We start from the raw sequence: 143,778 nt of genomic DNA, 5'->3' as shown, positions 1-143,778 counted from the left end.
TATTTTGTGGGCTTCCCAGGCAGCGCTAGTGGTCAAGAACTCACCTTCCAATGCAGGAGATGTAAGAGACTAAGGTCCAATCCCTGGGTTGAGAAGATTCCCTAGAGGAAGTCATGGCAGTCCACTCCAGTATTCTTTCCTGGAGAATCCCATGGACATATGAACCTGGTGGGCTACAGTCCATGGGGTCGCAAAGAGTCAGACATGACTGAAGTGACTTAGCATAGCACAACACACACAGAATACTTCTAAACTCATTCTATGAGACCAGAATTACCATCATCATACTTTTAAATTCCTTAAGACTTCTCCCATATGCCTCTTCTCAATATTTATTCACACATTTGACAAACATTTATCAAACATCCACTAAGTGCTGGGAACTAATCTAAGCGCTGGGTTTAGAGCAGTGAACAAAAATGGCAAAAAGTATACTCTTGGGGAGCTTACATTTTAGTATGAGAAAAAGAAAAAAAAATGATTTACAATATGCATGTCATGAGATGCTATGTGCCATGGAGATATGCAAGCAGAGAATTATATAGAGCTGGAGTTGCTAATTTAGATAGAATGACCAGAGAATACATCTCTCATTAAAGAGCATTTTATCTGAATACAAACTCAATATCACTCTTTTACTCCTATTTAATTAACACTAAAAGTACAAGATAGTGCAGTAGAAGGATGTTCACTCATCTTCTCCTGCAAGAACTCCAAAATTACAACTCACTGCTGAACAACCATCACCAGGAGAATGGTGGATCCCACCAAAAAAAATACCCCACATCCAAGGGCAAAGGAGAAGCCCCAGCAAGATGGTAGGAGGGGCAAAATTGCATTTAGACTCAAACCCCATACCTGCCAGAGATGCTCAGAAGGCTCAAACAAAACCTTGTGTGCCCCAGGAGAACCCAGAGAGTGAGTCAGTCCTGCCTTTGAATGTTTGAGTGTCTCCTGCGGAGGTACGGGTCAGCAGTGGCTTACCGCAGGGGCAGGGGCTCTGGGTGCAGCAGACCTGGGTATGGCATAAGCTCTCTTGAAGGAGGTTGCCATTTACCCCACCATAGAGCCACCAGAAATGACACAGGGCTGGGGAAACAGACTCTTGTAGGGCACAAACAAAACCGTGTGTGCACCATGACCCAGGAGAAAGAAGCAGTGACCCCACAAGAGACTGGCCCAGACTGGCCTGTGGGTGTCTAAGAGTCTCTGGCGGAGGCGTGGGTCAGTGGTGGCCTGCTGCAGGGTCAGGGGCACTGAGCGTGGCAGTGCATGCACAGGACCTTTTGAAGGAGGTCACCATTATCTTCATTATCTCCACCATAATTTGGTCTCAGGTGAAACAACAGGGAGGGAACCCAGCCCCGCCCATCAACAGAAAACTGGATTAAAAATTTAATCCCAATCTGATGGGCCACATGACCCCACCCATCAGAACAAGATCCAGTTTCCCTTTCAGTCAGACTCTGCCATATGAAAGCTTCCATAAGCCTCCTATCCTTATCCATCAGAGGGCAGACAGAAAGAAAACCACAAGCACAGAAACTAATAAAACTGATCATATGAACCACAGCCTTGTCTAACTCAGTGAAACTATGAGCCATGCCATGTAGGGCCACCCAAGATGGACAGGTCACGGTGGAGAGTTCTAACAAAACGTGGTCCACTGGAAAAGGGAATGGCAAACCACTTCAGTATTCTTGCCTTGGGAATCCCATGAACAGTTTGAAAAGGCAAAAAAATAGGACACTGAAATAGGAACTCCCCAGGTCAGTAGGTGCCCAATATGCTACTGGAGAACAGTGGAAAAATAAATCCATAAAGAATGAAGAGACAGAGCCAAAGCAAAAACAGCACCTAGTTGTGGATGTAACTGGTGTTGGAAGCTAAGTCTGATGCTATAAAGAACAATATTGCATAGGAACTTGGAATGTTAGGTCCATGAATTAAGGCAAATTGGAAGTGGTCAAACAGGAGATGGCAAGAGTGAACAGCAACATTTTAGGAATCAGCGAATTAAAATGGACTGGAATGGGTGAATTTAACTCAGATGATCACTATATCTACTACTGTGGACAAAAATCCCTTAGAAGAAATGGAGTAGCCCTCCAAGAGTCTGAAATGCAGCACTTGGATGCAATCTCAAAAACAACAGAATGATCTCTGTTTGTTTCCAAGGCAAACCATTCAATATCACAGTAATCCAAGTCTATGCCCTGACCAGTAATGCTGAAGAAGCTAAACTTAAATGGTTCTATGAAAACCTATAAGACCTTCTAGAACTAACACCCACCAAAGATGTCTTTTTCATTATAGGGGATTGGAATGCAAAAGTAAGAAGTCAAGAAACACCTGGAGTAACAGGGAAATTTGGCCTTGGAGTCCAAAATGAAGCAGGGAAAAAGCTAATAGAGTTTTGCCAAGAGAACGCACTGGTCATAGCAAACACCCTCTTCCAACAGCACAAGAGAAGACTCTACACATGGACATCACCATATGGTCAATACCAAAATCAGATTGATTACACTCGTTGCAGCTGAAGATGGAAAAACTTCATACAGTCAGCAAAAACAATACTGGGAGCTGACTGTGGCTCAGATCATGAACCTCTTATTGCCAAATTCAGATTTAAATTGAAGAAAGTAGGGAAAACCACTAGACCATTCAGGTATGATGTAAATCAAATCCCTTACATACAGTGGAAGTGACAAATTGATTCAAGGGATTAGATCTGATGGACTGTCTGAAGAACTATGGACAGAGGTTCATGACATTGTAAGGAGGCAGGGATCAAGACCATCCCCAAGAAAAAGAAATGCCAAAAGGCAAAATGGTTGCCTGAGGAGGCCTTACAAATCGCTGAGAAAAGAAGAGAAGCTAAAGGAAAAGGAGAAAAGGAAAGATATACCCATTTGAATGCAGAATTCCAAAGAATAGCAAGGAGAAATAAGAAAGCCTTCCTCAGTGATCAGTGCAAAGAAATAGAGGAAAACAACAGAATGGGAAAGACAAGAGATCTCTTCAAGAAAATTAGAGGTAACAAGGGAATACTTCATGTAAAGATGGGCACATTAAAGGACAGAAGTGGTACGGACCTAACAGAAGCAGAAGATATTAAGAAGAGGTGGCAAGAATACACAGAAAAACCATACAGAAAAGATCTTCATGACCCAGATAATCACTATGGTGTGATCACTCACCTAGAGCCAGACATCCTGGAATGTGAAGTCAAGTGGGCCTTAGGAAGCATCACTATGAACAAAGTTAGTGGAGGTGATGGAATTCCAGCTGAGCTATTTCAAATCCTAAAAGATGATGCTGTGAAAGTGATTTACTCAATAGGCCAGCAAATTTGGAAAACTCAGCAGTGGCCACAGGATTGGAAAAGGTCAGTTTTCATTCCAATCCCAAAGAAAGGCAATGGCAAAGAACGTTCAAACTACCACACAATTGCACTCTTCTCACACGCTGGCAAAGTAATGCTCAAAATTCTTCAAGCCAAGCTTCAACAGTACATAAACTGAGAACTTCCAGATGTTCAAGCTGAATTTAGAAAAGGCAGAGGAAACAGAGATCAAATTGCCAAATCCATTGGATTATTGAAAAAGCAAGAGAATTCCAGAAAACATCTACTTCTGCTTTATTGACTATGCTAAAGCCTTTGACAGTGTGGATCACAACAAACGGTGGAAAATTCTTAGAGATGGGAACACCAGACCACCTTACCTGAATAATCTGTATGCAGAACAAGAGACAACAGTTAGAACAGGACATGGAACAACAGGCTGGTTCCAAATCAGGAAAGGAGTATGTCAAGGCTGTATATTGTCACCCTGCTTATTTAACTTATATGCAGAATACATCATGCAAAATGCCAGGCTGGATAAAGCACAAGCTGGAATAAAGTTTGCCAGAAGAAATATCAATAACCTCAGATACGCAGATGACACAATGCTTATGGCAGAAAGTGAAGAAGAGCTAAAGAGCCTCTTGATGAAAGTGAAAGAGAAGAGTGAAAAAGCTGGCTTAAAACTCAACATTCAGAAAACTAAGATCATGGCATCTCGTCCCATCACTTCATGGCAAATAAATGGGAAAAAATGGAAACAGGGAGAGACTTTATTTTGGGGGGATCTAAAATCACTGCAGATGGTGACTGCAGTCATGAAATTAAAAGATGCTTGCTCCTTGGAAGAGAAGCTATAACAAACCTAGATAGTATATTTAAAAGCAGCGACATTACTTTGCCAAAAAAGGTCCATCTAGTCAAAGGTATGGTTTTTCCAATAGTCATGTATGGATGTGAGAGTTGGACCAAAAAGAAAGCTGAGAGCCGAAGAATTGATGCTTTTGAACTGTGGTGTTGGAGAAGACTCTTGAGAGTCCCTTGGATTGCAAGGAGATCAAACCAATCCATCCTAAAGGAAGTCAGTCCTGAATATTATTGGAAGGACTGATGCTGTAGCTGAAACTCCAATACTTTGGCCACCTGATGCAAAGAACTGACTCATTTGAAAAGACCTTGATGCTAGGAAAGACTGAAGGTGGGAGGAAAAGGGGATGACAGAGGATGAGATGGTTGGATGGAATCACCCACTCAATGAAGAGGAGTTTGAGTAAACTCCAGTAGTTGCTAACAGACAGGGAAGCCTGGCATGGCATGGTGCAGTCCATAGGGTTGCAGAGAGTCCGACATGGCTGAGCGACTGAACTGAACTGAACTGAAATGTACAATGTCTTGAAGGACAATAAAGGCAAGTGGATCCAAAGGGAGGAACTGATCAATTCAGAAAAATAAAGAAGTTTCAGGTAAAATTAAGTTCTAAAAATTATGCCATATTTTTGGCAATTGAGGTCATTAATAGGAGGAATTTCTATGTGATGTTGAAAAATTAAATTGCAGTGAGATGAGATGCATATAGGATGTGAGGATAAGGCAATGACACAAAGGGGTTACTCACGTTTGTGAAGCAGGAAATGGGGGGATCTGTGGAAAGGGCATGGAGTAAAGATACATTTTGAGATGGGGAGACTTCAAAACTTTCTTTAATGAATAACACTATTCATCACACAAGGGTGAATTAATCCCTCATGATCCTGAGCTGAAAAGTTGTCCATCTGGTGGACTGCCCTGGGACTAGAGTTGAAACTACTCCCAGACATTAAGTGGCTAACCCCTAAGAGCCCTTGGGTTCTATTCCTACACGATGTAAAAAAAAAAAAAAAGATTTTGGAGGATGCTTGAAATACAGTAAGGAGAGCCTAGAAAGCAGCACACCACGATTAGACATCTCAGGGATGAAATTTATACAAAAACTCCAACTCTGGGTGTGGCCAGTGAGGAGAGGACTCTGTTCTGAATAACAAAAGGTCGAACACAAGCAACTGAAGCAAGGAGAGCAGGAGCATCTACAGAAGGCATTGCAGCCTGAGAAGCTCTTCAGAGTTCCTTCTGAAATAGCAAACCAATGAATGTATGACCTGCATTTTGGGTAAGGGGATGGATGCATCCTGTGTTCTCATAATTCTGTCCTGATCTATGATTTTGATTATATAACTTATCTTTGCGCTCCATAGTTAGCTCTTGTTTGATATTTCACCTTTAGTTCCTTCCTTCTCTCAGGCTCTCCACATTTCTAGGGACCAAGGTCCATAATTTAGGAAACAGGAGAGAAATGACACTGAGTTCTAAAGTTGTCAGTGAATAAATGATAAACAGAGGGGTCTAAAATAAAAATTCTATATTCAAGATTCTCAGAACAGAAAGTAACTTCAAAGAAAAGACTACTTTATTACATCCAATAAAAAGAAAGACATATAACTTTTAAAGTCACATTCAAGCTGCATTCCTATTAAGTTCAGTTCAGTCACTCAGTCATGTCCAACTCTTTGCGGCCCCATGAATCGCAGCATGCCAGGCCTCCCCGTCCATCACCAACTCCCGGAATTTACTCAAACTCATGTCCATTGAGTCGGTGATGCCATCCAGCCATCTCATCCTCTGTCGACCCTTCTCCTCCTGCCCCCAATCCCTCCCAGCATCAGGGTCTTTTCCAATAAGTCAATTTTGCAGGAGGTGGCCAAAGTATTGGAATTTCAGCTTCAGCATCAGACCTTCCAATGAACACCCAGGATTGATCTCCTTTAGGATGGACTGGTTTGATCTGCTTGCAATTCAAAGGACTCTCAAGAGTCTTCTCCAACACCATAGTTCAAAAGCATCAATTCTTCTGTGCTCAGCCTTCTTTATAGTCCAACTCTCACATCCATACATGCCTACTGGAAAAACCATAGCCTTGACTAGACGGACCTTTGTTGGCAAAGTAATATCTCTGCTTTTTAATATGCTATCTAGGTTGATCATAACTTTCCTTCCAAGGAGTAAGCGTCTTTTAATTTCATGACTGCAATCACCATCTGCAGTGATTTTGGAGCCCAAAAAAATAAAGTCAGCCACTGTTTCCACTGTTTCCCCATCTATTTCCCATGAAGTGATGGGACCAGATGCCATGATCTTAGTTTTCTGAATGTTGAGCTTTAAGCCAACATTTTTACTCTCCTCTTTCACTTTCATCAAAAGGCTCTTTAGTCCCTCTTCACTTTCTGCCATAAGGGTAATGTCATCTGCATATCTGAGGTCAGGAGTGACAGCCGTGAGGTGATACCCCTCGTCCAAGGTAAGAGAAACCCAAGTAAGAGGGTAGGTGTTGCAAGAGGGCATTAGAGGGCAGACAAACTGAAACCATAATCACAGAAAACTAGCCAATCTGATCACACGGACCACAGTCTTGTCTAACTCAATGAAACTAAGACATGCCGTGTGGGGCCACCCAAGATGGACGGGTCATGGTGGAGAGGTCTGACAGAATGTGGTCCACTGGAGAAGGAAATGGCAAACCATTTCAGTATTCTTGCCTTGAGAACCCCATGAACAGTATAAATTCCTATTAAAATCTGACAAAAAAACTGAAATAGTTTGCCATCATACTTATTTTACATTAATAATCACTTTTCAACCATTTCTTTGAGATATGAAGCAAAAATTAAGATAAATTAATATCCATAAAAAGAGAAAATAACAATGTATGCAAGAAATTTTTGCTTTACCTAGAACATCAGAAAGAGAATATCAGTGTTAAGAATTTACAACAGTTCAGAAAAATGGTTAATACACAAGACAAAAATAAAACAAATATAACTTCAACATATAATAAATCCAAAATACACTTTATCTGCAAGCATTATTTGGTGGATGTAATACAGACACTCATAAAATGTTTTAAAAATGGCACAAGTTTAGCACAATGGATGAATGAAAAAGGAAATTAAAGAGAAAAATATAATTACACTGAGAAAAATAAATTCAATGAATTTCCATCGGTCATAAATAAACATTAGAATACATAATACAAAAAAGTCATATTCATTTAAAACATCCCAAAATGCTATTTGTCATAATAAGAACAATGCAGAAGAACCAAAAAAGAAAAAAAAAAACTTTTTGATTGGGTTTGAGATAGGTTCATTTTTATTCAGCTCTTCTTTGTGGACAACTGTGAAAGAGTAGAGGACCAGTGACTCGTTGACAAGGATTCCAGACAAGATATCTAAGGCCATCAGGCCATTGTCCTTCCTTTGACCACCTTAATTAGCTTATCTTTCACATCGTTGTTTCTCAGAGTGTACATCAGTGGGTTCAGCATGGGTGTTACTGTCCCATACACACTGTTATGATACTATCCTCATCTTGGGAAGATTGAGAGTGTGGGCACATATACATTAAGATTTAACAAATGCAGAGAAAAATCATACTTATGAATGAGAAAACTTGATAGCATAAGGACATGAACTTTTTGTCAAAATTAATCTACAAATTTAACATAATTCCAACTAAAACTACTATCTTAGAACTCAACATGGGAATTCTAAGGTTAATCTGGAAAATAAACACCTGAAAAAGATTTTGAATTTAAAGAGAACAATTAATAAGAAAATATAGTTCTATTGTATATCAAATATATTATAAAACTAAAACTTTTCATTCAGTTTTATATTGGCACAAAATTAACTATAAAAAATAAAAATAGTTGATTGCCCAGGTAAAATTTATGCATATAAAAGCTTATTATGTGACACACAAGGCATAATATTCACTTGAAGAGAAATGTAGAAGACATTTCTAATAATTATTAGAAACTGACTTATTTAAATACTTCTCATTAACAGTAAAATTAACTCCATGTACATAAGTTAAGACACAGAACCAGAAGGTCAACCATTAAAAGATGGAGAGTCATAAGAGGTGAATTTGTCAAAATTTTGAGTAAAAATAATTTCTTGTAATTGTTTCCTGTTTGTAAAATGGAATGCTTTGAGAATTTTATGAAAGCTACATGGACCCTTCCCCCAGAATAATGCAAATACAGGCAAAATTTTCTCATATGAATTTGGGAAATTTACAGTTTCTGATAGATACCTTCCATAAATTTTTGGTGAAAGAGTTCTAATTAAGCTGAAAACACATAGGAAAAAAAAAGAAAATAATATAAGTATCAAAGTAAAATACGTACATATACATGTAAAGCCAAACAAAAGCTAGGGGAAATGTCATTAAAAAAATATGAAAATTTTAGTGGCCATTGATAATTTATAAAATTTATAATTTTTTTAAGACTTAAAATTCTTTTAAAGTGTTCTCCAATTAGTTAGGAAATGTATATGTACTATATTAAGAAAAAGCACAGAATAAAGGACTCTACTTATGTGAAATTTCCTCTGTATACAAAGATTGCAAAGAAAAATGATGAAAATTAAATGTTTAATGTTAAACATCATTATCTTTGTTGAGATTACGATTTATAGTTACTTGTATTTCAAGTTATTTTTTAGCTTTTTTGTTTTCTAAAAGTGAAACTATATTATTTTTCTTCATCAGTTTCATGGGAAATATACATTTATTATAATCTATAAATGGCATGGTCACTCATTCTTCACATAGATGGTGAAGGATAGAGCCATGATCTTACAGTTAATGCCATCAAATGAAGCAAAGACAGAGATGTGGAAAGGAAATATTGACACCTAAATATTTGACAAGCTAAGGTAGTATTCACAGATAAAGGTAGCAAAAAGAATCTAAGATATTAATGGATTCCAAAGCTTAATGCCCATGTACAGTTTTTGGTGCAAACACTTGAGTATATTATACAACAATTCAAGAATGAACAAAATCAAGAATGTCAGAACAAGGAAGATCAAGTATTACAGGACCAATAATAAGACATGAAGTTACTTAAACAAAAAAGTCTAAATGTGTGCAGTAAATGACTTCCATACTTCTAACCAATACCACACAAAAATCTGGAAGTAGATGGAAGTTTTTTGGTAATTTTCTCTCTTTATACATTTTATTAATAAAGTTGATGATTTAAAATATTCCTTTAACAGACTCACAGATATAGAAAACAGACTACTGGTTACCAGTGGTGGAGTAGGGGGCCAATGTAGGGATTTTGGGAAGTGAGAGGTACAAACCACTGTGTGTAAGATAGGCTCAAGAGTGTATTGTACAACATGCAGAATACAGTCAATATTTTGTAATAACTGTAAGTGGAAAGTAACCTTTTTAAATTGTATTAAAAATAAAATTTTAAATTAATAAATTTTTTTAAAATAAAAATATTGCTTTAAGTATATCTTTAACATTACTTTCATAACCAAAACAGGAACAAATGGTATTCCTAAAGGGTATTGAACTTTTGGATATGATCTGATGAAAAGGACGCTAAAATTAAATGCAAAAGGTTAAAATTTTGCTGAAGCTTTATCACTTATTAGCGTTTTCAATATATGATTCTTATCTAGACTTATTTAAGTGCTGTTTCCTCTATGCATGTGTGAATAGCAACAGCTGTTTGATGAAGATTAAATGAGATGGGTTTTGTCAGAAACAATTTGTCAGCTTCAGGTGCTGTTTAGAGAAAAGCAAGGTTCTCATTGTAGCTTATTCTCTTTCTTAAGATCTCCAAGAATAGGGAAAACACTTCTGCCCTTAAACTTTACCTCCTGAAAGTCTGGATTCTTTACATATGCATATGTGTTCTGCTTTGTGTTCATAACCCCCACATATTAAAAATAACTACTCAAAATTTCAAGACAACAAAGCCATAAATCTTCACTTTTATTCTGCTAAAAGCTTTATCTTAGAATCTGTTTTGGCTCTTCCATTGTTCTTATCTGAACTTTTCCCAAGGGCCTCAAGCAAGTTGAGGACATGTTATGCTAAAAAGAACTGAGTCGTTGGTGAATCTTATATCCTTCTACACAAATTTTAACCCTCAACTGGGCTAACTGCAGCCTGTTCTTGTTTTCCCTTAATTCACAGATAAATGTTGAGAAGAAGACATTCCATGACATGGATACTACCCTAACTATAACCAATGGCTCAAGGTTTCAAGTGTCTGAATTTGTTCTAATGGGGTTTCCAGGCATTCACAGCTGGCAACACTGGCTCTCCCTGCCCCTGGCTCTACTCTACCTCTTAGCTCTTGGTGCCAATCTCCTCATCCTGATCACCATCCATCATGAGTCTACCTTACACCAGCCCATGTATTACTTCCTTGGTATCTTGGCTGTAGTGGACATTGGCCTGGCTACTACCATCATGCCCAAAATCCTGGCCATTTTCTGGTTTAATGCCAAGACCATCGGTCTCTCTGAGTGCTTTGCTCAGATGTATGCCATCAACTCTTTCATGAGCATGGAGTCAGGCATCTTCCTCTGCATGGCTGTGGATAGGTATGTAGCCATTTGCTATCCCCTTCAGTACCCTTCCATAGTCACTGAGACTTTTGTGATCAAAGTCACACTGTCTATGATGCTCAGAAATGGCCTACTGGTCATCCCAGTGCCTGTACTTGCTGCCCAGAGACACTACTGCTCCAGGAATGAGATTGACCACTGCCTATGCTCTAACTTGGGGGTCACCAGTCTGGCCTGTGATGACATCACTATTAATAGATTTTACCATTTGGCCTTGGCTTGGTTTATGGTTGGGAGTGACATGGGTCTGGTCTTTGCTTCCTACATGTTGATTATTCGCTCAGTGCTGAGGTTGAACTCTGCTGAAGCAACATCTAAGGCCCTGAGTACCTGCAGCTCTCATCTCACCCTCATTCTCTTTTTCTACACCGCTATTATTGTAGTATCTGTCACCCATCTGGCAGGAAGAAGGTTTCCCATCATCCCTGTTCTTCTCAATGTGCTGCATAGTGTCATCCCCCCAGCCCTTAACCCTATGGTGTATGCCCTTAGGACCCAGGAGTTGAGAGTGGGCTTCCAAAGGTTGTTTGGTCTGGGTGAGAATATGTCTAGGAAGTGAGCCAGCTTTAAATAGCAGAAAGTTATCATCGGTATTGAAAGCTCACAGGCTTTGGAGCCCAGTCATTCTGGGACAAAATTTTAATGTCGCAATTACTAGGATCATCAATTCAAATTAATTCACCTATTTTCCATAGTACATACTATGTGCAAGGCACTGTTCTAGACATTTCACAAATATTAACTCATTTAATTCCCAGAACAACCCTGTGAAGCAAGACCCATTGTTATTTACACATTTTGCAGATGAGGCAAGAAAGTTGAGAAACTTTCCTAAGGTCAAATGGAAGGAAATTTTAGAGTGAGGCTGGAACCCAAGCAAAACTTAGGCCATGAATATTCAAGGAATTGAATCATCTTCTTTGACAGAGTGAGTTAAATAGAAAGGCTTTATTGTATCTATGGACAAGGCTTATCTACGAACCATCTGCTTTCACCTGTTTTTTTAACGGTGTTCCCATACACCCAGGGCAGAAGTATTGCAGCTGATAAAAAGCAGTGTACTAATGCATGGGGCAAACTGCCTGTTTCTCTTTCCATATGCTTGGACTAAGTCCCTGAGATCCTTTAACCTCTGGGGGAGGGAAAAATAAATCCCAAAAGTACTGGAATTTCTTCTAATCTTACCATCCAAGAGATTGGATTTCCAATTCTACCAACAGGCTGATAAGGATAATTCAGATAAAGCCTCCCAGGTAGAGTAAGGGTATAAAGAGAATGGAAAACTAACAAATTAGTAAAAACTATGTGGCTAAGATCTGAGTGTCAAAGAAAACTCAGATTTCTTTTCTGTTCCAACATATAAAAAGAACTTAGAAGTTGCCACTCCCATCCTTATATCAAGATGAACCTGAACAAACTAAAAATCAACTGTTTTTCTGGACCCATCAGAGAACTGAAATCACAGAACTAACAACCTGGAATCAGAGAAATACCCCCCACTCCAGGTAAGATATGTCTCTAATAAAGTCTTTTCCCCTGGAGAGGAGGCATCTAACATGGAGCATGCTCTGGGCTTATTTCACAACCCATTCTTGGATCTTTACTATAAGAATCTGCTAGAATTGCTGGATTTAAAGTGTGGAGCCTCCCTAAGACTACAGCTCCAAGTGTTTCTCATTTTCAAACTAGTCCACACACATCCTCCAGGATTTGTTTAAATTACCTTTGAAGTCTTCCTACCGGCTTATGGCTCCAGTAGCTTCTGCTTCTATTAGCCAGATTCTCTGTATTCTCTGTCTTTACCTGTCCCCCCAGATTTGGGGGTAGAAGTTACCCTGCAATGTCAATTCTCTGATGAGTCCAAGAAAAATCACTGAATTTCCTTTTTTTCAGCTTTTTGTTGTTGTTGTTGTAAGGATAGGAGTGATGATAAAAAGCTCTTTACAGGTCAGAAGTTCTAGTATTGGATTATAACTAAAGTACAAAATAAATATCCATGACCCCATTCTGATATAAACAAATGACCCAATAAATAAATATGTAAGGGAGAATAGACAAATTTCTTAAGCAGAAAAATTCTAAATAATATGTGTAGATACACCACCTTCAAGTAGGTGAAGCATAATTCCTTATTTCTTAAGTGCATAGTGATATCTTCCCAGAAGTCTGCCTTAGTTGCAAGTAGAAAAAGGAAAATACAATAAAAACAGGTATTTGAAAGCCTAAATTTTATAGATTTGCATACCCTCTTCTTCAATATGCTGTCAGTTAGCCGAATATTAGCAATTTCTTGAATCAAACTGCCCTTCCCCAACTGCAGATTCCCTGCAGATATAGGACCTTTAAAACCGGGGTTACCACATGGCTGAGAGCCAGAGAGACACATTTTTTTTTTCATTAACTGCTCAGATTAAGACACTCCTACTTAAAAGTGTCTTCCAACTCTGGAGAGAGTGAAGAGTGAACAGCTGTGTTATGGCAAAGGACTGGCCAGCACATGGCACAGAACATCAGGAAGGAGAGAGATGTGCCTCCTTAACTTTAGGTAACAAACTATTAGGATTGTGTCTGCCTGTATATGAGACAATAGATAATAGTGGCCAACCACTGGAGTTTATTTTTCTCATCACACACACATACACACCACAGTCAGGCAGTTCAGAATTATTAAAGCCACACTGTTGTACCATGCTGGGAAAGATTGAAGGCGAAAAGAGCAGGGGGCGGCAGAGGAAGAGAGAGTGAGATAGCATCACCAACTCAATGGACATGAATTTGAGCAAACTCCAAGAGATAGTGAGGGACAGATGAGCCTGGAGTGCTGCAGTCCGTGAAGTTGCAAAGTGTCGGATATGACTTAGCAACTGAACAAGAGCAACAATTGTGACATGAAGGAATCAGGCTCTTTCGACTTTCTGCTCTGTCATTCTAAACTATAGATACCTTACTCCACATTCATCCCCACATTCCAGACAAGAAGGAAATTATTTAAAAGGGAGTCTCGACAGACTTTTACTCATACCTGGTTGGCCGGAAATGAGTCTGTTGTTCAGATCCGATTGCAAGAAAGACTCAAAAGTTAAGTCTTTTACATTCCTAGCCTCTGTGATGGTGGAATGTTATAGAAAGTTGGGTTTGAATATGTTCTGAATGAACTAACTTCTGAAAACAGAAAATACACATCACATTCTTTCCATGCAATATTTTAAGAAATATATAACATAATGTACCATGAAGAAGGTCTCAACGATTCCACAGTAAATAAGTTCCAAAGATCTCTGAATCCACATGACAAATTCAGCATTTACGGCAGCCTCCTCCTTCCACTCTAAAACCTAGCAATACTGACAAGATAGTCAATAATAAGTCAATCTATAACACAATGCAAAACAAATGCAGAGCCATTTTAAAAAGAGAAAATGTAAAGAAACTCCAAAAGAAGAAACACATCTATAACAGAATTATCAGAAAGAATGGAAGCCTAAAAGGTGCATGGAAAAGGACTGCTACAAACATAATACTGATTCAGATTCAGAAATGTCTGATGCTATAACAGCAGGGTGGGCATTAGAAAATCTACTTGCTGATTAAAGGGTAGCAGAGTGGGAGCAGGTAGGCAGGAGAGCCTTTTGCAAATACACTTTTAGACAAGAAGTGAGCCAAAAGTCAGGCAAGAGGGGTGAGCGTTCAGAATAGTGGTGACTGGGTCAGAAAATAGGACAGTGACCCAAATGGATGCAAATATTCATGCCCCATGAGACATGGGAAAGAAGCTTAACCATAAATCTACCCCTGGCACACCCCACACCTCCCCAATAACAGGTTGCATCAAACAAATACAGCAGCATTCTGAGATTGCCAACTAGAAAGAGAAACAATTAGCCAATGACCAAGATGGCTTGGTCTAAACTTTAGACAGATTTCTTCCCTGTTAGCATCTAGCCTCCCTGTTCTTAGGACAGTTGCTTGAGAAAACTTGTAAATTCTTTCTCTGCCCTTTTGCCATATAAATAAATCTTCTCCCAATCATCTCTCAGTTTTACAACCTAGAAATGTCTTTCTCAAGGCCTAGGAACTTTCTCCTAAAATATAAACACCAAAGGAGATAGCACCCTATCTCTCAGCCTCTATGGAGCCTAACTTCTAAGAGCAGCAATTAGCAAGCACAGATGGCCTAATCAAGACAAAAGCCTTTGCAATCTCAGGAATAGCTCCATATGCATGACAAATCCTATTGATCAACCTCTCCCTAAAGTCCTCCACTACTTCCCCACTAGCTCAGCCCAGGGCTGAAACCCATTTCTCCTGACACCTGCTGCTGCTACTGCTACTAAGTCGCTTCAGTCGTGTCCGACTCTGTGAAACCCCATAGACAGCAGCCCACCAGGCTCCTCCATCCCTGGGATTCTCCAGGCAAGAACACTGGAGTGGGTTGCCATTTCCTTCTCCAATGCACAGAAGTGAGAAGTGAAAGTGAAGTTGCTCAGCCGTGTCCAACTCTTAGCAACCCCATGGATTGCAGCCTACCAGGCTCCTCCATCCACGGAATTTTCCAGGCAAAAGAGTACCGGAGTGGGGTGCCATTGCCTTCTCCCTCCTGACACCTACCCCAGCCCAATTCCACTTTTTGTTTCAGTAGAACTGAGCATCTAGACCTGGTCTGTGTTGTCTCCCTGACTGCTGGCAATAGTATCAAATAAAATCAACTTCCATTTGCTCATCCTGTTCAGTGCAATGTTTCTTTACTACCAAATACAAAATTTTTGAGGAAAACCAACATGAAAGAGGGACATAAATGTTAACAAACATAACTCACACAAGAAAAGATAGAATAAATTCAACAAAATCAACCCAAAAAAAGAAACTCCTCTAGAGGTAACCTTCTCTACGCCAACTCTCTTCTTCAGGAATCCAGTCACACAACCCTTCACAGCTAGAGGTGGTGACATGTGCTGTTATTTACCAGCCCTAGATAACTACATTTAGGACCCAGGCTCTCTTACTGACCACATCCTAATAAATAGTCCCTTTGTAAGCAATTTGAGAAATAGTACAAAATTTTTGAGCCTCCCTGATAGTTCAGTTAGTAAAGAATCTACCTGCGATGCAGGAGACCCCGGATAGATTCCTGGGTCGGGAAGATCCACTGCAGAAGGGATAGGTTACCCACTCCAGTATTCTTGGGCTTCCCTGTGGCTCAGCTGGTAAAGAATCCGCCTGCAATGTGGGAGACCTGGGTCTGATTCCTACATTGGGAAGATCCTCTGGAGAAGGGAAAGGCTACCCACGCCAGTATCCTGGCCTGGAGAATTCCATGGACTATATACTCCATGGGATCACAGAGTCAGACACGATTGACTTTCACTTTCACTTGTAAAGTAATTTGAGAAATAGTAAAGTTTTGGCAAGAATGTGGAGAAAAGGGGATACCTGCATCCTGTTGGAGGAAATGAAAATTGGTGCAGACATTATGGAAAACAGCATGGGTTTCCTCAGAAAATTAAAAATAGAACAAATGTATCACCCAACATGTCCACTCTTAGTATTTATCCAAAAAAAAATAAAAGTACTAATTTGAAAAGACACCTGTACCCCCATGTTCACTGCAGCTTAGAAGATAATAGGCAGATCCTGAGGATAGAGGAATGAGACTGGAAAGTACCATGGAAAGACCTAGGGATAAATATGTGGAACAGAGTTTTTTTAAGTTGACAGTCATTTACTGAGGTGCATGATATGGGAGAGAGGAAGTCTGTTGACAGAGGAGAAAGTGATACATACACTCAGTTCTGCTGTGTCACTTGGTTTGAACACACAAATATGTCGCAAAACCAGTGATATGTTTTGAAAAAATTTGAGCATAACTGAATTTCGCATTCAGTGGTACTCTTTATATTTTTTTCTCTCTCTTTTTTTTAACATGTCATTGACAAAGTTTTTGCGTATTGTGCTCCTAACTCCATTCTTCCATAAATCCTATGGATTTCATGTGGGATTTGCATAGCGTGGTGATTTTTAAGATTTCATAATGTAACATGTGTCACATTATAACAAAACTGACTTTACTTACTAAAATGAGTGGGGAGAAGGGAGAACACATCTTTTTTTTTCCAGCCATGCAGGACCTTAGGACCAAACCTGTGCCCCTTGAAGCGGAAGCTCAGTGCCCTAACTTCTGGACAGCCAGGAAATTCCTAAGAACACAGCTTATACCTACAATTCAACCTGGCAGAACTGTTCATCTGCTGGTACTGCCTTCCAAGACTAGGTTTGAAAGGGATGGTTCACAGATGACCAAGATAAACCCCCAAAGTCACCAAGGGTCCCTCCTGCTGGAGTGAGACAATAACCTGCCTCAAGCAGGGAGCCAGGGAGGGTCGGAGCAATATCAGGTCATTTCACAGCTGTGATGTAGCCCCCAAACCCCAGGAGTGGTAGGGAGGGGGATAGATTTGCTCTGAGCCACAAACGGCTAAGCAGAGGCAGCAGCAGCCATGGCACGGAAGCAGCCCTGATGACGCACCAACCTGATGATAGCTTCACGGTGCCTCACGGTGCCTCTGCAGTAATAAGTAAGCCAGCCAATACCAAGACACTGGGAGGGGAGTCAGGGGAGGCAGCCCACCCCACTAGGATTCTGGCCTGCACTATACTCTGGCTCACTATCCCTGGATTTCTCACCCTGCCTGTCTTGATCTTCCATTAGTCTCTTCACTTGTGCAAGGGTTAATAGCTGTATCTGGAACAAGGCTAAGGAGATGAGGCCGAGCTCTAACAGTCCTTGTTGAATGGTGAGGCGATCCAGCCAGAGGACTATGCAAAGAAAAACTTCTCAGCTATCACAGGGTCAGGCACAACTAGAGAGCCTGTGCACAATGAAGAATCCTAAGACCTGATGCAGCCAAATAGATAAATGTTTTTTTAAGTAATATAAATGAAAATAAATACAAGAGGTAGTTCCTGCCTAAGTAGAACTAAACATATTGTTTTCAATGAGAGGAATTTATATTTAATATAAAATATATGAAATATAACTGAAATGCCCATCAGTTGATGAATGGATAAACAAAACAAGGCATAGCCATATACTGATATATTATTCAACAACAAAAAAGAATGAAGTACTGACACTATGTTACATGCTACAACACTGACGAACCTTAAAAACATTATGCTAATTAAAAGAGCCAGACATGAAAGGTCATATATTGTATAGTTCCATATATATGAAATGTGCATAGTAAACAAAGCCATAGAGACAGAAAGTAGACAAGTGTTTGTTGGTGGCTGGGATGCTGAGGGAATGATGATAATTGCTAATGGGTAACAGATTCGTTTTTGTGAAGACAAAAGTGTTCTGGAATTAGATAGCAGGTGATAGTTGCACAACTGTGAATATACTAAAAACTATTGAACTGTATGCTTTAAAAGGGTAAATTTATAGTATGTGAATTAAGCAATTTTTTTTAACGTTGCCAAATGCTTGTCTAACAGTGAAAGCAGCAGATTTTCATTCAGCATAGTAAAAAATGCAAGAATGTAACAAATTCTTCTGTGGCTTGACAAAGGCTGACCTCCCTCACTATATATGGAGCCAATTTGTATTGAAAACACAAAGCTTTCTGGAAGAAATTAATGAGATCACCTGCCCCAAAATCTCTTCATTTTGTAGTTTAATATAATATTACCTTCCCTGATGAGTGGAAGAAGATGATCTCAACAATCTAAACCTATCTGCATCTTTTTGTCATGAATTTTTTTAATTGAAGTACAGTTCATTTACAATATTATATTTGTTTCAAGTGTTTTGCCACACAGATGAAAAACAGATGACAAATGGAGGGGGCTAGTTCCCATACTTCCCATGGTTTCATATCCTTCAATTCAGTTCAGTTCAGTCACTGTCATGTCTGACTCTTTGCGACCCCATGAATCGCAGCACACCAGGCCTCCCTGTCCAACACCAACTTCTGGAGTTTACCCAAATTCATGTCCATTGAGTCAGTGATGCCATCCAACCATCTCATCCTCTGTCATCCCTTTTTCCTCCTGCCCTCAATCTTTCCCAGCATCAGGGTCTTTTCAAATGAGTCAGTTCTTCACATCAGGTGGCCAAAGTATTGGAGTTTCAGCTTCAACATCAGTCCTTCCAATGAACACAAAGGACTGATCTCCTTTAGGATAGACTGGTTGGATCTTCCTGCAGTCCAAGGGACTCTCAAGAGTCTTCTCCAACACCACAGTTCAAAAGCATCAATTCTTCTGCACTCAGCTTTCCTTACAGTCCAACTCCCACATCCATACATGACTACTAGAAAAACCATAGCCTTGACTAGACTTCATATCCTTACCCTTCTTAGTTTCTTGGTCTTTCTTCAATCTGGTAAGATAGTAAGCTCCAGTTTTACTTACAACCTGTGTTCTATTTTGGTTAACTGCAACACAAAACACAGAACAGTGTCTTTGCAGTTTATCTAACCTCCCTCTTTTTTCTCTCATTTGTACACTGGGAACAACCCTATTACCATATGTAACTCGGATGTTGATGAAATTGAAAGAGAATAGAAGAAATTTTACATTGAATGTACATCCTTCCAGGCTTCTCTGTCCATGGGATTTTCCAGGCAAGAGTACTGGAGTGGGTAGCCATTCCTTCTCCAAGGGATCTTCCCCACCCAGGGATCGAACCTGGGTCTCCTGAATTCTAGGCAGATTCTTTACCAACTGAGCTACCAGGGAAGCACGTACAGTCCATAAAGGAGTAATTTTTAAATTTTTGCAATAAAATTCAAAGCTTGGACAAATAATTCCAAGTGCCTTTGGTAGGGGATGGCGGGGGGTGGGGGGGGGTGTCTAAATGAATTTTTACCATTTTTCTCTCTCCACTGAACCTGTGTAAAAGTCAGTGTGTCTAGCACAGGACTCTGAACCCCAGTGCTGCCTAACAAATTCTATGTGAATGACTCATAGGACAATAAATTTAGGGTCCTTCTCTCTATATATATATATATAAAATTCTGGACTATGTACTGAGGACAGACTTCATGAGGCTTCTGGATGAATTCACACATGTGTATCATCAGCTCCTTGGAAGACAGATTCTCCAGCACTGTGGAGCAGTGGTAGGAACCATTAGGTGACCACTCAGAATATGTAGTTTAATGTAGAGCAGGACATGAAAGCAGAGTACTCAGCCCTTAAGCCAGGATGGGTGGACTTGAGAGCTGTGTTTAAAGATAGCTGTGTGAAGAGAAGTTGCATTCTTTTCCAACAAGTCATGCTGACTCTTCCACCAATGATCAGCAATTTCAGACTCCAAAGTGTAGGAGCAGAAGAGAACTAATTCACTGAAGAGGCTTCCAGATTAACCCAATTGCTTTCATGTATCCATCTGGAGGGGGCATAAGAATAATTGTAATACTCTATAGAGTACTTGGCAGCTTAAGAATTGCCCAAAACACAATCTCATTTAATCTTCATTAAATCCTGTTAGTTAAATATGCTTTTCATTATTCAAAAATTATGAAAATTGGTGACTGTATTAGTAAGCATACAACTTGAAATTTTTAGCTATTTGACACAATAAAACATTACTTGCCATTCACACAGAAAAGGAAAAAATGATAATATTGTAGGTTGAATGACCACTGATGGCTTTCCTCCAAGTGTTTTTTCCCAGGCTTATTGAGATATAACTGACATATAACATGTGTAAGTGTATGCACATGTATAAATTTACATGACTTTATGTAAATCAACATGCACAATATGTTGACTTGATACTCTCATATATTTCAAAATGATCACCACTATAGTATCGCTAACACCTCTACCCCAACATATGATTATCATTTTTTGTGTGTGGTGAGAATATTTAAGATCTACTCTGTAAGCAGTTCTCAAGTGTATTATACAGCATTATTAGCTATAGTTATCATATTGTACATTAGATCCCCAGAACTTAATTGTCTTAAGACTGGAAGTTTGTACACGCCAACCAACATTTTTCCATTTTTCCCACTTCCCAGACACTGGTAATCACAATTCCATTGTTTCTGTGAGTTCGGTTTTTTAGATTCCACATGTAAGCTTTATAGTACATGTCTTTGTGTCTAACTTATTTCACTCTAATGCTTCATATTTCATATTTATTCATATTTATTCATTCTGCTGTCAGTGGACATTTAGGTTGTTTCCATGTCTTGGCTATGGTAAGCGGTGCTGCAATGAACATGAGGCTGCATGTATCCTTTCAAATCATGTTTTTCTGTAGATATATGCCTAGGAGTTGGATTGCAGGGTGGTATGGTAGCTGTACTCTTAGTTTTTAAAGGAACCTCCATACTCCAACAGTATAATTTTTAAAACACTCTTTTATATTCATTATCTAATTTTATTTGTAAAATAAACTTGTGATTATGATGGCAGTGGTGTTGGAGGTGATGATGTTCTTGGAAGATAAGCAGGAAGTAGAGCAACCTCTGGAAACATTGGAAATCTCATATACATGAAATCTAAAACATCTTCCTCAGGCAACAAACTTCAAGTTAGAATTCTAGCTAACATTGAGAGTCCACTAAATGCTAAGCAATGTACCATGTTGTTTGCAGATTTAATTTAAACTTTAGAGCCCAGGTACAATGTTTCATTTTATAGGTTAGGACTAAATTTCCAAATAGTGGGAATCTACCCATGGTCAAAAATCAGAAAGTAAGGGAGCCAGGATTTAAATCCAGATGCATTTTATTCCAAAGCCCATGTGCTTTCTTCTGCAACACTATAGCATCTAAATTTGGGAACTTGGTAAGTTCTCTTTTCTCCTGTTGCTTTGAAAACTGTAAAGGAGCCAGGAGCTTTCTCAAGACTTTCCCACAACAGATAGCATGTGAGCCACACTGTCCCTGATTTCCTTGGTCTTTGCTCCATGGATGATGGGATTAAGCATGGGGGAAATTAACACATAGAGATTTGCCAGAAGGATGTGGATATGGTGAGGAATGTTCTTGCCAAAGTGATAGGTCAGGAAAGTGAAAAAGGATGGGATGAAAAATAGAATGAATCCAATGTGGGAACCACAAGTATTGACAGCCTTGTGCCAGGCATCCTGGGAAGGAAGTCTAAACACGGCTTGGAGGATCAAAGTGTAGGAAATATCAGTGAGTGCAACATCTACCAAAACTGATGCCATTGGCACTGAGAAGCCATACCAGATATTGACGGTGATGCCAGCACAGGCCAATTTGGTTACCCCCAATGAGTTCACAGTATGAGTGGGGGAATGAATGACGTTGGCTCAACAGTATGGCAGCCTCTTCAGCAAGAATATGATAGGGAAAACTGCCCCAGGGTCCTGTCCCCATATTGCCTGGCTCATTTTTATGATTGCAGTAAGAGTTAAGCTGAGATGGTTGGATGGCATCACTGACTCGATGGACATGAGTTTGAGCAAGCTCTGGGAGTCGGTGATGGACAGGGAGGCCTGATGCGCTGCAGTCCATGGGGTCACAAAGAGTTGGACATGACTGAGCAACTGAACTGAACTGAGGAGTTAAGACAGCTGTGTGCCTCAAAGGAGTACAAATGGCCACGTAGCAGTCAAATGCCATGGCCAGAAGGATTCCTGACTCAGTTACAAAGGCAACGTGGATGAAAAACATTTTAGTGATGCAGGCATCAAAGGCAATCTCCCCAGCATGGAACCAGAAGATAGCAAGAGCCTTGGGCACAGTGGTGGTGGACAGCAGAATGTCAGTACCAGCCAGCATGGATAGGAAGACATATGTAGGGTTCATGGAGAGTGCATTCATTGAGGACGACAAGCATGAGGGCTCCATTTCCCAAGGCTGCAGTGATGTATGGCAGGCAGAAGGGGATGGAGAGCCAGGTGTGGTAGTTCTCCAGTCCTAGTATATCAAGTAGAACAAACACAATGAGGTGGAAGGTGGTGAGGTTAGCACCAAACATGCCTGCTTTTGGAGTCTGTCTATGAAGACCACAGAAATTAGGAGTCATTGAGCAGAATCAGCCATAAGTTTCACTAAAGTTGAACATTAGATAATGAAATCAATCACTAATGCCTTGACTTAGCATATATAATGTTAGGCTTTCACTTCCTAGCCTAGCACTGCAAACATAAATATAGACATAGGTTCCTGATCACAACTCAGCAATGTCTAGAATACAGACATAACTTACCATTCTCACTCACATGCTTCTACTCAGGCTTTGGCCATCCTTCACCCATTCTGTCGCAATAGCTTCATAACTAATCTAGTCCCTTCCTCTCCTAGCTTCCCAACCTCAACCTTTCCACAGCCATCAGCTATACTGCAGCCTGGGTGGTATGCTCAAAACAAAACAAAAAAATCTTTCTATGTTTCCTCTTACAAACCTTACATAATTATATACATATATATAAGTGAAAGTGAAAGTCACTTAGTTGTGTATGACTCTTTGCAACCCCATGAACTATACAGTCCATGGAATTCTCCAGGCCGGAATACTAGAGTGGGTAGCCATTCCCTTCTCCAGGGGATCTTCCCAATGCAGGGATCGAACCCAGGTCTCCCACATTGCAGGTGGATTCTTTACCAGCTGAGCCACCAAGGAAAGTATATATATATACTGTATATATGTATATATATTACATACATTTATATATACATTATATATATACATACAATATATGTATATATATATTACATACATTTTTTTCTCTTAAAAAAATTATAGATATCAAGGGAACATTTCATGCAAGGATGGGCATGATAAAGGACAGAAACAATAAGTATCTAACAGAGATTAAGACAAGGTGGCAAGAATACACAGAACTGTACAAAAAAAAGTCTTAGTGATCTGAATAACTACGATGGTGTAGTCACTCACCTAGAACCAGACATCCTGGAGTGTGAAGTCAAGTGGACCTTAGGAAGCATTAGCACAAACAGAGCTAGTGGAGGCAATGAAATTCCAGCTGAGATATTTAAAATTCTAAAAGATGATGGTGTTAAAGTGCTGCACTCAATATGTCAGCAAATTTGGAAAACTCAGCAATGGCCACAGGACTCAAAAGGGTCAGTTTTCATTCCCATCCCAATGAAAGGCAATTGCTCTCATTTCACATGCTAGTAAGGTGGTGCTCGAAATACTTACTTCAAGCTAGGCTTCAACAGTATGTGAACTGAGAACTTCCAGATGTACAGGCTGGATTTAGAAAAGGCAGAGGAATCAGAGATCAAATTGCCAACATCCATATATTGTCACCCTGCTTATTTAACTTACATGCAGAGAACATCATGCAAAATGCCAGACTGGGTGAATCACAAGCTGGAATCAAGATTGCCAGGAGAAATAGCAACAACCTCAGATATGCAGATGATACTACTCTAAAGGCAGAAAGTGAAGAGGACCTAAAGAGCCTCTTGATGAGGGTGAAAGAAGAAAGTGAAAAGCTGGCTTAAAACTCAACATTCAAAAAAATGAAGCATGGCATCTAGTCCCATCTCTTCAAGGCAAAAAGAAGGGGGAAAAGTAGAAGCAGTGATAAGTTTTCTTTTCTTGGGCTCCAAAATCACTGCAGATGGTGACTGCAGCCATGAAATTAAAAGATGCTTACTCCTTGGAAGGAAAGCTTTGACAAACCTAGACAACATATTAAAAAGCAGTACATCACCTTGCCAATAAAGGTCCACCCAAACAGCCAAAGCTATAGTTTTTCCAGTAGTCATGTACAGATGTGAGAGCTGGACCACAAACAAGACTGAGTGCCAAAGAACTGATGCTTTTGAATTATGGGGCTAGAGAAGACTCTTGAGAGTCCCTTGGACTGCAAGGAGATCAAACCAGTCAATCTTAAAGGAAATCAACCCTGACTATTCATTGGAAGGACTGATGCTCAAGCTCCAATACTTTGGCCACATGATGTGAAGATCTGATTCATTGGAAAAGACCCTGAAGCTAGGAAATACTGAAGGCAAAAGTAAGAGGGTGCAGCAGAGGATGAGATGGTTTGATAACATCATTGACTCGAAGGACATGGATTTGAGCAAACTCCAGGAGACAGTAAAGGCAGGGAATCTGGCACGCTGCAGTCCATAGGGTCACAAAGAGTCAGACACAATTCAGCGACTGAACAACAACAATATACATAGACATATAGATTTAGATAGATAGATAATTTAATATAATGGTTAAATATATATGTTTGGGATTAGATAGCTGGACTAGGCTTAGATGACCCCAATTTTATTGGCAACATCCAACACACCATAGTCAGGAGTCAGTAGAACATATGCCTTCTTCTCTCCATCAAGCCAGATCAGGGTGTTCACTTTGGCCACTTCAGTGTCATAGAGCTTCTTCACAGCCTGTCTGACCTGGCATGTGTTGGCCTTGATATCCACAATGAACACAAGTGTGTTATGTTCTTCTATCTTCCTTATGATTGACTCAGTAGTGAGAGAGAACTTGATGATGGCATAGTGATCAAGCTTGCTTCCCCTTACAGGTGTTCTTCTGAGGCTGCCTCCAAAGCCTCAGTGTTTTGGGTCATCATAAAATGGGTGATGTCTGGATCTTTGTGTCTGTGTGTGTGTGTGTATGTGTGGCTATGGACTTCTTTCAGCCCTGCGTTCTTGGCCTTCAAAGCCTTTGCTTTGCCTTCAGTTTTGGGAGGAGCAGAGACTTCCTTCTTCACCTTTGGCGCCATCTTTGTGAAATGCTATATAACGATTAGCATGCAAAGCCTTCCACAATCCCACTATTCTTCTCCAGCTTCAGTCCCCTTTAGGAACTCTAACACAGTTGAATTAGACCATAATCTCCACACTAAATCTGAGTTTTCCAAACTTCATAGCTTTGCTCAAGCCAAATTTAAATATTTATCATCTGGGAAGCCTTCCTCAGGTTCAAATTCTGATTTTTTTTTCCAACTTTCTAATTATTAACAAAGAGCAGGTTTTTCACATCTCAAAAATGTAGCCGTATCTGTGAAATGAACTATTCATTCTTATTTTGCAAGGATTAAATTAAATACTTTCTGAAAACTGCCTGGCATAGAAAAACTAAACACTAGTTACTATTATTGAGAGAATGAGTACTGTTTAATAAAGAGACTAGAAATGCCTATATTTGGAATTTCAAATGTGATAAAATTGGGACTTCCTGGCGGTCGAATGGTTAAGACTCCACTCTTCCACTGCAGGGGGATTGTGTTCTACCCCTGGTCAGGGAACTAAGATCCTGCACACAGGAGAAACCAAAGGGAGTGGAGGGAATATGACAAAGTAGCACTGTAACTTAGTGAAGAAAGGAAGACCTATTCAATCAATGGTATTGGGCTGTTGGACTACGTTATTGTTGTTAAGGAAATAAAATCAGTTCCCATCTCAGTAAAAAACAGAAATTCCAAATAAATTAAAGATGTACTTGTTTTAAAAACTACAAAAATGTTAAGAAATAAAATTCAAACCTTAAGAAAAAATTAAAGAAAATGTCTGGGAGGTTGGAAAGCTCTTCCTGAGATAATAAAATCATATTTCATAAGCAGTAACAATTGAACAATTTAATTATGCAAAAATGTAGTCAAGCATAAATAAAAATCCTAGGGAGAAAAGTTACAAAGCATGTAATACACTAAAAGTTGACATGCTTAAATACCAAAGTGTTAGTCATTCAGTTGGGTCCAGCTGTTTGTGACCCCATGAACTGTAGTCTGCCAGGCTCCTCTGTCCATGGGATTTCCCAGGCATGAATGCTGGAGCGGGTTGCCATTTCCTTCTCCAGGAGATCTTCCTGACCCAGGGATCAAACCCAAGTCTCCTATATTGGAGGCAGATTCTTTTCTGTCTGAGCCACCAGGGAAGCCTGTGAATACTAAAAGTTGACATAAATGAATAAGGAAAAATAGGAAATGTGCAAAGAATCAAAATAGGCAATTCACACTACAAGAAAAAAAAATGGCCAATATATGTATGAACAAATGTTCAAAGGTAAAAAAAAATGAAAATCAGTATCTTATTAAAATATAGTAGTTTTGTATTGATTGGAAAACATAAAAGTAAATGATCAGCCCCCAGAGCTGGTGGTTCCACATGAAAACCTATAGATATATCTGTAAGAATATTCATTGCTACACCGTGGCAATAGTAAAAAAATTTTTTTACACCTTCCATGTTCATCAATAGGACAATAAATAAATAATGGTATACTTATTACACTGAAATGTCTTGTTTCCATTTTTTGAAAAGGAGTAGAATTGATGCTTTCAAATTGTGGTGCTGAAGAAGACTCTTGAGAATCTCTTGGCCTGCAAGGAGATCAAACCAGTCAATCCTAAACAAAATCAATCTTGAATATTCATTGGAAGGACTGATGCTGAAGCTGAAGGTCCAGTACTTTGGCAACCTGATGCAAAGAGCTGACTCATTAAAAAAAATTTTAAAAAACAACCCTGATGCTGTAAAAGATAGAGGACAGGAGGAGAAAGGGGCGACAGAGGATGAGATATTTAGATAACATCACAGACTCAATGGACATGAGTTGGCACAAACTTCAGGAGATAGTGAAGGACAGGGAAGCCGGGCGTGCTGCAGTCCATGGGATCACAAAGAGTCATACATGACTTAGTGACTGAACAACAAAAATTAACCATGCATATAGTTAAGTTAAAAAGCAAATTGAAGATTAAAATGCATAAGATTTTTTTACTGTGTTTATTAATAAGACACTTTACATTATAATTAAGAGAAAATCCAACCCCAATTTGGCTTGAGCAAGCACAAAGGGAAATGTCTATTTCTGAAATTGAAAAGTATGTTTCTAGTATCAGATTTATGTAAAGATTCAAGACATCATCCAGTGTTCCATTTCTTTTTGACTCTCTGCTCTGCCCTCCAGATGTTGACTCTCCTAGGGCCAGGATTAAGGTGAGGTTCAGTACAAGTAAGGTGCACTGAGCCACATTGGAACCCAAGACAAAAGGAAAAATGGGGGCCCCTATGTAGAGCTGACCTCTGAACAATGCAGGCATTAGGTGCACCAACCTACCAAATAGTAGAAAATCTGTATGTAACTTTACAGTGGACCCTCCCTATTGGAGAAGGAAATGGCAACCCACGGTAAGTGGAGGCACTTACCTTGGGTGCAAAATTTAAAAAGGTAGTCAAAAATCAGTAAGCTAGATAAATACTTTAATACAATCTTTTTTAATTTTTATTTTCAGTACATTAAATTTATTCATAAAAACATTCTAAAAACATACAATTTTTCCTTTATAACCATGTCTAGTAAAACATAAAAACACCCAAAAGAGAATACTTGACACTTACAACTCAAAATCAAATTAGCAGAACATTAAATACTTACAAAACTATATCATTAAAAATATTTATAAAGTTACATGCAATTTCATAGAATTGACGTAAAGTGAAAGTGAAAGTCACTCATTAGTATGTGACTCTTCTGTGACCCCAAGGACTGCAGCCTGCCAGGCTCCTCTGTCAATGGAATTCTCCAGGCAAGAATACTGGAGTGGGTCTTCCTGATCCACGGATTAAACCCAGGTTTCCCTCATTGCAGGCAGATTCTTTACTGTCTGAGCTTCCAGAGAAGCCCTGGGAAGCCCTCAAGTTACATGAAATTTCATAGAATGGCATAAAAGAATGGCTCAAAAATGGGAGAATTTTCCTTCATTCCTAAAAAGGAACTATGTCCATTAGAAGCTGTGAAGATTCTCAAGCACATGAGGTCTTCAGTTTTAGTACCAAAGCCTGTCTTTGTACATCTAAAAACTTTACCCTGAGAGGGGCTTCTTACAACACCAGGATGGACTGGGCGGTTCGCTCCTCCCTCCAATAATTGTGTAGAAACATTGACCTTTGGCCTCAGCCAGCACAGTATGAAGTTTGCAAGCGTTGATTAAAGACATGCACTTTGATTCAGAATCTCAGGATTTTTCTGTAATTGAGCCTTTTCAGAACCCATGGTTTTATTCTTTTTAAATCAAAATTATATGAACTATCACAATGAACAAAACATCAGAATTTTAAATAAAGATTGGACTGATAATGCTGTACTGAACCACATTAGAACCCAAGACAAAAGGAAAATTGGGAGTCCCTCAGTCCCTAGAGCTGACCTCCGAACAATGCAAGCATTGTGTGCACCAACCTACCCAATAGTAGAAAATCTGTGTGTAACTTTACAGTGGACCCTCCCTATTGGAGAAGGAAATGGCAACCCACTCCAGTATTCTTGCCTGGAGAATCCCATGGACAGAGGAGCTTGAGGGGCTATAGTCCATGGGGTTGCAAAAGAGTCAGACACAACTTAGCGACTAAATAACATCCGTGGATTCAACCAACCATGGATGGTTTTGTATTGTAGTATTTACTATTGAAAAAAAATCTTCATATGAGTGGACCTGTGCAGTTCAAACCTGTGCTTTTCAGGGCCACTGGCACATGTTTTCTGTGGTTTTAATGGTTAAATGTTTCCATAATTTTATTTTGAAAAATATTATTTGAGTTTCTTCTATTGTGGGCTTCCTGGTGGCTCAGATGGTAAAGAATCTGCCTGAAATGCAGGAGACCCAGGTTCAGTCCCTGAGTTGGGAGGATCCCCTGGAGAAGAGAATGGATACCCACTCCAGTATTCTTGTCTGGAGAACTCCAGGGACAGAGGAGTCTGGTAGGCTACAGTTAAAACTGATAAAATTGTAATACATTCTAGTTTTCATATAAATATTTCAACTTACTCTAAGTTGTGAGTTTTACTATAACTACTTTTCAATGTTCCACTATTTTTTATACTACTGTAATATTCAGGGGGGGAAATTAGCTGTAGTCCCAGCACCATGTAGCAAAAATGTCTGCAGCAGTTCAATATGTCAAGATATACGCACTTCTGAATAGTGTATATTTATACTACTTTCTACAGAGGGCCTGAGAAGACAGTGCCTGGATCAACAGTTTATTGGATTTTATTCCAGGAAAACCTAAAAATCCTATGAGACAAATATCATTCCCTTCCCAGAAACTTACCCCAGTTTCATGCATACTTTCCCAACACATGAAAGAAGATGCCAGATGCAGACTGTGGAGTGAAACAGGACAGTATTTATACCTCAGCTGTAGGAATCCTTTAGGCGAGGAAAGAGTTTCTACCCTACCAAGTCTTTAGGGAGCATCTCATTTAATTGGACAAAGCAGATCCCCTTAGGACTAGTCTCCAGAGGTCACTGACCAGAGAGGGTGGGTAATCTACTCCTAGCTACAGCAGTCTGTCCAAACTCCACCTGCTAACAATTCCATTTCTCAGGCTAACACACAGACACAGAGTGGACTAGTGGATACTAATTGCTGCTAGTCAGTACACAGAATGTTAAAGCCCTGCCTATATTGCTGGACCTCAATGAACATGGAAACCTGTGGGGATACAGAAGAAATAGTAGGCCAGGAGGAGCTAAGCGGTGTGTGTGTGTGTGTCCAAATGATTCCCTGTCATAAAACTAGATGCTACTTAACAGTGAAAGGTCCAAAGGTCAACGACCTCACCAACATTTTAAAATAATCAATCCAGTAATATACACATTGACCTCTATGCCAGATTCGAGAACCATAATAATGAATGAGACAAATTCTCTGTCCTCACAGAACTCAAGTTCTCATGGTTTCACAGAGTGATAAATAATGAGCTGAAACCATAAATACCATTTCTGTGAGACCCAGAGAGCAAGATGATCACCTCTGAGTTGGAGGAGATTGGCAAAGACTTCAAAGAGGAGTTGACATTAGGGCTCTACCATTTGCCAGCTGTGTGGTCTTGATTATTTATCCTAGCAGAGCTTTTGGTGCCCCATGTATAAAACAGAGGCAGCAACAGTACTATCTCATGAGGTTGTATGAGGATTAAATGAGTTAATGCAGCAGAGCACTTAACGTGGTTCCTAGCATACAGTAATTTCCTACTAAACATTAGCTTCTGTTATAATTATTATTATCATTAATATGACTATATTATGTATTAATGTACTACTACATGGTGATGTGTTTTGAGGTAATGATAGAAAAGTAAATCAGGGCCAGATTATTAAATTAATGCTTCATCTAGATATTACTCTGTGGTCCTATGACTTCCAAATTGTGGCTGATCAAACTCTAGGTTACTTTACCAGTGTAAATTAATGTTCTATCAAGAAGTTACATAAACATAGATACAAATATCTATGGTCACAAATGTGTGGGAAAGGCTGAAAACTCTAGCCCTGTCTTGGATAGCCATGTGCATGACTCACAGTGTCATCATTTTTCATGCTTATTTGACTATGGAAATTTTCTATAAAACATCCATTATGATACCTATTATTTCTACAAAATATTCTGTGGAAAACACTTCTGTAAGTAATGAAGACTGATTGAAAATATTTGACATAAAGTAGTATGATTGGCCATGCCCTTTAGAATGCTTAACTTCGGGTCAATTTATAGTTGAGGTTACAGTGTAAGAAACATTGAAATCAATTTAAAAACTAATGTAATATCTGATGTGAAAGATGATAGGAAATATAAGTGATGGATAGAAACAATGTTAAAAAGAAACCTAACAATACTGATAGCCTTAGTGAACTATTTCTCAGATACTTATTACTATGAGCTAAAAATAAGTGCTGTATATAGGGTTTATTTCATTTAATCTTCTCAACCCCACAGGTTTCTCTTTCTACTCTCATTTTACAGACTTAAAAATTGAGGAGTAAAAACACTGAATAAATTTTACAAGTTCACACAGCTGGAAAATGATGGGGACAGGACTGGAATCCTGATACAACTCCAAAAGCTACCCAGATATCTATTTAGTAGTAGAATCAATATCAGTAACAACCAATTCTTGGGGAGCAGGCTAGAGAGGAAGAGGTTGAGTAACTCCCTAGGGTTTCCAGTTCAATGTAGTTGATATAATTATCATAATCTAGTTTCTAAGAAAAGGAACAATAAGAAAAGCTACCATGAATGGTAGTTCTATATCCTGGAGATGATACCCAGTTGATAGGTGGATTTTTATGTATCTGAAACTCAAACAAGAATTCTAGGAAGGAGAGAGAGATGGGGGACCCATTAGCACAGTTTGTGCATAAGGAAATGAGTATACATGGCCTTTTCTGAAAAAGCATGAAAGAATTAGAGTCCAGATCGGTAACTTCAAGAAACTACTCCAATTTTGCCAACCTGGCCAGGAACAATGTGCTGTAATTCCTAATATTGAGGTTAGTCAGAAGCCAAGTATAAGAGAATATCAAGAGTACCCTGTTTTCTCCACCCTTGATATTCCCTAGTCTCTGAGATATGGCAAATGTGTGACAAGTAAGACCTGTACTGTGTCAGCAGCTTATTTGTCTCTAAGACACCAAACTACCTTTGTAAGGAAACGGTTTAACAATCACTGTGTTTGTGGACTAATTTAGCTGATCATTCAGTGCATAATAGAGATGCACTTTCTAACTTTGAGGAGGTAAATGTGCTGTCATTCATTTTTCAAACATTTATTATGTTCCAGGAATTTTGTGAAGTACTGAGCATACAAATATGAGTGACACACACTCTTCTGATTTCAAAGAGTTTACAATCAATTAGGGGTACAAATAAAAACCCATAATAACTCAGTACATACATTTTGAGATCTGCACAAGATTCAGTAGATGTACAAAGAGGCTTGGAGTGTCTGGAAAAACCAGAAGGAAGATGAAGAAAAAGGAAGAGGAAGGGAAGGAAAAGCTCTCTCAGTCCAGGAAATCTCTGTGCTTCACACCTAGTTTCCTTGATAAAGCTGGGAGTGAGGATTCAAAGGAAGCCATTAGCCCAGAGAGGAAGCAGAGCACCAAGCCATAATATCAAAGAACCGGTGGACCACCCCGTCCCGGATCTGCTTAGTCTTTACTCCATAGACAATGGGGTTGAGCATTGGTGGCACCACCACATAAAGATTGGCTAGCAGGATATGGACATGCCGAGGTATGTTATGTCCAAAGCGATGGGTCAATAACGTAAAGAAGGAGGGGACATAAAACATGAGAATGACACAGAGGTGGGAACCACAGGTGCTGAGGGCCTTGTGCCGAGCATCCTGGGAGGGCAAACGAAAGACTGCTCGGAGGATCAGTGAGTACGACACCGCAATGAGGATCACGTCCAAGATGACCATGACAATGGGCACTGAGAAGCCGTACCAGATGTTAATGGTGATGTCAGCACAGGCCAAGCGGGCCACTCCAATATGCTCACAATAGGAGTGGGGGATGATATTGGTCTGGCAGAAAGGCAGTCGATTCAACAAGAAGATCACCGGAAAGATGATACAGAAACTTCGAGTGACAATGGCCACAGCAATCCTTCCCACCACAGGCCATGTTAGCATTGTCTTGTAATGCAGGGGGATACAGATGGCCACAAACCGGTCAAAGGCCATGGCTAATAGGATGGCTGACTCCCCCACAAACATCATGTGGACAAAGAAAACTTGGGTGACACAGGCATCAAAGGCAATGTCATGAGCATGGAGCCAAAAGATGGCTAGGGCCTTGGGGACAGTAGTGGTGGACAGCAGGATGTCCGTGATGGCCAGCATGGAGAGGAAGAAGTACATGGGCTCATGAAGGTTACGTTCTGTGATGATGACCATTATCAGGATACTGTTGCCCAGAACTGCAGTGATATACATGAGGCAGAAGGGTATTGACAGCCAAACATGATAAGCTTCCAACTCAGGGATGCCCAGAAGGACGAAAACTGCAGGGTGGAAGATGGTGAAGTTGGTGTGAGTCATGATGTACTATAGGATCATCTCTATAATGACAGAAGCAGATGAGTCTGCTGAAAGGCATAAGAACAGAAAGCACCTCTGAGTACATACAGAGATCACAAAAGATAGCATTGGTTTCTGAACCATGGGACTCTGCAGGGGAATGTTCTCCTAGGCAAGGCTCAGTTTTGTGTAGAAATGACTTCTGACCCTTGGTGCTTGATTTGCAGGGAGAGCTTCTGTGGCTATCACTCTTCAAGAATTAATAGAGGTTTCACCCTGCATCCAGCCACTCTGCTCCCAAACTTTGGTCCCATCCTACATTTCTGACCTCATTCTACCATTTCCACCCAAGCAGCATTTGCCCTCTTACCTGTGTTGTACTTTTTTCTTCCCACAAGATTTTGTTCCTTCTGTGTTAACCTGAATTTCCTTTCCCTTTCCTCTCTGCTTACTCAAATTTTAACCTTAAAATACTTTCTTAAAACATATCACTTTGTAATGGCCCATGTTCATAACAATACATTTCCTTCCTGAACACCTATTAGCTAAACTATATTTAACTTGATTATATTTAATCACATTAAACTTATCTGGCTATTACTTTGAACATTTCACATGAAATTTGCCTAATATCCTGGCACTCATGGAAATGGAGCAGCAAGTGGCAAACCAGGAGTCTGAAAAATATATTCCTTCATTCTGACCCAAATTAAAACTTTCCCTAAAGGCCGTGAGGAGCGGAGCAGTTGGTGAAATTGAGAGGGGTTCATATTCATTGCTTGCTCTTCCCCAAAATGATTCCATAAAAGTTGTGTTTAAATCTCTTTATCCTTAAGAGCGCCCAAGGAAAAGTATTCAGAGTACAGGAAATCAATACACACCTCTCTGGCTCCACTAATATAGCCCTCCTTTTCATCGCACTTTTTCCTTCACTCTGAAAAAATTCAGATTTCCCTTTGGCTAAGAAAATTTAGGCAAAAGGTTTTCTTTGCCTTCACTCCTCCCACCACTCAGGTAAGATTTATTTCCTTCTGAAGCTGTGGACTGTCAGCTCTTAGGATTAGGGAAGGAATGAGTGATTAAAAATCTGGAAGGGAATATGGAGGAAAGAGACCGTAGAGAGAATAAGGGAAGAATTGGGGGTATACTATTAATAGATGGACCTACTGATAATGGCATTCAGATGGTTCCAGGGAGGAGGGCATCCAAAGAAATGAAAGCCCCGGTTTATGAGTCCATCCCCCTGCCTCTATGCAGATGCACTTGCTCAGAGCATAATGGGCTGTGCAGAGGATGCAATGGGACTTAAATTGGACACAGGGAAGGGACCAGGGCCAGCTTCAAACAAGTAAGGGCCTCAGAGGAGTTAAATTTGACCTCCTTCCAGCCCAGTATATTTTAGATACTCATTTGACTTCTATTCAGAAGAGAGGCTGAGCTTTCCTGGGATAAGCACAGAGATGAAGGGCCACAGGTAACACTGCCCTGCCTCTATTCTGAAGCATCGGCCCCAAATTTATATAAATAAAAGCCCCACCAGAAAGGCTGAAGAGGGAGGGAACACATATACTTATTCATGTTGTTGTACAGCAGAAATTAACACAACATTGTAAAGCAGTTATCCGTCAATTTAAAAAAAGATAAAAGTAAAAAGGCCCCACCAGAAAACAAATTCATTTTCCTTAGAAGGAAATTTACTGAAAATTTTTCTCACCACTTCTCCCAACCCTACTAGTTGTTAACATACACCTTCTCAATAATGATACCTGATATATGACCTCATAACAACCTGGGCTCTCTGCCTATAATTCTAATAATGTCTTATAACCTCAGTAGTGAGACACCAAATTCAAGAATGGAAGAGGGACTGTGAGGCCTGGTTGGCTGTTTATGAGGTTCTGGAAGAGGCGTCTGCCTGTGTGAAGAAGGACTTTCATTTCGTTCAGTGCCTTCCCAGGGCTCCATCTCATCTCTGCTGAGGGTTCTAAGCAAGAGAGTTTTAGACTCATTTAGGAAAGAGTCAGAGATCACAGGCACAAAGAACACATCAAAGTCTCACAGTGAGAACCTGCCCAAGCCCTAAGAAAATATCCAGATGCAGATGAGCAAAAAAAAAGAACAGCAGAGATGAGGCAAGGAGCCATGGTGAGTGGGAGAGAATATGGTATGGTACGTGAGGACCCTGACTTCTGGAGCCAACTTCTGGGTTAATTTCCCAGTTCTTCCCTAACTAACTTGATGATCTTAGGCAAGCCACTTTACTTCTGCACGCTTCCATTTTCTCATTTGTAAGATGTGGATAACAATGAACTTTATGAGGTGAAAAGTGAAAGTTTTAGTCACTCAGTCGTATCCGATGCTTTGCCACCCCATGGACTGTAACCTGCTGGGCTCTTCTGTCCATGGAATTCTCCAGGCAAGAGTACTGGACTGGGTAGCCATTCCCTTCTCCGGGGGATCTTGCTGACCCAGGAATCAAAACTGAGTCTCCTGCATTGCAGGCCAATTTTTTACCATCTGAGCCACCAGGGAAGCCCTGGTGAGGTAATTAAGAGGATTAAATGAGTTAATTCATATAAAGTGCTCAGAATAGTAGATCATTATTATTTATAAACCTATTTGGCCATCATCCTATTGTATTATTTTCACTAAGCAAAACACATTAATGAATATTCAGCAATATTAAAGTCTTATTCTTCATCTAAATATAACCAAAGGAAGTTTCTTTTCTAGGGATAAAGAAGAGGGAAAGGGATGAGAGAAGTACCCAAAGAGAGAAAAAAGAAAACATATCTCTCAGATAGTTTCTCAAAACCAAGACCTGGGGGATTTCCCTGGCAGTCCAGTGGTTAAGACTCCACACTTCTGCTGCAGGGGATGAGGGTTCGATCTCTAGTCAGTGAAGTTCCACATGTCCTTCGGTTCAGCAAAAAAAAATAAGATCTGAGGGCTTGGGTGGTACACCAGAAAAGTCCACAGTGATGGACTTAGTTGGGTCAGAACTGCCTGCTAGGCTTCTGTCAAGTGCTTTGAAAAACATGTATCTGTCAAAGCAGAAACAGACATTATCTCCATTATTTACAGAATCCCCAGGGACATGGCAGAGCAATGGGCATCAGAGCTTCAGCTCCAGGACCGAGGAGAACTAGGAGTGGGAATCAGGGAAGATTCAGTCTAGGCAGGAAAAGTGAAACCACTTCTTCCCTGCAGCCCCTAACCAGACTCTGCTCTCTCTCTTTCTTCCTGGTGTTCTCTTTTCTTCCTGTGAGTCCCACCCAACTCTATTTTTTGGTTATGCCTACTCTCTCTCTATGGAGAAGGAAATGGCAACACACTCCAGTATTCTTGCCTGGAAAATCCCATGGACTGAGGATCCTGGTAGGCTACAGTCCATGGGGTCGCAAAGAGTCGGACACGACTAAGCAACTTCACTTCACTTCACTCTCTTTCTAAGGGGTTGTATAAAAGCCTTTCATGTCTTAATGCATCTTTATTTTGGAAGATTCTTCTAACTCTCATAACAACATACGAAAATGCACCCACAAACCACATCAGATAAAATTGTAAGATAAATGTATAGGAGTTGAGTCAATTACTTTTTGCCTAGTTGTATTTTCTAGACATTTATTTAAACAAGTATTAATTTTATTTTGCCATTTTTCTGGGGCATGTGTTTCAGATCTCAAGTGCTTTTCACCACTCTCAGGTTCTTTAAAGTGCACAGGGTCTAAACACTGAAGCCATGTCTCTAACAGAGAGAATAGCCTTCTCCCTTCCACTCTAGATTATAAGGCTGGCCTCTGTGTGCAGCACAGTATATGGAAGCATAGTTGGGGGATGTGTCACAAGAAGTTTGCTTCTAATAATACATAAAGCACCGACATTTATAAATGGCTCACCCTTTTAATAAATTAGAGCAAATTCAGATTTATACCTCTAATAGCCTCACTCTTGCTCATGTACACTGAAAGCTGGCATGTAAAATGCTTCATAATCTAAAGCCAGTGTTATTTATGCTGCAGAGGCCCTGATATGCCTTAATAGAGACTCATGTTTTTTTAATAAATAAACATCTCAAGAAAAATGTCCCACTACCCCATTTGTTTCACTCCCCATAAGCATTTTGACGATTTTGTCAACATTTAAGTAATCCTATGGTGGTGTATCATGTGTAAATATCACAATAGTCTTATGATGTGGTGGCAGAAACAAGGAAGACCCCAGTTCCAAGACACAACCTCTTCTCCCAATTTCTGTATCCATTCTGAAGAATGTAGGATGGCAGAATGAATGAGGATTTTTCTGCTTTATACACACCTGACACCCAGATTACCCACATAAAGTTTCCTTAAGAGTCCTCCTTACTTTGGGATTCGGGGGTTCATAGTCCTAAGCACAGCATCTGGTTTACTGGAATTTAGGAAACATTTAAACAAATGGACCATGGAAATTAGTCTGTTAACCTTTCACCAGCAACTTTGGTTGTCTTTCCAAGGTGGTGCTCAAAATCTGAGCCATTTTCATGAACAGCCCCACTTATATCCCCTGTCCTGGTACAGTCTGATTCTGACTGCTCTATGAACTGCCTTCAAAACTTTCAAGTCTCTCTTCTCCCATATTCTTCTGGTGCTTTTCCTGGCCACTTTCTGCATTCACATTCCCAACCGTGCCACCTCCTTGTCCCACTGACATCTCCCCCAGCACTCCCTACCCTGAGCTCTGTCATGCTGCAGTCTCAATCTCATCCTTTATCTCACTGACCTCTTTTCTCCTACATACCCATCTCCTCTCTCCCAATTCATCTGTGCCCTTTACTGATCCTCCTAAATACGCACATGAACATACTCTCCTGCCAATCCCTCCCCCTACCACTCTCAGTGAAACTCACCGACAATATCACAGTATCTGGTGAAGAATTGAGAAAGTGGCAGAGAACAACTGAAAACCTTGCTTGCTCTGAGAGAAGAGAAATGAGATGAAAAGAGAAAGTTGGAGCTTGACCATGTTAGCATGAGGGGTGTCACTAGTCCTGCTCTGTACAGGGTGCCTATATTTAGACTGGAGACACCACATGCTTCCTTCTTCTGGAGGCAGATGTTAGAGTCACCCCTGGGATCAGTTTTCCTTCAATCAATGAAGCAAAGGAGAAATGAAAACACTTCCCCTCATGCCAAGAGGGAGCAATAATTCTAGAGGTAATTATTAGCTCCAAACAAAGTACACACAAAGTATTTGAAGACACAGTATAAGAGCAGTGACAGAAATCCTAGCAATAAAAATAACAGCTAATGATTGCTGAGCCCTTACTAAATCCCTGCCAAATGTAGTGTTAGGGTTTAATATAAGTTACCGCATTTAATTCTCGGAACAACCTACTGAGATAAAGCATGATTTTTATATCCATTTGGTAGATGAGAAAACAGAGGCTTGGAGAGACTAAGTATCTGATAAGAAGAGAAGAAAAAAACTCACTCAGGTAAACATTTCAAAGTATTCAGACTCAGTCTAGAAACATTGATTAAGGAGCTGAGAGGTAGAATTTTGGAGCCACTCTGAAGTGTCAGTCACTTAAGAAAAAAAGAGACAGAATAAATGAAAGTTTGATTAAAATTTTTACATCATTAAAGCAAGATTTTACTTTGTGTGAACACTTAACTAAAGTACTCTAACACTGTTGGGAGGAGAATAATTCTTCCCAGCTATCTTGTAACTTTTGGAGCCAATATGTTGCTAGGAACCCTATAAGGAAAAAAAAAAAATGCAAACCCATGCTTTAGGTTTTTATCCAAGAGAAATAAAAACTTAAATTCACAAAGCCTCATACAAAAAAACTATGCTCATAGGAGCTTTACTCATAGTAACCAAAAACTGGAAACAATCCAGATGTTTATCAAAAGAAGACTGGATAAGCAAATTGTGATATATTCATATAATGGCACACAATTCAGCAACTGAAATGAAAAAAACCACTAAAACAGATGGAAAAAGATATTCCAAGCAAATGAAAATCAGAAGAAAACTGGAGTAGCTATACTTATATCAGACAAAATAGACTTTAAAATAAAGACTGTTACAAGAGACAAAGACTACATAATGAAAAAGGGTTCACTTCAGGAAGATATAACAATTATATATGCATCCAATATAGGAGCACCTCAATATATAAGGCAAATTCTAACAGCCATAAAAGGAGAAAATGACAGAAATACAATAATAGTGGGAGACTTTAACACCCCACTTTCAGCAGTGGACAGATCATCCAGACAAAAGATCAATAAGGAAACACAGGTCTTCAGTGGCACATTAGACCAGATATACTTAATTGATATTTATACAGCACTCCATCCAAAAGCAACAGAATACACATTCTTCTCATGTGCACATGGAATATTCTCCAGGATTGATCACATGCTGAACCACAAAGCAAATCTCAGTAAACTTAAGAAAATTGAAACCATTTCAAACATCTTTTCTGACCACAACACCATGAAATTAGAAATCAACTACAAGAAAAAAGAAACTAAAAAATGCAGACATGTAGAGATTAAACAATATGCTACCTAACAATCAATGGATCACTGAAGAAATCAAAGGGAAAATTGAAAAATATCCCTTCTGAGAGAAGAGGAATGTGAAGAAAAGAGAAAGCTGGAGCTTGACCATGTTGGCACGAGGAGGTGTCACTAGTCCTGCTCTGAACAGGGGGCTTATATTTAGACTGGATACACTATGTACTTCCTTCTTCTGGAGGCAGATGTTAGAGAGGCACCCTAGCTCTAACATTTTCTTCATAGAGACAAATAATAATGAAAGCACAACAATCCAAAACCTATGGGATGCGGCAAAAGCAATTTTAAGAGGGAAGTTTATAGCAATCCAGTCTTATGCAGGAAGTAAGAGAAATCACAAATAAACAACCTAAGCTTACACCTAAGGCAGCTAGAAAAAGAAGAACAAACAAAACCCAAAGTTAGTAGAAGGAAAGAAATCATAAATACCAGAGCAGAAATAAATGAAATAGAAATAAATAAAACAACAGAAAAGATCAATGCAACTAAAAACTGGTTCTTTGAAAAAATAAACCAAATTGATAAAATGTTAGCCAGGGTCATCCAGAAAAAAAGAGCAGGGGGGAAGAGCTCAAATCACTATGGTTAGAAATGAAAAAGGAGAAGTTACAATGGACACCACAGAAATACAAAAAATCATAGGAGATTATTACAAGCAACGTTGGGCTTCCCAGGCGGTGCAGTGGTACAGAATCCGCCTGACAGTGCAGGAGCTGCAAGAGATGTGGGTTCAATCCTTGCATCAGGAAGATTCCCCAAGCAGGAGATGGCAACCCACTCCAGTAATCTTGCCTGTAAAATTCCATGGACAGAGAAACCTGGAAGGCTATAGTCCACGGGGTTGCAAAGAGTCAGACACAACTGAGAAACTAAGCATGCACGCCTACCCATATGTGCAAATATGTGCCAATAAAATGGACAACCTGGAAGAAATGGACAAATTCTTAGAAAGATACACTCTTGCAAGACTGAACCCAGAAAAAATAGAAAACATGAGCAGACTAATCACAAGTACTGAAATCAAAACTGTGATTTAAAAACTTCCAACAAATAAAAGTCCAGGACCAGATAGCTTCACAGGCAAATTCTCTCAAACATTTAGAGAAGAGTTAACACCTATTTTTCTGAAACTATCCCCAAAAATTGCAGAGAAAGGAATACTCCCAAACTCTTTCTATGAGGTCACCATCACTCTGATATCAAAATCAGACAAAGATATCACCAAAAAAGTTACAGACCAGTTATCACTGATAAACATAGACACAAAAATCCTCAACAAAATAGTAGCAATCCAAATCCAACAAAATTAAAAGGATCATGTACCACTGTCAAGTGGAATCTAACCCAGAGATGCAAGAATTTTTCAATATCCACAAATCAGTCAGTGTGCTTTACCACATCAACAAATTGAACAATAAAAACCATGTGATCATCTCAATAGATGCAGAAAAACTTTTGACAATATTCAACACTTATTTATGATAAAAGAAATCTTTTTAGAAAATGGGCATAGAGGGAATGTACCTCAACATAATAAAGGCCATATGTGACAAAGCAGCAGTCAACATCATATTCAATGCTGAAAAGCTGAAAGCATTTCCTCTTAGATCTACAAACAGTAAATGCTAGAGAGGGTGTGGAGAAAAGGAAACCCTTCTACACTGTTGTGGGAATGTAAATTGTAACAGCCTTTATGCAGAACAGTATGAGTATTCCTTTAGGAACTAAATATAGAGCTACCGTGTGTGTGCTAAGTCACTTCAGTCATGTCCAACTCTGTATGACCCTGTGGGCTGTAGCCCACCAGGCTCTTCTGTCCATGGGATTCTCCAGGCAAGAATACTGGAGTGGGTTGCCATGGCCTCCTCCAGGGGAGCTTCCTGACCAAGGGATCAAACTCGCGTCCTTATGTCTCCTGCATTGACAGGGAGGCTGTTTACCACTAGTGCTGCCTGGGAAGCCCAGAGCTACCATACGATCCAGCAATCCCAATCCTGGGCACATATCCAGAGAAAAACTTGGTTTGAAAGGATACATGCACCACAGTGTTTATTGCAGCACTGTTTACAATAGCCAAGATATGGAAGCAATTTAAATATCCAGTCACAGATGAATGGATAAAGATGCGGTACACATATACCATAGAATGTTGCTATTGTTGTTGTTTAGTTGCTAAGTTATGTCTGACTCTTTTGCAACCCCATGGACTATAGCCCACTGGGCTCCTCTGTCCATGGGATTTCCCAGGCAAGAATACTGGAGTGGGTTGCCATTTCAAAACTTATCCAAGGAATCTTCCTGACCCAGTGATGGAGCCTGCATTTCCTTCATTGGCAGGTGGATTCTTTACCATTGAACCAGCAGGGGAGCCCACAGTGGATGACTCAGCCATTAAAAAGAATGAAATATGCCAGTTGCAACAACATGGATGGACCTGAACAGAGTCACATTAAGTGAAGTAAGTCGGACAAAGAAAGACAAACGTTATATGATATCATTTATATTTGGAATCTAAAAACTGACACAAATGAACTTATTTAAAACACAGAAAGAGGCTCACAGACTTAGAGAACAAATTGATGGTTACCATGGGGGAAGAATCCGGGGAGGGATTGGAAGTTTGGAATTGACATGTACACACTGCTATATTTAAAACAGATAACCAACCAGGACCTACCGTTTAGCACAGGAAATGCTGCCCAATATTCAGGAATAACCTAAATAAGAAAAGGTTTTGCAAAAGAACAGATACATGTATTGGAATAACTGAATCACTTGATGTGTACCTGAAACTAGCACAAAATTGTTAATCAACTATGCTCCAATGTAAATTTTTTTTGAAAACTGCTAAAACATACAACACAGGTTAAACTCAGGGTCATTATATTGCATGGAAGAGACCAGACACAAAAGGTTATATATTGCATGATTCCATTTTCATGAGGTTCCACATAGATAAAAACCAGCCCATGGTGATAAAAATCAGAATAGTGATTGCCTCTAAGATAGGAGGAAGGCACTTCCTCTGGTAAAAACATTCTATATATTGAGGGAAGTGTTGGTTACATGGGTGTCTACATATGTCAGAAGAAAGATTTTTTGGAGCATCAGGAAGGAAGAAAGAATAACGAAAAAACAGGAATGTGTGTAAATGCTTCTTCCCATGAGTTTTTTATATCACATGCAATGATTAAAACAAAAGTGATTACACCATCTGACACTCAAGACAATAATATTTTAAAATAGGAAGAGTAAAGGGACCTAAATGGAATGAAGGTTTTACCATTAAAAGTGGCAAAATGTTGTTGCCAGTGGACTATGAATAATTTTCCACAATAATTTTTAATAGAGCAACCACAAAAAAAAACTATACAAAGCCATGTACTCAAAAAGTAAATCATGAAAATATCCTAAAAATGTTCAAGCAATCCACAGAAAGACAAGAAAACAGAAACAGAGGACTGAGACAGAGAAACAAACAGAAAACAAATAATAAAATATCAGACTTAAGTCCCAACTCATTAATAACTACCTGAACTGTAAATGGTCTAAACACACAAGCTTAAGAGATTGGCAAAGTGGAGTAACAACAACAACAAAAAAAATACCCAATTATATTCTGTTTACAAGAAATTCACTTTATGTTCAATGACATAGATAGGTTGAAAATAAAAGGAAAAAATATATATATTATGCAAACATTCATTTAAAAAAAAAAGGAGTGGCTTATATTAATAGCAGATAAAGTAGACTACAACAGGTTTCCCAGGTGGCTCAGTGGTAAAGACTCTGCCTGCCAATGCAGGAGATGCAGGAGACGATGGTTCAATCCCTAGGTCAGAAAGATGCCCTGGAGCAGGAAATAGCAACACACTCCAGTATTATTGCCTGAAAAGTTCCATGGACAGAGGAGCCTGGCAGGCTGCAGTCCATGGGGTCACAAAGAGTCGGACACAACTGAGCAACTAAGCATACATGCATGCACAAAGCAAAAACATTGCTAGTGACAAAGTGACATATTACGTAATAATAAAAGTATCAGTTAGCCAGGAAAACATAATGATCCTAAGTATGTACACACCAAGCAACAGAGCCTCAAAACACATTAAGCATAAGCGGAAAGAACTGGAAAGAAAAATAGACAAACCACAATTATAATTTAGGACTCTAACAGCCCCCTCAGGGTTGAAGTTCTTCTATCTCTACAACCAATAAAACTACTAGACAGATTATGAACAAGGATGTAGGAGAACTGACCAACACAATCAAATGAGATCTGACCGACACATGCAGAAGACCACCCAACAAGAGACCAAATCTTTTTTTTAATCAAGCATCCATGAAAAATTACCAAGATAGCCACTACTATGAACCGTAAAACAAAACTTAGCAAATTTTTTCCAGTTTTATGGAGAAATAATTGACATAGATGATGCTAAAGCACACAGCTAAGGCAAACAGTCTGATGATTTGATTTACATACATTGTGAAATGATTATCAAATAGGTTTGAGTAAAATACATCTTCTCATAAGATACAATAAAAAGGAAAAAAAATTCTCCTTGTGATTCAAACTCGCAGAATTTACTCTCTACTTTCCTATGTATCACACAGCTGTATTAGCTGTGGTCATCATGTTTTACATTACATCCCCAAGACTAACTTATATCTAAAAATTTGTACCTTTTGACCACCTTCCTCCCATTTCACCTCAGGTAACCAAAAGTATGATCTTTTTTCATATGAGTTTGGGGGATATTTTCTTTCTTCTTTTGGTTGCTATTTTTTCTTTAGATTCCACATATAAGTGAGATCATATAGTCTTTGTCTTTCTCTGAGTTATTTCACTTAGCATAATGCCTTCAAAGCCCATCCATGTTACCACAAATGGTAGGATTGCCTCATTTTTATGGCTGAATAATGTTCCAGTGTGTATGTATCTCACAACTTTATCCATTCATTCATCAACAGGCACTTAAGTTATTTCTTTGTGTTGGCTACTGTAAATAATGCTGAAGTGAGCGTGGGGGTATATATGCATACCAGTCTGTTGTTCCATGTCCAGTTCTAACTGTTGCTTCCTGACCTGCATACAGATTTCTCAGGAGGCAGGTCAGGTGGTCTGGTATTCCCATCTCTTTAAGAATTTTCCACAGTTTGTTGTGATCTACACAGTCAAAGGCTTTGGCCCAGTCAATAAAGCAGAAGGAGATGTTTTTCTGTAAGTCTCCTGCTTTTTCAATGATCCAACGGATGTTGGCAATTTGATCTCTGTTTCCTCTGCCTTTTCTAAACCCAGCTTGAACATCCACAAGTTCATGGTTCACATACTGTTGAAGCCTAGCTTGGAGAATTTTGAGCATTACTTTGCTAACTTTTGAGATGAGTGCAATTGTGTGGTAGCTTGAATGTTCTTTGGCATTGCCTTTCTTTGGGATTAGAGTGAAAACTGATATTTTCCAGTCCTGTGGCCACTGCTGAGTATTCCAAATTTGCTGGCATATTGAGTAAAACGTTTTCACAGCATCATCTTTTCAGATTTGAAATAGCTCAACTGATATTCCATCACCTCCACTAGCTTTGTTCGTAGTGATGCTTCCTAAGGCCCACTTGACTTCACATTCCAGGATGTCTGGCTCTAGGTGGGTGATCACACCATCGTGGTTATCTGGGTCGTGAAGATCTTTTTTGTATAGTTCTTCTGTGTCTTCTTGCCACCTCTTCTTAATATCTTCTGCTTCTGTTAGGTCCATGCCATTTCTGTCCTTTATTGTGCCCATCTTTGCATGAAATGTTTCCCTTGGTATCTCTAATTTTCTTGAAGAGATCTCTTGTCTTTCCCATTCACTGTTTTCCTCTATTTCTTTGCACTGATCACCAAGGAAGGCTTTCTTATCTCTCCTTGCTGTTCTTTGGAAATCTGCATTCAAATGGGTATATCTTTCCTTTTCTCCTTTTCCTTTAGCTTCTCTTCTTTTCTCAGCTATTTGTAAGGCCTCCTCAGACAATCACTTTGCCTTTTTGCATTTCTTTTTCTTGGGGGTGGTCTCCTGTACAATGCCATGAACCTCCATCCATAGTTCTTCAGGCACTCTGTCTATCAGATCTAATCACATGAATCTATTTGTCACTTCCACTGTATAACCATCAGGGATTTGATTTAGGTCATACCTGTATTATGCATGTATATATATATACAGCTGATTCACATTCTTGGACAGCAGAAACTAACACAACATTGTAAAGAAATTATACTTCTATTTAAATAATGAAGGAAAAAACCAGCATGACATTGGCAGAAAAGTAGACAAATAGATCAATGGAAAAGAATTGACAGCCTAGGAATAAACCCAAGTATATACAGTCAACTAATATTTGACAAGGAAGCGAAGAATACTCAGTGGAGAAAAGATAGCTTCCCACTAGCTAGCTATTTTACACATGGTAGTGTAAATATGTCTATACCACTCTCTCAATTCTTCCCACCCTCTCTTTCCCCAGTGTGTCCACTGTTTTGATAACTATAGAGTATAGCTTTATGATATTCTTTCTCAGGATGTCTTTGGTTACCAGGGTCTTTGTGGTTCCTTATAAATTTTAGGAGGTTTTTTCTACTATTGTAAGAAAAATGCTATAGGAGTCTTGATAGAGATTGCACTGAATCTATAGATGACTTTCGGTAGTAATGACATTTTAATAAAATTAATTCTTCCAATCCATGAACACATTTCCCATTTATCTGTGTCTTGTTCAATTTCTTTCATCAATGTCTTATATCAATAGCTTTTAGAATAGAGATATTTCATCTTCTTAGTCAAATTTTTCCTAATTATTTTTATTGTTTTTGATGCTATTGTAAATGAGATCAATTTCTTTTATTTCTTTTTCATAAAATTTGTCGTTAGTGTATAAAATGCTATTGATTTTTGGAAGTTAATTTTGTCCTGCAAGTTTATTGAATTCATTGATCAGTTCTAACAGCTTTTGGATTGTTTTCAGGATTTTCTATATGTAAATCATGTCATCTAAAAATAGAGACCATTTTGCTTCTTCCTTTCCACTTCAGAAACCTTTTCTTTTTCTTGCCTTCTTGTTCTCGCCAGGACTTCTAGTGCTATGTTGAAAATGTGTGCTGAGAGTGGCCACTACTACCTTGTTTCGATTTTAGAGGAAAAGTTTTCAACCTTTCACCCTTGAGTACAGTGAAAAGTTGATATGAGCTTGTCATATATGGCCTTTTTATGAGATATATTCTTTCTATGCCTAATTTGTTAGAAGTTTTTATCATAAGAGGATGTTGAATTTTGTCATGCTTTTTCTGCATCTATTGAGATGATCATGTGATTCGTTTTTCATTTTATTAACATGATGTATCACATTGCTTAATTTGTGTTTATGCTGAACCACCCTTGAATCCCAGGGAAAATCCTATACTTGATCCTGGTTTATGAACTTTTTAATGTATTGTTGAATTTGTTGCTAATATTTTATTGAGAATTTTTGCATTTATGTTCAATTGACCTGTAATTCTCCTTTTTGTGCCTGTGATATCTTTGTCTGGTTTTGATATCAGGGTGGTGCTGGCCTCATAGAATGAGTTAAGAAGCCTTTCTTATCCTGCAAGATTTTGGAATAGTTTGAATTTGATTTGCTGTACTTTATTGAGAAGCTTTGCGTTTATGTTTATCAGGGATACTGGCCTGTACTCTTCTTTTCTAGTAGTGTCCTTTTCTGATTTTGTTTTCAGAATGCTGGTCTTATGAAATGAGTTTGGAAGTTTTCCCTCCTCTTCAACTTTTTTGAAAGAGTTTAGGAAGGCCTGGGGTTAATTCTTATTTAAAATATTTGGCAAAAATTTACTAGTGAAACCATCTGGTCCTGGACTTTTCTTTATTGATAGAATTTTGATTACTGATTCAATCTCCTTACTAGTAATTGATCTATTCAGATTTTCTATTTTTTCCTGATCCAGTCTTGAATTATAAGTTATGCTTCTAAGAATTTTTCCATTTCTTCTAGGTTGTACAGTTTGTTGGTCTAGTTCATTCACAGTAGCCTCTTATAATTCTTAGAATTTCTGTTGTATCCATTCTAATGTCTCCTTTTTTATTTATAATTTTATTGATTTGATCTCTTTTTTGTTTCCCTTGGTGAGTCTAGCTAAGGATTTATTAATTTATCTTTTCAAAGAACTTTGTTTGGTTAATATTTTCTATTTTCCTGTTCATTTCTTTCTGTTTTAATCTTTATTATTTTCTTTCTTCTGGTAACTTTGGGCTCAGTTTGTTCTTTTTCCAGTTTCTGAAGGGGGAGAGTGAGGTTGTTTAAATGGAATCTTTCTTGCTTTGTAATGTAGGCATTTATTGCTGATATTCCCCCTTAGAACTTCTTTGGCTTATCCCACAAGTTCTGTTATATCCTAACTGTTTAACATACGCAAAACAGTACTACCATTTGTACTTTTCACAGTCTTTCTCAAATGTTTCACTGATGAAGATTTTAATGTTATGTCCCTACTCCTATTTTTTCCATAATCCCTGTGATTTTGTTATTTTATCTTACATACTGTGGTGATTTTTAGAATATGTCTCATCATAGCAGAGAGAATTTTACTCAGTGGACTTGTAGTAGATGGTGAATTTTTTCATTTCCATGGATACTAAAGGCTTCTGAAATTGCAGGCGCCAATGTTAGTCAGCAAATGCTGTCTGGGTGGCCATTTGGACCAGCCGTTTTGTCCCATAATTAAGAGCAATAAATATTTATTTATTGACAATTAACTACCAGCTATTATGATAAGTGGTGGCTATATTGAGGCTAATAAGAAATACTGCCTGTAACTCTTTCAGTCTAGTGGAGGAAAGAGAGACAAGTAATTACAATAGAGGGGAACTGATACTATTAAAGAATAAAGAAAAGCAAGGTCTTTTCTCTCCAGACATCAGTGAGTCAGCAAAGACCTCCCAGAGGAAGTTTCCTCTGACCCAGACCTTTCAATGCAAAAAGTCAGTCTCTTTCATCATTGTCCCCATCTCTGCCTCTTTACTCTCTTTCCTGAGTTACCCAAGCTACCAGAGGCAGAACAAGGAAGAGTTAATATGGCCCAGGTGGGAGGGGTAAGGGCCCTGAGGGAAGCAGCTAGAACAGCCACATAAAGGGCCCCACAGGCATCAGTCAAGGTGAAGAGAAGCTGCAAACACTTGGTGCTTAGGACCTTTCCTCAGTCAAGTCTTCTGGGGCTTTTTTCCTCCTTCATTTATCCATCCAACATTTATTAAGTTTCTGCTGTGGGCTAGGTTCTGGGAGAAACTGGCTCTACTCATCCTGCCTCCTCAACACCAGAGATACTTCTTCCTCCTCTGGCTGCTAGTCTGTGTTGAGTGCCGTTTCCTCCCCTTCTGTCACCTGCTCTGCCTCTGGCACCCCAGGAATGAGACTCAACTCTGGAATGTGACCCCCCTTCTGGAATGTGAAGGAGGAAAGGAGACAGAGAGAGAAGTTCCTTTCTCTGCTGCCATCTCTCTTTCTCCGTTGCTTCCCACGCCCAACGTCAATTCTCCAGCCCGTGTTCAAGTTCACTACTTCAGCATGGAGTGAAGAATAACAGAAGAACCCCACACCCCAAAAACCCACCAGGTTTTCTCCTATCCTATCAGCCTTCCTACTTTGCTCCAGGTCCCTTCTGCCTCCTCCTCCTGTTTCTCCCTTTCTCTCCACTCTCTTCCTTTCCTCTTGGAGGGCTGGTGCCCAGAATGTTAAAGCTGGGCAACACGTAAGATCATTGTGCCCACCCCTGCTGAGGAAGTCGGGCCCAGGAGTTCTGCCTAAGATACAGTCAGGAACAGGACCAGCCTGAGGCCTGATCCCCACCCAGCACTGGCTTTCTCTTCATCTACAGAGACTAAGACTGACTCTACTTGGACTCTGAGGAAGAAAAAATTCACCTCAGCTCCACTCTCAGCTGAGCCCCAAGTGGAGGGCTCCAGCTATTCTAGCACGGCAGCAGTGACACCCCCACTTCGCTTCCACTGTTCCCCTTTACTCCCCCAACACTCACGGACTTTCAGGCAAAGGGATTCTTCACCCGAGCTAGGGTTGTGACCCTGATTATCCAAGGTTATATCCATATAATCCCAGTCAAAGATTATGCCACTGCCTCCCAGCCCTGCATGATTCCTACACATACATGCATGGATCTGTGCCACTGACACCCCCAAAATCTCTCCCTTTGTCCTTCTCCCATCATGAGTCATGCTTCCATGAGCCCGGAAGCTCTGACCCCACAGGATGACAGAAGCTCCACAGCCCAACGCTACCTTCTCACGCCCAGCCTTCTTCATAATGACCGGCATCCCAGGGCTCGGGGGCGCGCAGGCCTGGCTGACACTGGTCTTTGGGCCCGCGTACCTGCTCTCCCTGCTGGGGAATGGAGCACTCCTGGCAGTGGTGCAGACAGCCTCCACACTGCAGCAGCCCATGTTTCTGCTCCTGGCCACCCTGGCAGCCACAGATCTGAGCTTAGCCACATCAATAGCTCCAGGGCTGCTGGCTGTGCTGTGGCTCGGGCCCCGGCCTGTGCCCTACGCTGCCTGCCTGGCGCAGATGTTCTTTGTTCACGCACTGACAGCGGTGGAATCCGGTGTACTGTTGGCCATGGCCTGTGACCGCGCTGTGGCAGTCGGGCGTCCGTTGCACTACCCCATCCTGGTCACCAAAGCCCGTGTGGGGTATGCAGCTCTGGCACTGGCGCTAAAAGCTGTGGCTATTGTTGTGCCTTTCCCTCTGCTGGTCGCACGGTTTGAGCACTTCCAGGCCCAGACCATAGACCATGCCTACTGTGCACACATGGCAGTGGTGGAGCTGGTGGTGGGTAACACACGAGCCAACAACCTGTACGGGCTGGTGCTGTCGTTGGCTGTGTCGGGTATAGATATTCTAGGCATCACGGGCTCCTATGGGCTCATCGCCCACGCGGTGCTGCGGCTGCCCACCTGGGAAGCCCGCACCAAGGCCTTTGGTACCTGCAGTTCCCACATCTGTGTCATTCTAGCCTTCTATGTGCCTGGTCTCTTCTCCTACCTCACACACCGCTTTGGTCGTCACACCGTCCCCAAGCCTGTGCACGTCCTTCTCTCTAACACCTATCTGCTGCTGCCACCTGCCCTTAACCCTCTCATCTATGGGGCCCGCACCAAGCAGATCAGGGACCGGCTCCTGGAAATCTTCACATTCAAGAAAAGCCAGTTCTAATGAGCAGTGAAAACAAGGGAGCCTGAGGGTGGGAGAGGGGGTACATTCAGAGGAGTCTGGGGTCTGGAGGTGTGGATGATGTCATCTTTGTCCCATGATCTGCATATGACTGTGACAACCACTCAACAGATATTTGCTGTGAAGTCTCTGTGTACCAGAGATCTGTAGACTGGTCTAGCCATGCATCCTGCTTGGGAAGAGACAGGAGACAGGCAAACATGTTGCCATGCAAAGGAGGTAAGAAAAGGTGCCAGGGAATTATCATGGGACAATACACATGATTTAACTTAAAACCACCCTCCTCCTTCTCCCCTGACTCTGCTCCATCATTTTAACCTAAATCTGCCCACGTTCCCACACCAAAGCTTCTCTATAGACCCTGGACCCAGGGGTCTGGAAAGTGACTTAGCCTCCAGATTCAAGTGCTTGGGCACCTATCTGGAATTATAGCCCTCCCTCTATGCCTGGAGTCTGATTCTGTTTTCAGTCTACCCTTTGGGAAGGAGTTAAGCAGGCTTATTCCCCAGTTTCTGATAATTGGGATAAGATGCCCTGGATTCCCAAATTTTTCCAAGACTGTGATCCTGAAGACATTCTCAATTCAGAGAACCTTCTTGGTCTCTATATGTAAACCACTATTCCCCCTACCCTCACTGCCCTGCCAAAGTCTCAGATATTGATGACTAGAACTTCTCTCCCTGGGCCTATAGCTTCAGGGGTCAGGGGTTCAACTGAAAGAAATTTTGATAGCCCAGAAAATCATTGTAACCAATTCACCTGTTTGCCAGAGATCATTATCTTCTCTTACCAACATGCCCTTTTGTGCATCCTCAAACAAGAATATAGAATTCTCAAATAAAATTCTCATCAGCACCCCTATTTGTCCTGGCCAGCATCATGAGCACATGATGTTGGTGCAATATGATGAAACAGGAATATTTCACATTGCTGTGGCTACCAAGAACAGAAATATTAAACAGGAAGTGTCATGGTGTTGCCTAACATGGGATTCACTTTCTGCTAATTAAAAAAAAAAAACTCCACACTGCAAGGACCTTGCACAGAAAGATCTTTCAAGCCAGCATTAAGTCTGGGTGCGCGGCCAGTCATGTATTCAGTTGTCTAACTCTGTGACCCCCAGGCACTCCAGCCCATCAGGCTCTTCTGTCCATGGGCTTTCCCAGGCAAGAATACTGGAGTGGGTTACCATTTCCTCCTCCAGGGGATCTTCCCTACCCATCTCCTGCATTGCAGGAGGATTCTTTACTGCTGAGCCACCAGGGAAGCCCAGCGTTAAGTCTAGAATGAGTATATTCTCACATATAAGGTAGCGAGACACTGTTACGCGGTCAGAGAAAGCTGCGGGCTGCACAGCCAGACCTAAGCTCTCTGGGAAAATGATCATAACAGTGGGTACTGGAGTTAATCACAAAGACCTGAAGTGGGTGCAGTCAGAGCACTCAGCACAGGTAGCTGGACCGAGCACCACGGGATGCCACACGGGAGGCTGTGGATCTGAAAAAAAGCAAGTGATGCCATCTCCAGGTCCTCATCAACAAGTAACTACAGAGAGAGCCCAGAAGCTGTGTGATTTTCAGAGTGTTGTCACACTGAAGCCAAGTGGACAAGGAGCAAATTCAGTTTTTCTCAGTCCAAGTGTAGACTCCGTCATTCTCAAGGCTAACCTTTTTCATGAAGTTCTGAGGTAAAAACCATCCACGCAATGATTTTGCAGATAACTTTGATAAAATTCTAACCCTAATGGGTCATCGGTCTTTTAAGATGTACACATCTTTCTCTTAGTGAAACCTCCTCAAAAAATCTATATTGACAAAATAATTAGAGATGTGAACAAACATGTATGCAGTAAGATATTTATTACAACATTATTATAAAGAAATATAAAGAAATGTGACAGTCCTGTGTCACACACACACACACACACACACACGCACACGCGCGCGCACACACACACACACACATACACCTTCCCAATCTGGTACATGAAAAGGGAAATCATATGCAGCCAATGTTCAAAAGCAATGAATCCTATTCCCCGCCCACCACAGGAAGCCTCTCTTCTAAGGCACCTTCATTCTGTGGTTGTGCACAACTCCCAAGGCAGCTGAGTCCAAAGCCATACATTGTCCACTGTAAGTCAAAAAGTCCACCCCCTTGGACATTTTTATTTTGTTTTGGATTGAGATTGCATACATACCTACCATGTGGTGTATTTAGAAGGCTTTTCTGGCACGCTTACTCCTCCACAACAACCTGAGAATGATTATAAGCCCATAATCCCTTATCTATAATTCCAAAATAAAAAAATCTCTGAAGAAACAATAGCTTGTTCATAACTTTGACCCAAAATCTGGCCTGACCCGTCACGATCATATTTATAATATTTATTTATCTCAGTATGAATATTCATATATTTAACTACAGAAACATTGATAGATTTGATTACAGTAGGGCACTGCCCTGAATCTCACTGGGGTACTCCTTTACGTATCATAAAGGCACTATATTCCCTTTCTAAAATCTGAATCATCCTGAATTCCAAAATATACCCATCCCAGGAGATTTCAAATAAGGGATTAGGGACCTGTAGGATTATCCCCGTAGCCCAAGAGAAGTGAAGAGACCTGTTAGGACTCTTTGTCACTCTAAAGTCTTTGCTATCAACACCATTCTACACTACCCTAGAAGTTCCTGTAGAAAGCAGCATTGTTCTCTGGATAACAACCCCCACCTGTTTGTTCCCCTCATGCTCTCCACTCTGGTCACCCCTTAAATACGCTGATGAGCTGTGCCCCTTTCCCAAGGGAGACCACAGAAGGTGCTACAATGGTGGAAAAACCCATGAACAGGATAAGGCCCAAACAGCCCAGTCCTCGGGCTCATCAATTCCACCCAGAACTCAGCTGTCATCTCTTGCCCTTCAGCAATTTTCAGTCTCAGATTCTATGTGCCAAAAGGAAAGACAGATTTACTTAGGGTAGGGCAATAAGGGATTAGGGAGTCTGGGGAATCATGGTAATCAGACAGCAAGAGAGAGAAGACAGAGGTGTAGGATTCTGGCCAAGGAGTTGAACTGTACCCAATTTCCCCTCTGAGCCCCCGCTATGAACAAAAATCTGCAAAGAGAGCCTCATCTGATTTCACCAACAGCACATCATACCTGCACCTGCTTCATCCACCTGCTTCTCAATCTGGATCCCCCCTCAGGAGACAGATGTGTGTCACTCCCTGCCTCTGTCTCCCAGCAGCTCTCACTGTCTCTGTCCCTCTGCATCTGTCTCCTTGCAGTGATGGCCAGCCTTCCCCTACGCATCTTGTCTTTGTCTGCTCTCTACCTCTATCTACCTCACTCAGAATTCCTTTCTAAGAAAAAAGAGGTGCCAACTATACTTTACAAGGTGACCTCTCCTCATCAACCATAATTAAAAATGTGCCAAAGGGGCACCAGAAGGAAGAGAGACTTGGTTTCACATAACAAGAAACTTGGGATTTCTGGTTTGGTCTACTGCATCTCTTCTCTCATCCTACCCATTTCCTTTTCACCACACTGCATTGTACTTCTACCTGCACACAGCTCTCCCAACACACTCAGGTGAGCAGAAGGAACATGTTGATCTCTCCCTTCACCAAAAAGAACTACTGGTTAATGGTTAAAGCTGGAGTCAGGCAGGAATGGATTTGAATCCCAGATCCTCCAATAACTCACTGTATGCCTTGCATTAAATTTATCTAACCTCTCTGAGCCTGTTAATTCACCCATAAAATAGAAATGACACTATCTACTTCAAGGATTACTAAAAGGATTCACTAAGATAATTCATTTGAAGTGTTTGGAATAGTCTCTAACACAATTTTAACAAACATTTGAATATTAATTCTTCTCCTGGACCATGACGCATGCTCACTGTCAAACCTTTGCTCAAAGACCTGATATCCTAGCCCTGTCTAGGAAGAGCAACCCTCTCCTAGGAAACTTTTCCTGACAACACTCTCTCCCACCTTGGTAGGACCCTTCCCAGTGCCCCATACTCGTATCACCTCAGCCAGCTCAGACAATGGCCAACTTTGTGGGGTAACCCGACATGCTGGGGAGGGATAGGGTAGGATGCACCCCACATGCTAGGGGTCTTCACAGGCACACAGGAGTGGAGTGGGAAAGTAGCTACTAGCAAGACTCTCTAGAGTGGTTCTTCTCCAGGGGAAAAAACCACTCTTCTTCAGCAAAACAACAGGTTGAGATTTTGGGGCAGAGAAACAAGTGAAAACCAGAGATTAGGGCCATAAAGAGTATCCACCAGATACAAAGCAGCCCAGGAAAGGGAATAGAGGATGAAGAAAATTTTTCTTAAATTTACCTGGGAAATTCTGGCTTCCAGAAAATTCTCTCCAGTTACTAAGGCAACAATACCCCAATTTGATTCTTATCCTCCACACTGTCACTCCTCAGCTTGGCAACCTCCTACACACACCTGGTTTTTACTGCAATTGTAACCCACTCATTAATAATGGGTTTCAACCTAGGCTGCATATTAGAATTGCCTGGGAGCTTTTAGAATTCCTGATGCCCAGGCATATTCCTGACCAGTTAAATCAAAATCCTTGGGCATAGGATCCAGGTACTAGTAATTTCTAAAGCTTTCAGTTCGTTCCAAAGTACAGCCAAGGTTCAGAACCACTGCTTTGTTCTCAGTTTAAGTCCTGATCTGTGCTTCTCCATGTCTTTCAAGACCCCAATCCAACCTCACAAAGAAGTTATTTGCAACTGACAACAGCATTGCAAATTGCTTTAAGGAGGAAAGGCTTGATCCTGTTTCCTTAAAGAATTCAGACCAAGAACTATACACACACATAAACACATCCTAATGGAAACCTCAATCTTCCTCCCCCACTGAAGCAGGAGAATGAACGGGTTGACTAAAAAGTATGCACTCAGGTTGCGGGTACAGTGAGGTTATGAAAGTGACTGCCCTCTCCACACCCCAGGCCCCAACACCCAGCAGGACCTCTATGACCTCATGCTGCAGTAGGTCAGAGTCCAGCACCTGGGGCCTCGCCTCCCTGGGCAGCCTGGGGTCCCGCAGCAGCCACTGCCCTGCCTAACCCCTCCCACACCCCGTCATGTTGGTTGGTACCCCCCACCTGCTGACACTGGATGAAGCTGATGCCACCTGGACTCTCATCAAAGATAAGGTAGGAAAAGAGGGCAAAAGAGGAAACAACACAGTGTGACCTACATAGGTCTCAGCAGCTTGTAAGTAGGAAGAGGTTGGAAGGGTGAAGACAATAACAACTAGGATTCACTCAGTGCTGTCTTCTGTGTGAGGCACTGCACTAAGTGTCCCATTTGATTACAATTGCAAAAACAGTCAGAAAGCTTCCTTGAAAGACAATGAATGGGGAGCTAAGAGAGTAAGAAGAAGTGCTGTGTTGGGGACAGACTTAGAAGGTCATAAAGGCTTCCTGGAGTAAGTAACATTCTAGCTCTACAAGGAGAAGTTATTCACATGGAGGGAAGAGGAATACCTGGCACATAAAGAGTGTGTAAGAAACACCTAAATGGGGGGGAGGGGGACGGGAGTGAGTGAACAGTGTACTAACTAAAGGTAGAATATGTGCAAACATCAAGAAAGGGAAAAGAAAAATGTGTATTAGTGAACTGCAAATAGTCCTCTGGAACAGAGTTCAAAGAAGTAGTGATGAAAATGAGGAAGAAGAGGTACAGGGGCTAATGGTGAAAGGCCTTTTACATTTTCTAAAGAACCTGAACTTTACCTTTGACCTCTTCACAGATATTCCCTCCAGTTTAACTTCCACAGGATGAGAAACTTGGGTTTTGAACCAAAATATACAGATTTTCAGAAGCAGGCAGATTTCAGCTCTATCTGAGTTGCCGGTGTCCAAAAAAAAAAAAACACCAAATTTAGATGGCCACAATTTCTGAGATTAGAGAATTTAGGGATCAATTCTGGTCATGTTATCTGAATTAAAGTGAATTTGAAGCCTTTGCAGAAGGCAACCCACCAAGTTTAAAACAATCATCTTGAAGTGCCCAGTAAACTCAAAGCAGCCTTAATGGCACGTAACTCCCATTTGAAATGGAGTACTTGCTCACCACAGAGGTCAGCTTCCCAGGCAGAAAGAGAAGAGTCAAGGTCCTCTCAAGAATGAGAGCAACTAGTCTCAGCAAGGGGAAAGGATGGTCCTGATCAATTGGGGTGAAGTAAATGAGCTCTTTAACTATCAGAAAGCTACACCACCTCTGAGAATCAGAAAAACTCCCTGTCCTATTTAAATGAACAATTGTCAGGAAAGTCAGGGTAGAGACATACAGGATAAATCACTGATGATATGTGACAAATTCAAGGTTTGAGTGACCTGATTTCCTCTCTCCAGAACTGCTGAGTTAGTGGGCACTTGTAGAACACCTCACTAAACAGGATGTGGCTCAAGGGCTCCCTATTCAGAATTCAAACCACCAAGGCACCTACAGGAAGATAATCTTCCACCATCATTTTCATGGGCTGCCCCTGGGAGAGGCTAAATTTGCAGGCCTCTAAGTCCTCAGAACTTCCACCCAGAAGCACAGTGGAAGCAGGCAATGGTCTCAAATGGTGACTCTGCCAAGAACACACTCACCCTAGCACAGAGCTGAGCACGTTATTATTCCTACTTTAGGATAACATTGGGGCCCTCAGAGTAAGAATAAGGGCCTAATAAATTTCCATGGCAAAAACCAAGCACAAAAAGGCCAAGACAAGAAGGACCAAACCAAGAGGAACTGTGATCCGTAAAAGCCTATTGGAACTAGTATTACAAACATGAGGCCTCAAATCCACACAAGAACTATCTCCTTCAGCTCAGGCAGAAGATGTATACTAAGAGGTTATAAACATAGTATAATAAGCATGAACTTCCAGACCTATTTGTGTATCCACTCTTGGTTAGTAACAGCACCCATCTAACCAATCACCTAAGAATAATCGTTGAGGATGCCTTTTCCCTCACCCCTTAAGTGACCAAGTCCTACTAATTCTATAACCTAAGTATCTTCCCCCACGGTTTTACTTCAGGGCCTTACCATGTCTTACCTGGAATTTTACAACGCTAACTGACTTTTCTCTATTTTGTGCCTTCTTAGACAAAACTAACTTTCTAAAATGCCTACCTGAATCGTGCCCCTCCTAAGCAGAGCCCTTCAAGTGGCTTCCCACTGTCCTCGGGGTAAAATTCCCGTTAGCACACACGTAAGGCCTTGAATAACTGAGCTCCTGTATCCTGTCCCTCTCCATACCCCAGACTTAACATGAAAGTATCTGTTCCTGACTATGCCCCTCTTAGTTTCTAAGTTCAAGCTTTTTTCACTGGCTGTTCCCTCTGCCTGGACTGACCATTCTCTTAGCTTACTAATTCCCTCAAAGCTAAAGTATTACCACCTAGAAACTATCTTTGATCCTCTTCAATCAAAGACAAAGGCTGTTAAATCATCTGCTCTGCAGTTTGCTCTCTGAGCTGTTTTAGGACAAGGACAAAGTCTCTTGTATCTAGCAGAGTAGCACACAGCAGACATTCAGGTTTTGCTATAGGAAGAACTCGGAGACAAGCAAGAAGCACCACGCTGTGAGCACTTTGTGGAGTATAAAGAACAGTGACAGTGGGAGGGTCCATCTAGAGCAGGCTACCAGGTTAACTAACTCCTAACCTGGCCCCATCTCAGTCCCTGACCTATATACTGACTGCCCGCAGGTTATCGAGGAGCGCTTTGGGCCCAATGTAGTGGCAGTACCTTTTCTGTCTGATGCAGCCTGCTATGATCTACTGGGTGTTCTAGTGAAACAGTCCCGCCCAGCCCACAGCCGCCTGGCTCTGCCAGGTCGGCAGGGCCGGCGGGCACTACAACCAGTGGGGCTGCTACCAAACCTCTTGGAACAGGCAGGCTCTGAGGGTGCCTTCGCCCACTGCACTCGAGAATACTCACCAAACAGCCGAGCAGAGATAACCTATGAAGAAATGCGACTGCTGGATGGGCAGCCCTGCCGGATCCGCTTACACATGGGGGGTCTACGCAAGAAGATGGCCTTCCTGCTGCTGCCACCAGGGCAGGTGAGCCTACAGCAGTCTCTTCCCTGGCTCCGAAGCACCCACAGCATCTACATCATCTACCAGGTCTTCTCCTGCTCCTGGCTACAGCTGGGGCTGTTGCCAACAGCCCGTGAGCCCCAGCTGCTCCGGTTACAACGATCACTGCCTATTGCCTTCTCCTGCCTCAAGTTTTCACTGCAACCCAAGGGAGTGCTGGGACCACAGAAGCCCCTGATCAAAGACCCACTGCCCCAAGGGGCCAGCTGGGCCAGACCCAACCTCAGCATCATGCCACCATCGGCCCCTGCATCAGCCTCTGATGACATCCCCGAAGCTGCTGATGTGCCCCCACCTGTCCCAGCCCCACCTACGCCACCTCCCCAAGAAGGGCCAGAGGGCAGACCAACCAGATTCTCCTACAAGGGTCGAAACCCCTTCCGAAGGGGCCCCCAGATGCTGTCAGGTACTGCTAGAGGAAATGAAGATGAGAGGGCTGGGATACGGTGGAGGGAAAGTGCATGGGGAGTATAGCCCAGGAATGTGTGGGCCACACGTAACTCCACACTGGACCCTGGTCAAAGGGATGGAGTAAGGGAGCCAGGGGAGGGTGAGATGGAAGCATGGTCCTGGTGAGGGGGTGGGTACAGGACAGAAGACCAGAGGGAGGGACCAGGGAGGCAGAAAGACCAGGGCACGAGTCAAGCTGTGACTATCCCCAACCCTGGCAGAGAACTGGCTCTTCAGCCCCCGCAGCCCCCCACCAGGAGCCCAGGGTGGGGGCCCCGGGGACCCCGACCGGCACTCCATGTCCCTGCCCCTGCTGCAGGGTCTATCCTCGGAGTTCGACAGCGACGAATGAAGCTGAGGCGAAAGATGCAGGGGGCGAGGCCCCCAAGATCTGACATGGGGTACTGGTCCCCAATAAACATCAACTGCTGCTCCCCCAAACATTTTGGGCCCATGCTGCTTCTTCCTGTGGGGGTCTGGAGGATGAAAAGTCCCAGCTTTTTTCTCTAGGCTTCCTGTCCCCTCACCCTCTAAAGGCATAAGAGGTACCTTGAAACCTTGGTATCATGTCCTCACCAGAGAGAAAACACCCTGACCACTTCCCCATCTATTTACAACTTTCTTGGAGCCCCAGCCCCACAGATAAAGGGTGGGAAAGAAAAATGAGCACAGAATAGAGATTTCCCTTTTATACATATTGCAACAAGTTCTCCAGAAAACATTCATCAGAAATAAATTAAAAAGTCCTCTTGCCACTGCCTCCAAACATAAAAAGGAGCCTACACCCTGGCCCCAGCCCAGGCCACCCAAGGCCCTGATTGTCCATGGAAGAAAGTTAAGGATTGAGGGGCCCGAAGCCTGAGACAGGAGGGCCAGACCCCTCCTCGGAAGTATCCAACAAGAAAGGTGAGGTGACAGCGTGCGCCTGGGAGATGGCAGCCAACTCCTTGAGAAACTCAGGGAAAATGACTGCACAGTAGACAGCATTCTTGACTCGCAGAGCCTCACCTTGGCGCTCAGGGGCCCCACCCCGGGGGGGTAGGACTGGTGTCGAAGCCCCAGGGGAGCCCCCACCTAGGCCAAGTCCTGCGCCACCGTCTCTCCCAGGCTGGAGAACCATCTGTGCCGCCTGCCGAGCCCTGGTTGGACTGTGTGCATGCCGCAGGAGTAGCTCCCCCAAGGACGGCCTCCGGCTCTTCACTGGGAACAAACAGGAGTGTCGGGAAGGTGCTGAGGTCAGGCAGAATCCCTTGGCCTGGGAGAGGAGAGGTCCCCACCCGACCCCACCCCTACCTCCCAGGTTCATGAACTTCTCAACTAGGCCTCTTAACACCTAAGTGCTGCCTGCTCAGCCTCCTTCCCTCCATCCAGCCTTCCCACCAGTCAACCACCATACTCAGTCTTCAGTCAACCCTTCATTCCCAGACAGGACTCCTCCCTTCTCCAGGTCCCTTTACCTTGAGGGATTCTCTTACTGCTCCTCCCTTTCCAATCACTATTCTACATCACTAAGCTCTTCCTCCCCAGTCTGTAACATGCCCTTACTTCCTGCTGCCCAGCGCCCTCTATACTAGAGTCAAACACTTCCCCTTTCCCCCTGCCCATCTATGACACCTCAGCCACACCCTCTGCTCCTTCAATACCCACAGAGGCTACATATGCAATCAGAGTTCAGTGACTTTATCAGATCTGTCACACACCACTGTCCCTCCAAGATCTACTCTCCTGTGCTACCACTTGGCCTTCCACCAATTCCTTTCCTAGAACCACCAAAGCTATCCTCCCACTGGTTGTGGCCAGACAACTTCATGTCAGTTCAAATGAACCACTGAAAATACTGCCTTCTCTCCTCTAATTTCCTGCTGAGACTCCTGGCCCTGGATGTATTCTTGTCCCTGTCCAAGACCTAGGGCCTAGACTCTGGGGATCTAGTCTCCAGATCATGATATCATTCCCATTCTCTCCCTCTAATACTGGCGACAGAGATACATTAAACAGATACATTAAATGTGGCTTTCAGAGTCCATTACAACCAGGTTCACACACTTCCTCCCACCTCTTCTAGAGACTCTACAGAGCCCTCGGCTTTGGCACCCACATCTATCTGCTCCCCCGGAACCTTCCAGGCTCTTCTCATGCTTCTGTAGCCCCTTCTGCCTTAGTTTTTGTTCTCCTTGATGTTTTCATCCCTGCCCTAATCCTCCTATACCCAACTTTCCTCTAATTTGGCCTCCACTCACTTCCCATTTTACTGCCCTATCACGATGCATTTCAATAATTTGTTCTCACGTCTTCTCCTCAAACATTAATCTGTGAGTTTGAGGGCTTGCACTCTGTCTTATTTACCCCTATATCCCTGGACCCTTCCACAGTGAACATAGTACCAGGACTGTGGAAGCAAGATTACTTCCTGGCACTAGACCATGAGGAAGTCATACTAAGAAACTTCAGCTGGGCCTTCACAGCTCTATAATAATCCTCCTGGTACTCTCTTCCCAACCTACACACTTTCCTCCGAAAGCCCTCATCTCACCTCTGCTTTCTTGCTCAGCATATTATTGTGCTTCCTACTTAGATTAGCAAATAAAGGATGACTTAAATTCCCTAAAATTTCCTCTACATCTCAAAACTCCACTGGTACATATCATTTCCTCCTTTGATCTCTCATTTGCCTCAAAAGGGGAAAAAAAATTTCCCTGGTGCCCTGGATCCTACTTACTTCCACCACCTTTGGGACCTTGCTCCCTCACTTATGACAGTCCTCTAGTCCCTGTCTAGATTATCAGCTTTTTGAAAATAAGTATCTCATCTTGTACCTCCATGAGTCCCCTGTACCAAAGACAACACCACATGGCAAGCACCCAGATGTACTAAGATGTAGCACTTAGATGTGTGCTAAGTCACTTCAGTCATGTCTAACTCTTTGCAACTCTATGGACTGTAGACCGCCAGGCTCCTCTGTCCAAGGGATTATCCAGGCAGGAATACTGGAGTAGACTGCCATACCTCCTTCAGGGGATCTTCCTGACCCACAGATAGAACTCGCATGTCTTATGCCCCCTGCATTGGCAGGCAGGTTCTTTACCACTAGCACTACCTGGGAAGCTCAAGCACTCAAGATACTTGCTGATAAAAGATCTAAATTTAAAACATCATATATAACTCTTCCTTCTTCCTTATACCTCACAACTACTCACTCAACTGCCAATACTTCTTTCCCACTTCCACCTTATCAAATTCTTCTAATTCAATCTAATTCAAGCCTCACAGGTCACATCTGCATTATGGCAGACACTTCCTGATTGCTCTTCTGACTCCATCTTTTCCTAACTCCAATGCACCTAGCACATGAAACTTACATACTTCTCTCTCCACTCCCACATATAGAACCTCCAATTGGTATCTCACTGCCTAAAAGTTTACAACTTCCACCCATCCCAACTTCTACTCTGAGAACCTTCTGCTGTGAGGAAATCTTCCCAGCCTTACTACAACTATTCCACCACCTTTCAAATTCCCTGCTCCAGATAAACAGTTCATGCTATCTCCTGAACAAATAATAAAGTCATCCCACTCCTTTGCCACCCAAGTCCTACCCATGTCTCAAGACCCGTGTCAAATGTCATATCCTCCACCAGGCTTTAACAATATCGCAACCTAAAAAAAAACAATCTCAACCTAGAAACTATTTGTCCCCTTACCTATCCCAAGCTTCTAGAGTAGTTTTGCTGATACTGTTGATTTGGCTTTCAGTGAACACAACTATTTTTCCTCTGACCTTGAAGACAAAATCAAGATTCTACTCTCTGCAACTCTCCAGTAAGGAGTAAGGGTTCCCACCACCTTAGTAAGAATTCAATTAACCTGAGCTAGTTAGTTGCCTAGGGAGGAAGGGGAGGTGGTGGCAGGGTAGACCTCACCTAGGGAATCAGATCGGCGGGGGGCAGGTCCTGCTGCAGGGCCCTCGGTCCAGTCCAACTTGCCACGGGCAATGAGGTACTTCTTGGCTTTGGATAGCAGTGCTGGGAAGTCCTCCTGGGAGGCTGCAAAGCTCTCAATCTTATTCTTCACAGAGCCCAGCACCTATGAAGCACAACTTCATGACATTTCTCGGTGGCTGCAGACTGACATAGTCCTTTCTAGACCCACCAGGCCTGTTCCCAGCACCCCCAGGGCCACTCCAGCTGTGGGCCTGGCCCACCGTGGAGCCTGGACGCACCCATGCACGCATGCATCGCACACCTGCAGCAGGGACTTGACACTGGGCTGGAAGACCATGTTGGTGTTGAGCAGGAAAGAGCGGAGCAGGGGCTGGGGGTGACAGGCCAGCTGGGCCACCAGCCCCGTCAGCAGGAAGTTGACATAGACGGAGTTCTGCAGCATATTCTCGAGTTTGGCAAAGAGCACAGCCATGAAGGGGCCTGGGGAGGTGGGCACAAGGATACAAGGCCTGAACACAGTGCACATCACACACGTTCCTCCCCAAAACGAGATCCCCCACTAGGTGAAAATTACTTGTATGTCAGTCACTGGGAATGTTTAAATATCCTGCGAACACCTATTCTGGACAAGATAAAATGGCAGACACCACATGAACCCACAAGAGGGCCAGATGCCAGATTTATACACATTCTAGCTGAAGAGCCAGACCACAGGCTCTGGAATTAGACAGACTTGATTAAATTTGAGCTCTACTGTTAACTAGTAAAATTACTAGATGAATCAAAAATCTCCAAGCACAGTTTCCTACTTGTTAAAATAAGAAAAACACCCACATCACAAAGTTATTAAGAGGATCAAAGAGAGACTGATATACAGAATTTAGGTCAAAATCCAGCAAATTTTAAGTATTCAATAATAACTATAAGCTATATGATATTTCTCAGTTTTTTAAAAAGCTTCACCCAAGAGAACAACTGAAGAAAGAACAAGTGAGTAAGTGATTAGAACCAAAAGAAGAAATCAAGTTACACACACAACAGAGAATAACACTAGACCTGAGTCAGAAATAAAGCAAGAAGAAAGCATAATGAAGGCAAAGAAGGTGACTATACTGGTCAACTTAAAAGGGGAGAAATCTTTGGAGAACCAAAGAAATAATCAGGTTTGTTCAAGAACTGGGAACAAAAATGGTAAGATAGAATCTGTAGGAAAAAACAGCTTAGTTCAGGGCCAGAGAAAACTGATCCAGGACAGACTCTTTGGTGGAAAAGAGACTAGCAGAAGGGATTAGAATGGCCTTCTAGAAGAACTGGCCTCAACTAAGCCAGGTCACCAACACTAGTGCAGTAGAACCATCACATTCTGTCTGGTCAAGGATTTGTGGGGGAAAGGGACTGTGCCTATGAACTACCCTAGGAATTAAGCCAGGAGAACAATGAAGGGCAAGAGACACTGAATCCTGAAAAAGATCCTAGAATAGTCTTCACACTACACACACACACAACTAGCTTTAGCTCTAAATCAACTCTTGGTTTAGCAAGGCCTAAGATACCCCTTGTCATCTCCAGGGGACTTTTTTACAAGACAAAACCTCAGATGAGTTTATGAAGAAGAAAAAAGACAGAGAGCTTCAGTTAACACTTCAAGAAAATGGTAAAACCTGCACACCACCTTCTAGTTTCATAGAAAAGGAAAGAGCAAAGCAGAGGCTAAGTAAATGAATACACCTATTCTCTGTAGTCTGCAAGAGTTGTTATTACTAAAGAGCAAAAGGCCTGATGATGTGCAAGCAGCATGGCAGCATATCCCGGGCCCAGAACATGTACTGATTGTACTGATCAATGCACAATAACCTAACTACAAACAACAGGAAGACATGTGGTGCCTTGGTCAACTATTATATGCCATGCGCCTGAGATAATAATCCTAAGCTACCACATGCTGAGTTCTCACAACATACCAGCATCACAGTAAGTGATTTACCTGCATCAAAGACATAGACGGGACACTAACTCAAGGAATGTCTAGTCCAAATCACTACACAGCTTCCCAGAAGTGTCTTCCCAAAAACCCCCAGGATGGTATATAGAGGAGGGACAAGAGCCAGGTGCGGGCTGGGCTGGGTAAAGCAGGATCAAACAAAAACAAAACGGAGTTAGCCAAGCCACTCAGGCCAGGTCTAGCCCCAGGGTCTTTGGAAGAAACCAAAACAAACCAGCTAACCAAACTTAGCTGGGGGGTCAAGGCCAGTGTTGTCATTTTCCCTGATAGCAGTATGTCACTGATCTAATTTACCCAGACAGAGGTATTTCACTCTATCTGCTGCAATTCTTACCACTAACCATAAACCCTTAGAAAGGCTTACCGAGCAGTCAGGGCAAGGTACAAGGATAGGGAACAGGAGAAACTTGAAACTGAGCCCTTCTCTAAAGAGGCTGGGAGAAAGGAGGCCAGGGCTGAAGAAGGAAAGTCCATCAGAGAGCTGACTATGGGCCACAGAAGAGCTGACAGGAGACCCAACACCCAGACAGATACACTGGTGGGAACAGCATAGAACAGCATGATTTACAGGTGCCTCACAAACAGGACAGCACATGTCTTACACATGGTTCAGATGTATTACTATGATTTACCAGGAAACACCAAACACAAAATATCCTGATCACACATCCCAGGAAACAGCCAGACTGAGGAAGAGTTGGAACATGCACATAGGACAGACACATAAGGCTTAGACAAAAGTCAATACTCAAACCAGCACAAGCATGGAAGATGTACAGACAGACACAGAGACACAAGTATGACGTGATATGTATCTGGAGGGGACCCAAGCAAAATGGATGAGGAGCTAGGCAAGTACACAGGAATGACATGGCCAAGAAGTCTCAGAAACTAGCACAAACAGGTCGAGAACATGCAAAGTACACAAAGGCGAAGACCTAGGCTAAGTAGCTTACCAGTGAAGGGCTGGCTTGGCAGCTGGTTGAGAGTCCGCAAAGGGCTGCTGAGGAAGGGGCCAGGGGGCTCAGGGGGACAGGTGAAGCTCTCGTAGGCCTCCTCCTCCTCAAGAGGTAGTGAAGGCTCTAGAGGGGGCTCAGAGCCAGCACCCCCATTGCTCAATGCCACCTCAAGCTCCCGAAGCTCCTGCCCAAAGCCCTCTAGTCCTGCCATGCCCTCAGAGGTGTCCTCAAGTGGTTCCCCAGCTCCCTCCTTTGGCACCCGACGAACCTTCTTGGCCCCCTCAGGCCATGGTCCTGGCAGCCCATTGAGCTGGGGAGGGGGCAGATGGCCAAGGCTTCCCCGTGCACCCCCAGCCAGCCCCCCACTCCCCAGCTCTTCCTCCTCCCCTTCCCCCGCATTGTCCCTGCCCTCCTCGGGCAGTAGGCTGCGCTTCTTAGTCCGGGAGCCAACAGGACTGGGCTCAGGAGGGGGCCGCTCGCCGTCATAGGGGGCAGACCAGGTACGGCAGGCCTGGACACAGCGGTCCACACCACGGCGCGCCTCACGCAGGTACTCCAGGTAATTGTCTTCCAGCTCACCAGGCTCCTCCACAGGGCTGGGCCGGCGGCCAGGGCTGGAGGCTGGGGACGTGGCAAGCCCTGGTGAGCGAGGGGCTGGGGCTGGGGACTCGGAGCCACCCAGGCTCTGCTGTCGCAGGAAGAGGGCTAGACGAGATGGTGTGGAGGGCCGGGGTACCGTCACCACAGAAGAGGAGTCAACACTTGGGCTTCCAGGGCCTGCCGAGGGGAAAGAACATAAGAGGGATCAAAGAGACAGAGGTGCGGGAAGAGGGATGAGACACCATGGGTAACTACATGAGACGGCAACAAAGCAGCAGAAAAGTGACTGGCTCGGACAGCTGACTCTCCACCACTCAAATTAAGCTTTTCCTCATTCAACACCCCCCTCACCACCATCACCACGAAAACAACAGAAACAGAAGAGCGTGACCAGACTGAAGAAAAGGAACAGCTTTGATCAGAAGCTAAACTTCTCCGGTAGAGTTAATGATCCACCCTGCAACACCTCTCATCAACTTCCCTAAAGATGGAATGCCACTCACGGCCACCTCCCTCCTTTCACCCTGGCCCCGCATTCTTGCTACGCTCCCCCAGGACCCAGGCCATACCCGTTGTGTCCTCCCTTCTCCCTGCCTCTCTGCTAGGCCCACCTCGTGCCCATGAGGCATGCTCTGGACGAGGTGGGCTGGAGGCACGGTGCCGACAACAGCGTGGGATTAGGGAGAGAAACTTGTCTGCGGCTCGTCCATATAGGTCCACATCACGCACAGCCGGCTTCTGGCTCAGCATCACATGGTTACACGGGACAAGATACCTGAGAAAGACAGCAGAAAAGAAAGGACAGATCAGGAAGGAAGGACAGGGTTTGGGAGAACATCAGTGGAACTACAGGGCTAAGCCAGGTTTCAAGAGGACATGCACAAGCAACCCCAATGCAACCCATCACCCCAGCAGTGCACAAGGCACGAAGAGCCATGAAGGTTCAGGATCAGCCATCCCTCAGCCCTGCCCCAACAGGTACCTGAGAACCAGCTGCAGCAGGACATCCTCACAGCTGAGGTTCAGAAGGGTCCTGAAGAGACTCAAAGACACCATGCAGAGCTGGGGGGGGCGGGGGCGGGGAAGATGAGTCACTCACTGTAAGAGCTCTCAGCCCTCTAGGATGTTTAACAAACGGGAACCGCCCCCCACAACCTAAGGCCCAACCAACCACTCTTAAAACAACAATGGCACAGGGCCTGGCATATAACAATCATTCAAATATTAAATAAATGATTACACTATCTTTTGTGTTCAAGACTTCATTATTTACAGACAGGAACAAACCGTGTACCAGATTTAATGCATTTCTATAGACCACATACATGTCATCAAACTCTGGCTATTATATACCTGGCAACAGAGATTCTAGCAACACTTAAATGGAAGGAATATCCATGAAGAGACCCCAGGAAATACTGGGACTGAGTGAATGTCTAACAGGAGACAACACAAAATGATAACTAAGTGAATGCCAGTCAGCAGACTGTAGCAGCATAGTAACTGAATGCCTACCAGCAAGAAACCAGAGGGAACCTGGAAGAATCCCAGCTAGGAAGTAGGTGGGGCTGTGAACATGGAGTGTGAGTCACCTCTCCAACACCAGTGTCTCTCGGAGAAGGTAGGATAAAGAAAAGTTCAAGGGCAGTTGACGGGAAAAGGAAAAAATAGGTGGGTCCAAAACAAGGGAAACCTTTTGTTTCAGAAAAGTAATAAGGGTGGTTCACCTCCAGCTAGGCAAAAACAGCAGACACAAGTAAGTTCTCCCTCACTCCTCTGAATCCCCAAGTGCTGTCTCTATACTTTCCTTATGACAGGTATACCTTGAGTTCCTCGAAGACAAATACTGGGTCTTAGTCTAGGGCACTACCTCCACAGTCTAGGTGTTCATCATTTACCAAACGACTGAGGGGAAATTAAAAGCCAGTCATGGTGGGAAAGAGATAAGATAGCAGTTCACATTTTAGTCAGCATGGATATTTATCCTAAATGACCATCTTAACTAGCACTCAGACTCATTAAAACATGAGTTTTAATGTTTTAATGAAAACACTCAGACTCATTAAAGATTGTGTGGTAGGTAGAAAAATGGTCCCTCAAAGATGTACAGATCCTAATCTCCAGATCTTGTACCTTTTTACCTTACACGGCAGAAGAGACTTTGCAGGCATGATTAAGGTTATTAAGGAATTTAAGTTGAGGAGAGTAGCCTGGATTATCCAGAGAGGCCCAGTTAAATCACACGAGTCTTTACAAGCAAATAATATTTTCTAGTTGGGTCAAAAAGAAAGAGATTTGAACCATGAGAGGGACTCCATCCACCACTGATGGTTTTGAAAGTGTAAGGAGTCAAGGATTTAGCTGGTCTCTAGAAGCTGGGAATGGTTCCCAGCTGACAGCCAGCAAGAAAATAGTAATCTCAGCCCTTTAACTACAATTAAGTAAACATGACCAAGGACTAAAATGATCAAGGAAATGGATTTTCTCCTGGGCCCTCCAAAAAAGACGCAGCCCCATTGGCATTTTGATTTTAGTAGGGTAAGGTCAGTACCAGATACATGACCTACAGAATGGTAAAGTAATAAATTTGTGTTGTTTTAAGCCACTATGTTTGTGATAATTTGTTATGACAGCAATAGGAAACTAATACAGATACTCAGGTACTCAGACTAGCTAGCCAGCATTATTCACCTTAAGCCAGGAAAGTCAGACTATAGTGGTTACAAAGTCAAGCCAATAGAATCAAGCTTAAAGGGGCCAAACAGAGGAAAGGGAAAGTACCTGCATGTTTAACATGGGAATCCTGAAATCAGAACAGATTTGGTTCCTCCAAGAGCAGACAGCCAAGAATAAATACCCAAAGACCACAAAAGGCTCCTGAAACCAGAGGACCAAATGCAATACTAACAGAAATATGTGCTAAAGACTAAAGACACTGAGGGAGAATCAAAGAAGTTAGGGTAAGATTAAGACAAAAACAAGATGAACAGAGCCCAGCACAGGAAAAAAATAAATCAACCCTAGGAAGGAAATCAACATTCTCAGAATATGAACAGGACACTCTATGAGGCCAAATAGATTTAAGACAATGGTTGAACTTCAGCATAATTAGAAATAAAACTTTTTCAATATCTTTGTAAAATTAAAGCTTTGGCAACTATTTCCTACTGGTTTATGCCAATAATTCTTAAGCTAAGGCATGTATCATACTTACATTTTGGAGTATTATAAAAGTTCACATGCCTTGGGCCTACTTCCAAAGACTTAACTCAAGAGACTTAAAGCAGAGCTTAGAATCTGTTGTAGTTATTGTCATTTTCAAATTTTAGGGTATACACTTGGTTCAGAAACACTGGTCAAATCAGAGTCAGTCTAAAAACCTCACACATACCCTAACTTAGCTATTCAGGAGAATGTCAAGTATACAAAACATAGCTATCCAGAAATCTTACCTACCTCAAACCCTACTACCAGGTTAACTCAGTTAACTGGAACAACTTTCCAGAACCCTTAGTGATTCAAGAACTTCTATTTCAAACACAAAGACCCGGAGAACTTCAATTATTTGTAATAAAAGGAGGAAACAAAAATGGTGATAGAGCCAAAATAAATGCCATAAAGTGCATGGCTAAACAAATGCTTTATTTCCCCCAGAAAGACTGTAGGTCTTTATTACTTAGAAACAATTTACACCTATTTTATATATATTTCTATTGGTTAAAATCTAAACTTCTTACCACGGTCTACAAAGCCATGCATGATCTGAATCTTACCCACCTCTCCCTCCTTTCTCCCCCATGCTCACTACACCTCCAGTCACACTGGTCTTTTATCTCCTCAAATACATTTCATTTCCTCTTCCCCACTTGTGTCCTTTGCAAGCACTGCTCCCTCTGCCTAGACTGTTCTTCACTTGCTCTTTAGTAGGCTAGCTCCCTCATGGCCTTTAGGTCTCAGTTCAATGTCATCTCTTCTGAGAGGTTTTTTTGATCACCCTACTGGCTTAGATGGTAAAGAATCCACCTGCCAACACATTTTCAAATTTTAATCCTGGGTTGGATCCCTGGGTTAGGAAGATCCCCTGGAAAAGGGAATGACGACTCACTCCAGTATTCTTGCCTAGAGAATTTCAGGGAGACAGGGCCTGGCAGGCTATAGTCCATGGGGTCACAAAGACTTGGATACAACTGAGTGACTATCACTTTCACTCTCTTTTCTAAGCAGCCTTTTTTTTATAAAAATGACCTCAACCTTCAATTATTTCAGTTATGCGTTTGCTTATCTACCTCCTCTATGAAGGAAGCTCCATGAAGTCAGCAACCACTGCTTACCATTATATCCTCAGTACCAGAGAACAATACAGTGAACACTGAACATTCAGTCAAAATGTTCAGGAGGAAGGAATGTAACTAGGCAGGTGGGCAAATGGGTGCCCCAAGTTACAGCAGTTCAAGTGCAGCAAATCCAAAAGGAAGAACAGGTGAACACACTAGTTATAAAGCAGGCTCAAAGCCTGAAGGTGATCTCGAGTCACCTACAAGCCACAGAGCACTACACAGCTGAGGAGAATCTCAAGTCAATGCCATATTACAAGTGCTGCACACTGGCAAAACCTACAGCTATGAGTGGCCAAAGTCATTCAGAAAATATAACTGTCCTATGTAGATCCAGATATTACAAAAGCAGGGAAGCACATTGAAAATGTCCGCAAAACAGTTAAAAGTTTAATACTAGAAAGAAAATGCCACCTAACTTTGAAGTGATTACTGGAGACAAAGGCCAAAGAAGGGCAGAAACACCCTCCCAGAACAAAGGTTGGAGAGAGGAGATGGCTCACCCAGGTAAGCCAGGACAGAGGTAGGGGCCATACCCGGGAGTTGCTGCCAATACGGGCAACAAGGGTGTCAAGGATGGTGTGGGTGTCATGCCGGTGTAACAGCAGGAATCGCAGGAAGGTACGGAGCAAGGCAGGCTCTGAAATACTCCGTAGGAAAAGTTCCAGATAGGCGGTACTGGCGATCATCTCCTCCACAGAGGTCTGAACGAAGGGAAGGGAAAGTTTGGAAATTTAGGGCTTCCCCACACATACACAAAGCCATTTTCCCTAAGTTCTAAGGAGGTACCAGGAACAGACAGGGAAAAAAGGAGGAGTACCCTGCCCACTGTCACCCACACTGGTCCTGGCACTGAGGTAACCACTCCTCAGCCTAACCTCTTAATCTGCCTTGCCACCCATGACTCTCACCTTGTGCAGGGCAGGGCCCATGACTGGCACCAGGAACCCATTATGGATATAATCAACCAGCTGCTTTTGCACCAGAGGATGAGCTACCTGTATGGGTACAAAAGAGAGGATGGAGCATTTTGAAGGGGGCTACTGTCAGGAAGGGAGCAAAATATTAGAACACATATATGCCCTCTCCCCTCAAGCTGAAAGAAAATCAGAACTCCAGAGAATGCACCTTCTCCCACCCCATTACCCCAGAATGACCAAGGGCCAGAGCTCCTGGGAACCCCAGTCCCACCTGAATGACTGCATTGCAGAACTCTAGGGAACTCATGAAGAGCGCAAGGGCTGGCACTCCGAGCCAGTCCTCCCGTCGCAGGCAGTGCCAATCATCCCCTGGAACTTCAATCTTTCGGGGCAGTGATGAGTACAGGGCACTCAGCCCTGTGGCCAGCACCTGGGGGCCATCCCCAAGGACAGGTTACCAAAGGCACAGACAATATAAAAAATGGAAACAGGGAACTATTAACCCAGAGTTTTTATGGGAGTAGGGATAAAATCTATTACCAGAGCAGATATTTAGTTACCCAAGGTGCCAAGACATCACCTGGGCACACTGGCCCATGAAAAGCCTTCATACCTGCCTTATCCACATGAGCCCAAGTTTCATCCCCACCCCAATTCCAGGTGTTGCATTCAAACCCAGGGGGCTACTTGCTAAAGGAGAGGGCCCCAGGGCATAGCCCCTCCACACCTCCTAAACGGGAAGGTGCCGACACCGCACCCCACACCCATCCCCGGAGGTGCTGACCGGGCAGAAGTATGAGTGGTCTGCGATGTAGCGGCCCACGGTGGGACTTCCGGCTGACAGAGCCATAAGCAGCAGCAGGGCGTCGCGGGCCTGCTGGCCCAGGCTGCCCTCTCGATGGACAAAAGGGACAAGGCGAGAAAAGAGGAGAAGACGGGGAGCAGCTCCAGGTTCAGAAGGTGGCTGCAGGAAGAACTCGAGCAATGAAGGCTCCCGGGCCAGACACACGCACAGCTGGCTGAGAAGTAGCACCAGGCCTTCATCCAGTGCTGGGCTACTGGGCACAGGGCGGCCACAGGCATCCAGCAAGATCAGTAGAGCCTCACGAACTGGACCATGCCGCAACAGGGGCTGGCGAGCTTCGCTCACTAGCATTTCAAAGAGTTTCAATTGCTCAGCTCGCCGTTCCTCAACCCCATCCCCAAGCTCATCCCATTGAAGCTGCCATGTCAACACACGGGTTAGCAGATCCTCACGCAGAGCAAACTCAAGCAGGGGCCCAGGAGCTGTGGGGACGGAGGACACTGTGCGATCCTCTGCCAGGAGTGTCAGCATCTGGTAAGTGTGGTTGCGCACAGCACTGAGATCATCAGCACCCCCAGGAGCTGCCCGAGGGCCTTGCCGCTCCAGGATTCGCACCACCTGGGGAATCGGGACAGATAAGAGAAGGAAACCAAGATAAGCTGACAAGATGACAAGGTGAGAGAACACAGAAATTTAGAGGGATTCAGGCAGCTAGCAGACTGGGCCCCTGGGCATAGAGTCTCCTACCTGGGACCAGTGATTCTTAAAGACCATGAGGCAGGTCTCAGGGTCAGCCATGACAGGGGTCTGCAGACTGGCCCCTTGTGGTACACGGTGCCCAGGGCCCCGGGAGGCCAGTCTGCTCAGCCAGTTCATCCTCTCCATGAGGCAGGCTGGGCCGGGCCGGCGGCCAGAGAGTCACACTCTGAGAACTCGCCAGCTGGAGGCTCTCTCCACTTGTGTCTCTAGTCTGCTTCATCCGGTCTGCAGGAGCCAACAGCTGCCCATGGAGCCAGAAGATGCACCAGGCTGGAACAGTGAGCCCAGAGGTCACTGCCCAATCCAGACCCACAAATCTAATTCAAAGAGAAAGAATAGAGAGATTAACAGAAGTTTGCCTCTTTCTACCACCCACTAGAAAGAACTCAGAACCACCACCCCACTGAAAACCACACATGCAATCAGCACCTTAAATTCAACACGTGTAAAACAGAACTCATCCCAGCACCAAACCTGTGTTACTTCCCCAGCCTTCTCCACCTTAATAAATGATAGCAGTATTCACCTACTTGCTCAGGTCAAACACCTGGGCATCATCCTTCTTTCTTCTTGTTATTACCGCCAATATCCAGTTCATCAGCCTATAATCTATACCCTCCAAACATGTCTTACTATTGCAATAGCTTCCAATCTGGTCTTCATGCCTCCAGTCTTACCCCTCTGAGACTCTATTCCCCACACAGCAACCAGAGTTTTAAAACATAAATTATACTACATCTCTCCTCTGCTGAAAACCCTCCAATGACTCCCCATCACACTGGTAATAATCCAAGTCCTTTACCTTGGCCTCTAGGGCACTATCTAATCTAATCTGTATAACTTCCTACGTGCCCCCTTCTCACTCATACTTCACTCATAGGAGACTTTCTTGAACACTAGCTCTTTCCTCTGTCTGGAATGCACTTTTCCTGATCTTCACAATGTTCACATCACTCGGTTCTTTCCAAATGCCATTTCCTCAAAGAGAACTTACTTAACAATTCTATCAAAACTGCATTTTCCCACCTTCACTCTCTAGCTTTCTAGTCCTCCTTTTGTCTGCATTTTATTTTCTAAAAATATTTATTTGCCTATTCATTTATCTATCTTTCCTACTACAATGTAAGCTCACTGAGGACAAGGTTTCTCTGTTGCACCCCCAGTACCTAGAGATCAATAAATTATTTGCTGAATGTATAGATGCTCAAGTGAATGAATGAACAAATGAACAATCAGGAAATCCAGTCTAGATCTGACTCTAGCCCTCTGGGACTTCTGAGGAAGAAACCTTTTTCTATTACAGGTCCCTCCCTAGAAGCCCACCCAATAGGAAATACACAAACATATCTTTAACTTGCTGAATAATCTTTAAGAGGTAAAAATTCAGAACCAATCAAAAAAGCAAAAGAATTTTCATTCTAGAAAAAAATACAAGGATACACTCCCATAAACACACATATACCCACTCCTGTCAGATGCATTCAACATTCACTCCTGGGGACATGACACAACACCCTCATTAGAGAAAGAGTTGTTGTTCAGTCACTAAGTCGTGTCCGACTCTTTGTAACCCCAGGGGCTGCAGCATGCCATACTTCCCTGTTCTTCACTATTTCCCGAAGTTTGCTCAAACTCAAGTCCACTGAGTTGGTGATGCCATCCAACTATCTCATCCTCTGCCACCACATCCATACAAGACTACTGAAAAAACCATAGCTTTGACAAGAAAGACCTTTGTTGGCAAAGTAATGTCTCTGTTTCTTAATATGCTGTCTAGGTTGGTCACAGTTTTCCTTCCAAGGAGCAAGCATCTTTTAATTTTGTGACTGCAGTCACTGTCTGCAATGATTTTGGAGTCCAAGAATATAAAATCTGCCATTGCTTCCACTTTCTCACCATCTATTTGCCATGAAGTGATGGGACTGGATACCTTAATCTTAGTTTTTTGAATGTTGAGTTTTAAGCCAGCTTTTTCACTCTCCTCTTTCACTCTTATCAAAAGGCTCTTTAGTTCCTGCTTACTTTCTGCCATTAGAGTGGAATCATCTGCATATCTGAGGTTGTTAATATTCCTCCCAGCAGTCTTGATTCCAGCTTGTGATTCATCCAGCCCAGAATTCTGTATGATATACTCTGCATACATAAGTTAAATAAGCAGGGTAACAATATACAGTCTTGACATACTCCTTTCCCATTTTTGAACAAAACCATTGTTCCATGTCCGGTTCTAACTGTTGCTTCTTGACCTGCATACAAGTGTCTCAGGAGGCAGGTAAGGTGGTCTGGTATTCTCATCTCTTGAAGAATTTTCCAGTTTGTTGTGATCCACGCTGTAAAAGGCTTCAGCATAGTCAATGAAGCAGAAGTAGACATTTTCCTGGAATTCCCTTGCTTCTTCTAAGATCCAACAGATGTTCACAATTTGATCTTTGGTTTCTCTGCCTTATCTAAATCCAGCTTATACATCTGAAGTTCTCGGTTCACGTACTGTTGAAGTCTAGCTTGAAGGATTTTGAGCATTACTTTGCTAGCAGGTGAAATGAGTATAGTATATGGTAGTTTGAATTTGCCTCTCTTTGGGATTGGAATGAAAACTGACCTTTTCCAGTCCTGTGGCCACTGCTGAGTTTTTCAAATCTGCTGGCATACTGAGTGCAACACTTTAACAGCATCATCTTTCAGGATTTTAAATAGCTCAGCTGGAACTCCATCACTTCCACTAGCTTTGTTCGTACTAATGCTTCCTAAAGTCTACTTGACTTCACACTCCAGGATGTCTGGCTCTAGGTGAGTGACCATACCATCGTGGTAAACATCTGTTGGCCTCAACCATGGCTCACAGTTCCTTCTTCATCACATCTACCACCCTCTCAGCAGTAATGGCTCTCAACAATACCTCCCAAGTATAAAAACTTCAGAGGAAAAAAAACAACTTCAGAGGAAAGGTGTGGTTCAATCATCCTTCCTCTTTATACTCAACTAGGTCTAAAGGAACCCAGAGACCTGCCAACAGACCCACACTTTGCCCTCCAGTTACATTAACCACCATCTCCTTCTACCCAGATACACAGTCTCTCACCACTATCTGCTCACAACTAAAAGGCAGCAACTCTGCTTGCTTAAGGAAACTTTCTTGAGAACAAAAGACAGTCTTATTTTTTTTTTCCAAAAGACACAATGGGAAGAGCCAGTCCTAAAGAGCAGGCAGGGCCCACTCATTGATTAATTCAGTGTACATCATACCAGTACTGGGGCACTGTGTTAAGCAAGCACTGGAAATACAAAGATGGACAAAAACAGTTGGGGGAGCATAAAAAAAACTTCAATAAATATTATAAAGAGGTATTTACAAAAAATGTCATGGGGGCACTACGGAAAAGAAACTAAATCTGCCTGGAAACCATAAGAGGATTCCAGAAAAGAGGTGATACCTGATGTAAAACTTTAACAAAGAGATATTGGTAACAAAGAGAGCAGAGCAAAAAGTCTTCTTCATATTAAAAACATTTACAAAAATACAGCACTGTGAAAGAACACAGTAAATTTAAAGAACAGTTGCAAGTTTGGTGTGGCTTAAACACAGACTATTTAGAAAAGAGAGGACAATGTTAAGTTAAAAGGTAAACATAGGTGAAGGTTATAAATATCACTGAATATCATGCTGAGGAGTTTTATTTATGAACACCCTGGAATAAAGGAGCTTTTTAAACAAGAAAATGTTAAGATCAAATTGGCCTTTAAAAATATGTCAGCTAGCAGTACAAGGTAGAGTAGAGAGAGACCAATGGCAGTAGACAATTTATAAGAATCTGTTTCAATAGTCCATTTTAAAAAAGGATGGCATGGACTAAAGTGGTAAGAGCAGAATTAGAAAAGGTAAATTTGAGATTCACCTCTATGTCCCACAGCATGTCCCATGTGATAATGAAAGTGTTTATACCTGTAATATATCTGTCACTAATAGCAAGTTCCTTGACAAGAGAGACCATATCATTCATTGTTCTTTGAAATTCCAATGCTAACATAGTAACTGCCATTCAAAAACATTTGTGGAACAAGATGCTGAATTTATAAATTATAATAGCTAGCACATATTGAGCACTTATATGTGCCAGTCTCCATTCTAAGCACTGCATGCTATTGCTCATTTAAGCCTAATAAAAACCACAGATGCATTATTATCTCCATTTTACACACAAGGAAATCAAAGCCTAGAAATGTTAAATAGCCAAAGTTACCCAGTTAGTAAGTGGCAAGAATGGGAGGCAAATGCAGATAATCAGCCTGCAGATTTAACTTAATCATGAAGTAGAAGTAATAAGATCTACCAAATGAATGGAGGATGACAGAAGACCCTAATATGAAGTATTAAGAGTCTCAGTAAAAGGTAATTCCACTAACAGACTAGGAACACGCAACAGAGGAACTCTGTTTTAGAAGAGAATTCAGTACAGTTCTGGACATGTTAAGTTTTTAGACACCGATAAGATATCCACGATGCCTAGAAAGCAAGTAGAAATTATACTCAAGCTCAAGAGTAAAATCACAACTAGAGCTATAAATCCAGGAGTCACCAGCTTATATGTAGTAGATGAAGCTAAGTAAGGGGATGGAATCATCCAAAGAGATCAGTAATCACAAAAGGAGCCAAGGGTGACATCCTGGGGAAAACCAGGATTTAAAAAAGCAAAGGAGGAGTCTTTTAAAAAAGACTAGTGAAGGTAGCCAGAAATGGAAGGAGAAATCCAAGAAATAATCAAGAAATCAAGGAAAGGAAGTTTCAGGAAACTGGAGGTTGTCCATAGTGCACACTCTACAGAGAGATAAAATAATGAAAACTAAAAATAGTCAGTTGATTTTAGCCGGTCAGAGGGGGAGCCTCAAGGGCAGCTGTGAAGTGAGGAAAAGAAGCCTGAAGAAAGTAACAGATTGTGGATAAATCAGAAGGGGATAACTGACCAAAAAAACAAGTATAGTACTAGTCTGAGAAAAAGAAGTACACCACTTTCTCTGAGAAAGGAAGAAAACAGTAAAAGATAAAGCATGGGTGCCACTTCAGGTAAATCTGAAAACTAAAAGAGGAAAGTTAATATCTAATACCACCCCCTACCCGACTACTCTTCCCTCCCTCGCTCACCCAAGAGTCGGGGTGAGGGAGAAAGCAGAGAGGAGAAAATGGAGGTGCCACAGAATAGATGCTCAGTCTTCTACACATGGTTTCCTATAAACCATCAAACACAACCACACTGACTATGGATCACCAGCATGGATGCACTAGAAAAAGTACTTAAGCATCTGTCCTAGTATTTAAGATCCCAAGTAGTCATGGGCTGGAGAAGGCAAAGCCAGCAAGTGCAGTTACTAGGAAGAAATTTCCCCTGTTCCGAGAGCTGTCACTTGTCACGGTCTTAGCCCTGGGATACTGCATCATCCTTTGTCAGTTTCCTTAAACTCTGCCCATACTTTTGTATATATTTACAAGCTGTTTGTTAGTCTTTGGAATTAGGTTCTGGAAGCTGGACACAGTTTAGTTTTGGACACGTTAAAACCTTACTTTGCTGAGACTAGTTGCTTGGCCCTCCTTCAGCTCCCCTGGGGATTGAGTGTGAGGTGGTGAGGACAGAAGTGTCAGAATAGGTTAGATCTCTCCTTTCTGTCAGAGATGACAGCCCATTTATCATTAAATTCTTTCCAAACCTAATTTGTGCCATCTGCTACCTTCAAGGACCCTGACTGATACAACAGTATTACTGGTTACAGACTGTTTCCTCAGACATACCTCATCTGAGGACTGAAAACGAATAGAGGTCCTTAAGGTCCAGCGAGAATAATACAAAGTAGTAAATAAAGCATGAACTTTGAAGTCCCTCAAACAAAGGCTTGAATCTCAACCATTTTCCCACTGCATGACCTTAAATAAATCACACATCAGAACCTGTTTCCTCATCCTCCAAATTTCTGATGAAATATGTATTGTTACTGTTTTAAGAGTTAAATAAGATAACCTATGTAGAAGTCCAAGTGCTCTATAAATGACATTTTCCTTCCCACTTCCATCTCCTGATCCTGTCTGAGCAAGGTGCCCTCATCTCTGACAGAAAGGAGAGCTCTAACCTACTCTGACACTTCCATCCTCACCACCTCACACTCAATCCCCAGGGGAGCTGAAGAAGGGCCAAGCAACCAGTCTCAGCAAAGTAAGGTTTTTTGTTGTTGTTTTCAAAGTAAGGTTTTAACGTGTCCAAAACTAAACTGCCTCCAGTTTCCAGAACCTAATTCCAAAGACTAACAAACAGCTTCTAGCTTGTGATGTCCCTGGGGCACCACTTCTGCTCCAGTGCTTGACTACATAGGGCACTACTCACAGACTCAAGGGGAACTGGTCTCCAGGACTTTCCCTCCCCACCCCACCCCCATTTTTTTTCAAAGACCTCAAAGAGAAGAACCACACTGAAATCAGTGTCTCAGAACTCAAAAGCTAACACTTAACCTGGACCCTCTCTTCACCTACTTCAAAAGCCTAAAAGAAAGCCATAGTTCAGTGTTCCTGTCACCTATATAAGACTCCCTCACTCCCTGTTAACCCTGAAAAGTTCAGAACAAAACAAAGAAGAGAATGGAATCACCACCCTATGACTGTGCCCTTTCCTCCCATAGCAAAGTCTACAGAAATGCAGACCTCTCTTCCCAAATTCACCTACAAGCTCAGTCACAGGGAAAAAGGAGCTGATCTTCAGACCTCCCAAAGGGCCAGGGCCACGAGTTACCATAGGGCCCCGAATTCAGACTTACAGGCACACTCAGCAAGGGTGTTCGCCAATAGCAGGAACAAAGCAGGAAATGGCTCAGCCTCACTTAGGAACCTTTGCCCTGGGAGAGGCAAAGAGAGGGAGAGAGTTGGGGGGCAGGGATACACCTGTAACACCTACAGCTGACAGAGAGAGACCAAACAACCTTCTAAGAACAGGTCAGTGAAGTTCTAAGGCTTCTCATCCCCTTACAAGGGCTCTTCCTAGGCTATGCCTTTTACTGACCTAAGAGGCAGCAATGTGCTGTTACCCTAGATGCTTAAAGTGGGAAGATCTGACTAAAACCTCATAGGAATACAAAAGCAAAAAACAAACAAACCCCACCTCATAAGAGCCTGCAATCTAGATCTCAGATTACACATATCCTCTCTGCTTGTCTATCCCTCAGCCTATACCTATAAAACAAATGGGATATCAGTGAATGGTCCCAACTCACTTCTCCTCTCCCCAGTACCACCTCTGCTTCTTGCAGGCATCTCCCCACCTGACTCCAGCAGAGCCCTCATAACACAACGTGAACTCTATCACATGTTGACTCCCCTTACCAAAGTAAATCCCATGTTGTACATGGCTTTCTCCCTCCTTGCAAAGAGGGCTGCACCCTCCTTGTGGGAGAGGGTGACAGTGAAGTCAAAGAGGAGGTACAACTGAACCAGATCCTAATGGATGAGAAAAGTTCACTGGGCAGAGAAGAAAAGGCATTCCCAGAAGAGAAAGGAGTAATTACAAAGATTTCAAGGCTCAAAAAAGTAACATGTTTGTTAGGGAGCTGTTAACAATTTATTCAAGCTAGAACACAGAGTAGACAGTGGCAGGAGATGAGGCTAGACATCAGTCGAGGCCAAATGATGCCATATTAAGGAATTTGGATGTTATCCTACAGAAGACAAAGAGCCAAAATTTTTAAGCATAAGAGCTCCATGATTAAATTTGTATTTTTAGAAAGATCATTCCAGGGACGGATTAGAAAAGAGCAAGTCTGATACATATACTACTATGTATAAAATAGATAACTAATAAGAATCTACTGTATGGCACAGGGAACTCTCCTTACTGCTCTATGGTGACCTAAATGGAAATTCAAAAAAGATGGGATATATGTATGGCTGACTCATTTTGCTGTACAGGAGAAACTGACACAGCAGTGTAAAGCCACTATACTCCAGTAAAAAAATAAATAAAAAATAATAAAAATTAAATGACCGAAGAAAGGTCTGAAGGCAGGAGACTATCCTGGGGAAAAAGTCCAGATAAGAGATGAGAAGGAAGTAAACTAAAGCCTTATCTGTGAAGATATAACAGAGGAGATGAAGAAAATAGAGATAATATAAAAGGAAATGTATTAAGATTTTAGTGACTGACTACATAGAGGGGGTGAAGGAGCAGAAAGATGGAAGATGACACTGAAGTTCTTGCCTGGACTGCTATATACCATATGGTACAAAAGCAGACATTCAAAGCAAAGACAACGAGTCCTGTTTTGAACATGTTAACTATGATACCTGTGAAGATATACAGGAGATCACTGAGTAAATATGACCGGAACATAGAGAGAGACTAAGACTAGATACAGAGAAGTAATCATCTAATTATGATATATTTTTACATTTCACATTCTCTCTCTAAATTGAAATTATCTTTTCATGTGTCCACCTCTCCCAATCAGATTGAAAATTCCTTGAGACTTCAGAGGACCACGTCTTATTTATTGACATCTTGTTATCTCATAAAATGTGAGCATCACAAGGGCAGACTATATGCTGAAGTATCTACTGAATGAATAAATGAATTCATAAATGAATGAATTTGTCCTCCCAGCACTTAGCAGAGTGCTGGCACACAGCAGAGGTGGACTAAATGGTTACACACAGCACTCCAAACATGTTTCTATCTCTACATCATCATCCTCATCTATGTTTCATTTTCTCAGATCTATCACTCAGCTGTATATCAGAAAGCAAAACCCATTACACTTAAAGCACTACAATTCAACAGAGATTCAGTATAGCAAACAGTAAGCTCACCAACCTAGTGCTTTCTCCAGAACGATCAAGAATGCACAGTCCCTAAGAACCCTCTGACATATGACTTGACTGACCTACCATTATCACAATGTGACCCAAGTATTATGGACGACTGTTCCTGTTTTTGCCACATTATTAAACAAAACCTTCAAACCTATGTCACCCTCAAAGTCTCTTTAACCTCTCTTGGAAACAGAACAACTACAAATCATAAAAAAAAATATTTTGCCAGTATAATGTCCTCCATGTCATCACAACCCTTCTTATAAATCACATGCTTTTTATTCCACATCACCTTCACTCTTTGTTACAAACTTTTTTCCACTCCAAGTCACTCTCATGAGACCAAATCTGGAGTCCAGACTTTCTCTGGCTCCCCAGTTTTGATTCTCCATCTATAAAATAAGAACTCCTGCCCTTATATACTTCACAGGGAATCTATATAATTCCAGTAAAACCTGAGATCACTATGCAATCCGTATCAGACAGTAATTCTGAGGAAGCAAGTGCAGTATGCTTCCTCAACATAATACAGCAGCCACACCACCATCCCCCTAAATTTCTGAATTTCATGAAACAATAGAAATAGATTTTAAAGTTTTTAAAATAGGATCATTACTTTTTATTTTGACAAATAGATCAGTTTTTTTTAAAACCCATCACTTACTGTCACCATTACTTCATCAGTGAGAAAGCACTTTAACACCAGAAGACTAGGAATGATAATCTAAGAATAATTTATCTTTATGGAAAACTCATGTTCCATATGTTTTCTTTCTCTCCTTCCACCTTGAACAGATGAAAACTTTACCATGGACTAGCACTCTTTTTAACCCAACGTTTATGAATCACTGCCCTAAAACTCTTTCATTATACATGTAAGTTTCATAGGGTTCTGTCTAGGTAAGATTGCCAAGGGTTCCACTACCATGAAAATCTGCTAGGTCGTCAGACAGAAGCAATGAAAACATACCACAGAATCGTTGTTTCTGAGGTTCAAATTCTTCAATAGAACGGGGACTTGGGCTGCTCCTAATTCTCAGAGAATGGTCTGTATAGGGAAGGTGTACCTCTTCCTGAGGTTGGGAGGGTATCTGCTCTGTGGCAGACTGTCAGTAGAGAAGGAATTTTAATAGTGTGGAAGTGGCAATTATCTGACTGCCAACCCAGCTTTCTAGAACATTCAAAATTTCCATGTGCATGTGGGTTGGCAGGGAACATGGGACCAGTAAAATGCTAATAACGTGAACCAATGAACATGTCGTGAAGGGAGGAATGATTTCAAAGGGATAAGAGAAAAACTTTTGAGGGTGGTAGAAATGTTCTATCTTGAAAATGGTGATGGTTTCACAGATGTAAACATATGTCAGAACTCATCAAACATGTACATTTTAAATATGAGTAGTTTACTGTACATGAATTAGTTTTAACTTAACTGTAAGTCATCCTGTTTGGAAGTCTAAATACAGCGTTGTATGCAACAAGCCATATTATTTTCATGAAAGTACAATTCGCAACTTCAAGCTGCTAGTCCAATACAGAAGGCAAGCGTCAAAGCCCCACAGCTCAGCACAGATAAGGAACAGCAGTGGAGTAAGGCTACCCAGAATCAGGTGAAGAGCAAACAAACACAGGCAATTATAGCCAAAAAAATCTCTGTGACAGGGAACATCACCAAGTCTGCAGTCCCAAGGAATAACTTGAGGAAACGAGAAATTCCAATGATGACTCTGTTAAACAGTAAGTCTCAAAAATGATTTTCATTACCATTGTCCACGACACCTTCATGTTTGGATCCTCCAAAATATGTACAGCCTATCAAGCAGAAGAGCGAAGTGCACAACATTACAACCCAAGCTATCCTACTCAACCTAAAACTATTGCTCTCTCTGGGCAGGACACTCCATTCAGAACCGACCTCTCATCTTTATCGAGGTCTCACAATCCTCGTTTCTCCCTCCATGCCGTGCCCTCAGCTTCCTCCTGATTCACCAGCTGTCCGCATGTTCCCGCCTTACCCCTGTCTATTCTCCCTCCCAGCACAGGCCTCAACCCCTCCTCACTCTGGTCCCAGGGCTGTCCCTCACTCCTGCCCACAGGAGCCCCAGCTCCTCTCTAAACCGTGTTCACAAGTCCCTTTCACTTCGCCCCTCAGAAAGCATCCCGGCCCTTCATACAACCCAGCTCCTTACTTGCCCACTCACCCGAGGCTCTAATCTTGCTCCCCTACCTTAGACACTCACACCCGGCCCCTCACCACATTCCAGCCCCTCACCCTGTCCCCTCACAACGAGGGCAGTCACCAAACCCGGTGCCGTCATTCCCCAGTCCCTCATCCCCTCTCGCGCCTTTCCGGGCTCTCTGGACTTAGTGTTCACTCACAGAACCCCGACCCTGACCAGGCCCGATCGCCACCGCGGTGCTAGGTGAGTTCAGGCCGCCATCACTCCTCAGGCGCACCAGCCGCGCCCCGCCCCGCGCCACACGCAACTCGCGCCCCCGCGCACCACACGTAACCGCCCAGCGACGCACCGCTGGGCAGCGGCGTGCCAGCTCATTGGCTGGACCGGGCCAAAACCAGAGCGTCGATGCTTGTTTCCTGGCAACGGCTGAGCGCAGGGGCGGGGTCGCCGACGGCATTCCGAGCAAGGAATACCGCCTCTTCCCCCCAGGTTCCGCCCCCTCGCACTTGCAAACCCCGCCCTTCTGAAGGACTCCCGCGTGTCACAGGGGAAGACCTCTGGGGAGGAGGAGGCCCGCGGGGTGGAGGCGGAGCCTGAGGAGGAAAGGTCAAACCAGAGGGCAGAAGGCGGGACCTAAAGAGCGACGTGACTAAAAGAGGCAGGGAAAGGCCGGGGGGCGGGGCTTAGGACAGAGATCGGGATGAAAGAGTGACTAACGTGGTAGGGGCGGGATCACGGGTCCTAAAGGCGCTTACGGAGGAACAGGGGGCGTGGAGGGGTGGAGCTAACGCTGGGGGGTAGGTCTAAGGGGAGGAGTTAGCAGGTGAGCTGGACCTGCGGAAAAGCAGAACCTTAGAGAAGGCAGGCAGCGAGTGGTCCAGCTCCTTTCTTGAAGTACCTGCGGGAACGGCTTGGATAGGACCCAGAAGATGACCGCCCTTCGTTGGCTGGCCAACACCTGCTACCTTGTGATACCTTGGGCACTATCGTTTTCAGTCTCTCAAGGAACATGGAGTAAGCGCCTCCTTTCCAGGCAGAATTCCAGATCAATTATAACCAGTCCCTGCCCTTCGGGATCTCAGCCTTTATAGACAATTGCAACTGTAATTGCCATCGAGGAGCAGTACTCCTCACACAACAACAACACACATCGAGGAGCAGCACTCCTGACACAAAACAAGTGTTATGTGTGTTTAGAGAATGAAGGGGAAGAAGAGCAAACCGGCCTAGGAAAGCCGTCTAGGAGAAGATGATGTCTGAGCAGTCTTTAGAAACAAGCAAGAGTAACATTGAGAAATGCAAGTTTCAGATAAGGTCTGCAGTTTAGTTGCAAGTATTGTATCGATGTTAATTCCCTGGATTTGATCACTGTGCTCTAGTTAAGATGATAACAGGGGAACACGAGTAAGGAGTTTACAAGGACTTTCTGTCCTATTTTTGCAACTTTTTTGTAAGCCTAAAATTAGTTCAAAAGAAAAAGTATTTAAAAAGAAAAAGTAATGGAAGTTTCAGCAAAAAGGATCAGCACATAACAAGGCAAGAAAGAATGGACAACATGTGGGAGGTACTCTGAAAACTATCATTAGTACAGCTTGTCTGGAGCCTAGGGAACATGCAGAGGAAACACTGTGAGATGAGGTCGAAGACATGGACAAAGCTTTGTAGACAATGTTAAGGACTTTAGATTTTCATCTTTGGGATAATAGAGAACTATAAAAAAAAAAGTTATGATCAAATTGATAAGATCCAAATTGGAATAGTAAGGATGTAGAAAAAATGGATACGTGGTTATTAGGTCACCAAGGCTTGATGTCTGGATGAATATGAGAGAAAGTTAGAGGAAAGATTAAAAACTGGACTGGCTTGCCATTTCCTTCTCCAGGGGATCTTCCCAACCCATGGATCCAATTCCCATCTCCTGCATTGGCAGGCAGATTCCTTACCACTGAGCTACCTGGGAAGCAAATACAAGCACAGGAAAAACTAAATGATAGGATTAAGTGTCAGTTAGTGATCACTGTTGGAGAAGTGCTGCCTAGAAGAGGGCAAAGTGGGGCTCTTGATGTGAGTGCCTGTTACATGACTGAGTTCACTCTATGGAATTCATCAAGCTGTGTACTTAGGAAATATGTACTTTTCTATATGTATGGTCTAGTTACTATGAGCTGAATGCGTAAGAAGTCACTTCAGTCATGTCTGACTCTTTGCAACACTATGAACTGTAGCCTGCCAAGCTCCTCTGTCCATGGGATTCTACAGGCAAGAACACTGGAGTGGGTTGCCATGCCCTCCTCCAGGGGATCTTCCTGACCCAGGTATCAAACCTCATCTCCTGGGACTCCTGCACTGCAGGTGGATTCTTTGCCACTGAGCCACCAGGAAAGTCCTCTGGTTACTATGCTGTGTCACAAATCATCCCAAACTTAGTAGGGTAAAACAACGGTCATTTTATTATGCTCACAGATTCTGGGAATTCGTATAAGACAGGGCAGGAATGGCTTATCTCTGTTCCCTGATGTCTGGGACCTCATCTAGAAAATTCAAACATCTGGGGGTGACTTGAGGCTGGTGACTGAAATCATCTGGAGGCTTCTTCACTCACATGTCTGATGCCTGAGACAACTGGGATAACTTGAAGGCTGAGCTCAGCTGAAACTGTCAAAGTACAGGCACATGACTGTTCCTGTGGCTTGAGCTTCTCACAACATGGCAGCCAGGTTGTAAGAGGCAGCATCCTGAGACAGCTTCTGGACAGTGAGTGTTCGAAGAAAACCGGAAGGAAGCTGCTTGGCCTTTTATGATCTAGTCTCAGAAGCCACACAACATCACTCCTGCTTTACTCTATTGACTGAAACAGTCACAAGGAAGGAGAATCAAAGAATTTTTTAACATTTTTTAAAACTGCCACAATATTATACAATTGTAATAGTAACAATACTGGTGCTAAGTGTTTTGGCTGAAAGGCCAGTGATAGGGATCATAAGAGAAAGAGCAGATAGGGACGATAATGAGCTCAGTTAAAAGAGCAAATGGGCTACAGGTGACTGTACAATATCTGAGTGGGGACATCCTGTGAACACTTAGTGGTATAGATAGGTCTGGAGATCAAAGAAAGTTACTGGGAGTCATTAGATGGGAAATGAGATCCTGTGGGTGACCCAGATTGACCAGAGAGAGTTGGGAGGATAGAAAGAAAGTCCATCAGAGTCCAGGAAAAGCTCACCAAAACAGGAGAGATAGGCAGAGGGGCTTATGAAAGAGACTAAGAAGAAATAAACAGAAAACCAAGAAATTATGGTATCAATACAAATCATGGGAAAAGCATATTTCAAGAAAATAAAATATACTGTTGTAGACCATAGAGGTTTCTTCCAAGACACTCTCTGAAAACACAAATCTAGCCATATCACTTAACTGCGCAAAACATTTCATGCATTCTCCATTGCCTTTAGATAAGCTGCTAGCTTTATAACATGGCTGACAAAGCTTTCCCTGAGCAGTCATCTGTCAACCATTCAGCCTCATCTTTCACCACTAGCCTCTCAGATTCGCTACAAAAACCAACTGATGTTCCCCTAGTCACCTATGCTTCTTGAAATCTCTGTGCCTTTCCATGCTCTTTGCACTTTGCCTGTAGCTCTCTTCACTCTTCCATCTCTACACTTAACTAACTGCTATTCATCCTACAGAACCCAGTCTCAATTGGGACCTTTCCTATGCACTGTAATAACTCTCTGTGTACCCACCTAATTGAGTACTCATCAGACTAATATATAATTGCCTATCTATCTGATGCTTCCCCTTACTAGACTTCGAGTTTATGAAGGACTCCTTGGAATGTGTTTCATTCATCTTTTATCCCCAGTATTTTGCATAATTTTGACCTGGCACATAGCAGGTGTTTTGATTATGACTTTTTGACTGAGAAAGATGATATCAGTGAAAGGAACATCAAGTTGAGGGAGAAGTTTTAGGATTTTTTTTATTATTTTTTTCTGGTATGGGAGGTTTAAGCATGTTCACAGAAAGGGAAAACTGAAAGAGGTTAAGGATTTAGAAAACACAGGAAATAACTGGTGAGATCAGGCACAAGAGGTAACAGGAGGGGGATGAGGATCGAAATGCCACAGGATGACCCCCAGCACACGCATGGAGCAGGAAGGGCGTAGACAAGGGTGCAGATAATGGAACCAGAGCTCACATTGATATGACAGGCATTCTCTGTCCCTGGAGACTAGTTCAGCACCTGACACCTGACATAGCTGACAGTACATAGCTGTTAAAAGAATAAAAAGTGAGGTTCAAGCTGGGAACTTGCACAAGGTAAAACAGAATGAATTCCTAAACCTACACAGGCAACCAAGTCTCCCCACTAGAAAGCCCTTATGTAGTTCAGCTTTGAGGAAGGTGGAGGGAGACAAAGTTCAGCCTTACCTCTGAGGCATACACCCCCACCATCTCCAAGGACCTCATTAGAGATGTTTAGTTGGATAGATGTAAACCCTGGCCCTAGGAGACAGGGCGGAGTGCTGGAGCCACAAGGCTTCCTTCCACCCCTTCGGTAGCGGCTGGCTCTGGTGGCGTTGCTAAGAGCTTCAGAAGCCAAAGAGGGAGGAATTGCAGCTGGAGGCCAAGCGCAGCTTCTTCCGGACAGGCAGGCCCTAGCCCCTACTTCCTGAAACCCCCTGCAGGCAGAGGCCCTGGATATCTCATCCCCAGGCAGCAGGCCACAGAACCATGAGCCAGGACAGCAAAGTGAAGACAACAGAGTCCAGCCCTCCTGTCCTGACCAAAGCCAGGTGAGAGATCCTGGTCCCAGGTGTCAATCTGCCTCATCAGATGGAGCCTGATCCCTCCTTGCTGCCCCGGGTGGCAAGGGCAACAGTGAACCATGGATAAATGGGACCTGATTTCTCTTGCCCACAGGAAGTCTCTACCGGTCCTGGACCCATCTGGGGATTACTACTACTGGTGGCTGAACACAATGGTCTTCCCAGTAATGTATAACCTCATCATCATCGTGTGCAGGTTTGGCGCTATGGGAAGGGCCCTAAGCAGAGACCAGGGATAGTGAGTGAGGCCCAGGAAGAGGATGGGCCCTTGCTCAGGGCTGGTGTGGGGGCGGCGCCAATGCAAGGGCCCAGGTTTAGTGCTCAGCGGCTTGGGGACAATACCTCGCACACAGAGGGATCCCTTAAGCCAATCCCTTCTGTCCCTACCACGCAGAGCCTGCTTCCCCGACTTGCAGCACGGTTATCTGGTGGCCTGGTTAGTGCTGGACTACACGAGTGACCTGTTCTACCTCCTGGACATCGTGGTGCGCTTCCACACAGGTCAGTGAGTCTCAGGACGGACCCTTCCATGTTCCCTTCCTAAGGAGAGCCTCTTAGTAACAAGAAAGTGACCCCCTCCCTCATAGCACCGTCACATGTCTCTATGTTTACAATACCCCAGTGCTCACCCCAGAAGCCCTGGAGCAGGGTTAGGCCCAACCCCATCCTGTCCCTATAACTGTCTCCCTGTGCTGCCCTGGCCTACCCACCCTCAACCTCATTACCGGAGCGGGAAGGTGCCCCGACTCCACCCCATACCTGACCCCACCCACGGCTGAGCCCCCTTCCCCCACCAGGATTCTTGGAACAGGGCATCCTGGTGGTGGACAAAGGTAGGATCTCGAGTCGCTACGTTCGCACCTGGAGCTTCTTCTTGGACCTGGTTTCCCTGTTGCCCACGGATGTTGCCTACGTGAGTCTGGGTCCACACACACCCACGCTGAGGCTAAACCGCTTTCTGCGAGCGCCGCGCCTCTTTGAGGCCTTTGACCGCACGGAGACCCGCACTGCTTACCCGAACGTCTTCCGCATCGCCAAGCTGATGCTTTACATTTTTGTGGTCATCCATTGGAACAGCTGCCTCTACTTCGCCCTGTCCCGGTACCTGGGCTTCGGGCGTGACATCTGGGTGTACCCCGACCCCGCGCAGCCTGGCTTTGAGCGGCTGCGGCGCCAGTACCTCTACAGCTTTTACTTCTCCACGCTGATCCTGACCACCGTGGGCGACACGCCGCTGCCGGCCCGCGAGGAGGAGTACCTCTTCATGGTGGGCGACTTCCTGCTGGCCGTCATGGGTTTCGCCACCATCATGGGTAGCATGAGCTCTGTCATCTACAACATGAACACGGCAGATGCAGCCTTCTACCCAGACCACGCGCTGGTGAAGAAGTACATGAAGCTACATCGTGTCAACCGCCGGCTGGAGCGGCGAGTCATTGACTGGTGAGGCTGCTGGGGTTCCAGACCAGGACAGGGAGACGTGTGTGGGATAGACTCTGAGGAAGGTGGCTGGGTTCTTACTGCCTGGGGGATCAGGCAGGGCACTCAGGATGTGGTATTCATTGGAGCATTCACTGGGTGGAATTTGGAAAAGGATGTCCTCCATTAATTGGGTATGGACTTAAGGAGAGGGGTTGGGTAAGAGATTGACAGGGAGATGAACTCATAGACAAGGAAAACTAACCCAGAACCCAGGGAATAGGACCTGCCACCACCTGGTAGGACTCAGAAGGTCCTGGAAGGTGTAAGAGGTAAGAGCGATACTCCTCAGGGGATGACCAACAACAAGATGGTTGACTATGTCATGGAGTCCATACTGTAGGGTAAACAAAGGGAAGTGTCACCAAGTTAGGGACATAGAACAGAAGACCTCTAAAGAAGATGGGCTTGGTGACTGAAGTAGATATTTTTAGTGGAATGGTACAAGACATCATGGAATGGTGGGTGGGTAGAGCCTGACGAGAATTAAGTGTCTGTCCACTGTATGAAGGCTTCCAGGCCCTGGATGGGAGAGAAGAGGTCAAAATATGTCTGTGGCCAAGAGATAGTGGACTAAAGATATTTATCAACCAACTGTCAAGTATTCCCACGACCCTTGAGAGAGCTCAGTGTGGTTGGGTTCTTGGCTGAAGCTGAGCTGAGAACCCTGATGGAAAATGTAAGGGGCTGGTGAGGACTGCCGCTCCATTCCTCCCCCAGGTACCAGCACCTGCAGATCAACAAGAAGATGACCAATGAGGTAGCCATCTTACAGCACTTGCCCGAGCGGCTGCGGGCAGAAGTGGCCGTGTCTGTGCACCTGCCCACCCTGAGCCGGGTACAGATCTTCCAGAACTGTGAGGCCAGCCTGCTGGAGGAGCTAGTGCTGAAGCTGCAGCCCCAGACCTACTCGCCGGGCGAATATGTCTGCCGCAAAGGGGACATTGGACGAGAGATGTACATCATCCGAGAGGGTCAGCTGGCCGTGGTGGCCGATGACGGTGTCACCCAGTATGCGGTGCTTGGTGCAGGGCTCTACTTTGGGGAGATCAGCATCATCAACATCAAAGGTGGGCACCTCAGCATTTGTTCTGGAGACCGGGCTAGGGGAAGGGATGGGGACAGCAGAACCCTGTACTGGGACCAGAAGGTCCTTCAGGGCCCACAGATTAAGGACAGCTGGCCCATGCCTGAGTCACTAGAGGGCTCAAGAGAGAGGCAGGACACAGAGGGTCTCTTCCCTGAGAAAAGGCTGAGTCAACGTCCATGAGAAGGTTGGGTCCTTGGAAGAGGCAGTAGACTTGCTCTGTGAGTATTCACCCGAAGCACCAACAGATCAGTGGAAAATGCAGAGATAATAACAATTAGTAATAATAATGGCTAAAACTTTCTACATGCTTCCTACATGCCCTGTTCAAAGTTCTTCACGTATACCAATTCATTTAATTCTCACAGCAGTTCTATAAAGTAGGTACTATTATTCACAGTTTAAAGGTAAGGAAATTGGAGCACAGAGAGTTTGGGGAACTTGTCCAAGGTGACATGGGTGATAAGTATACACACTTGAAGTCAATATGAGAAACAACTTTCTCATAGCCAGCTGGAAAGGAAGGTAGAAGGAATGAACTCCTGCTTACTCCATCAACTCCAGTCCAGGCTAGGTACACTGTACACTGGCTCATTTATTCTTCTTATCAGCCTGTGAAGGAGGACAGCACAGGTAAAGACACCAAGGCCCCAGGAGATGGGAAAAACTTAAAAGGGGTAAGCACGTGTCACTAAGACACTAACGTGCTCTCAGCCTGGGGATCCCACTCTCCAGTTGTCTTAAAGGCCTCACACTTGTCATCCAAGGACCCCCTCAAGCCCTGTATCTGGTATGCAGTTGGCTACTATCTACCTGACTTTGGACAAATCACTTCCCTATTTTAGGCCTCCGTTTCCTCACCTACCCAAGAGGGGTGATATTCAAAACCCATAGAGTTATTTGTGAGAATTAAATGAGCTGTATGGGGAGGCACCCAGTGCAGCGCCTGGCACATGGCAAGGGTTCAACAAATGGTAGCTCCCTTGCCCTTTCTAAGGTCCTTCCAGCTCTGAGACTTCGCAGCATTCAGAACCTATCTTCCCACCAGCCACCCACCATGATCTTTCTAAAATGCAAACGATACCATACAGGTCCCCTGCTAAAAACAGTTCAGTAGTTTCTGTCCTTTAGCATAAGGTCTAGACTCCTTGCCAGGGCTGTGGGCCTTGACCTGGCTCTCTCCATCTCTCCCAGTCTCCTCGCACGCTGCACTCTGGCCTCTCTGCCCTGCCTGCTGGATTCTGTAACCACCCAGCTCTTTCCCACCTCCATCCCTCTGCTCAGGCTCCTCCCTCTGCCTAGTTACCCTCCCCTCCTTCCCTAGTTACCTCCCACTCAGTCTAGGCATCGGTTCCTCCAGCTTCCCTGAATTCTCTGCCTTAAAGCTTGTCTGGGCCTCTTTGCCTGTCTTCCCACAGTACCAGATGCTCATCTACACTGCATTGACTGTGCTGTTAGGTAACTAGTCCATCAAATGTCTATTTCCTCTAGACTGGACTCTTGGAGGCAGGTCACTGATACCCACTCAGCACAGGGTCTAGGCCTCACCCAGTACATTACAGAATGAAAGAAGTAATGAGGCAGAAAGAGAGGCTCAGAAGCACAAATATGGAGGTGGGGGTCCTGGTTCAGGCGGAAAATATCCCCTCACACCCACCCTGACTAACTGGCCTCCCACCTGTCTGCTCCTGGGCCACAGGGAACATGTCTGGGAATCGCCGTACAGCCAACATCAAGAGTCTAGGTTATTCGGACCTGTTCTGCCTGAGCAAAGAGGACCTGCGGGAAGTGCTGAGCGAGTACCCGCAGGCCCAGGCCGTCATGGAGGAAAAGGGGCGTGAGATCCTGCTCAAAATGAACAAGTTGGATGTAAATGCAGAGGCAGCCGAAATCGCCCTACAGGAGGCCACGGAGGCCCGGCTGCGAGGCTTGGACCAGCAACTCGATGATCTGCAAACCAAGTTCGCTCGACTCCTGGCTGAGCTGGAGTCCAGTGCACTCAAGATCGCCTATCGCATTGAGCGGCTGGAGTGGCAGACCCGGGAGTGGCCAATGCCTGAGGAACTCATCGAGGCTGATGACGAGGGCGAACCTGGGGAGGGAACGTCCAAAGATGAAGAGGGCAGAGCAGGCCAGGAGGGACCTCCAGGCCTGGAGTGACCCCATGTCTATCCCTAGGACTCCCACCACCAAGGGAATCCAGAGTTGTAGAGAAATCTGCCTGCAGAAACTCCACCATCCTCTCTGCTGGGTTACAGAGATGGGTGTGAACTGGCTCTGTAGATGTACCACCTAGAGATGCAGGAGTGTAGCATACATTCAACCTCTGCTCACCAGAACTATACACACACACACACACTCGCACGCACACATACCTATTTGCACATATGCACATTGACCAGGAGACTGTGAAATCCATACAAAATGCTCTGGAGTTACCCTTCTCAGAGCACACATCTTTCTCACCTACGTAAGTCTTACACCCACACCATATATGTACATTCAGTCACACACCTCATAAGAGAGTCACACACACTCTCATACTGAGTCACACATCAATACACACAGATGCCCTCCATGGGTCTGCACACACTTGTGAACACACAAAAGCACACCTATAGCCCTCTTGTTCCAAGGTATCTTTTTTTTTTTTTTTAAGTTTCTTTCTTTTGTTGTTGTTTTTTTTTTTTTACTTTTTTTTTCTTTCTTTCTTTCTTTATTTATTCAGTGGGTTTTGTCATACATTGATATGAATCAGCCATAGATTTACACGTGTTCCCCATCCCGATCCCCCCTCCCACCTCCCTCTCCACCCGATTCCTCTGGGTCTTCCCAGTGCACCAGGCCCGAGCACTTGTCTCATGCATCCCACCTGGGCTGGTGATCTGTTTCACCATAGATAGTATACATGCTGTTCTAGGTATCTTTTAAATGCTCCTCCACATGGGAGGTTCACAAGTGTACCCTGCAAACAGCACTTCAATAAAGTATTTGCGTCCTCACTAAGCATTTATGGAGTTGATGGAAAAAAACCAAAGCCAATGTGAGCCAGCCAGGATAAATTCTGTCTGAATTCTGGGTTACAGGGGCAAGGGGCACAGGCTGTGTAGTAGCTGGTGGGTTGGCATCGAAGAGATGGGAGTACTGATGAATGAAGAATCATTGTGCCTCAGTATAGCAAGCTTACGTATCACACTGCTCTAAGTATGCACATGTTTTCATAGACACATTCACATATACACCCTGAGCGTTGCATCTCACAGCAGGGTTTGTATCCTCAACCTCATGAGCTCTGAGGGGTTCGATCTTGCTTACTAAGCCAGAGTAGATGCCTGCTGCTTTTTCCTTCCTTCATTTCAGCCCTGGAACTTAGGACCAGGGATACCTTACCCTCAGAACTTATTCCAAGGGGAGAATAGTTTCCTGTTACCTGACCCTATCCTACCATGATGGTTCTCAAAGCTGGCCTTGGTCCTGGCAGAAATCCAGTCCTCCGGCTCTGTACAGCTTTCCAAGATATAGGGTGGAGAATGGAGGCGAGTGGAGCAGAATATCATGTTTGGGGACAATTGGAGATGAGTGTTTGGGGAGTTCTGGAGAAACTTTGACATACTTAGAAGAAGGTCTGCAGTTTTGGGGCAAAAGAGGTGTTATGGGGACTGTGGGGCAGAGTCAAATGCTGCTTTCATTGCACTTTCACCCTAGTCATAATTTTAGCTCCTCCAGGGCCTGGCCAGTCTTTGGGTGTGAGCTGTGCCAGGCAGTACTTTAAAATGTGCTTGGAATTTAATTTACCAACATTAAACTGATAAATTTATATTGCATTGACTAAGTGATGATATACTCAGAGATCAATGCCACTGAAAGAAGATTTATTACTTACAGTCCCCGGTAGGAAGAGGGCACACTATGCCATACAGTACCACATGGGGAAGCACCAGGGTTGGTCAGGAGGCAGAAGGAGCAGGAAGAAAATATGGGTAAAAAGTTTTTATTTCTATAGTGGTAGGAAGTTTTTAGGTGAGGACATCCCCTATTAGGTAGGAAACAAAACCCAATTTTGGGTTTTGTGGTTGAAAGGTTCGTAATATGACTTTCAAGCACCCACAAAAGTCAGACCACAGGGGAAATGTAAACAACATTGGTCATTAATTTTCTCATGATTTCAAGATGCTGACTCATCAGTTACAGAATATCAAGAATGATTATTATAAGTGGTACGAGAATACATGGTAGGGCCTCCAGGGCTCTGAGGGCAGGATGTGCCAATGTGTTGTCATGGAGACAGTCCCAGAGTTGTTGGTGTCCCCTACACTGACCAACCTCCTGGATACGATGCAGGTGACACAGAGGGACTCAGATGTGAAGGGCTTGAAACAAAACTTTTTCAAATAGCCACAGAAACTGAGACTGGGGCTGGAGCCAAGATGTCAGGAGAGATTATGAGGGTCATTGCACTTTCGATCATTTCAAAATCTGTGGTTATTTTGTGATAACCTCCTTACAAATTATGAGATCCATAGGGCTGGCATGGGGTGTCTTGATTATTGCTGGGTCCTTAGAGCTAAAACTATGCAAGGTTTTAGGTACCTAAATATTTATTTGACAACCAGAGATGAGAGTTGAATCAGGTAAAGATCCAATTTTGGAGGAAGATGTGTCAGTTCGCAAGAGGTTTTCCTACCATCCCTGCCCTTCAGTCATGTTGAGCTAGAATGGGTAATGAAGGCCACTTTGGTGGTTTCTGATGGATTCAGGGTGCTAAAAATAAGTTTTTCATTGATAATGTACACACCTGTCCCAAGAGAAGACTCTCTTAGAACAGGTGGCTTCTGCCACCTGGTAGAATCCTGACCAACAGCACAAGGAGGGTGATAACTGGCCATCTTGCCTATCTTAGATGCAGGAACAAAATTCTTCTGGAGTCAGCTATGCATCTTGCTGTCTTTGCTTTTCCAGGATGGGAAGATCAGATTCCTCCTGGTGGAGCCACCATCCACAAGACATCTTGAATAACCAAGCTGAGGTCCTCTAGTTGCAGACTGACACCCCTCCTGTGTGGGAGACAGCATTTTGACCATTTGGGATCAAGTTGGATAGAGTTGAGCCAGGATGGGCAGCAGGGAACACAATTTTAAGTTCCTGGAATCACAACAAAACAACAAAAATAATCTTTTAGTCCAAAGAGTATTATTTACTGTGTGTCAATTGCTAGGCTAAGCACTTATCTATGTGGCAGGAAACTTCACAGAGGCATTCGTTTGGGCTTTGTTCATTTTATCCCTCCTCTCATCGTAAAAAAGTTCCTGAAGCTTTGTATCCCCCAGACTTAAAGCTTTTCAAATTGCAGTGTCAAAATAGAAATGTTCAGAAACTCTCTGCCCTGGCTTTTGTTTATAAAAACAGGGCTCCCAAGAGGGAGGAGACATATGTATACTTATGACTGATTCATGTTGATGTTTGGCAGAAACCAACAAAATTCTGTAAGCAATCATTCTTCAATTAAAAATAAATAAATTTTAAAATAATAAAACAGAACAATTATAACAATATACTATAATAAAAAAAAAAAAAACAGAGCTCCAAGGTTTTCACAAAAAATTCACCTAAGGGTGGATTGTGCCGAACTGTCTGTGAGGGCTTAGAGTTGAAGAAGCAGATGCTTCTGTACTTCTGAGGAAGGAGATTCTCTAAGACTAAGGGAAGAAATGGGATTCTTGAACATTATATTAGTTTTCTTTTACTGAAGTAACATATTGCCACAAATTTAATAGCTTAAAACAGTACTCATTTATTATCTCACAATTCTGAGTCAGAAATCTGAGCAGTGTGGCTCAACTGGGTCCTCTGGCTCAACTGGGCCTCCCAAAACCAAAATCAAGGTGTCAGTTGGGCTGGGCTGTTATCTGAAGTCTCTGGGAAGAGTCTGCTTCCAAGATCATTCAGCTGTTCAAAGAATTCAGTGTCTTTTGGTCGTGGAACCGAGATCTTTACTTCCTTGACACATGGCCCGTTTATCTTCAGGCCACTGGAGGCATGTTAAGTCTTTCTCATTCTCCAAATCTCTTACTCCTGCTTCTCTTATAAGACTGAGAGATACCTCCGCTTTTTAGGATCATATGATTAGACTAGGCTCATCCAGTTAATCCAAAATAATCTCCATATTCTAATTAATGTCAGCAGGTTATCAGCCTTCATTATATCTGTAAAGGCCCTTTTTGCCATAATCACAGAAATAACACCAGAGGGCAAAGATAATGGGAGCCAAAATTCTACCTATCACAGGGTTACTGGGAAGGAAAGCAGCCTGGACCCCACTTTCACCCCAGGCTTAGAATATGGAACCCTAAGGATCAAATCTTTGGAAACCGCAGAAACATCACTTTGCCCCAGGGCGTACTGGAGTCTCAAAGCAGCGTCCACTAGAGGGAGCACAGGCTTGAGTGAATGAAGCGCATACCTGCATCACCAGCATGGTCCCACTGCCACTCAGCCTCCTGGCCTCCAGATACTCTGTCCAACACAAAATCCACTGATATTTTTATAAGACCCTAAATTTGGAGGAAGAGAGACTGGAAAGAAAGTCACAAAATACAAGGAAATTAAATCTTCAGTAAAATAGTTGGTTAAACATTTAGATGACAATTGTCTAATTTAGAGAATCAAGGAAAAATCCAATTTTTTATGACACTAGTGGTAAAGAATCCACCTGCCAATGCAGGAGACATGGGATATACAAGTTTGATCCCTGGGTGGGGAAGATCCCTTGGAGGAGGAAATGGCAATGCACTCCAGTATTCTTGCCAGGAGAATCTCATGGACAGAGGAGCCTGGCAGCTTACAGTCCATAGGGTCACAAAGAGTCAAACATGACGGTCTGAGCACAAATGCAATCATTTGTAACTGCTATATGTAAATTATCTCATTTGGCTCTCATAGCAATAATAGGAAAATTAAATTGCTTTATGTTAATTTTTCCAAATCAGGAAACTGAAGCCCACGGAGGAGCTAAAAAAAATTACATAGGATTTTGTAAATTTGGACTTCCCCAGTGACTCAGCAGTAAAGAATCTGCCTATAATGTGGTAGAACTGCAGAAGACGCAAGTTTGATCCCCGGATCAAGAAGATCCCCTGGAGAAGGAAATGGCAACCCACTCTAGTATTCTTGCCTGGAAGATCCCATGGATGGAGGAGCATGGCAGTCTACAGTCCACAGGGTCACAAAAAGTCAGACACGACTTAGTGTCTAAGCAACATCAACAAAATTGTAAAGCTATTTATGCCAGGTCCTGGGCTAAGTGCATTGTCTCAGCTAATCTTTATAAACTATGAGAAACATGCTATTATTTCCCCATTTTGAAATGAGGAAACAAAGGCTCTGGGGGATTAGATAATTTGTCCAGTATCACAAGGCTCCTAAGTCACATGGAATGAAACCTAGGTCTGTCTGTTTCTTCTGGGGAGATAAGAAATGGAACTGCCTCAGCTTGAGGCCAAGGACAGGCAAGTTCCTTCTTTTCTTGAGAATGACTGTTGCAGGCTGTGACGGCGGTAACCAGGTGGTAACCAGGGGAGAAGGAGCTACTCATGGTGCAGAGCAGCACTTGTGACTCACCAGCAAGCCAGTGTCCTGAAGTGTGATCTCAAGGCTATCTACCTAGACAAAGGACCACCCACTGCTCTGGAGAAGATCTGCTAGTTCCAGCTCTCTGCCCTCATGCATGCAGCTGTGGGAGGAGTTGGGGAGTCACCACCAGATTCCTTCAGGGGTTTCAAAACTGGGCCCCCCTGCTGACAGCCCAGCTGCTTCTGGCTAAGCTCTTCTCCCCACCCCATCTCCATCCCCACCTCTGTAGGACCTAGGTCCTCACCCATTTCCCTCACTGGGTCACTAACCTCAGAACACCTTGGCCTGGCTAAGACTTGAGATGTACATTCCCCCTCAGTGTTCCCAGTTAGCCATTTCCCCACAGGAGTTTCTTCAGCCCACCCTGCTTCACCTTTTTCTTGCTGAGGGTTTGACTGCTAATGGCAAATACAGATAGAAATAAAGTAGCCAGCTTGGGGGGAAATCAGATTCACAGGGAGTCTGGCCATCCAATCCAGGGAAGATCTGGTACAAACACTGGAGCCAGGAGCAGGAGGACAGGTGGGTGGATCCCAGCTTGCAGGCGAAGCTAGGGTTTGGTTTGAGGCTTGGATCAGAGGTAGATGATCAATCTGGGTTGAAACTTGGGTCAGGGCATAGCCCAAGTCAGCGCAGGTTTTCGGCTGCCCTAAAAGCACAAAAGGTAAGAGTTTGGGGCCAAAATGTGCTGATGGTCAATCAGTCAGATGGTTCTGAAACATCACTTAGTAGCTGGGGGACTCCGTCTCCTACAAAACTGAAAGAAATGCTTGGAGAATTAAAATGTAAATGAGATTATGAATGGAAACTGTCTATCGGTGCCTGACAGAAAGCAACTGCTTAATAATGAATGATAGCTAAGACCATTATTCTTACCTCTCTAGCAGGTAAGAATGGGAGAAGGCAACGGCACCCCACTCCAGTACTCTTGCCTGGAAAATCCCATGGACGGAGGAGCCTGGTAGGCTGCAGTCCATGGGGTCGCTAAGAGTCAGCCGCGACTGAGCTACTTAACTTTCACTTTTCACTTTGATGCTTTGGAGAAGGAAATGGCAACCCTCTCCAGTGTTCTTGCCTGGAGAATCCCAGGGACGGGGGAGCCTGGTGGGCTGTCGTCTACGGGGTCGCACAGAGCTGGACACGACTGAAGCGGCTTAGCTGCAGCAGCAGTAGCAGGTAAGAATATGCCTTAGAGGGTCCTGGGGCTCATGGGTTGTGCAGCCTTCCTTGGCCTTGGGCCTAGGGGCTGTGCTGGCAATGCCAAGTCTGGCCAGCAGAGGGCGAAGTGCTGTCTTTCTCTCCCCTCCCAGCTCCCTCCCAGGCCTCAGGAGTGCTTTCCTTGCACAGCTGGGAGAATTACCCAGGGAGAAATGGAATCTTAAAATCCGGATCTTGACTGATTTAAGAAAAACCTTATTGAAATTTTCGAAAGAAGACAGCAGTGGTGCGGCTGAGCGACATTACTGAGGAAGTTATGCTAAATCAGAGCTCAAGGTATGGATACCTGTTGAGGGCAGCACATGGAATGGCTGGGACCATTCAGGACTGCCCTCTCCCACAGTTTGAAAACTCGTGCTTTTCACCCAGAATGCATGGACTCTCCCTGTGTCTGGCACTGCTTTTCCATTTTCAGTACCTTGGCCTGTTGTCCTCAGCCTTGCCCTTCACCAGCAGGTCTCACAGGGCCCCAGAGGCACAAATGTATTCCCGGAAGCCTTCTCTGTGTTTAGCCTCCTGGGTGAGCCTTCCTATGGCCCTTTTAGCCCTCAAGTAAGGCCCTGACCTGGGCCAGGACCAGTCTTCCCTCGGTTTCTTTCCTCTGCCCAACATCCCTACATGCTCCGGCTCCTGCCCATCTGTCTTCTCAGCTCACTGCCTCTTTGTTTAATCATGCCAAGAGAAGGACCTTCGATGTGGGCAGGGAGTGTGTGGGCAGGAGCTCAGCAGAGAGGCATATCTGCGCATCACAGAAATGCAGAGAAAAGAAAGGCCTTGAAAGGCGAGGGGAGGAGGCCACCCACACAGTCACAGGGGAGAGACTAAGCCACTGGGCCAGCAGGCTCCCCAAGGAGTAAATGACTGGTTTCCCTCCTAGCTCTGGATCCCAGCTGCCTGTGTGTCAGGGTCAGGGCTGTGGAGGCAGAGCGTGTTCAGGACCACCGTGCATGAACACTGGGCTCCCCAGGGCAAGTGTTGATGTTTTGTGGACCTTCAGGTTACCTGGAATAAACCCTACCTTATCAAGCAGGTTATTTGGCTGTGCATTCAACACTATGTGCTTTTCTCTTTCATTCTCTCCCTTGCATATTTACTGATGTATTGTTTATTTAAACATTCCCCTCTTATCTCAACTGTGATATAGAATATTGAAAAAAGGATCATGTGCCCACCTTGGGTAGTAGCCTGGGTGACTCAAACTTCCCCAAGGCAAAGGTGATTGTTCTAAGCCACAAGAGTCAGGCAAGGTGGACCAGCACCCCTGCAAGGCACACACGTGCATGCGTGTGCACACACATACACACACACACACGGGCAGGCACCAAAAAACAGAAAACTGACAACCTTGACAGGACAAGGCCTGAGTCAGAAAGGCAGCTTCCCTGAGGACCGAACCTGGCCCTATTTAAGGGCCTCCTGCACTTTCTTCCTTGATCTAGCTTTCTGACTTGTTCTGAAATAAGGGTCCAGGTCTCTGTCCTCTGTCTATTCATACTGACTTTGAAGTTCTCTTTCTGCTGTGATCTAACGTTCCGCTGTTTCCTGGCCCTCAGCAATCTCACGTTCTCTCCAAATGTTGGCTTAATCCCTGGCACAAATAGAATCTCCTGATTCTGAGAAATGAGGTTTGACTCTGCTTAGTGTTGCATCTTCATCTCTCCTCCTTCTTCCTCGGCTCATGGTATGTCCCTCTTCCCCCATGTGAAAAAAAGTGAAAGCATCAGTCACTCATGTCAACTCTTTGAGACCCAATGGACTGTAGCCCACCAGGCTCCTCTGCCCACGAAATTTTCCAGGCAAAAATATTGGAGTGGGTAACCATTTCCTTCTCCAGAGGATCTTCCCAACCCAGGGATCAAACCCAGGTCTCCTACAATGCAGGCAGATTCTTTACCACTGAACCATCAGGTAACCCCACTAGTATCTATGACTTTTTTCCTCTTTACAAACCATCTTCTTGAAACAATTTACACCCACAAACTCCTGATCTTCACTTCCCATTACCCATCTGCACTTGGTTAGAGGGGATAAAATGAGCAAGGTACATAGGTGATGAATAATATGGAAGGCACCACAAAATTATAAGCAACTCAAGGTTCCTTGAGCATAAAAAAATAGAAAAGAAATGAGAGTAGTGTAGGGAGTGGTTTGAGAAACTGTTGGAGAAAAGGACAGATGCCAGACACTTGGAATACAGACAAGCAAAAGGGTGACAAGACATGTTAATTGTGGGACTACCATGGTGGTCCAGTGGTTAAGAACCCGCCTGCCAATGCAGGGGACACGAGTTAGATCCCTGGTCCAGGAACTAAGATCCCACATGCAGCAGGGCAATTAAGCCCATGTGCCAGGACTACTGAGGTGGTGCTCCAGAGCCTATGTGCCCCAACTACTGAAGCCCCCTCACCCTAGAACCTGTACTAGGCCACAACAGAAGTCATAGAGAGTAGCCCCCACTTACCACAACTAGAGTAAGCCTACACGTAGCAACAAAGACCCAGCACAACCAAAAACAAAATAAATAAATTTTTTAAAAGAAATGTAAGTGTGAGAATTACCGTAATGAATGAGAGATACAGGTATTACAGAAGTCCAGGGGTTAAGAGGCATCTAATCCAGATGTGTGGGGTTAAGGAAAGCTTCTCAGAGGTATTTCAGCTTCCATAAATCCTTTTCCAAGATTAGCAAACTCTCATATCCTCAATTTCTTTGAACACTCTCTCAACTGCCCTGTTAAAGAAAGCTAGTCACTGCATGACTGAGGGTGGCTTATCCACACCCACAGTCACCTGCAAGAAAGGGCAACAAGGAAGAGAGAATCCACTCCTTTCCTTGAAGAACTTGATCTGGAAGCTGTACTTAAGGCTTCCATCCACAACCGCTGTCAAGAATGTAGTCAAAAAAGCCACACTTAACTTCAGAAATCTAGGAAACATAATGTGGTTGCCATGACATTTTCATCTATATACTTATAATCTGGTTGCCATGACATTTTATTCTAAAATTATTCTTTTCTACTAGCTTTTTAAAATTGAGTCTCTACTCACATCAAAAGGTAGGACCCTCCACACGTACACTGGGTTCCATACTTTGCTGCCTTTTCTCAAGAAACTTGCATTAGTGTCTCTGTTTCTCTTGCCTCTTGGTTTCTGTCTGTCTTTCTCTCTCCTTCAGTCTTTTCTACACGTTGCAGTAATTCGATCTGCCACTAAAAACGTTCTAGTTCTTCCATATTAAAAGTCTTAAATTCCACATCCCCCTCCAGTTACTACCCTTTTTCTTTTCCTTAATCACTACTATTCAAAAAGACTTGTCTCAAGTCACCTGCTCTCCTTCCTTCCATCGCATTCAATGTTCAGTATATCTGATCCATCTTCTGTCTCTAATGAAAAGTGAAAGTCACTCAGTCATGTCCTCACTCTTTGTGACCCCATGGCCAGAATACTGGAGAGGGTAGCCTTTCCCTTTTCCAGGGGATCTTCCCAACCCAGGGATTGAGCCCAGGTCTCCCACATCGCAGGCAGATTCTTTAGCAACTGAGTCACAAGGGAAGCCCAGGAATATTGGAGTGGTTAACCTATCCCTTCTCCAGGGGATCTTCCCAGCCCAGGAATTGAACCGGGGTCTCCTGCAGTGCAGGCAGATTCTATATAAACTGAGCCATTGGGGAAGCTCTAGGACCTCACCAAAATGGCTCTTTCTGTGGCCAAGGCTCTCCAGGTCCCTGAATTCTGAGTACATTTCTCATCCTCGTTATCTTGGTCCAGAAGCAGCATTTGAATACATTCAACGTGTCTCTTTTTTCTTATATGATGTCTTTCTCCCCTTGTTCTCCCCTCACCCTGCCAAATGCTCCTTCTTGGGCTCTTTTGCAGGTTGGTCTTTCTCTATCCAGCCTTTAAATAATGGTATTTTCTAGACTTCTCTCTCATCTGGTCCTCATTTCTCCTTATTCAACATACTCTCGTTAATTCTGTGGTTTGCATTAGTTCCTACAACCTATGTATTCAGCTTCCTACTGGAATTCCTACTTATGTGTCTAATAGGCATCTGAAACTATACTTGTCCAAAGTGGACCAGATTCCCCGGTGGGAACTTCTGTCTGATAGCTATTACTTTCTCTATGAAGTCAAGGGCTGTGTTATTTGTTGTGAGTAAAAGTTGGGGTGTGTGTGTGTGTGTGTGTGTGTGTGTGTGTATAGGCACTCACCAGAGTTAGAGATGCAATAAGAGAATTTATGAATCAAGAAAATTTGAAAAAAAAAATTGCAAAATGAGAAGAAGAAGGTGACCAGAGAAACAATAAAATTTCTACTCATTCTGGGAAGCAGCATACTAGGAGCACCTGAATTCTGATTTCCCAACTCCCTGGCTTTGAATTATGGCTTTTTTTTCACCTAGTAGCTTTGTGACTTTGGATAAGTTACTCAAACTCTCTCTGAGCCAGTTTTTTCATTTAAAATGATAATCAATTATATTGTGCTCAAATTTGCAGTTTTTTGTGAGGATTAAAGGCCATATGCTTGGAACAGTAGGTGATTATCAAAATTTCACCAGAAATATTATTCATTTTAAATTTCATCCTTCTCTGTCACTTTCCACAAACAAATGGCCTCTAAATTCTGTCTCTCATTCAGCCTTGCAAGGCAGGAGACATGGGTTCGATCCCTGATCAGGGAACTGAAATTCTACATGCCAAGAGGCAACTAAGCAGGCACACAGCAACTACTGAGCCTCCTTGCCACAGCTGGAGGGTCCCTGTGCCACAGTGAAAGATCCCGTGTGATGCCACAAAGACCCGAGGATGCAACCAAATAAATAAATAAACATTTAATAAATAAATAAATAATGTCCCTCTTCCTTCTAAGTATCTCTCAGATCCATCTTTTCCACTACTTCCATGACTTTAGTTCAAACTACTGTGAGTTCTTCCCTGAATTACTGTCATGGATTCCCAATTGATCCCACTCCTAAAGTGGCTCTCCACACCAGTTGCTACTGCAATCTTTCCAAGGTTTCCTAAATCTTAACAAATTTCCAGTGTCCTCACTTCTTCCTTGCATGGCTTGCAAGAGTCTGCATTTGCTACCTCCTGAGATGAGAGGTGTGTTACTTTCTAGGGCTAGAGTAACAAATTATCATGAAATTGGTAGCTTAAAAACATGTGTTTATTAGCTCACAGACAGTATAGCTGGGTTCTTTGCTCAGAGTGGTTATCACCAGGCAGAACTCAGAGTGTCATTCAGACTCAATTCTCTTCTGGAGGCTCTGGGAGAAAATCTGCTTTCAGGTTCATTCTTCTTATTAGCAGGATCCAATTTCTGTGGTTGTAGGACTATGGTCCCTATTTTCTTATTGGCTGTCAGCCAGAGATGGCTCTCAACTAGAAGCCATTCTTAGGCATTTGTTGTATGCCCTCCTCCATCCTCAAGCTAACTACAGCCACCCCCATTCCTTGCGTCATTGCCCCCTCCATTTTCAAGCCAGCTACCTTCTATCAAATCTTGTTCTTCACATCTCTTTGACTTCCTCTTCTGCTGCCAACCAGAGAAAACTTGTGGCTTTTGAAGGGATTCATATGATAAGGACAAACTGGATAATCTACTATAAGGTCAACTGATTAGCATTGTTAATTATATTCACAAAAATCCCTCTTGTCCTTGTACCATAATCTTAGGAGTAGTGTCTTGTCACATTCACAAGTTCCACCCACACCCGAGGGAACGAGATCATACAAGAGTGACAGTCATTAGGAATCACCTTGCAATTCTGCCTACCCAAGAGGGAAAGCAGGGAGAAACACCCCTGAGAAATGCTGAGATCTTGAGCTGAGATCAGAAGGATGAGTAGAAGTTAACTGAATAAGGAAGGAAACCTTCCAGAGAGAATGTGCAGAGGACATGTAACTAAAAGACATACATCCAAAAACTGAACTAAAAGAAGGCAAGTGTCTTCAGTGGAGAGAACAAGAACCATAGTGATTTGAAACAAGGTAGTTAGAGAGGTCAGTAGTAGTCAGGCCATGCAGACTTCATCAGTTCAGTTCAGTTCAGTTGCTCAGTCGTGTCCAATTCTTTGTGATCCCATGGATTGCAGCACGCCAGGCTTCCCTGTCCATCACCAACTCCCTTACTCAATCTCATGTAAGGAAACTTACTCAACCTCATGTCCATCGAGTCAGTGATGCCATCCAACCATCTCATTCTCTATCATCCCCTTTTCCTCTCACCTTCAATCTTTCCCAGCATCAAGGTCTTTTCAGATGAGTCACTTTTTCACATCAGGTGGCCAAAGTATTGGAGTTTCAGCTTCAGCATCAGACATTCCAATGAATATTGAGGACTGATTTCCTTTAGGACTGGCTGGTTGTATCTCCTTGCAGTCCAAGACTTCATAGACTCTATTAAAATGCTTTCTCTATTCCCAGAGCAGAAGTCCAAAGAATGGCATAATCAGATTTGTATTCCAAACACAGCACTCTGGTTACAAGGTGGAGGGTGGATATAAAGAGGCATCCATTAAAATGTGGACAACTTAGGAAGCTGGGAGAATAGTACAAGAAACAATGGGCAATGTCAGTGGAGATACAAGCATAATGATTCAAGGAACACTCAGTAGCTAACATCAACAGCACTTCGTGATTGATTGAACATGGGAGAGAAGCTGTTATGTTCCCCAGGAAGCAGACTGGAAGACAGAGATTACTGTGGAGGATGTTTACTAAGGAATGCTCTCTGAGTCAACACCTGTGTAAGAAAGAGGATGAACGTGGGATCCAGGAAAGGGAGAAGCTGAGCAGCCCAACAAAGACCTCAATCAACCCCAGCGAGGAGCTGGGAACATCTTTCAAAGTTGCCCTCTGTCGGAGTGAGGGAACTGAATCTTTATATCTTCCTGCTGATCAGTCATTGACTGCAGGATGCCTCAGAAAGGGAACCTGACCTTGAATGAGCTAGCTTTCTTCAGCTCAGGCAACTCTTGAAGGGACTGACAGTTGAGGGCTATCTTCCAGCAGCATTCTCTGTGAAAAAGGAGACTAAATTCTTCTCTTTCTTTTTGAGCAGAAATCTGGGCTTTTCATCACAACCTTCACCATAGGGGTGCAGGAGAATAAGGGAGTGGGGCATTCAAGATGATCTGTAAATTTCTGATCTGTGCATCTTGATGGATCACTTAGGACCATATGTTGTCATCACAGATTTACCTGTCATTTTCCCCTACTAGCTTGGGAAATTGGCACTGACTGTATTGGACAGCTAGTGTACAACCCTATACCTGGCACATTGCTGAATAAGTGAACGCCAGTCTATTTCTCCTATTTCCACTCCACTCCCCTCCCCCCTACATTGCCTTTGCTTCCCTGCCCCCACACCCTACCCTCATCCAATATGGGAAAAGCTCACCGGGTTATCTGAGCCCTCACCTGTGCTGGAGCTGAACAAACAGCAAATCCGGCTGCTATGGTGGGGAAGGCAGGCGGTGCCAGGAGAAGGGGGGTTGGGTTGACGACATTCCCACTGACCTCAGGCTTAAATCCTCTTTCAATATCTTTAGCCTCTATAAACTCAGTGCTAGCTGGATCAGGTCCTCTTCAAAAGACTAACTGGATAAGTTTCTGAATTCCCGATAAACTCAGACCTCGCCCCCCTGTCTAATGTTCTCTTTGAGTGATAACTCCCACCTCTGACAGCTACCGCTGTCAGGCCAGAGAATGAAATCCCCAGTTAGTTGAAGTTTCTTCGGAATGAAGAAGAATGACACGGAGCAGGGAGGAAACATTAGTGGGGGCAAGTCCCACCCAAGTAGCGGAACCCACCGCAGTCCTGCGCATGCCCGCTTCAGCTGCGTTCCCGGTGCACCCTAGAGCTCCCCTTCCAGCCCCCCAACCCCCCAGCACCCCCACCCCGCGCCACCGTGGGAACCTGACGCCCTACACCGGCTGCTACACCTGCGCTGAGAACAAACAGGGAGCTTCAGTGTGTGGGGTGAGGGTGGGCGCTGCCTGGAGACCACAGAGAAAGCCAGCCGCCTCCTCCCTGGTTAAGCCTGCGCTGGGCTGGGAACCGAACCATACCCCACCTTCACCCCGCCTCACTCCTGTTTATCCCGGGGAGTTCTCGCCGCTACCCCGGCCGCCCCTCGATCCCCAAGTCACTCTTCCTCCAGGCAGCCCTTTCCCCCAGCGGAGCGGGAAAGCTGCCCCATCCCCATCGTTGCCCGCTGGGGAGGGTTCCTTGGGCGCTTTGCGTGGAAGCCTGGGTGTTGGGCCTGATGTAGGAGGTGAGGGTGCGGGGAACAAATGCGGGGGCTACCCCGAGGCGAAGAGCTGCAGGGAAAGACCAGCGATGGTGTCGCGGTCACTGCGGCCACTGCGGCATAGTAGGGTACCGTGGCGCTTCCCGCGGGCTAAGGCGTCTGCGCCGCAGCCGGTGATCCCAGCGTCTTGGGGGCCACCTCCTGGTTCCCCGACCCACCAGGAAAAGATGCTAAGCCCCGCGGCAGCCGCGCCCTGTCCCTCTTAACGCTGCCTTCTTACCCAGCCTCGCTCCCCGCAACCTCTCCATCCACTACTAACCTCTCCCCAAACCTCGCCAACACACACAGATACACACGCTCCCGAGAATCCCCCCGAATCGGGACTCTGGTGAAGGGGAGCGGGCGGGAAGGAAATCTCTAAGAGAAGAAGGGAGAAATCTAGGGGGTGGGGTGCGGACAGCCCCGCCGGGCGGAGGCAGGACAGCGCCCGGGCGAGGGGCGGAGGGGCGCGAGTAAGTCAGGAGCAGGAGAGGGAGGCGGAGAGTCCCCTGGCTGGACAGAGGCGGTCCCGAGCTCCGGAGGGAGGCGAGCAGAGGCGGGGCGCGCAGAGGCGGAGCGGAGGGACAGGGGCCAAGGTTGGGGGCGGGAACCAGGCGGGGCGCGAGCCGCCGCCGGAATCGCGGCGGGAGCAGGTGGAGCCGCAGCGGGAGCTCGCCCGGGCGAGCGCTGGGAGGCGGCGGCTGAGCCGTGGCCATGGAGCTGCTAAAGCCAAACCGGAGCGTGCTGGGATCCGGACCCGGGCCGGGGGCTTCGCTGTGCCGCCCAGGGGGCCCCCTCCTCAACGGCAGCGGCACCGGCAACCTCAGCTGTGAGCCCCCACGCATCCGCGGAGCCGGGACACGAGGTGGGTGCCTCCCTAAGCCCCCTCCGCGAGCTCCTTCTCACTGCACCCCACAACACTCACAGAGGCCCCCATAGCCTCCTCAAACGCCCACACTGTCCCTTCATAGTATTCCCTCCGTCCCCAGACAGCTCCCCTGCCACGTCTGTCCTTCACAGCTGATAAAACTCCACCGCAGCTTCACACTACCTGGTCAGAGTCCCTTCGCACCCTGGTCCCCTCGCCACCTCCAGAGCTCTTGGTCACCCCCAAAACGCAGCATCTTCGCCAACACACAGCCCACTGCTAGAGAGAGACAGTGAGAAGGCAAGGACCTCCTCTGGCCAATCCCTTCCAAGTCTCTCCTCTCCTTCTGCAGTCAGTTCAGGGAGACTCAGTGGGAAAGGAAAGGAAGGAAGGAAGAAAGGCAAGAGTGGGGGGATGAAGGGGACTGGCTGCAGGCAGAGGCAGTCTGGAAGACCTGAATGGGAAGTTACAGACAATTACAGTCTCCTGTGTTGCCCACCCCAACCCCTTGCCTTCCCCAAGAGATCCCCTAACCTGAATTAGGCTGGAGGTTGGGTTGGGGGCTGCTCTCCACTGCCCTCTTCCTCAAATCTCCTTGCCTCCCAAGCTGGAGTTCTTCTCAAGGCTCTATATCCTCTCTCTTTTGGTGTCTCCAAGTAATGTCTCTAGGTCCCTTCCAAGCCCCCTCTCCATCCTGCCTTTCCTTAGGTTTCACCCTTCTAGAGCCTGGCTGCCCCATTCATCATCCCCTCCCTTGTACCACCTTTCTCTCCCACCCCCAGGCTGCTTTCACTCACCCAGTCCCTGCAATGACTTTCACTCCTCCCGTCACTCAACATCTACATTTTCCTGATGACCCAGCTCAAGTCATATTTTCCCCTTCCCATACCTTTTCTTTCCTTGAGTGGTTACTAGACTCCTGCTACTATAGTCCCTGGGCTAGGTGCCAGGTACAGAGGACTAAACTAGACCCAGTCTGGACTCTCATCTTCAATGCAGGAAAGAGACAAAAACCGATGGGAAAACCACAGTCAGCATTTAGAATTCCCATAAGAGGGACCAAATTGTGGGCACCCAAAGGAGATGGGATCTGAAACTTCAAAGAGGGAACCTTGAAGTTGGAGTTCAGGAGGCAGAAAAGTAATAAGTGGCATTCCAGGAGAGGGAATAGCATTAAGCAGGAAAGTATTCCAAGTTCTAGAAGGGAAAATGGGAATAAATTGTAACTGAACGATTTATTCACCTCCATAAAATATGGGATGCTTTCTCAGCTCGTTGTTATACACTCTCTCATTCTTACACTTGGATACTTTCACTCAACAAATATTTATTGAATCAGAGATTGTGCTAGCCACTAGGGACAAGAGTAAACCAAAACTGTCACAGTTCTTATTTCAAGGAGCTCACAGTTCAGTGGGGGAGGCAGACAAGTAAGCAGGGAATTGCCGGACAAAGAGGGACGTGCCTTGAGAGGGATGTGGGAACACAGAAGAGGAGCACCTCTAGCCTAGCTTAGCTTTGGGAATCAAATTTGGCCTCCTGAGGAAGTAGAGGGTAAATTGAAATAAAAAGTAAAATGCTGAAGGAAGTACTATGTGACAACCTAGAGGAGTGGGAGGGGGTGGGAGGTGGGAGGGAAGTTCAAGAAGGAGGGGACATATTGTATACATGTGGCTGATTCATGTTGATGTATGGCAGAAACCAGCACAATATTATAAAGCAATTCTCCTCCAATAAAAATTTAAAAAGAAAAAAGCTGAGGGAAAGTCAGCCAAATGAAGGGGCAGAAAAGGCAAAAAGCATCTCAAGCAGAGGAACAGTATGTATAAACACCCAGAGTTTAAATCCACAGCACTTTCGTTCAGTGTATCACAGTTTCTGAGTGCCTGGAACATGTACCATAAGAGAAGAATGATCAACACTCAGGATGAAGACCAGCCTAGAGAGATCCCAGAGAAATATATGGAACTGTCTAAGGAGTGTGGATTTTATCCTGAGGTCAATTGAAACTACCGAAAGGTGCAGTCATGCTGCCAGGATTAGTTCTGTAGTAAAGAGGATGGATCGGAGGACAAGAGATGGGGAGAGGGGCATCCTTTCGAAGGCTATTATGTTACATTGGCCCTGGTGAAAGATGATACTGGCTTAGGCTAAGCTATTGGCAGTGGAGATGGAGAGAACTGGATGGCTTGGAGAGACACTTCACTTCCTTGGTGGCTCAGATGGTAAAGCATCTGCCTACAATGCAAGAGACCCGGGTTCACTCCCTGGGTTGGGAAGATCTCCTGGAGAAGGAAATGGCAACCCACTCCAGTATTCTTGCCTGGAAAATCCCATAGATGGAGGAGCCTGTAGGCTACAATCCATGGGGTTGCAAAGAGTCGGACACAACTGAGCGACTTCACTTCAGGAAGTGAAATCCACAGAACTTGATGATTTATTAGAAATGGAGAGGGAAGAAGAGGTCAAGGGACGACATCCAGGTTTCTGGCTTAGACAACTGGATGGTTGTTGTGCTGTATATTGAGGATAACAAGGAAGCAGAAACAGCTTTGAAGGAGGAGATTATCCATTCAATTTGGAACCCACTGAGTTTAAATGCTAGTGAAATATCCAGGTGGAGTTGCCCAGTAAGCTGTTGAATCCAAGGATCTGGGAGGTACTGGGAGCTGGAAATGCAGACTTGACAGGTTTTTGTTTGTCTAGAGGAGGTAATGAAAGCCATGAGACTAGATTAAATCATACAAAGATTGTGTCAGATTTAAAAAAAAAAAAAAAAAGAGGTCCTGGGATAGGACCTTGAGGAAGACCAATTTTTAAAAGCCAAGCAGAAAAAGAGGAGTCCATGAAGGAGATCTTGATGAAACCATTAAGCAAGGAAGAAAGAAAAAAAGGAAAATTTCAAACAGGGTATCACATGCTGCCCATTTAAGTCAGATAAGGTCAGAATAGCATCCTTCGGATTCAATGGAAAGGACATCTTAGGAGGAGCTGTGGAGTTAGGATTAGGATGTTATTACTGACTATGGTCAGTTGAAGTTTGAGCCATGGAGCAGGGGTTATGAGACGTGAACTAAGGCATGCAGATAAAAACTTCCATATGTTTTGAAGAGAAAGAGAGAGACAAAGAAAAAACAGGATAGTTCTAGAAATAACATGAGGTTGGGGAAGTGTGTGTGTGTGTGTGTGTGTACATGCTTGTGCACATATAGTTTGTCTTTTGAATGTGTATGTGTTGCAGAGACAAAACCATTTTTTAAATGTTGATGGGGAATGGGCCAAGAGAGAGGAAGGTTGAAGTGCAGAAGACAGAGAGGCTAGTTGATAGAGTAAGGGACCTTGAGCAAGCAGAATGTGCAGTGATTCAGAGCCCAAGTCATCTAGACACTGCTGCCCACACACACCTGGATGTGACACCCAGCAGTGACTGTCAGCCACACTCACTCAGCTATTACCCCCAAGATGCATCTCACCCAGGCTCACCCAGTGATCCCAGTAGAAATGTGGCTGTTACCCACGTTATTCTGAGATAATCTGCATACACTTAAATGTTTCCCATGTTCACTCAGAAACTACACACAGGATGGACTTGTGGACACAGAAGGGGAAGGAGAGGGTGGGACAAACTGGGAGAATAGCACTGATGTATATGCATTACCGTTTGTAAACCAGATAGCTCGTGGGAGGCTGCCGTATAGCACAGGAAGCTCAGCTCAGTGCTCTGGTGACCTAGAGAGGTGGGATGAGGAGGGGTGGGAGTGAGGCTCGGGGGGAGAGGAGGTAATACAGCTAATTCATGTTGTTGTGCAGCAGAAACCAATACAACGTTGTAAAGCAATTATACTCCAATTTTAAATATAAAAAAAAATGGGAAATAAAGAAGCTGCCCACAGAAAAACAGATGCCACCCACACTTACTTTAATATTGCCCACTGTCATTTCGATATTCCTGATCCATCAAACACACATGCTTTCATTTTTTTTATTATCCACATATAATCAAATATTGCTCATGCTTACTTAAGGAACCCATCTCCAGGTATTACCTATAAAGTCATAGATATAACTCTTACATATTCAGATAATACCTGCAAAGACTCAAATACTACCTGTGGTCACTCAGACGCTCAGTTATTTTACTCAATCAGGTTAACATCCTAATCTGTTAACATCTCATATTTACACTCACTTAAATATTGCCCACATACACTTTCATATTACTTCTGGCCAGTCATCTAGGACCACCGTCAGCTGGATATTTCCCTCATTCACATACAGACCTCTGAATGTAAACCATGCTTCCTGTAGATGTTATCTACAAAACGAGATGTTATCTGTAGACCCTGGCTCATTCAAATGTTACAACACTTACTCAGATATTACCTAAGCTAAAAAGTAACTCACACTCAATCAGATATTACCTATAGACACATAGCTGTTACCCTTCTCTAGATAATGCCCACAGAAATATATGTTAACCTCACCCACCCAGATATCATCTCTAAGACTCAAGTACTCCCAAGGCTCACTCTGCTCCTGTTCACAATCAGTTAGATGCTATCCATGCTCACCACAGAGGCATGGGTACCACTTTGATGTCTGTGTGATGGGTAACCAGATCCAACACACCAGTGAACGGCAGGATCTGAGGCATCAGCAGCTTCACTGTTCTGTAGAATCATTTCTTAGAAAAGCCTATTCTTGTTTTATGTGACATCATCTGGATTTTTGTACCCACAGTTGTCTGCCCACAGAACAAATGCAGATGCTCTAGACCAGAAGCAGAACTGAACTGTTCTAGTCTTCTGAGTCCCCTGGTCTGATTTCTGGTCTGCTCGCATGGCACAGTGGTAAAAGAACCCACCTGCCAATGTAGAAGATGTAAGAGACTCAGGTTCAATCCCTAGGTCAGGAAGATCCTCTGGATGAGGGCATGGCAACCCACTCCAGTATTCTTGCCTGGAGAATCCCATGGACAGAGGAGCCTGGCGGGCTACAGTCCATAGGGTCACAAGGAGTCCGACATGACTGAGCGATTTAGCACACACTCATCCCCAGCAGAATGACACCCACAGGTAGACTGTCAAGGCACTGATGGCTGTACCCCAGGTGAATGAATAAGAAATGTGCTTTTCACAATTCAGAGTGCCATCCAAGCTTTAGGTGTGGTTATTGAATCAAGAAGTAGCAGAAAGGGAACTCCTGGTGGTCCAATGGTTAGGACTCAGTGCTGTTACTGCCAGGGCTCCACAGTGCAGCAAAAAAAAAAAAAAAATTTAGTTGAAGAGAAACATCTGGGGGACAAAGGAGGGTGTGAGAGAGATAATAGAACAAGAGAGATAAGGGATGGGAGGAGAGGAGAGGAGAGGGGCATAGAGGGGCAGTGGACTGAAAGGAGACACAAAAAATTCAAGACAGACCACCTGTTCTATTTTCTTGGGTCCAAGGACCTCTCTGACAGAGATCCCCCCTCCCAAAGTTCTTTATTTCCCCCTATACGCACATACACACACACACCTCAAATTGTCACACATAAGCAAACCTTCCATAAGCCTTCCCTGCCGAGAGGGAGCCCAGCTTCTAAATGAGACATAGATGGTTTGTGTATAATAGTAAAAGTAACACCTCCCAAATCACAACCTGTTATTGACCCCTTCCCCTGTACCACCCAAAAGATTCTCCAACATGGGTCTCCAAAGAAACGGAGCAGCGAAGCAGCAAGGAGAGCGCATGCTGGAGCTTTAGAAGCACAGAGATGAAGGATGGATGGGGAAAAACAGAGCAGATGCATTTATGTGGACAGTGACAGAGATCCCTTTCAGATTCATTAGCAAGCAGGTGTTAACACCTCCTGTGCAGGGAGCATTATGCCAAATGCTAGGGACATGCTGAAGAACAGGATGGGCATTGCCCCTTCCCTCAAGAGCTCATAGGCTAGTGGCAGAGACAGAACATGAACAAAATAATACGGTAAGAAATGCCAGGGTAGAGTATGGTAGTGGCAGCATGATGAATGACAGAGAAGTGAGGGGGTAGCAGGAGACAAAGCATTTTGGAAATGTAGAGACAGGATTCTGTTCTGATCTGGCCCCTTACTTGCTGTGTGCTCTGAGAAAGTAATGTCGTGGCTGGATTCAGTGAGGGTACTGTGCTGCTTAGTCGCTCAGTCGTGTCTGACTTTTTGCGACCCCATGGACTGTAGCCTGCCAAGTTCCTTTGACCATGGGATTTTTCATTCAAGAGTACTGGAGTGGGTTGCCATTTCCTTCTCCAGGGGATCTTCCCAACCCAGGCATCAAACCCACATCTCCTGTGTCTCCTGCATTGCAGGCATTTCAGTTAGGAGGTTTCTTGTATATAGCACTTCCTTGAAGTCTACAACAACTTCTGGATAAGTATGTAACTATTGATATGGGGGGAAAAAAACAGTTTAATTTGGGAGTTAAGGCAAAAGTCAGCCAATGTATGGGGCTATGAAGAATGATGCAGCTCTGGGCCCTTCCCTCCCCTCAACCTGGCAGGCTCTGTCCCTGCCCTCTCTCCTTCCAGCCTCCAGTCTCCCTCACACTGAGGCCATGAGCACGGGTGACTGGGTCCAGTTTAATTCAATTCAGTTTTGTCTTGGTTGTGACATGGCAGCCCAGTGATGAATCCTTCCCCCCAACAGGCAAGGACACAAGTGACCAGGGTCAGCCCTTGTCTAGCCCAGCAGCGCTATGTGTGCTTCCTGTGAGCTCCCAGAGCATTCTGTTATTCTTCAACCTCACTTCTTATCACACTGTGTGACATATCTATTTATATGTCTGAGTTTCCCCCTAGACTTCTAGAATGTGAGCGCTCAGATGAGAGCTCTCGGGGCATTTGTCATGTTCATCTCTTTGTCCCCAGTGCCTAGTATAAAGATAATCCTCTGCAAATGCTTGTGGAGTGAGAGTGAATGTTTATAGATAATTAAAATACAAGGCAGAAAGTAAAGGCCATTCTAACAGATGTGTAGGGAACATGCATGGGTCAGAGGAAGGGGAGATTAGCTCCAAATAAGGTGCCCAGAGAGGCCTTATAGAGGAGGGAGCAGTCAGTCCGAATCTTGAAAGACAATGGTAAGTAGGGGTTCACCAGATAACAGAAAACAAGTTTGTTATTGAGAGTCATTAATTGGGGGGAGGAGGGTATTAATAGTGGTGGGGGTGTGGTGAAAGAGCATTTTAGGCTGAGAAACCAACGTGAGCAAGAGCAAAGGAGAGTCATGAGTGCACCTGATGCCTTCCAGAAACTGAGTCATCTGGTGGCTTAAATGAGTGCATTGCAGGGATGAGAGCGGAAAAGGCCAGTTCTGGGAGAATCTTGATGACAAGCTGAAGACAGTTGAGAGTAGGTAAAGGGTCTTTTTGCTTGTTTTTTTAGTGATTATTTTTGTTTTTTAAGACAATAAAGACGATCAGACCTGTGTCTCAAAAGATAGCGGTCAACAGGGTTGAATGCTACCAGGAAGTCATCAAGTAAAATAGGCTGAGAAGGGACCTTTGGATTTGGTAGTTAATGCTTAGTAACCATGAGAAGAATTGCAATGAACACTTGTGAACAGTAATGGGGAAGAGGTCACTGGCTGGTAATAGATTGAGGAGTGGATGAAAAGGTGCAAATAATCTCTTCGAGAAGTTTGGCTGCAAAGAGAAGGAAGGATTTGGAGCAAAGCTTGAGAACAGACAGGGTTTCTTAAGGAAGGGTAGAGTTAGGCCACTTTAACCAGGCTTCTAGAGGTTAAAAGGATAACAGATTCAAGTTCACCATTTACTGAGTGGGTCCTGGGCCAATGGGGGAGGGGGGAGGATTTGGGAAGCAGGGGATCTGACTGGGTAGTAGGGCTTGAAGAGTGGGGAATAAGTGAGACTGGACAGCCCAGCTGAGTTGGGGCCAGACCCCCTATTGCCACCTCACCTCTTTCCTACCCAGAACTGGAGCTGGCCATTAGGGTCACCCTCTACGCTGTGATCTTTCTGATGAGTGTTGGAGGCAACGTGCTCATCATCGTGGTCCTGGGGCTGAGCCGCCGTCTGAGGACCGTCACCAATGCCTTCCTGCTCTCACTGGCAGTCAGCGACCTCCTGCTGGCTGTGGCTTGCATGCCCTTCACCCTCCTGCCCAATCTCATGGGCACATTTATCTTCGGCACAGTCGTCTGCAAGGCGGTTTCCTACTTCATGGGTAGGTAAACAATCGCCCTGCCTGCCTTGGCCCTCTCCTCTCCTAAAGTCCTTGCCGAATGTAGGGGTCTGTCTTCGTCTGGAGTGTGGAGGTCACCCTGGGGAGTGTGTAGCGCAAGTTTCCTAGGTAACCCTTTCCTCTTCCTTCCTAGGGGTATCTGTGAGCGTGTCCACGCTAAGCCTCGTGGCCATCGCCCTGGAGCGATACAGCGCCATCTGCCGACCACTGCAGGCGCGCGTTTGGCAGACGCGCTCCCACGCGGCTCGTGTGATCATAGCCACGTGGATGCTGTCCGGACTGCTCATGGTGCCCTACCCAGTGTACACGGCCGTGCAGCCAGCGGGGCCTCGTGTCTTGCAATGCATGCACCGGTGGCCCAGTGCACGGGTTCGCCAAACCTGGTGAGGGTGCCTATTAGCCATTCCTGAGAATTCCCTTCTCTTATCTCCATCACTCACAAGCATTACCCAGAACCTTGCTCCAACAAGTACCACGACCCACCACCCTGGGATCCCCACTCAGGGCTCCTCCCCAGTTCTCTAGCCCTTCCCAGCTGTACCCCCAATCCTACCTCTACCTCTGGGACGCGGTCACCAGCCCTAGAAACAGTTCTTCAGTCTTCCTCCATCAGTGATTATAGCTGGACAGGGACCCGCTGATTGGTCTGCGCTCTGTCTCCAGGTCGGTACTGCTGCTCCTGCTCTTGTTTTTCGTGCCTGGGGTGGTTATGGCGGTGGCCTACGGGCTTATCTCCCGTGAGCTCTACTTAGGGCTTCGCTTTGACGGTGACAGTGACAGCGAGAGCCAGAGCCGGGTCGGAAGTCAGGGAGGGCTGCCCGGTGGCACAGGACAAGGTGGGTGAAATCCAGGAGGGGGCGGGACTTTGTGAAGGGGCGGGGCATAAAGTGGGTGGGGCGGAAAGGTGTGCGATTTAGAGGATTCAGCCTCCAAATCTGACCGCGTATGGTCTGGGCTCAGGTCCTGCCCAAGCGAACGGAAGTTGCCGGTCTGAGACCCGGCTGGCGGGTGAGGACGGCGACGGCTGTTACGTGCAGCTTCCGCGCTCCCGGCCTGCGTTGGAGATGTCTGCGCTGACCGCGCCCACGCCCGGCCCAGGATCCGGCACCCGGCCTGCCCAGGCCAAGCTGCTGGCTAAGAAGCGCGTGGTGCGGATGTTACTGGTGATCGTTGTGCTTTTTTTCCTGTGTTGGTTGCCCGTGTACAGCGCCAACACGTGGCGCGCCTTCGACGGGCCCGGCGCACATCGCGCACTTTCGGGTGCGCCCATCTCCTTCATCCACTTGCTAAGCTACGCCTCTGCCTGTGTCAACCCCCTGGTCTACTGCTTCATGCACCGTCGCTTTCGCCAGGCCTGCCTCGACACCTGCACCCGCTGCTGTCCCCGGCCTCCGCGGGCTCGCCCCAGACCTCTGCCGGACGAGGACCCTCCCACCCCCTCCATCGCCTCGCTGTCCAGGCTGAGCTATACCACCATCAGCACGCTGGGGCCTGGCTGAGGGGTGGAGCGGGAGCGGGGCTGAGGCAGGACAGACGGATTCCGACCCGCTCAGCCCCGTCCAAACACACAAGAGACGCAGACCAGCTGACGCGAGAGACTGACTAACCCCAATGGCCAGGAAAGGGTGGCTTACCTGACTCGAAGGAAACAAACCAGACCCTCACACAGGAAAGGAGGCACTCAGTGAGGGACTGAGCCCAGCACACAGACTTGGCACTGACCTTGGACAGACCCAGCGTCCCTAGCCGTGGACTGTCTCCACACTGTGGAGACCAACGGGGGCTGACCTGCCTCTCACACATATAGCAGTGGCATTGAGTCTTTCAGGGCTCTGGAGCCTGGCACAGGAATGACTCCTGAGATGCTCCGCTCTGCCCCTCATTTGACCTCACAGTGCCCTTCCCCAATCAGTGCTGCAAACACCAACCTGCCTAATCTCACACTTCCTGGACCAACAAGCTGTTTTGCATCAAGTCCCTTCATTCCTTTCCAGTTAAATGCTATCGGCCTGCCCCTCACCGGACTTTTTCAAGAAATAATAAATGACTTGGTTTCCCCCTCAATTTCCTTTTTGGACTTTTCTGGGGCACGTGAGGGGGCACGGGATTTGGGAGTCTTCTCTGTCAGGTCCCTCCCCCTGCTGCTCACTCCTGTGCATGACCCCCTGCCAATAAGCGCGTGGTCTGAGTCTAGACGAGGCTGTGTGGATTCTCTCCGAGTGGTCAACCTGGACCCACCTCACACAACAGTCATGAAGCTGGGAATGAGGATAGGGTGGGATACCCATGACACATCACCATTCCTAAGCACACTGTCCTAAAGTGGTCCCCTTGTTAGGGTACTGTATTAATAGATGCTTATTAAAATTTTAATGAAAAAAGGAAGCACTGTATGTTAAGACTCAGTTTATTCACTGTGTATTTGTAATAATGTGGGGTCAGAACATAACAGATATACAGAATTAAAGGGTTGGGCCTTTCAATGCACTGTTACCTGTGGGAGCACCTTTTACTGGCCTGCAACAAGGGGAGGTGCAGTGGGAAAGGAGGTGGGGGACTGAACCTGAATAAAAGTCCCGGAAATCAGTCTCCCTCTTGACTATAAGACTGATCCAGCCCCAGAGAGAGGCAGAGACAGAAAATCACCCCTCCACACATACAGTGACAAACCAGGAAGAATAGGTGATCTCAGCGAGGGAACATACAGAAATAGACAGAGGTGTGGTATGTGAGGAGAGGCCTCCTTGACACTTCATCTTGTAACAGGTGGAGAGACTGAGACCCAGCACAAGAAAGAAAGCTGCTCAAGGTCATACAAGAAATTAAAGCAAGACAGAAATAATCTTATTGAAGTAGACACTGAGCTGGAGGTGAAAGAGAAGCCACACCCTCTGGTGTCAGACCCAAATTTTGCAGGCCTGGAGCTTATAAAATTGGGTGTCCCTTTTTTAAGGAAAAAAAAAATACAAAATTATAGCTACAAAGTTGCTAGGACACTGACCAGGGCCTTGGAAGAGATCACTGCAAGTGAGGAGCCCTGAGATGTAAGCTCCATTAGCTTCACAGCCAATAATACCTCTAAAATCCACCCACTAACGACATTGAACAAACACTGGATGGAGTGAAGGGCAGTGAGAAAGGAGAGTGGTCTGTTTACCAGTTCTGAGCTGCTCCTATCCATCCTTTCTGCACGGCTCTCGGCTGCAAGAGGCAGGAGGAAGGAAGAAAAGGAGGGAGAAGGCGTTCCAAGCTGTCAACTAAGACAGTACTGGTTAAAAATAGAATCCCAGCTGGTCGGAGTTGTGGAAAGCAAGATATTGGGCCTTGCTTGCTCATGCCAGCTTTTCCAGGGGGTGGGAGTAGGTTTGCCCACAGCCTTCGCAGCACTCCCTGATCCTCATTCCCACCATCCTTTCTGAAGGAGATACAGCCTTGAAGAGGCTCCCCCACTGTCAGTCCCTCCAGCTTGGGCCCGGGCTCTTATGTCCATCAGATGGTGGTGGGGAGCTCAGCAAGGGAGGGCTAATACTCATAGCTCATGAGCTCATGGAGAGCTCATACTCCAAGCCTCTCAGCCTGGAATATGAGCTCAAGTATGGTGGTCCAGGGCTAGCCTAGAACCTAGCACATAGGCACAGCCTGAATAATGCCATTTCCCACACTGTGCAGTCCTTTCTTCTACAGAATACTTAAATATCCACCACCCTGTGCCCTATCTAGTTACCTGATGTGGAATTTTGGGTCCTCCCATCTATTTTCCACCCACTCCAGTACTCTTGCCTGGAGAATCCCATGGAGAATCCCATGTGCCTGGTGGGCTGCAGTCCATGGGGTTGCAAACAGTCAGACACAACTGAGCGACTTCACTTTCACTTTTCACTTTCATGCATTGCAGAAAGAAATGGCAACTCACTCCAGTGTTCTTGCCTGGAGAATCCCAAGGATGGGGAGCCTGGTGGGCTGCCGTCTATGGAGTCGCACAGAATCAGATACGACTGAAGCAACTTAGTAGCAGCAGCAGCAGCATCTATTTTCCATCTCTGGAAATCTGACAAAACATCTCAGGTCCAGATTTTAATATCACTGTCTGCGTGAAGTCCTGCTTGGTCATCCTCACAAAGCTTGTCTGCTCATAGAGTACTTACGGCTTTCTCTCTTCTAGCATAGTTATTTATGTTCCTGCTTGATTTCCCATCCTGGGCAGGGAACAGCATGATGTCATGGGAAGATGACTGAGCCTGGGCCTAGAAGGTGGAGTGATGGAGGGGGTAGGGGTGAAATCCAATGCTTCTTGATTCTGTGTGACAGGAGTTTATATACACCAATTCATCTCATTCTCAAAACTCTTCTCCAGAACATTTCTCTTCATTTGACAGAAGAGGAAAGTGAAGCTGAGAAAGCTTAAGGGAGTTACATGAGGCCCTGCAGCTAGAAGGAAGACAGGAACTGAGCTCAGGTTTCTGCCTCTAAAGCTTTGTTTTCTTCCATTATGCTGTTTTGCCTTCCTTCAAATCTTGAAGATCTGGGTACCAGTGGTCCTGCCTTTTAACAGTTGTGTGATTTTGTGCAACTTATCTCAATGAGTGTCAGTCTCACCTGTAAAATGGGAAGAATTACATTAACTTCTACGATATTGTGATTTATAAGAACTATATATTAATGTATATATCTAGTCAATCTTTGTCCTGTTCCTGGCACAGAGCTCCTTGGAATTTCTTAAGTGTTGAGAGCCAATAAGGTGTCTTTTATTATGTTAATGTAGTGACTTTTGGAAAATCCCTAGGTCACCTAAGGATGGAAGCTGGTTTGTCAGAGAAACCAACAGAAATCAACAAAGTAATTAGATGCTGAGTCAATACAGGAGATGAAGGTTTGATCCCTGGGTTGAGAAGATCCCCTGGAGGAGGAAATGGCAACCCACTCCAGTATTCTTGCCTGGGAAACCCCATGGACAGAGGAACCTGGCAGGCTACAGTCCATGGGGTCGCAGAGTTGAACATGATTTAATTACTGTGCATGCATGCACAAAATTCAGACCCACTCCCTTATGCCCGAGGAAGTAAAAGCATCTAGAGATTGAGATCAATCACTAAAGGCCAATGATTTAATCAACTGTGCCTATGTAAGAAGCTTCCATAAAATCTCAAAAGGACAGGGACTGACAGGTTGGTGAACACAGGGAGATTTGGGGAGAGTGTCTCATTGGCAGAGGACATAGAAGCTCTGTGCCCCTTCTCAGGTATCTTGCACTATGCATCTCATCCACTGGCTGTTCCTGAGTCATATCCCTTTATAATAAACCAATATCTAGTAAGTAAAATGTTTCTCTGAGTTCTAAAAACTGCTCTAGCAAATTAATGGAACCCAAGTCAGGAGTGGAGAAATCTCCAATTTATAACTAGCTGGTCAGAAGCACAAGTGATAAGTTGGGTTTGGACAGGGGTGGGGCTTGAGGGGGCAGTCTTGTAGGATTGAGCCCTTAATCTGTGGGATCTGACACTATCTCCAGGTAGATAATATCTGAACTGGGTTGATTAAAGGACACCCAGTTGGTATGAGGGCATTGATTGGTGGTGCAGGGAAAAAATGCACATTATAGTTGGTATCAGAATCATAATCCACACTGGTATTTTGAGCATTAAGAAAAGAATGCTCAAAAGTGCTTATGGGGGAATTCCCTGGTGGTCCAGTGGTTAGGACTCGGTGCTTCCACTGGTTTCACTGCCTGAGTTCAATCCTTGGTAGAGGAACCAAGATCCCAGTCACTGCTTGTAATTGTAGAGATACATATCATAAGGAGGGTTACACGGAGATTCTTTCAAGACCAGGATGAAGGATTTGCACCTGGAAACAAAGCCCTCTGCAGACAGAAAACCACCCCTAAATGAGGGGGGACAGAGTCCAAGGGAAGGATCAGAGTCTGTTAGGAGATGTTGTTAGGAAGCAGTGGAGTTAGAATCTGAACCCAGGTCTTCTTGACTCCAAAATCTATGCTCTTTCACTATACATCCTGACTCTGACCTCCCAGAGGGGACATTCAGCCTGGGGAGATGGGAGAGATTGGAACCACTCAGGACTCTTCTCAGGACTCCAAGTAGAAAAACAGGTAAGTCGATAGCTCTACAGACTTGGATCCTTCAGAAGCCCCAGTTCTAGCATCACCATGCCTGGAAGGAAGCCACCAAAGGGAGGCCAGTTCCACAAAAATTGAGGATGGCTGTTGTGCTGGAAATCTCATCCCCCTCAAACCTTCCAAGAAGGCAGGTTTCCAGCTAAGTTTCAGATATAGGGACAAACTAGAAAAGAGACAGTCTCACAGTGAACGTACAGGGGGCCTTGTGCCAGACAACTCTCACAGACAACTCAAGCCACAGCCTTGGACAACCATACACTCTGGTTACTCAGGTGTGATTAGTGGAAAGCAAGGGATGTTTTAAGGAAAGACTGTTCCTTCAAGTTATCTCTGGGAAAGGAGTGGTGGGAGGGAAGAAAAGCAAATGGAAAGGGTGGAGAAGAAAGCAAGCCTCATCTGAGGGCAAAGCTTTGGGCTGGGATATAATGCCTACAGGTGGGGCCATGCTGGAAGTGGCAGCCCTTATTGCAGAGTCTAACCATGGTTCTCTGTCTGCTTCCTGTTCTCTGAGTCTCATTCACTGTCCCCCAACCTTATGGGGCACTTGGTCAGTCAGATGCTTGGTCCATTGCTAGCACCAGGCACGAAGATTAACACCTCCCTTTTGGTAGGGCTCCCTTTTGGAAACAATTCTAGCCCAGCCATGTATCCACATCTTGAGAAAGGAAATAGTTAACCAAATAGGCCCATTGTCTTAGGTACTTTGTCTTAACCAAACAGGCGCATTGTCTTAATCAAATTAGGCACTTTGTCTTAGTAAAACAGTTTGGGGCTCCAGAATACTCACCTGGCAGCTAAGTAGTAAGAGATAAGACATGCAAGGGCTCTTGAGGAAGGTACATTTATTTAAATGGTAAGGTTAGTTTCAGTAAATTTCCCAGGGTGAAACAAATGGGCTTCAAGCAATGAGGGGAAGGCAGAACACAGGACATTACCTGACAGGATACAAGATTCCATCTAAGTGTCAGGGAACAGGGCTAACACTGCATGTGGGCAAGGAAAGCCAGGTGCAAAGACCACACCTGGACAGGGACAGAGCATTCCAGGTGGAACTCAATCTGTTGGCGGTGGGGGGGGGCGGGGAGTCTCTTTTTTTGCCTCGAACCAGAGCTAATCCCTTGATTCTTCTAAATTTAGGCATATGGGCTTCCCAGATGGCTCCGTGGTAAAGAATCCGCCTGCCAATGCAGGAAACGCGGATTTGATCCCTGGGTCAACAAGATCCCCTGGAATAAGAAATGTCAAACCACTCCAACATTCTTGAGTGGGATATCCCATGGACAGAGGAGCCTGGCGGGCTACAGTCCATGGAGTCGCAAGGAGTCAGACATGACTGAGTGACTGAGCTCAAGCACACACGTACAACCCTCCAGGAAGTAATGGGCAGCAATTCAGGAAATTTAAAGGCCAGCCCCTGGGCTGCCTAGATGTGGGCATCTGTAGTTCATCCCAGAAAAGACAAGAGTATAGGGTGGCCAAGGCAGGAAGCCAGGCTCTAAGGGCACCCAGAGAGGTAGAGGGCCCTCACATTGTCAGGGACCAGCTGCACCCACCAACTTGAAATGGTGATGCAGGTCAAACCAGAATTAGGCAGCAAAAGTGGGGATCTGGCCAGAGGAGACCAATACGCAGCTCCAGGGTAAGGAGCTAACAACAGTTACTTGGTCTGAAGACCGATCTCACTGGAAGGATCTGGTACGCAGTATGCCCCAATGCCATTAACTATGGAGTGACTAGCTCCGACTGGTTACTTTCTATTTCTGAGTCTCACTTTCCCTCATCTGTTGGTATCCCTCACTTGGAGATATTTCATGACTTGCTATGTAGTTGTGAAGGCTACATGAGCTGGAGCAGCTATCTCCCAGGGAAACGCACAAAGCTCAGGAAGATTATTAGACACCCTAGCATTGAGATCATGCTGGCAGCCACCGCCATAAGTAATCCAAAATAAAGATAATACTGAATCATAACATCATGTAATAAAGTCCAATAAACTTCTGCCTTTCCCATGAGGAGTACTTTAGGGTCTTTTTTTAAAATCTCAAACACTGATTTACTTATTTAATATTTTTATTAGTCATATATACACAGAGTTTAAAGGGAATTCCTAGGCTGGTCAGTGGTAAAGAATCCACCTGCCAATGCAGAAGATGCAGGAGATGAGGGGTTGATCCCTGGGTTGAGAAGAGACCCTGGAGGAGGAAATGGCAACCCAGTCCAGTATTCTTGCCAGAATAATCCCATGGACAGAGGAGCTTGGTGGACCTTAGTCTATGGTTTCACAAAGAGTCAGACACTACTGAGCACACATACACATATAGTTTAAAGAATCATGTATTCTATGACATCAAGACAAACAGCAGTCCCCAGACCCCTAACTTGCTCATTTCCCCACCTACAGAGGGAATTACTTTCAAATCTCTTATCCATTTTTTCCTAGTATTTATTACCATGTCTTAATAACATGCTAATATTACTTCTGGTTCTTCTGTTTGGCAGCATTATCTATTGGCCACTCTCCAAGGAAGATGAGGGTTTAACTCTCATTTCCACCAACCAGATGCACACACTCCTATATCCCCTTCTCACCCAATAAAATAATAAGATGTCATTGCTGTTGTTTAGTCACTAAGTTGTGTCCACCTCTGTGTGAGCCTACGGACTATAGCCTACCAGGCTCCTCTGCCCATGCAATTTTCCAGGCAAGAACACTGGAGTGGGTTGCCATTTCTTTCTCCAAAATAATAGCATAATTTTTGTTATTGTGACATCCAGGCACCAAGGTGATCCCCAGTGTTATTCACCTCCTTGTATTCCAACCCTTTGTGGTCCTGTTTCACTTCACAGGGCTGTGTATATAACCAACAAAATATCAGAGTGTTTAATAAAGATGGGACCCCACTCTGCACTTGCACAACTTGGCCTAACTCACTTCACCTTAATCCATCCCTGTTGGATTTTGTCTTTAACATTTTGATGTTTTTATTCATCGTGGATTTTTTTGAATAAATTTTAGCATTTTTAATATTGCACAAAGTATTTTTAATGTTGATCATTAAATTTTTTGATGCTCTTTTAAATCTTTCACTCAAAATAAGAAAGCATCTTAGTCTTGGCCCTAACATATCCTAATAGCTTCTTGAGAAAGGATGCATGGAAAGTAAACTTTTGGGAAGTAATCTTTATGTCTGAAAGTGTTAGTTGCTCAGTCCTGTCCAACTCTTTGCAAACCCCATGGACTATAGTCTACCAGGCTCTTCTGTGCGTGGAATTCTCCAGGCAAGAATACTGGGGTGGGTAACCATTCCCTTCTCCAGGGGATCTTCCTGACCCAGGGATTGAACCCTGGTCTCCCACATTGCAGGCAGATTCTTTACCATCTGAGTCACCAGGGAAGTCTTTATGTCTATATATGTGTAATTCAACCTCACACTGGATTCCTAGTTTGGCCAGATATAGAATTCCAGGTTGGTAATTTTTTAACCTACATTTTGAAGATGTTCTTTTGAAGACCAAAGTCATTTGACTTCTGATCCTTTGCTCTACAATAGTAGCTATCAATTTTGGAATTTGGAATTGTACAGGTCCATCCTGCTCACAGTAGGACAGGACTTAGTTTAATGGTGGAGGACTGATAGCTGATTGGAAGTCTGAGCAGTGGATGGAGCTTGTCTTCTGGGAGCTTCTTTATAGAGCGATATGGTTAAGCTGTTTGTTGGACTCTCCAGATATTAAGACCTTCAGTTCTTTCTTCATTGGCTGGTGAGATGTCCTAGAAAACTTCTCCAATTTCCTGGAGAGAATAAAGACCTGGTTTCCAGCATTTGGAGAGCCAGTGGGAAGTCTTTGGCATGGGGGTAGGCTTGATGGGGCATTTACTGTGCATATGGATACTTAAGATTGTTTTATGGTATTCCTGCCTTCAAGTGTGCCTGAAGGGCCTTCAGTTTTATCTTCTCCAGACAGATCTTCTGTCTTCTGCCAATGAGAAGAACAGTAGAGAGTTAGCTAAGGGATCTAGAAATCTTTTTTTTTCCAACAGCTTTCAACCAATCTGCTTTTATTCCCCGCCCCCTAAACTTCCAGAAATATCTTAAACCACTAATTCCGAGGCCTTTTGAGGGTTCTGCCATTTAGTTGTGGCAGTTCTTTGGTTTCCCCTAAGTGTTATATTTCTGCTTACTTAGGTCAACTAAGTCATTAAACACCTATCCATCTATTTTTCAGTTTCCAAAATTTTCTCATAATCTCTTTTTTCTCACCTTCTCTGAAGATTTATACCTCAAAAAAAAAAAAAAAAATCCCCTTAAGCCAAGTTAAGGGATCAGACAAACCTCAGTATGGTGTCAGAGGAGAAACAGAGCATAGGAGATGGGGACACATTATATATAGATGAAGAAATCCAATTCCCTAACTTTCTCTCACTTTCAGAAAATCCCTTCTTTTAGAGGGGTTTTCAAAGAGAGCAACATTTTATGCCCGTGTTCAAAATATAATCTTTCCCCAAAAGTGCCCTGCATACTTGCATGCTCAGCCGCTCAGTCCTGTCCAACTCTTTGCAACCCCATGGACTGTAGCCCACCAGGCTTCTCAATCCATGAGATTCTCCAGGCAAGAATACTGCAGTGGGCTGCCATCTCCTCCTCCAGGAGATCGTTAAAACCCAGGGATCGAACCTGAGTCTCCTGCATCTCCTGCATTTACCACTGAGCCACCTGGGGAGCCCAGGAAGTAGCCTAGATCTCTGCTGAGTTTTCTATTGAGTTATCCAGCTTCTGTGGGCTGCTTTAGGAGGTCAATTTCAGCCTTTAAAGGACAAATACCTGCTAGTGCTTGTGGAAATACAATTTCAATTCAGTGAATTCCTTGAATAATCACTTTAATTACAGCAGTTATAATTTAACAATTACAAAAACAATTATTATAAAATCAGGTATTTTATAGAGAGTGCGCAAACAAGGACACTCCCTCCCATGAATGGGTATTGGGTTGGGCTTCTGTGGTCTTTGCCAGGTCATGTTGCCTCCCGGTAAGTCATCTCAAGGGCAGGTTCTGAAGGAGAGACCAACCCAAGCCAGTTCTGGAGGAGATGCAGACACGTGAGGCATGCCCAAGGGAGGGGCGGTTCACGCGCCAGGCCCTGCTACACAGACACGCAAAACTTGAGGTTCAGGTTGATACCAACCTGTAGGTCACCTCGCTACGGTGAGCCCCAGGGAAAATCAGGAAAAGCGGATCTGCCTGCTTCTCAGGGGCTGAGGCACCGCCCTCCCTTAGCCCCGCCCCTTAGCCCCGCCTTCCCGCCGGCGCACGTGGAGCCGGTGAGCTCCTGCCAGCTTTGAACTTGCAACCTGAACCACACACAGGCCGTTAAGAACCCGAGCCACGCACAGGAAACGGCTAATGGCAGAAACGGCTGGGATGAGAGGAGGGAGAGAGGCTGGTGCACAGAGGAGCCGCTGGCTGCAATGGACTTTCCGGACAGGGAGGCCACAGAAAAGATGTACAAAGAAAAGCGGCTTGGTCAGAAGGAGGGGAGCGGCTGGGGAGACTAATGAGAGGAGGTAATGAAAGGAAGGGACCAGGATGAGAGGGAGGGGCTGCTTGAGAGAGTGATCAGTGGGGAGGGGAAATAGATGGGCAAGAAGAAGAAAGAGAACTAGAGGGTAAGAACTTATCTTGGGGACAGGAGGGACTTAAGAGGAGAGCCAGTGTGCTCACTTAGTCCAGCAAGAAGGGACCCTCACCAGGGACAGGAAGAACGCCTGTTGTTGTGAAGCCCAGATGTAGCTGCCTGGGTAAGCCTTAATTCTAGCAGTTTTGATGACTGGCAAGCCTCCCACCCAGGAGAACTTGGAAGACACTGCTGTAACTGTTGGGCTGTGTTACTGCTGTAACTGTTGTGATCTGACAAAATGCAAGTATTTAATAACCCTGCTTCATAGTCACATAATGCTTAATTAACCCTTTCAGAGTACTTTCTCTTGTTCTCTTATGGTAATGCCTTGAGATGGCTGCATTATCCCCATCTTTACAGGCAAAGATGTTAAAACAGAAATGACTTTGCTCAGAATCACGGATCAGCTAAATGATTCAGATTAGTTGTGATATTATTGAAGCCAATATCTGCCAGTCTGGGATAAAATAACTAGAGTAGGATGTGACTTAATGATAAGAGGTAACACAGAACTAGTGACCTGAAGCCACAAAAAAATGTCTCCAGATTCAAAACCCATCTTCTCCAGAAAGGCCAACGCTCCTCACCCTGGGCCTCAGGCCTCCTGGTTCCTCTGCAGCATCTCTGAGTGTCCTCAGTGTGGGACCCGCTATCAGGCTTACCTGTACCCAGAGTAATAGTTTAGAAACTAGGGGCCTGTCTCAGTCTTTTTAGGCTGCTGTAATAGAATGCCATAGACTGGGTGGCTCATACACAACAGAAATTTATTTTTTACAGTTCTGGAGGCTGAGAAGTCCAAGACCAAGGTGCTAGCAGGTTTGGCATCTGGTGAGAGCCTGACTCCTAGATGGCCATCTTATGCTGTAACTTCACAAGGTGGAAGGAGCAATGGCACTTCCTTGGGCTTCTTTTATAAGGGCATTATAATCCCATTTATGAGGGTTCTGCTCAGATGATCTAATCACACCAAAAGTCCTCAATACGTAATGCCATCACCTCGAGGGTTAGATTTCAGCATATGAATTTTGGGGTAATACGGACATTTAGACCATAGCAGAGCTAAAAAGGACTCCATGGTTAGGAGGTGTCGGATATGCTCAGGTGAAACTATTGCTCCTTTGTTCTTCAGGAGTGGGGCAGTGCTACAGCTTACTCTCTGGTCTTCTAGACTGGCTTACCTGGCCTCCCTTATTGTTTAAGAAGATGTTTAAATTTTCTTATTGGTGTGCAGGATCCATATAACTTAGGTGTTCTCTAATCTATTGATGCTGAATGCAAGGGAAGACTCACTGACTTTGGAATGGTGAGTAGGCGCCAGCTACCAGAAGGTCTAGAGGAAGAACTTTCCAGGCAGACAGGAGGGAAAGACTCCAGGGTAGTAATGACCTTAGTGAGTTCAGGAAATAGAGGTCCCACAAGGCTGAGGAAAGTAAAGGGCCCTCACTAAGAGCCACACCAACCCCCCCAACCCGGAAAATGAGTATTTGAGAGGATATTAAGACCACAAACCCAATTCAAAACTGCAGAGTCTGTTAAGTGACTTCCATCTGAGGACTCTGTGGGGCGTCCACCACTAAGAATGGGGATACAGCTTCCCATTGTCCTCTCTGCAGAAAAATGGAAATCTTTTAAATTGTCACTGGTAGTACATAGAAGTTTATTATTCACAAGTTCAGGGCTTGTCAAACCCTCTCTCTATATATAGGGTTTTAACTGATTATCTGATGGTGGGTAGGGTGGTAATGGAACCTTAAGTTTCCACTAAAGTGTAAAAAATACTGCAGTGTAACACCACCACAAAGTCCTAATGAACTTCGATTCAACCCTATTGTAATTGGGAGAAAATGATAATATAAAACTCTTAAATGATTATTTTTAAAGGGCTTGTTTTTCAATTATTTAGATACCTGGAGTTATTTTGGAGTTATCCAATTATCGAGTTTCTGCATGTTGCCACCTTTCACCAAGCCACTACTGTCTCTCACCTGAATTGTTGTAATATTGGACTAATTTGTCTTTTTCACTTCCAGGTTTGAATCCTTGCAGGCTGTCCCTCAAACAGTAATCTGAGTGAATCTCCTGCACACTAAATTAGGATTTCTTTTTCCTAGCAATGGCAGGCTAGGTTATTTGGATCAACCCTCTGGCTGAGAATAACTTGAAAGAGGAAAACTGAACAAAATATAAGAAAAATTTTCTTAAGATCAATGAAGAGATGATAAAACAGTAAGAATCAAGCTAAAATGTGAAGATTTAAGAGGGGTAAGAAGGTATGGGAGCCTCTTTCACCCTGAAGGTACGCATATTCCCCCAAATTAGAATGTTAGTATAGTGGGTCCCAGTATACAGAAATCAAAGCCAAGGGCTGGCAAAGTGGGGAGTCTAATGGAGACTCAGGTAAACAGGCTCTAAGGGATCCCCCATCCCCCTAAGTGTAGGAGAGGGGACCTATCTGATTTTAACCAAGAGCATATGGCAAACTGAGAGAATGTCACTCTCATGGTACTTATGTTATAAAAGTCTGTCTTGTGAGTAGACAAATGGCAAGTTTAGGACAGCTCTGAGCAAGAAATTAAAGCCACAGATTTAAGAAATCCTATGAATTGCAATAAAAAAGAACCAACACCTAAAGTCATCACAATGAAATTGTTTAAAAACCAAAGAAAAGGGCCAAAGCTTAAAATTGATTAGAGAAAAGGGCAAATTATGTTTAAGAAAGGTACATGGTACATGGGAAACAATAAATATTTGCTAAATGAATAAACTATTTGGGAGATTTTCTGCTTATTAGCTCTATGACCTGTGTCACTTGATCTCTTTGAAACTCAATCTCCTCACCTGCAAAATGTAGATAATAAAACCTACTTTATAGGGGAAAGCATCAGGGTAAAGTTAATAATTCAGTATACATAGAAAACCTAACAATTCCTAGTATATATTGGTTGTTCCTGTTCTAGGCTGATTTTCTCCCAAATTTGAGTTTGGGGTCTATTCTATGCAAATTTACTCTCTAATTCAGATCTCCCGTTCAGGCTTTCTTTGGTTCCAAATATCCATCTAGAAATACTTCTATATCTAAAACACATTTCCTTCCTTCCCTTTTAAAGGGCTGGAGAAAAACAAGTCCTATTGCAGTAACACCTGTTCAGCCACAGGATAAAAAAAGGTAAATGAGCAAACATCTAACTTAGGGTGCACCTGCTAATTCTCTGACCTAAATTATACTCTGTGGTATTTTCTGAATTTCTGTCATGATAACAATTACCTGGAGGCAGTTTTTAGTAATATAATTTTTGGTTCTCTTTGCCTGGACAATACAAATTTTTTAGATCTAAAGTAAAACCACAGAATCTGACTTTTTAACAAGCACCCAAGTGACTCACCTTCATAAAACAGTGGGAAATAATGCCTAGGGAGTGAAGATTACAATATTGGCCAAGCCACTGATTAATGTGAGTGAACAAATACTTCCTGCTATAGGAGAGGAGAGAGAACAAACTACAAGCAAGAGGCTGGCTCTATGAAGGCAGATGCAACAGGGCCTGTGTCTGGACAGGTTCACCGATTTTCCAGAAGACATAGGTGTACATGTACATAGGTGTACCTTATGGCAAACAGACCCTACTCCGGTTGAATAGGCAAAGTAGGGCCTTTGATTGTGGGGACCTAGGAAAGCTTTGTGAAGGAAGTACAATCTGAGTTAAACTACTCTCTAGAGTTTTTTCAAGTGACTATAAAAAGGAATTCCCGGGAAGAGAAATAGTTTTAAGCAAAGTTGGTTCTAGAAAGAGCAAGGAAACTGAGCTATTCCTTCCATACCTTCAAGGGAATGCCTGTGCTCAAAGGGTCGAAGGTAGAAAGGACCAGGTGGAACTGAGTGGACAGTTTAAAGATTCAAAAAAACAGGATGGGTTAGGAAACAGACTGGGTGAGAAGAGGTTAGGAGCCCCTGAGACAGAGAAAGTCCAAGTTCATTTCCTGCCGCAGGACCCCTATTCCCCACACCTTCAAGGGTCAGTTTCTGACTCCATAACTGACAGGAAGATCTGGAAACGTTGGTGCCCAAATGCCAGAATTCCCACTAATCTACTCCAGTAATGTGTCGAGATCCTGAGATTCCCTCCTGAGACTTCAAATTCTTCCCTGCTTGCTCTGAATCCCGCCTGCCTATCTAGCATCATTTGTTCAGAAGTTCTTGTTCTTGCATCAGGACCATTTTCTTTTTTTCATCAGCAATTTCCTCTGCCCCAGGATATTTTTCTCCTCCTCTTCACTTAACTCATTTTATTTTTCAGGTCTCTGTTTATGTAGTTCTCATTCAGACAAGCCTTTTCTTACTTGGTCTAAATTATCCTCCACCCTTTATCTCTAACACATGCTTGGAATTTTTCTTCATAGCACTTGTCAGTATTTCAGATTACATACTTATTTGTGTTTGTGGCTCTCTCCCTTCACACAGTAAACTCCATGAACCCCGTCTGTTTCCCTCATCACTCTTTACTTGGTACCTAGCTCGGGGCAATCTTTCAACATTAATATTTGTTTACAAAAAAGGGGATTGCCACCTTAATAACTATTAGCCTGAGTCATTGGCACGTCCCCTACTATAAGATCCTATGCATTCTCAAGATCCTAATGCCTTTCCTGTCTCTTCCTCCAAAGCTTGTGCCCGGATTCATATCCTGATGCCAATATTCACTAGTTGTGGTCCACTGTTTACATTGTCTATGCTGTTTAAATCTGTTTCCTTTTCCTATAAAACTGAGATAATTTCTACTATGTATAGAGTCACGAGGAGGATTATGAAAGAATCCGTGTAAAACATCTAACAGAGTTACCTGAAAAATAGTGATTGATAATGGTTAGCTGCCATTATTGTTGCTGCTAAGAGCTAATCACCTCCAAGATTCAAACCATGGGGTTTTTTCCCATAGGAAAGTTCTCCTTTTATTAATATCTATAAAGAGATCTTATAAATAAAATTTCATTTTATTTATATATATATATATATATATAAATCTCATAAATCAACAAGGAAACAGAAAAATGGATGAGGGTTATAAACTTGCAGATTCACAAAAAAATTCCAAAAATTTTAATGTATGTTATCAGAGTAGAGACAGAAGGAGAGAAAGGGACATAGTCTGGCTCTCAGATACCGCTCACTCCTCCCCTCTTACAGTTTCCCCTAGTGTCGGCAAAGAAGGAAAAGCACGTGCCTCCTCCCTTGAAGGGGTGGTGACCCCACGTCACCTTCTGCTTCTCTGGTTGACACAGCCTGGCATGATGCCCCCGTGAGCACTGGCCACACCTCTGGTTCTTTACAGGGTGCCTCGTTCTCTGCCTCCTAGCATCTCCCTTAAATACCCCCTCACCAGAAATGTATCTCTGGGGATTGCCAGGGACAACTCATGCCTGCCCCCCATGAAGTCTCCCGAGTGGCTCCTGTCACTGTCGTCCCCCCACCCCAGAGCATTCCCACTGTCCAAGCACCCTGCTATCAGCTGCTGCCAGGGTTTCACTTCCCAGGACACATGTTTTCCTCGAACTGTGAGGAGGATGCCCAACTCCCAACCCTGTGTGTCATACAGTTAAGATGGGTAGGATGGTACCACTCTCATAAGGGGATTCTACAGTGGACTCCTCTGAAGAGATTCAGTTGCTAAACAATCTAAAAGGCCTCCCCTGGAAGTGGTCCCAGAGCATGACCTGGGGAGATTATTGGACTTAACAATCCTCCATTCTACCTTCATTCCATGTTACCCTCTTTACTATTTTTCAATTTATTCCCTTCTTAAGGTATGATTCAGCAAGGTGAACATCCCCCAGGAGGTTGTTAGAAATGAAGAATCTCAGGCCCTTCTGAATCAGATCCTGCATTTTATAGCAAGACTCCCAGGTAATGACTATACACATTAAAGTTTAAGAAATTCTGATGAATGGGACAGAATTTTTGAATTCTTTCACTCGACTGACTTAGATCCAAGTTCATTTTTAGCCCCCATAGGTCTATTTCTTCCTTTTTACATGCCCTGTTGATTGGACAGAATTTTTGAATTCTCTCACTCCACTTACTTAGATCCAAGTTCATTTTTAGCCCCCATGGGTCTATTTCTTCCTTTTTACATGCCCTGTTGATTGGACAGAATTTTTGAATTCTCTCACTTGACTTACTTAGATACAAGTTCATTTTTAGCCCCCATAGGTCTATTTCTTCCTTTTTACATGCCCTGTTACTAGCTAGAGGTACTTAGCTAGTCAGCCCATGGTGTCTACCACAGTAGTTCTGTAGGGATTCCATGAAAGCAGACTCACATCTGTTCATTATAGACTCCCTAATAATTAAAAAGAAATAACCGAACCCAGTATGAAAGGTTATCACAGATAAAGGGTAGATTTTGAAGGAATGTTGAATTCATCTGCACCTATAACTCTGTAATACCCTCTGTTTTAAGATATTTCAATACATTACGGAAGCAGGGGAATGATTATGATGGACCAACTTTGTTAGCAAATGTACACATTCACTCTGTAGAAATAAACAGCACAGATTACATTGAAATCGTACATGTAGATGATAACGTTGTTGTTCAGTCATCAAGTCGTGTCTGACTCTTTGCAACCCAATGAACTGCAGCATGCCAGGTTTCCCTGTCCCTCGCCATCTCCCAGAGTTTGCCCAAGTTCTTATCCCTTGATTTGGTGATGCCATGCAACTGTCTCATGCTCTGTCATCCTCTTCTCCTTCTGCCTTCAATCTTTCCCAGCATCAGGGTCTTTTCCAATGAGGCAGCTCTTCGCATCAGGTGGCCAAAGTATTGGAACTTCAGCTTCAGCATCAGCACTTGCAATGAATTGATTTTCTCTAAGATTGACTGGTTTTATCTCCTTGCTGTCCAAGGCACTCTCAAGATTCTTCTCCAGCACCACAGTTAGAGAGCATCAATTCTTCAGCCCTCTGCCGTCTTTGTGGTCCAGCTCTCACATCCATACATGACTACTGGAAAGACTGTAACCTTGACTATACATACCTTTGTTGGCAAAGTGATATCTTTGCTTTTTAACACACTATCTAGTTTTGTCATAACTTTCCTGCCAAGAAGCAATCACCTTCTAATTTCAAGGCTGCAGTCACCATCCGCAGTGATTTTAGAGCCCAGGAAGAGGAAATCTGTCACTGCTCCCACCTTTTCCCCTTCTATTTGCCATGAAGTGATAGGACCAGATGCCATGATCTTAGTTTTTTTTAATATTGAGTTGTAAGCCCACTTTTTCATTCTCCTCTTTCACCCTCAAGAAGAGTCTCTTTAGTTCCTCTTCAGTTTCTGCCATTAAAGTGGTATCATCCACATATCTGAGGTTGTTGATATTTCCTCTGGCAGTCTTGATTCCAGCTTGCAACTCATCCAGCCTGGCATTTCACATGATATGCCCTGGGTATAAGTTAAACAAGCTGACAATAAACTGCCTTGTCATACTCCTTTCTCAAACTGGAGCCAGTCAGTTGTTCCATACAAGTTTCTAATTGTTGCTTCTTGACCCACATACAGGTTTCCCAGGCAAAAGGTAAAATGGTCTGGTATCCCCATCTTTTTAACAGTTTTCTATAGTTTGTTATGATCCACACAGTCAAAGGCTTCAGTGTAGTCAATGAAACAGAGGTAGATGTTTTTCTGGAATTCCCTTGTTTTCCCTATGATCCAGCAAATGTTGGCAATTTGATCTCTGGTTCCTCTGCCTTTTCTAAACCCAGCTTGACCATTTGGAAGTTCTTGGTTCACATAATGCTGAAGCCTAGCTTGAAGGATTTTGAGCATAACCTTTCTAGCATGGGAGATGAGTGCAATTGTCTAGTAGTCTGAACATTCTTTAGTACTGCCCTTCTTGGGAATCGGGATGAAGATTGATCTTTTCCAGTCCTGTGGCCACTGGTGGGTTTTCCAAATTTGCTGACATTGAGTGCAGCACTTTAATAGCATCATCTTTTAGGATTTTAAATAGCTCTGCTGGAATTCCGTCACCTCTACTAACTTTATTAGCATATAGATGATCCTTGAAGGTAATTCTTTCCTCATCCCATGATTTGTATTGAAGATCAGTTTGAGGACGTTACTGCTGTCAGCAGAGGTTGAAAATGGCTGGTGCCCACCTGCCACTCCAAAGTGGAAGGTCTCTAAAATTCACCCAAAGTTTCTTTGGCACACTAAGTCACACGAAATGCAGAGAACTGCCTTGTGAGTGAGATTTTAGATTTCACTGCGCCTTCCTCATGGTTTGGTTTCTCCGTGATTTTGACTGGCTGAATGAGCCACCACTGATTCTTTTTTCCTGCTCTGATTTTTCTTTAAAAAAAACTTTAGCTCTAGAACTTTCTGTTTGATGAACCCCATGGAATATTCAATATAAGAAGCCAATGCTGGAAGACCCTTTAAAAAAGCATCCTATCCTGCTAGTATTTTCCTGCTTGGCTGCTATACTCTTTGTGGTTGACAAGTTTCTCAGAATCTCCAAGGTCTTTTCTCTTGGGGATGGTTCTACAGGGGAAAGTCCTGTAGAACCATTTTAGGGGGATAGTGGTTGGCTTATTAGAAGTTGGGAAAGAGGCTGTCTTCTTTGGAGCAAACTTGTACAACCATTATGTGGAAAGAGTAGCGTCTGATAGGATGTGCTCTGAAAGCAACTTTAATTTTTTTCCTGACCCCTCTGCTCAGAGGCTTGTTTCTTCCTTTTCTGTGGATGAAATCTTAAGTGGGTCCCTGTAGCTCTTCCAGACGCTCATAGAAAAATGAGTGCTTCCAGTCAATTTTAGTCATAAAATAGCCTCATTTCAGTCATTGAAATGTCCAGTCCCATGTAACTCTCAACTTGATTTAAGACAAATATTTTCCATTTCTCTGCTTCCCCAGCCCAGGCTGATTCCAGGGCCCAAGGGAGCAGGGGAGGCACAACTGTCTTCTGTTTTCCCACCTAAGGCTTCTGCTCCTCCAAACCCACTCACTCTAGGACTTGGGTCCAACAGGGCTTGGGGATGGAGGCAGGAGGAGTGAGAGGAGGAAAGGCCTTACTTTAGGGAAACTGTAACACTTAGTGGTGCTGGTGCTGACCCAGGATTTTGATGGATATTCACTATGGACTCCTCTTACTAGGAAGTTTCATGGGGCCCTTGGAAATGGGTCTGCTGAAAACACTGGACCTCCTGTGCTGGCCACCTGTTCCACTGACTTCTGCATCTGATTTGAAATCTTTGTTGCCTAGTAGCAAGCCCACTTAGGTGGGGTCTCCTTGGAAACAACCCTCAGGCTCCTTCTCTCACTTCCCCCATTTGGTCCACTAGAAGCCGGCACTGCTGCTCTGAGTTTAGTGGTTTATGCACTCCTCCTCATCCTAGCACCTGACTCCAGCCACAGCCATCCGCCTTTAATCCTCCCGGGTATGGGTCAGACACCAGTTGTTTCGGTCCACTCAGTTTTAAGAAAACTGATTTTGCAAAGCCCTTTCTCACGAGATTTGAGATAAAATGGTGTGCAGCCTTGGGTAAGTGGAGGAGGTAGAAGGGAGAATGCTACAGGGCATCAACTGTTTTTTCCAAAATGTCTTTTCTTTGACCTCAAATATAGAGGACTTGAGGGGTGAGTGTTTCTCTAAAGGTCACAAAGCTATCTCTAACTTGCTGTTGTTCAGTCGCTTCAGTCACGTCTGACTCTGCAACCCGATGGACTGCAGCATGCCAGACTTCCCTGTCCTTCACCATCTCCTGGAACTTGCTCAGCCTCACGTCCATTGTGTCGGTGATGCCATCCAACCATCGCATCCTCTGTCCTCCAACTACCTCTTCCTTTCCCTGTCCATGAAGGTGGTCTCGAAACCCACTTTGGAGTAAGGGGACTTGCTACCTATTCCTTTCTTTGCTTTTGGACCTCAGCTGCCTCAGAAGCAGAGGAGAGCCCATTTTAGCATGATGGCCTGTTTTCTAACTCCACTATGCACAGGGGAAGTTGCATTTTAGAGCCCTCAGAGGAGAAAGCATCTCCTACCATTTTTGGGGGCACTATTTTAGATGTATGAGTGACAGACTACCCCCTTCTTTCTTTTTGGGTTTTTTTTTCATTTTTTTACAGTATATTTTTGTGAGGGTACCTTTTTCACTATCTCTTTTTATTTTTTTTTAACAATTTAGAAATTAAGTGATTCACCATGACTGAGTCAAAAAGAATTTTTATAGAGAAGCAGGGGAGGCCTGCTGTTTTTTCTTGTTGAAAGCAGTTTAAGGCAACTGCTTTTAGATTTCTGGATGTTTTCTTTTTATATTGGAAATTGAAGTTAGGGAAGTTTTAAACAAGTTAAAGTGTGCTTTTTTAAAAAAAAATTTTAACCTTTAGTTTTTCACATCAGGGTTTTAGAAACATGAGAGGAAGGTTGATTTTTTTTTCGCACTGTATGTGGCCTCGGTGGTGATATTGCAAGTGGTATATGGAGTGTCTCAACTGATTGAATGCTGTGGGATATTTGGGTTTGCAGAAGGGTTGTAAACATAATCTCAGAGCAATAAGATGTGGATTACAGACAAGTCCAGTAGGACCATATCTTCGTAGTTTTGTAAGGAGTGACATCTGCATCTCAACCTTAATGATAACCTTACGTAGAGAAAAAAATGAACTTTAGAAGGCCTATGTATTGTACACTCTTCCCATTATCTGATTCTGACACTCTTGAAGCTGTCTTGCTCGTGAAATTGTAGACAATAGCAATGCAAAACACCTCCCTTACCCCAAACCCCACCCCGCAAAAAACTCAGTTTGGGTTCCATTTGCACATACATTTTAATATTCCTAATCCATAAAGGTGCCTGTTCTTTGGGTTCTCATTAATAAGTTTTAAAAAACCCTTTTAATACATATTTATATGTGTATTAGAATCATACTTTTTAAATTTTGAAAATGGCCTTTTAACACTTTTGGGGGGCCTCCATTAAAATGCATAATGCATTCATCTGACAGAGCCAGGTAAACCTCATCACCAAAGATGTGGTTACGCTCAGGCACATCTCTTCTTGACTCTCAGAGGTGAATCCAAAGTGACAAGGCATCTTTGCTATTTTTCTGATTTAATTTTCCTCTCTACAAATTTTGTGTTTTGGTTTTGGTTCATTTATAGCCAATACTCATTAGTGGCAGCAGTGACTGAGAATTTGGTCTTTGACCATTTGGTGATCTCTGTAAATGTACTGACTAATAATGGGTTATAGAGATCTATGCTCTGCTGGGTGAAAGATGATGGAGAATTTGGACTGTTAATCATTTTTTTTTGTCTATTTTGAGCCCAAATCTATTGAGCCCTTTGCCCTTTGAGAAGGAGAACAACTCCTTCATACCAGGATTGGTGAGATTTTACTCGTGACCTGTGACTGAAATTTTAGAATGCAAGCTATAAGCCCTCTGTATCTGTGTGTCAGAAAAACCTTTATCCTTCATTCTGTAAGTGTAATATTTTCACACTTGCTGAGGGTATTGATAAATTTGATTATAAAGTCTCATGTTAATTGAGCTCTTTTTGGATTGGCTGATAGAGATAAGCGAAAATAAAAGTCACTCAGTTGTGTCCAACCTCTTTGCCACCCCATGGGACTGTACAGTCCAAGAATTATCCAGGCCAGAATACTGGAGTGGGTTGCCTTTCCCTTCTCCAGGGGATCTTCCCAACCCAGGGATCGAACCCAGGTCTCCCGCATTGCAGGTGGATTCTTTACCAGCTGAGCCACGAGGGAAGCCGGATAGAGATAAATAAGAGCTTAAATTAGGCAAATATTCCTTAAATTTTCAGAAAGTGGTGAAAATGAACTTCTAAATCTTTAAATGTGTTGCACTAACAAAACCCACTCAATAATATCTTTAAAATTCCAATTTACGAATTTAAGTAAATCTTTGGAAAATGAGTAGTTTAGCATTTGGGGTTTAAGAAGAACAGCTATATTTTCTCTAATTTATAGATGTTAAGTGTAATTCCTAACAGTACTCTACTTGGATATGTTTTTTCTAAACTATACAAGTTTATTAAGTCAGATTAGTTAGCATAACTCATAATGTTTAAGATTATGAAAAATGAAAAGTTGTGTTTCATTAATCAAATCATTATTCTGAAAATCTTTTATTTCACAGTAATTATTCTGAAAATAACTTTTATTCCAACAGTAATTTTGTTTTGCAGTATGTTAGTTTGAAGATAGTTTCCAAGAGTTTTAGGTAGCTTAAAACCTTGGACTGATACTAAAATTAAGTAATGGATAGTTATTGCATGCCAAGGTCATTCTTAAGTAAGATAGAACACTGGACATTGATTACTAAGCATAAGTTTAAGTTTATATATTTTTGTGTCTTATATTTATATGCTGTAGAGAGGCTGTATCTTTGAGTCTGTTAATGTAGCCTCTGTGATCTAATGCTTGATTATCTGAGGTGGACCTGATATAATAATAATAGAAATAAAGTGCACAATCAATGTAATGTGCTTGAATCATCCCAAATCCATCCCCCACCCCCCAGCCATGAAAAATTTGTCTTCCGTGAAACTGGTCCCTGGTGCCAAGAAGGTTGGGGACCACTGTAAATGAATATGTTCATTTTTGCCACTTCGATAAGTTGTACTGTAAGGGATATATGTGGCTATGGAAAGTTGTATTATGTGTATCCACGAATCCTGCTGCTCTATTTGAAGGCTAAAATGTTAGTGTGGGACTTTCCTAGTGGTCCAGTAGTTAAGACTCTGTGCTTACACTGGAGGGGGCACAGGTTCAATTCCTGGTTGGGGAACTAAGATACTACATGTGATAAAGTCAAAAAATAAAATAAAAAGCTGGTATGTGACATACTTCACAATTATCCATCCACCTCATCCCTCCCCGTCAACCTCAGTTTTCTCTGAAATGGAAGTTTACTTTGGTTAAAACTTAGAATTTATGTT

At 43.8% G+C, this 143,778-nt stretch overlaps 7 protein-coding genes, 1 long non-coding RNA gene and 1 pseudogene across 21 annotated transcripts; 5 read left to right on the top strand and 4 right to left on the bottom strand.

The window, feature by feature from the left end:
* The first annotated feature begins 10,136 nt into the window (after nt 1-10,136).
* LOC122450345 (olfactory receptor 688) lies at nt 10,137-11,380 on the top strand. The gene has a single exon (XM_043482626.1). The coding sequence runs from the start codon at nt 10,415-10,417 to the stop codon at nt 11,378-11,380; it is 966 nt and encodes a 321-aa protein (XP_043338561.1). The 5' UTR covers nt 10,137-10,414.
* Nucleotides 11,381-21,635: 10,255 nt separating this feature from the next.
* On the bottom strand, nt 21,636-22,785 carry LOC122450635 (annotated as a pseudogene).
* Nucleotides 22,786-32,372: 9,587 nt separating this feature from the next.
* On the bottom strand, nt 32,373-33,832 carry LOC122449889 (olfactory receptor 52B2). Its single transcript, XM_043481945.1, has one exon. It carries the CDS (start codon nt 33,637-33,639, stop codon nt 32,671-32,673), a length of 969 nt encoding a protein of 322 aa, XP_043337880.1. The 5' UTR covers nt 33,640-33,832; the 3' UTR covers nt 32,373-32,670.
* A 16,630-nt stretch (nt 33,833-50,462) lies between these two features.
* Nucleotides 50,463-51,518, top strand: LOC122450593 (olfactory receptor 52W1). Its single transcript, XM_043482972.1, has one exon. It carries the CDS (start codon nt 50,475-50,477, stop codon nt 51,435-51,437), a length of 963 nt encoding a protein of 320 aa, XP_043338907.1. The 5' UTR covers nt 50,463-50,474; the 3' UTR covers nt 51,438-51,518.
* Nucleotides 51,519-53,295: 1,777 nt separating this feature from the next.
* Nucleotides 53,296-85,698, bottom strand: FHIP1B (FHF complex subunit HOOK interacting protein 1B). 13 transcript variants are annotated; one of them, XM_043481343.1, is made up of 12 exons: nt 85,580-85,698; nt 74,353-74,681; nt 73,585-74,223; nt 73,072-73,230; nt 72,792-72,878; nt 72,384-72,584; nt 68,529-68,608; nt 68,116-68,321; nt 66,944-67,723; nt 64,287-64,465; nt 63,965-64,127; nt 53,296-61,244 (listed from the first exon to the last, which is right to left on the bottom strand). In XM_043481343.1, the coding sequence occupies exons 2-12, from the start codon at nt 74,488-74,490 to the stop codon at nt 60,880-60,882; spliced, it is 2,997 nt and encodes a 998-aa protein (XP_043337278.1). In that variant the 5' UTR covers nt 74,491-74,681; nt 85,580-85,698; the 3' UTR covers nt 53,296-60,879. The 13 variants fall into 13 exon arrangements, with proteins under 13 accessions (XP_043337278.1, XP_043337286.1, XP_043337289.1 ...); XM_043481351.1 differs by having other exon boundaries at nt 68,158-68,321; nt 72,417-72,584; XM_043481354.1 differs by having other exon boundaries at nt 67,526-67,723; nt 85,473-85,668.
* On the top strand, nt 56,519-60,396 carry C11H11orf42 (chromosome 11 C11orf42 homolog). The gene is made up of 3 exons (XM_043481357.1): nt 56,519-56,648; nt 59,202-60,000; nt 60,266-60,396. The coding sequence occupies exons 1-3, from the start codon at nt 56,577-56,579 to the stop codon at nt 60,394-60,396; spliced, it is 1,002 nt and encodes a 333-aa protein (XP_043337292.1). The 5' UTR covers nt 56,519-56,576.
* Nucleotides 85,699-90,001: 4,303 nt separating the features above from the next.
* On the top strand, nt 90,002-95,008 carry CNGA4 (cyclic nucleotide gated channel subunit alpha 4). The gene is made up of 6 exons (XM_043482658.1): nt 90,002-90,179; nt 90,307-90,408; nt 90,607-90,713; nt 91,010-91,655; nt 92,412-92,761; nt 94,478-95,008. The coding sequence occupies exons 1-6, from the start codon at nt 90,118-90,120 to the stop codon at nt 94,936-94,938; spliced, it is 1,728 nt and encodes a 575-aa protein (XP_043338593.1). The 5' UTR covers nt 90,002-90,117; the 3' UTR covers nt 94,939-95,008.
* A 1,900-nt stretch (nt 95,009-96,908) lies between these two features.
* On the bottom strand, nt 96,909-111,602 carry LOC122450373. The gene is made up of 3 exons (XR_006272107.1): nt 111,323-111,602; nt 99,239-99,350; nt 96,909-97,920 (listed from the first exon to the last, which is right to left on the bottom strand). It is a non-coding gene; the product is annotated as an uncharacterized LOC122450373 (long non-coding RNA).
* CCKBR (cholecystokinin B receptor) lies at nt 110,504-121,396 on the top strand. Of its 2 annotated transcripts, XM_043482687.1 has the most exons (5): nt 110,504-110,785; nt 118,742-118,993; nt 119,145-119,394; nt 119,675-119,847; nt 119,972-121,396. In XM_043482687.1, exons 1-5 carry the CDS (start codon nt 110,635-110,637, stop codon nt 120,508-120,510), a joined length of 1,365 nt encoding a protein of 454 aa, XP_043338622.1. In that variant the 5' UTR covers nt 110,504-110,634; the 3' UTR covers nt 120,511-121,396. The 2 variants fall into 2 exon arrangements, with proteins under 2 accessions (XP_043338622.1, XP_043338623.1); XM_043482688.1 differs by lacking the exon at nt 118,742-118,993.
* The last annotated feature ends 22,382 nt before the right edge of the window (nt 121,397-143,778 follow it).

This window comes from Cervus canadensis, chromosome 11 (genome assembly GCF_019320065.1).
Source record: "Cervus canadensis isolate Bull #8, Minnesota chromosome 11, ASM1932006v1, whole genome shotgun sequence".
Classification (NCBI taxonomy): Eukaryota; Metazoa; Chordata; class Mammalia; order Artiodactyla; family Cervidae; genus Cervus; species Cervus canadensis.
The sequence above is the reverse complement of the archived record's forward strand: the minus strand, read 5'-3'. Positions and strand labels throughout refer to the sequence as shown.

Coding starts and splice junctions, on each gene's coding strand:
- LOC122450593 (XM_043482972.1), top strand. CDS start 50,475: ATGACAGAAGCTCCACAGCCCAACGCTACCTTCTCACGCCCAGCCTTC.
- CCKBR (XM_043482687.1), top strand. CDS start 110,635: ATGGAGCTGCTAAAGCCAAACCGGAGCGTGCTGGGATCCGGACCCGGG. Junction 110,786..118,741: donor CCGCGGAGCCGGGACACGAG/GTGGGTGCCTCC, acceptor TTTCCTACCCAG/AACTGGAGCTGGCCATTAGG. Junction 119,395..119,674: donor GCACGGGTTCGCCAAACCTG/GTGAGGGTGCCT, acceptor CTCTGTCTCCAG/GTCGGTACTGCTGCTCCTGC.
- LOC122450345 (XM_043482626.1), top strand. CDS start 10,415: ATGGATACTACCCTAACTATAACCAATGGCTCAAGGTTTCAAGTGTCT.
- FHIP1B (XM_043481343.1), bottom strand. CDS start 74,490: ATGGAGAGGATGAACTGGCTGAGCAGACTGGCCTCCCGGGGCCCTGGG. Junction 72,879..73,071: donor TCTGCAATGCAGTCATTCAG/GTGGGACTGGGG, acceptor GTACCCATACAG/GTAGCTCATCCTCTGGTGCA. Junction 68,609..72,383: donor CTCTGTCCTGGCTTACCTGG/GTGAGCCATCTC, acceptor CGCCCCCCCCAG/CTCTGCATGGTGTCTTTGAG.
- CNGA4 (XM_043482658.1), top strand. CDS start 90,118: ATGAGCCAGGACAGCAAAGTGAAGACAACAGAGTCCAGCCCTCCTGTC. Junction 90,714..91,009: donor CGTGGTGCGCTTCCACACAG/GTCAGTGAGTCT, acceptor TTCCCCCACCAG/GATTCTTGGAACAGGGCATC. Junction 92,762..94,477: donor CAGCATCATCAACATCAAAG/GTGGGCACCTCA, acceptor CCTGGGCCACAG/GGAACATGTCTGGGAATCGC.
- C11H11orf42 (XM_043481357.1), top strand. CDS start 56,577: ATGTTGGTTGGTACCCCCCACCTGCTGACACTGGATGAAGCTGATGCC. Junction 56,649..59,201: donor GGACTCTCATCAAAGATAAG/GTAGGAAAAGAG, acceptor GACTGCCCGCAG/GTTATCGAGGAGCGCTTTGG. Junction 60,001..60,265: donor GGGCCCCCAGATGCTGTCAG/GTACTGCTAGAG, acceptor CAACCCTGGCAG/AGAACTGGCTCTTCAGCCCC.
- LOC122449889 (XM_043481945.1), bottom strand. CDS start 33,639: ATGACTCACACCAACTTCACCATCTTCCACCCTGCAGTTTTCGTCCTT.